At 43.7% G+C, this 144,179-nt stretch overlaps 3 protein-coding genes and 1 pseudogene across 10 annotated transcripts; 2 read left to right on the top strand and 2 right to left on the bottom strand.

Annotated features, from left to right (window-relative positions):
• Positions 1–28,438: 28,438 nt before the first annotated feature.
• Lig1 (DNA ligase 1) lies at positions 28,439–69,369 on the bottom strand. 7 transcript variants are annotated; one of them, XM_041653743.1, is made up of 29 exons: positions 68,718–68,920; positions 67,926–67,939; positions 67,473–67,546; positions 64,880–64,969; positions 62,244–62,379; positions 60,996–61,119; positions 58,538–58,633; positions 57,029–57,133; positions 55,877–56,002; positions 55,661–55,736; positions 54,291–54,371; positions 53,986–54,042; positions 50,861–51,033; positions 50,011–50,177; positions 49,556–49,632; positions 48,235–48,326; positions 47,927–48,026; positions 46,799–46,884; positions 45,232–45,347; positions 43,997–44,092; positions 42,222–42,332; positions 41,644–41,715; positions 39,334–39,478; positions 39,096–39,178; positions 31,890–32,042; positions 31,011–31,064; positions 30,229–30,372; positions 28,788–28,880; positions 28,439–28,694 (listed from the first exon to the last, which is right to left on the bottom strand). In XM_041653743.1, the coding sequence occupies exons 1-29, from the start codon at positions 68,740–68,742 to the stop codon at positions 28,611–28,613; spliced, it is 2,850 nt and encodes a 949-aa protein (XP_041509677.1). In that variant the 5' UTR covers positions 68,743–68,920; the 3' UTR covers positions 28,439–28,610. The 7 variants fall into 7 exon arrangements, with proteins under 7 accessions (XP_041509677.1, XP_041509676.1, XP_041509681.1 ...); XM_041653742.1 differs by having other exon boundaries at positions 28,440–28,694; positions 57,029–57,136; XM_041653747.1 differs by lacking the exons at positions 67,926–67,939; positions 68,718–68,920 and adding an exon at positions 69,285–69,369 and having other exon boundaries at positions 28,440–28,694; positions 57,029–57,136.
• Positions 69,370–69,373: 4 nt separating this feature from the next.
• Positions 69,374–88,777, top strand: Zswim9 (zinc finger SWIM-type containing 9). 2 transcript variants are annotated; one of them, XM_041653750.1, is made up of 4 exons: positions 69,374–69,553; positions 70,733–71,016; positions 78,093–78,405; positions 86,066–88,777. In XM_041653750.1, exons 1-4 carry the CDS (start codon positions 69,467–69,469, stop codon positions 88,040–88,042), a joined length of 2,661 nt encoding a protein of 886 aa, XP_041509684.1. In that variant the 5' UTR covers positions 69,374–69,466; the 3' UTR covers positions 88,043–88,777. The 2 variants fall into 2 exon arrangements, with proteins under 2 accessions (XP_041509684.1, XP_041509685.1); XM_041653751.1 differs by lacking the exon at positions 69,374–69,553 and adding an exon at positions 69,687–69,734.
• An 8,936-nt stretch (positions 88,778–97,713) lies between these two features.
• On the bottom strand, positions 97,714–98,590 carry LOC121449909 (annotated as a pseudogene).
• Positions 98,591–120,181: 21,591 nt separating this feature from the next.
• LOC121449098 (vomeronasal type-1 receptor 3-like) lies at positions 120,182–121,138 on the top strand. Its single transcript, XM_041653308.1, has one exon. The coding sequence runs from the start codon at positions 120,182–120,184 to the stop codon at positions 121,127–121,129; it is 948 nt and encodes a 315-aa protein (XP_041509242.1). The 3' UTR covers positions 121,130–121,138.
• The last annotated feature ends 23,041 nt before the right edge of the window (positions 121,139–144,179 follow it).

Below are 144,179 nucleotides of genomic sequence, written 5' to 3'. Positions count from 1 at the left end.
GAGATAATAAAAACAGATGTTAAGTGGAAATGTGGCGTTATCTGTGTTATAGTTTCCATCGTAACTGAGATTATACTTGCTATTAGTAAATTTTGTTCTTTTAGACATGACAAGGAAACTGCAACTCATGAAATCTTGACGGAATGGTTGTCCAAACAAGACCTGTAAAATGAAAGCTAGCTGACATGTAAACACGAGCGGGGAAAAATCTTACATGGCCCCACCCCTAAGTGAAGAACTACTGGCAATTAATGACTGCTGAGAGGGAAAGGCAGTCTTCTTCTCAAAGAACGTGCCAAATAGGTTATCAAATCCAAAGTGGTCCCCAGAAGCACATGTACATACAAGCAACATTAATAGACTCATTATGGCGTATGTGGTGCGGGTATGGGTGTGTGATTTATGTGAGCATTAAAATAGAGATCAAGTATTTGAGAGAGAGATGCAGCAGGAACTAGAGTGAGGAGATGGGAGATGTGGAAATGCTGTAAATACAGTTTTATATAAAATTCTCATAAATTTTTTTAAAGTCCCTAATAGGTTGACCATGTTCCAGTGGCAGGCCACAAATCCATGAACATATGAGCAACACAATGGGACTTGATGGGTGGGCAAATTAAGAAGGACACAAAGTTGGATGGATAGGGAAAAAAATGGATCTGGGAGGAATTGAAGAAGGGTGAATGTGGTCAAAACACACTGCATAAAATTCTCAAAGAATAAAAGTTTTAAAAACTAGGTTTTGCTCTTTGACAATTCCATACATGCATATAATGTGTTCTGGATCCACTTCCCCATCCTCTCTTCCTTCCCACCCATGCCATCTCCCTTTATTCCTTACAAATCTCCTTCCCATATTTACTAGCTTTTGTCTTTAGTGTCAGCTGTAGAGGGGGAAGTGGCTCACCAGACCCTACCACTTACTCTTCATCTATTGGCACTAATAGATTCTGGAAGAAAGGATGTCATGGTACCCATTGCATACACACTGGTGAGTACAGCAGGCTCTGACAGGTCCCACCTCAGGACCTGAGCTTACCCTTCTACCCTCTCCTCTCCTCCTCTCTGTTGACGCCGCCACCATCAAATATCTCTCAGATCATTTCATTCTCTTGTGCTCTCTCTCCCTCCCCTTTCTCTCTCCATCCTTTCCTTTTTGGTTTTCTTAATGCCTTGCTCCTCACAGCCATTTTCTTGGTAGCATTCTCAGCATCTACTCTGTTCCTCCTTTTTTACTTCTTTCTCCCATCTCTGTTCTGTACTCAACAGTACCCTAAGAAAAATACTGGCCTGAGACCAAGTGCTGGCTCCATTAAGCCAGAGATAAACCTCAAGTCTCTATCTCTTATGGTTTTCAGGCAAAATGTCACCACAGGCTCATATTTTTCAATACCTGGTCCCCAGTTGATGCCACTGTATTAAAAGCGTGTGGAACTTTTAGGACACAGACCTAGCTGGACGATGCAGGACCACTATGGTGGGCCTTCCACATTGGAGGGCAGCATCCAATGCTTCATGGAAAGATTAACTAGATTCTCAGTGAATCCCAGCCCCTATGACAGGGTCCCAGCACCATGCCTTCCCTATCATGGTGGGTACCTATCCTTAAATCAAGGGTCAAAGGAAATGCTCTCTTCCTTAAGTGGCTCCTTTCAGGTCTTCTGTCACAGGTATGAGAAATACAGTCTTTGAGTTCAGCTCCCCCATCTTGACAGTAGGCAAATGACTGTGATGCTCAAATGGCAAATGTGGAGGCTATCCCAGGACACAGCAGCACACTGAGATTGCCTCCCACCCCACTGCTCCAATCTCTCCTGTTCAACTTACCCCCCTCTTTTCTTTCTCTTCCTTTTTCCTCCTTATTCTTGGCCAAGCACAGCACTTAAATAGATGACTTGTAATATTCTGTGTTTGCAAAACAATGTTACTTCCCATTAATTTCTGCAGAAAATGGTTACTTAAATCCTGTGGGTTACAGGGCCATTGCCTATAGACAAGGACATTACCCCATTATTCTGAAGAAAATAGTTTCTTAACTTGCCAGAAAGATCATGGTCTTCAAAACGGGAACATTACTTCCTTTGATTTTCAAGAAAATACTTAACTAACCAAGGTCTTAAGGTTCTTATCTGCAAATTATAGACAACAGCATGTCTTGCAGGGTGTTTACATGAGACATGTGTATAATCACTTACAACCTACCTTGCACACAGTAAGCAACATCTATATGTAAATGATTAATCTTATCAGTTGTTACCAGGTGGTGATAAAAGCCAAACATGAAAAAGGAATGATGTGAAATTCCTTTCTACTCTTTGGTTTTTGGTTTGGTTTCGTTTTTCAAGGCAGGGTTTCTCTGTGTAGTCTTAGCTGTTCTGGAACTCCACTCTGTAGACCAGACCAAGCTGGCCTCAAACTGACAGATTTGCCTGCCACTCCCTCTGATGTGTTGGCATTAAAGGTATGTGCTACTACTACCCAGCCTCTCTATTATTCTTAAGAAACTACATTTTTCCCACTTCAGGAAACTTGTTACTGATTTTCTCATATCTTTCCAGAATTAACATAGGAATTAACAAATAACAAATGTATTGTAGTATAATATACAAAAATATATTATACATACACACTATACACATATGCACACTATATATACACACTATACATGTGTATATCTCATGTACATGTATTTGTTATATATACACTATACACATTCACCACACACTACATATAAATACTATATATACACACATGCATACTACTCATATGCACACACTATAACTATAAACTATACATATAATTTACATATATGCTGCATACATGCATATCATATATACATGTATGCACATACATAGACAATGGTATGTACATCCCTGCATACTTACATCTATATTATATGGATATATAACACATCTATACTACATACATATATATATGAATACATACATACATATACTACAAATTTACAGATTTATAACATCCATACACATCTTCATACAATATATATCACTACATATTTACAGATATACGTTATATCTGTATTTATAATGATAGATGCATATATGCAAACATAAACACAAAAGACATATACTGTGTATTCTCATATACACATATATATCACATATGTACGCATTGTGTGTCTGATGGTATGCTAGTACACTTTTAACAGCTGTCTTTCTGTAGCAGGAAGATGTTACCTAACTTGAGCTCCTGGGATAGACTATGACCCCCAGTTTGATAACAGGGACCCTGGCTTGCAGTACCTGGAAATTCTTGTGGTGGCAATAGTCTCATCACAGGTGATTTCAAGCTTCCATCATGAGGACTGTGGAATTGAGAAGAGGGGCCAGACAGAGAAGAGGATGGAGACCAGTAGGAGCAGGTAGGGGAATAGGAGAATGAAGGAGAGCAACAAAAATTTTGTAAAGAAATGCCACAATGAAACATGCTGCCTTGAATGCCAACTTTAAAAACTAATTTTTAAAAATATAAATAGTCACGAAGGGCCAGTGTGATCAGGCTTCAGTTCAGCACTTATGATAACAAGGAGAGAGAGGAGGGGTGGGCACAAAATCCATGAGGGGTTTAAAGCCCCTAAATCCTTAGGCAAGGGAAAGTACAGGGGCCTAGGTTAGGAAATATGGAGAACTGTAGAATTCTAGATGCTGTCCAGTGATCCAGAATAGAGTGAGGGAAAAACCTGGGTGTCTGGTCATCTGCTGATTTGGCACAGTCACAAAATCTAAATGGCCCTGACAGCTACCAGTTACTTTTATTTTGGCACCATTCACCATGAAAGGGAGGAAAGAGATCAAAGGTATCCCAGAAAAACCAGTCTGCATTGATGGTTTCAAGCAAGCATTCCTCAAATGATTAACAACTGCTGGCCAAGGGCAGGGTCAGGATTTCTTAGGCAAGGTGCTCAGGGGTGTTACCATGGCCAAGATCTGAGAGACAGAGAACAGCTCCACACAGATCTCCAAAACCAGTTTTTTATACAGTCCACTACATGCAAGTGACAACACAAGCGAAAACAGGGGGTTGATTTCAAGTCTCCCAGTCTCATCAGTACTGACACTGCTTTCTCCAGGTCAGCTCCAGACAGCAGCAACAATGCGATTCCCATCCTAGAACAATGATGGAATGGGGCTAATTCCTCCCTGAAGAAGAATGTTCCTACTTTTATATTAGTTTGCCACACCTTTCTGCTAAATCACTGGAAATATTTCTGTAGTTATGAAAATCTGGAATTTCCATTCAAAAGATTTATGGTGTGTTTCTCCTGCTATTTATATGAATTCTTTAAGCCAATTTCTTTTTGATGTTTTGTTCGTGGTGAGAATAGATATTTGACAAAATTTGCTAAGACCATTCACAAATGCTCTAAGTCCTGTTACAAATTCATTATTCAAGATAGAAAGCAGGATTCATTTCATAGGTTCTAACAGGGTCTAGGAGCCAGAAGCAGTAGTTCCTGTTTCCAGTCCCCTCTTTCCCATCATGCTCCACTCCTGCCAACAAATCCTATTCCAAGTAAGGAGCATAGCATAGCCTGCAAGTAGTGACTACACAGAGGGCCCTCCACCTCGCTTTGCAAAGAAATCCTCAAGGCTGCATGTCAGCATAAAAAAGTCTTTTTCCCCCAAAGGATTCTCAGCTTTTGATAATTTAAAGAAAATCCTGAACATGTATTCCCAGACACATTCATTTTCTGTCTGCTATCCCGCTTCAGTCTGGGCCACCATTGCTGTCACCCTGTCCATCTCCTCAGGAGATTTCCAATTCCAAAGCCAGTTTTGATTTCTAAGTGAGTCATGACTATTATTATAATTTATATTCAGAGATTGTTACACTCAGATGACCTGCTCTCATAAGTCATAATTCTTTTTGCTTGGTGATCCTATCTGAATAATTACCTTTTCCTCTTTAGACATCTAGATGTCCAGTGTAGGGATAAGTCCCTCCCCTTAGGGGGCGTGTTTGCCTCAGGCTAATGTTTACATATAAATCTGATGAGCAAACTCCCAGCACTTGCTTCTGCTTTCCTGGTCTCCGCAGGAACAGTGGTTCTGTAAGTCTATTTCTCCATTAAAGCTGTATATATTTTTACAATCTGTCTGCATTCGTTTACGCCATTACATTTTGGCGTCCAACGTCGGGCTATTTTGCCCCCGACTCAAGCGTGTAGCCCACTAGCTAACACAGCACGCTCCTGGGTGCCGTTTTTTAGTTCATGACTCGGGCCTCAGTGCCGAGTCCAAGATACACTTGGCCACACAGGCTCATTCTGCCCCGCCTACTCGCCGGAGCAATTAACCCCTCTCTGCCTGCCTTGGCTAAGTTTGCAGCTGAACCCCACTGCCTGAATTAGCGGAAGCTCAAGTACCTGTGGTTTTGCAAGAAAAGCCAGCACAGCAGCAGATTTGGTCTGATACAAAGTGACTTGGCCGGGCGGTGGTGGCGCACGCCTTTAATACCAGCACTCGGGAGGCAGAGACAGGTGGATCTCTGTGAGTTCAAGGCCAGCCTGGTCTACAAGAGCTAGTTCCAAGACAGGCTCCAAAATCACAGAGACCACCACTGGCAGGAACCGGTCATTGCAGGTAAAAAAAAAAATTCTTTTATAAATAAAATGTCTGAACATGTTACCATTCAAGAATTTAACAGTTTTTTTAATTGTACCATGTGGGAGATTTTACAAGAGGTGTCTATCACCCCACATCTATGGATCCTTCTGGGATTCGTAGTTTTCATTGGCACTAAATGGTTCGATAATAGAAATATGATAAAGTCTTTACGAGATGAATCCAGGATTCTTAAGGCAGAGATTGAATGCTTAAAAACAATTGAGAATGACAACAATCTTCTCAAGAATCAGTTTGAAGTTCTCCAGGAAGAGAACAGATTTTGTTTAACATGACTTGATCAACTGAGCAAAATTTAAAAAAGGTACAGGCTGATGTTAAGGAGAAATTCATTACTATGGAAGAGGGAACAGCTGATTTGGATCGTAAGCTTCAGTCCCTTTCTGTAGGAATTGAAACATTAGTGGCTGATATTAAGGAGAAATTCATTACTATGGAAGAGGGAACAGCTGATTTAGATTGTAAGCTTCAGTCCCTTTCTGTAGGAACTGAAACATTAACTGAAAGAATCAAAACTGCTGAATGTGACAATCGGATTTTGTCTAAAGCTTATGACAGATTGGCAGAAAGATTGTCAATAGAAGAAGGCATGGTTTATGCCATAAAAATTATGTCCAAAGATGAGATGTTATCTCTAATGGACAAACTTCATACTTTAGAATCCTCAATGAAGGCTTTGGACCATAATTCTGGACAGGAGATTCAGACATTGCATAAGGCAATGGTGAATAGAATTGAAAAGATTGAGGAATTTCTAAATTCAGATGAAGAAGAGCAAAGGGTAGAAAGGCAAATTTTAACTCCATCTGTGGGTAAATCTCTCTGGGACAATTCCCACAAAGCTCTACCTACAGTTCTACCTGCCTTTCCAGTAATAACAGCAGAGAAAGTGATTGGTTCCAGAAATCCTACGGTCATCAAGGAATATACATGGGAGCCTGTCCGTATGAATGATCTCAAAGAAATTAAACAGGCTGTGATGACTTTTGGGATGCACGCCTCCTTTGTTAAAGAGATGCTAAAATCTTGGGCCACAAAAAGAACAGGGCCACGCCCTTTGACTGGCTCCAATTGAGTTCTGCGGTACTTGAGAGTGGACCACAATTGAACTGGAAATGCTTATTCAGGCAAGAGGCTAGACTCTTAGAAAAGCAGGAAAGAGCGAAGGGAATTGAGATTTCCCTAAATAAAATTCTAGGTGAAGGACCCTTTTCCGACCCTCAGGAACAAGCTAATTTTGACGAAAACACACTCTCCATATGTACCACAGCAGCCTTAAGGGCTTGGGACAGGGTGCAAGACCCAGGACAGAGAATGGACTCATTTGTCAGAGTTAAACAGGGTCAGAGAGAACCCTTTAGTGACTTTTTACAAAGACTAACTAAGGCTGTACAAATAGGGATATCTGACCCAGAAGCAAGACATATAATGATTGAGTCTTTAGCTTATGAAAATGCAAATGTGGAATGCAAAAGGATTTGGGGGCCTTTAAAGCTCAGATCAGCGCCCTTGGAAGAATGGGTCTTGCATACACTGAATGTTGATACATTTGATTATGGCACTGAAGCATGGGTAGAAGAAGCAATTTCCAATGGTAAAAGGAGACACCAGAATACCTAATGTTTTAATTGTGGCAAAATGGGTCATATGAAAAGGAATTTTAGACAATGGATTTTCAGAAATAACAATAATGCATCTTCTAGAAATAACAGAAATAGAAGGACTCAGCCTTCAGATTTATGTAGAGGATGTGGAAAAGGCAGGCAATGGACGAATGAATGCAGGTCTACAAGAGATAGACAAGGCAACCTGATACAGACGGGAAACGTGAGAGGGGGGGCCTCACAGGTCCCCATGGCAAACATGGTTCAGTCATTTCCACTTTCTGCAGAGAACGTGCCTCGTCAGGACAATTAGGAAGCCCCATGCCTACTGTTACAAGCAATAATGATCAGAAAGATAAGTTACGTGTGTTTTGGCAAACTTCTATAAATGATCAAAGACCTAAACTGAGAGTGTGTGTAAATGGCATTTTTATTACTGGCCTGCTGGACACAGGTGCTGATGTAAGTATCATTACCCCAGAATCTTGGCATCCATATTGGCCTCTTCAGAATGTAAATGTTCAGCTCCTGGGAATTGGAACCCTATCTCGAGTAAGGCAGAGCACAAGATGGGTTGAATGTATAGGTCCAGAGGGACAAATAGGAAAATTAAGGCCATATGTAGCCAATATTGCAATGAATTAATGGGGTTGTGACCTATTACAACAATGTAATACCGAAATTAACATTCCTACTACTTCTAGAGCCTATATTTCTGAGAATAATATTAAAGATATTACAAACGGAGAAAACTGGCCATTCGGGCTGTACAAGAACAAGAAATTGATGTCCCTTCAGAGATACCAACAGCCTTGCCTCTAAAATGGTTGACTGAGAAACCAATATGGACAAATCAATGGCCTTTAGCTGAGGAAAAGTTACAGGCTTTAGAACAGCTGGTACAAGAACAATTAGATGCTGGACATATAGAAGAATCTACCAGCCCTTGGAATTCTCCTGTATTTGTGGTTAAGAAAAAATCAGGTAAATGGAGAATGGTGACAGATCTCAGGGCCATCAACAAGGTTATTCAACCTATGGGCCCTCTGCAATCTGGAATTCCTTTGCCCTCTTTATTACCAAAAGGATGGCCTCTCATAGTTATTGATTTAAAGATTGTTTTTTCACTATACCTTTACAAAAAGAAGATAGAGAAAAACTTGCCTTCACAATGCCTACTTATAACAATTCTCAACCGTCGAGGAGGTACCACTGGGCCGTCCTCCCCCAGGGTATGTTATCCCCGTGTGCCAATATTTTGTGAACCAACCATTGCAAATAATACGCAAGAAATTCCCCAAATCTATAGTATACCATTACATGGACGACATTTTGTTATCTGATTCAAACATGGATACCTTGAACAGACTGTTTGAAGAAATAAAGATACTTTTACCTAAATAGGGATTGCAAATTGCTCCTGAAAAGATTCAGAAGGGAGATTCTGTTAATTATTTAGGTTATAAAATAGGTTTGCAAAAAAATTAAGACATAAAAGGCACAAATTAGGAGAGATTGCCTACGTACTCTTAATGACTTTCAAAGACTGTTAGGAGACATTTCCAGTCTACGATCAGCTATTGGGATAACACCTGATCTAATAATTCATTTGAACAAAACCTTGGATGGTGATAAAGATTTAAACAGTCCCAGAGAATTAACAGCTGAAGCAGAAAAGGAACTGACAATGATTGAGGAAAAATTACAACAGGCACATATGGACAGGGTAAATCCAGAGCTCGATTGTATTCTCGTCATACTACCATCAAAAATTTCTCCTACAGGAATTTTAATGCAGAGAGATGATATTATCTTGGAATGGATCTTTTTACCACATAAACCAAGTAAGAAACTGAAAACTTATGTGGAAAAAGTCTCTGAGTTAATTATAAAAGGCAAGCTGAGACTTCGTCAACTAGCAGGCATAGACCCAGCAGAAATTATAGTGCCTTTCACTGCTGATGAACTAAAGAAATTATGGGAAGATAATGAACCATGGCAAAGAGCTTGTGCTAATTTTTTGGGAGACATTAATAACAACTATCCAAAAAGCAAGAAGCTTAACTTCATAAAGAGAACTTCTTGGATTCTTCCTCAAATCGTCCATGATGCTCCAATAACTGGAGCCCGTACATTCTATACTGATGCCAATAAATCAGAGAAGGCAGGTTACAAATCAGAAGACTTGGGTAAGGTGGAACAAAGTCCTTATGATTCTGTCCAGAAGGCGGAATTATATGCCATTCTTATGGTACTAAGGGATTTTAAAGAACCTATTAATACAGTTACTGATTCACAATAAGCAGAAAGAGTTATTTTACATATTGAAACTGCTGAATTTATACCTGATGATACAGAACTAACCTCATTGTTTCTCCAGGTTCAAGATTTGATCAGGAACAGGCTTTGCCCTATGTACATAACACACATCCGATCCCATACGGGTCTGCCAGGTCCTCTAACACAAGGTAATGCAGAAATTGATCAATTATTGATTGGTAGTGTGCTACAAGCCTCTGGATTTCATAAAAAACATCATGTCAATAGCAAAGTTTTGAAGAAAGAATTTTCTATTACATGGCTAAGGAGATTGTAAAGAAATGCCCTATTTGCTCTTTCTATAACCAAACGCCACTGCCTGCAGGGGCTAATCCAAAAGGCACCCAAAGGAATGAAATCTGGCAGATGGATGTGGTCTACTTTGCAGAATTTGGCAAATTAAAATATGTTCATCACACCATTGACACTTATTCAGGCTTTCAATGGGCAACTGCTTTAAATTCAGAAAAAGCTGATTCAGTAATCACTCATTTAATAGAAGTCATGGTTATCATGGGTATACCTACACAAATAAAGACGGATAATGGTCCTGCTTATGTCTCTAGGAAAATGAAACGGTTTTTTGATTATTACAATATCAAGCATGTTACAGGTATACCATACAATCCTACAGGTCAAGCAGTCATAGAAAGATCAAATCGAACTATAAAGGATATGTTGAACAAACAGAAAGGGGTGGGAAACACCCCCAGAAATAGGTTACATAATGCTTTGTTAACCTTGAATTTTCTCAATGCTACTGAGAAGGGAACAATGGCTGCAGAAAGACATTGGATAATGGAAAAGTCTACTGAACTAAATCAATCAGTTTATTTCAAGGATGTGCTGACCTCACAATGGAAGCCAGGAGATGTGCTGCGTTGGGGAAGGGGTTTTGCTCTTATCTCCACAGGTGAGGAAAAATTGTGGATACCGTCAAAATTAATAAAGGTTCAGTTTGAAGAACAATTCATTCACAAGGATGGCGAGCATACTGATGGTAAGAAATATAGATAGGTTGGGGACAGGGTTCTTTTCTCATCTCCACAGGAAAATACTCATCTTCAAAGAAATTAAGGGACCCTGAATATTTAATTACTGATGGATGGACACATTTTGTAAGTATTAATTTATATATATATATATATGTCTTATTAAACATTTCTTTATAAATATGTAGAGCTGGTTTTGAAGTTGGACTCTGGCTCAGTCCCTCTCCAATTCCAAGCCTGTTAGTAAGAGAAAAACCAAGAGTTTCTGGACTTTCTGTCTCATGTCAAGAGCCATGATATGGGACAGAAAGAAATATGAGTTTAGAAAACATCTTTGCTTTTCTTCATATCTATCATACTTTTCATTGAATATAGCTATCATGCCTTTCATTGAATATATATATGTCTATATGATTAATGTTTAAGTTTTTCACAATGAACAATGAGTTTTTCCTGAAGTGACATTTGAAGTTTCCAGGAAGAAGATGGGGCCCCACAACAACAACTCTACCTGGTTGATATGACGTCATGATACTGATAGCGCTACTACAAGACCTGTTTTGGGTACCAGCTGCACAAGACGATCCCAACTTGGTTAGCTGAAATGGTGCACATCTTGTACAACATTCGGCCAGACCTCCACAAAATACTCAGAGACTATTTGCAATTTTAAAAGACATTGATCTTGAAATTTAACCATCATTTTACTTTCACAGGATCCCCCAGAAAGAACGTCACCCCCATGACAGCTGGAAGTAATTCTAGAGGACAACGTCCCCTCTCCCAGTAAAGTTTGCCCTTGGGTTTAGGGACATCATTTAGGGGTTGGGAGGTTGGGAGAGGAATTTTATAAGCTCAGGGATCATTTTGAAAAAAAAAAAAAGAGGGAATGATGGGATAATAGATTTATAATTGTGAGTTACTGTTTTTAGACAAATATATTGGTATCGATTCTTGTATATTGATACAAAGTTAAATTATATTGACTATTGTATGTATGCATGTTTCTACCTCTGTTTAAAACATTTTTATGTATTGACATATATTGTATTGATATATATATTGTATATATTTACCATATTGGAGTGTACATTTCTACCTCTAATTAAGATACTTATATAATGTTTGTGTATTGATATATATTTACCATATTGCAATGTATATTTGTACAGTGTTTATATTTGCAGTTCATTATCCTCATTTGTTACACAGTTGTTTATTGTCTTAGTCTTCAAGTTAGATAGATATTGAGAATTATATAGACTAATAGTCATCTAAGTTTGTCATTTATAATTAATCAGGTTCTTTAGATATATAGAGATTATACTCAGTATAGATAGATAATCTTCATCCTCTTCAAAGAGCTGTAGAAAATGGCCTTTAATTTAACTCAGAGTTTCATGATAGTGAGACACAATTGCTCCTGGCAACACCACTCTATTCCCGAGAGAATGTTGAGCACCAAAGACACTCCACGTGGAGCCTTTCTTTTTGGCAGAACTGGCGTTTGGGCAAAGAAATGCCCATACCTCAACCACTGACAGAGATACAGAGCGTGCATCAATGGATAAAACAGGACTGTCATATCCTGCCAAGACAGGGTAAGATAGTTTTGAAAAGTTCCCTGCCTTTAATAATGGTATGTCAGTTATGTTAGTCCTTGGCCAAAGTTGGTTGACTCAACCTTGCAAACGATACTTTGGGTGATTGCCCAGGTAGTCAGTTGTCTCTGTCAATTGTTGCACATTTTGGATATATCTTGTTTGTTAAGTAATATTTATTCCCTTCTCAGATCTTTGACGGAGTTGAAGATTATATAATTGTAGTTACTCTCTACATTATTTAGACTCCTTGAGATAGAATGTTTAGCAAAACTTTTATTCTCAATATTGTTTGTTATATTTATTATTTGTTATTATCGTATATAGTTGTATTTGGTTTAGTTCTGTCTTATTTAGACAAAAGGGGGAGATGTAGGGATAAGTCCTGTCCCTTAGGGGGCGTGTTCGCCTCGGGCTAATGTTTACATATAAATCTGGTGAGCATACTCGCAGCACTTGCTTCTGCTTTCCTGGTCTCCGCGGGAACGGTGGTTCTGTAAGTCTATTTCTACATTAAAGCTGATATATTTTTACAGTCTGTCTGCATTCGTTTATGCTGTTACAGTCCAGGGTCTTTTGACTTTTTGAAGATGAGTATTTTCCTGCAAAGACAAGATCAAAACCCTGCCCCAACCCTTAAGAGGTTTCCTTACCTCCTGTGTTGTCACCTCTGTGGATGAGCCATCATTTCTCCTTCTCAACAGGTTTCTTTTTTTAAAGACAAATTTTTATTAATTTTGATGCTATCCATAGCTTTTCTTATCCTGTGGAAACAAGAGCAACACCCCTTCCCCAATGTAGCACATTTCCTGGTTTCCATTGTGAGGTCAACAAATCCTTGAAATACACAGGCTTATTTGATTCAGAAGACCTTTATATTATTCAATATCTCTTTGCTGCTCTTGTCCCTTTCTCATTAGCATTAAGAAAATTCAAGGTTAATAAAGCATTATATAATCTATTTCTAGGGGTATTTTCCATTCCTTTCTATTTGTTTAAAATATCCTTTATAGTTTGATCTTTCTATAACTGCCTGACCTGTAGGATTGTTAGGTATACCTGTATTATGCTTTATATTATAATAAGCAAAAAACTGTTTCATTTCCTTAGAGACGTATGCTGGACCTGATCTGTCTTTATTTGTGCAGGTATACCCATGACAGCCATAACTTCTAATAAATGTATGATTACTGACTCAGCTTTTCTGTGCTTAAAGCAGTTGCCCACTGAAAGCCTGAGTAAGTGTCAATGGTGTGATGTACATATTTTAATTTACCAAAATCTGCAAAGTAGTACACATCCATCTGCCAGATTTCATGCCTTTGAGTACCCGTTGGATTACTCCTTGCAGCCAGCAGTGTTTGGTTATAGGAAGGACATCTCTTTATAATCTCCTTAGCTTGTTGCCATGTAATAGAAAACTCTTTCTTTAAACCTTTGCTATTGACATGTTTCCTATGAAATTCTGAGGCCTTAAGCACACTTCCAATCAATAATCAATCAATTTCTGTATTATTTTGTGCTAGAGGACCTGGCAATGTATATGGGACAAAGTCTATTCCTGATTATATCTTGAACCTGTGTGGATAATGAAGTCAATTCTATATCATCAGGTATAAATTCAGCAGTTTCAAAATGCAGGACAACCCTTTCTGCATATTGTGAATCAGTAACTATATTGAGAGGTTCTTTAAAATGCCCTAGTACCATGAGAAAAGCATATAATCCTCACTTGTGGAGAGAATTATAAGAGCTTTATTCCATCTTATTTAAATCTTCTGATTTGTAACCTGCCTTTCCTGATTTATTTGCATCACTATAAAATGTACAGCCTCCAGTTATTGGTGTGTCCTGTACAGTGCATAAAAAGATCCAATTAGTTCTCTTTATAAAGTCAATTCTATCACTTTGGGGTTAATTGTTATTAATCTCTCCTAAAAAATTAGCACAAGCTCTTTGCCAAGGTTTACTGTTTTTCCATAATTTTTTAATTTTATCAGTAAAAGGCACTATTATCTCTGCTGGGTTATTCCTGCTAGTTGATAAAGTCTCAATTCTCCATTTATGATTAATTCAGATATGATTCAGTTTGAGGCTAAGGGTCAGCAAAAGTGTCCTCGCCAAGAATTTGATCTTGGGTAGTCTTAAGTCCTTTGCTTTTCCCTGTTGTTCTAAAATTTTTGCCTCTTCTCACAAATAACATTTCCACAGTAACTGTGGCCCATCACCCAGGACTGCTGATACAAACTGAAGCCAGTCATGTGGAGTGGCCTTATTGCTAGAAGCCTGTCTTTACCATCTCCCTAACACATGCTGAATGCAAGCCCTAAGATACTACTACTTGCTTAATTTCTTTTAGATTTTTCATTCTTATAGGTATCCATCTACCTTCTTTGGATCCTTTTGGGAATTTAGAACTTGATGCTTTGTCAGAGTAGATTACAGCGTAGGAAGCTAAAACCCTGGTGTACTGACACGTACTGGTGAAGTTAAATCCTGTCCTTGTAACTTCTTTCACTGCTCATCAGCTCCAATAATTTCCTCAATCACTTTAAATCTTTTCACTACTGTCTTTTGTAAAGTCTGAATCTCCTGGCCTATATATATTTCTAATGATTTCATTGAGTCACCTAGCCTTTGGTCTTCATTCTGCACATGTGATTCCAAGGTCTGAAGTTTTTCCTTTAAAGATAACACCTCGCCCTATCCTTCTTGAGCTCTCGGCAGGGCCCCCACTCCCTGCATACCTCCTCTTTCTTCCTAGCCCACCCAGCTTCCATCCAGAACCCTCCCCAATTTGCCCCACCGCCCTCTTTCTACACATAACATCACCCAGCCCAGCCAGTCTGGGCACTGGGTCCGAATCATCGGGGCACCCAAGCGGGCGGGAGTCTCTTTGTTTCTACGGCCTGCCTGCACCAAGCAGGGTAGGTGCTTTGTTTGCGACCTGCCCACCAGCACGGAGGCCTGATCTCTAGGCGCCAGGAGACCCAGCGTTGGGGCGCCAGGAGACCCAGCCTTGGAGAGACCAAGCATTGGGGAGAGACAACGTTGGGGATATCCAGCATTGGGTAGGCAAGGAGACCTGATCCGGTAAAGAAGATCCATAAGGGAGCATTTGGAAGAAGAGATGGGTAGACGCCAAGGCAAGAATTCGCCCAACAAGCTGAAAAGCAACATGAAGCCACCAGAAACCAGCGACCTCACAACGGGAGGACATGAACACCTTAATCAAGAAGAAGTAGAAAAGGTTGACTTCATGAAAGTGATTGACGCCCTTAAACAGCATGTAAAAAATGCCCTTATAGAAATGGATGAGAAATATAACAGAAAGTTTGAAGAACTGAATAAATCAGTGAATGATACCCTAGAAAACCAAGGAAAAACAATCAAACAGATAATGGAAACGGTGCAAGACGTGAAAACTGAAATGGAGGCAAAGAAGAAAACACAAACAGAGGGCCGGCTGGACATGGAAAATTTAAGTAAACAAACAGAGTCTACAGAAACAAACATAACCAACAGAATACAAGAGATAGAAGAAAGAATCTCAGATTCTGAAGTTACCATAGAGAAAATAAACACTCTTATCAAAGAAAACAGCAAGTCCAACAAACTCTCATCACAAAATATTCAGGAAATATGGGACACAATAAAAAGACCAAACCTAAGAATAATAGGAGTAGAAGAAGGAGAAGAAGTACAGCTCAATGGTCCAGAAAATATATTTAATAAAATTATAGAAGAAAACTTTCCCAACCTAAAGAAAGATATACCTATGAAGGTTCAAGAAGCATACAGAACACCGAATAGGCTGGATCAAAAAAGAACATCCCCTCGCCATATAATTATCAAAACACAAAGCATACAGAATAAGGAAAGAATATTAAGAGCTGCAAAGGAAAAAGGCCAAATTACTTATAAAGGTAAACCTATCAGACTTACACCTGACTTCTCCATGGAAACCATGAAAGCCAGAAGGTCCTGGATAGATGTACTGCAGAAACTAAGAGACCATGGATGCAAGCCCAGATTACTATACCCAGCCAAGCTTTCGTTCACTATAAATGGAGAAAATAAAATTTTCCAGGATAAAAACAAATTTAAACAATATGCAGCCACAAATCCAGCCTTACAGAAAGTAATAGAAGGAAAATCACTAACCAAGGAGTCCAACAATGACCACAATAACTCAGACATCTAGAGACCCTTCACCAACACAAATCAAAGAAGGGAAACACACAAACTCTACGACTAAAAAAATAACCGGAGTTAACATCCACTGGTCATTAATATCACTTAATGTCAATGGACTCAACTCACCTATTAAAAGGCACAGGCTAAGAGATTGGATACGAAAACAGGATCCAACATTCTGCTGTTTACAAGAAACACACCACAACCACAAAGACAGGCACCTACTCAGAGTAAAGGGCTGGGAAAAGGCTTATCAAGCAAATGGACCTAAGAAACAAGCAGGTGTGGCCATACTAATCTCTAACAAAGTTGACTTCAAACTTAAATCAATCAGAAGAGATGGAGAGGGGCATTTTATACTCATAACAGGAACAGTTCAGCAGGATGAAGTCTCAATTCTGAACATCTATGCCCCTAATTTAAAAGCACCCACGTACATAAAAGAAACATTGCTAAAACTCAAGGCAGCCATCAAACCGCACACACTAGTAGTAGGAGACTTCAACACTCCTCTCTCACCAATGGACAGGTCAAACAGACAGAAACCTAACAGAGAAATAAGAGAATTAATGGAGGTAATGAATCAAATGGACTTAACAGACATCTATAGAACATTCCACCCAAATAGGAAAGAATATACCTTCTTCTCTGCAGCTCATGGAACCTTCTCAAAAATCGACCACATAGTCGGTAACAAAGCAAACATCCACAGTTACAAAAAAAATATTAGTAACCACCTGTGTCTTATCAGATCACCATGGATTAAAGTTACAATTCAACAACAATGCTACCCCCAAAAAGCCTACAAACTCATGGAAACTGAACAGTCAACTACTGAACCATACCTGGATTAAGGAAGAAATTAAGAAAGAAATTAAAGTCTTCCTTGAATTCAATGAAAATAAAGAAACAACATACTTAAACTTATGGGACACTATGAAAGCAGTCCTAAGAGGAAAGTTCATAGCACTAAGTGCCCACTTAAAGAAAACAGAGAAAGCTCACATTGGAGACTTAACAGCCCAACTGAAAGCCCAAAAAAAAAAAAAAAAGAAGCAGACTCACCTAGGAGGAGTGGAAGACTGGAAATAATCAAACTGAGGGCTGAAATCAACAAAATAGAAACACAGAAAACAATCCAAAGAATCAATGAAACAAAAAGCTGGTTTCTGGAGAAAATCAACAAGATTGACAAACCCCTATCCAAACTAATCAAACGGCAGAGAAAGAATTTGCAAATTAATAAGATCAGAAATGAAAAGGGGGACATAACCACAGACACAGAGGAAATTCAGAGAATCATTAGATCTTACTACAAAAGCCTATATGCCACAAAACTGGAAAATGTAAAGGAAATGGACACTTTTTTAGATAAATACCATATACCAAAGTTAAACCAGGACCAGGTGAACAATCTAAATAGACCTGTGAGTCGCGAAGAATTAGAAGAGGTTATCAAAAACCTCCCTACCAAAAAAAGCCCAGGACCAGATGGTTTCAATGCGGAATTCTACCAGAACTTCCAAGAAGACCTAATACCTATACTCCTTAATGTATTTCACAATATAGAAACAGAAGAGTCATTGCCAAATTCCTTTTATGAAGCTACAGTTACTCTGATACCAAAACCGCACAAAGACTCAACCAAGAAAGAAAATTATAGACCAATCTCACTCATGAACATCGATGCAAATATCCTCAACAAAATACTGGCAAACCGAATCCAAAAACACATTAGGAAAATTATCCATTATGATCAAGTAGGCTTCATCCCAGGGATGCAGGGCTGGTTCAACATACGAAAATCTATCAATGTAATCCAGCATATAAATAAACTGAAAGAAAAAAACCATATGATCATTTCATTAGATGCTGAAAAAGCATTTGACAAAATTCAACACCCCTTTATGATAAAAGTATTGGAGAGATTAGGGATACAAGGGTCATACCTAAATATAATAAAAGCTATATACAGCAAGCCGACAGCTAACATCAAATTAAATGGAGAGAAACTTAAAGCCATCCCACTAAACTCAGGAACACGACAAGGCTGTCCACTCTCGCCATACCTCTTCAATATAGTACTTGAAGTTCTAGCAATAGCAATAAGACAACATAAGGGGATCAAAGGGATTCGAATTGGAAAGGAAGAAGTTAAACTTTCGTTATTTGCAGATGATATGATAGTGTACATAAGCGACCCCCAAAACTCCACCAAAGAACTTTTACAGCTGATAAACACCTTTAGTAATATGGCAGGATGTTGAAATACGGAGCGGCGGGCTGTGTCCTGCCACCCGGCTAGCTTTACCCGAAATAATTACACGGAAACTGTATTCTTTTAAACATTGCCTGACCCATTAGTTTCAGTTTCTTATTGGCTAGCTTTTACATATTGATCTAACCCATTTCTATTAATCTGTGTAGCCCAAGAGCTGGCTTACCAGGAATGATCTTAACCTGCGTCTGTCTGGAGTGGGAGAATCATGGCGACTCCCTGACTCAGCTTCTTTCTCCCAGCATTCCGTTCTGTTTACTCCGCCTACCTAAGGGTTGGCCTATCAAATGGGACTAGGCAGTTTCTTTATTAATAAGAAATTACTCCCACATCATTTCCCCTTTTTCTGTTTAAACAAAAAAGAAAGGCTTTAACTTTAACATAGTAAAATTACATATAGCAAAACAGTTATCAAGCAAGAATTACAGTTACAATATTTATATCTATTTTATCTTTTATCATAACTAAGGAAAACTATAACTATCTATTCATTTTTCAACTCCATCAATGACTCCAGAAGGATATAATACTACCTAAGTAAACAAGAAATAAGAAAACTCTAGAAATGACAGAGACATCTTGCTGCCTGGACAGTCATCCAAAGTTCTTTTGTATGGTTGGGGCATCCATCTTTAGCCTTCAGGCCCATAGTATCCAGCAGACATTTCCATGAAGCAGGAAATTTCAAAGACAGTTCAGTCACTATCTGCTGTGTCCTGTAGAATGTCTCGCAGACTCTTTCATGAGTCATGAACCCCGAAAGACCATCTCACCTTTAGGCAAGTTCAGCAGTCCTCTCTCTGCGGGTTCTCTGTGTCCATTTTATGCAACAGTCCAGGCAAGAGCAGTTTCTTGCCCAAATGGCTATCAAACTCCATAAGGATCCTCTTCGATGCTCATCTTTCTCTCGAAGTAGATTGGTGCCGCCAGAAGCAGATATGTCTCATTGTCATGAAAAGTCCTAAGTTATTAAAATATTTTAAATGCCATATTCTGTAGCCTTTGAGAGATATGAAGAATGCCTATCTGAAATATATCTCTATATATCTAGAAAATCTAAGTAACATGACTACAAACTTGACTATTATTTATGATTATCCATCAACAACCTATATTTCCTAATTATATATTACATTTTAAAAATGAACTACACAATCACACCTTATTCAAGATCAAAAATACATATACATATAACAAAATTGACCTTAAAATCCATACCAATGCAAATTATTCATACCTATATCATATCCCCCTTTAAATGTAAAAGAACATTTATAAACAATATTTTGGGAACATGGGCGCAGTTTTTCTCTCCAAACTGCTTTCTGCTGAATGGGGGCGTCGTTAATTAGGTCTTTCATGGTATAACCTGTGTGCTAGTTTCATCTCAGTTGGCAGTTGAGCGAAGCAATTTTCTGAAGATGTTCACAGCAACCTTTCAGGAGGGCGTGGTCTATCATACCAAATTGGGATAGAAGAAATCCATAGGGTCTGGTCCTCTGTGAAAACAAAAGAAGACCCTTTCCAAAGTATCATATCCTTAGACCCAAATTTTGAAATCGTAATACCTTTATATCCATTCTGGTTTAGTTTGGCAGCCCATGTAATGAAATGTCTGTCTGTACTTAGCTCCATCACAGTCAAAAATTTTAAAGAAAATATAATGTACATAATCCAGACTCTCCGTGAATTTTCCATTTTTACGTGGCTTATTTTTCTTTATTTCTTTTAATCTACAACTATCTGTACTCTGTCTCTTTAAAGACTTTACCTTTTTTTTAAAAAAAAACCATTAATATACAAGATAAACTCCAAAAAATCAGTCGCCCTCTTATACACAAAGAATATGGAAGCAGAGAGGGAAATCAGAGAAGCTTCACCTTTCACAATAGCCACAAACAGCATAAAATATCTTGGGGTAACTCTAACCAAGGAAGTGAAAGATCTATTTGACAAGAACTTTAAGGCATTGAAGAAAGAAATTGAGGAGTATACCAGAAAATGGAAGGACCTTCCTTGCTCTTCGATTGGGAGGATCAACATAGTAAAAATGGCAATTCTACCAAAGGCAATTTATAGATTCAATGCAATCCCCATCAGGGTCCCATCAAAATTCTTCACAGATCTTGAGAGGACAATAATCAACTTTATATGGAAAAACAAAAAACCCAGGATAGCCAAAACAATCCTATACAATAAAGGATTGTCTGGAGGCATTACCATCCCTGACTTCAAACTCTATTACAGAGCTACAGTGATGAAAACAGTGTGGTACTGGCATAAAAACAGAAGTTGACCAATGGAATCGTATAGAAGACCCGAATTTTAACCCACAAACCTATGAACACCTCATTTTTGATAAAGGAGCCAAAAGTATACAATGGAAGAAAGAAAGCATTTTTAACAAATGGTGCTGGCATAACTGGATGTCAACCTGTAGAAGAATGAAAATAGACCCATATCTATCACCATGCACAAAACTCAAGTCCAAATGGATTAAAGACCTCAATATCAGTCAGAACACAGTGAACCTGATAGAAGAGAAAGTGGGAAGTACCCTACAGGAGATGGGCATAGGAGATCGCTTCCTATGTGTAACCCCAACAGCACAGACTTTAAGGGCAACATTGAATAAATGGGACCTACTAAAACTGAGAAGCTTCTGTAAAGCAAAGGACACTGTCACCAAGACAAATAGGCAACCTACTGACTGGGAGAAGATCTTCACCAACCCTGCAACAGACAAAGGTCTGATCTCCAAAATATACAGAGAACTCAGGAAATTAGACTTTAAAATGCTAATTAACCCAATTAAAAAACGGGGCACTGAACTGAACAGAGAATTCTCAGCAGAGGAAGTTCAAATGGCCAAAAGACACTTAAGGTCATGCTCAACCTCCTTAGCAATCAGGGAAATGCAAATCAAAACAACTTTGAGATATCATCTTACACCTGTCAGAATGGCTAAAATAAAAAACTCCAATGATAGCCTTTGCTGGAGAGGCTGTGGAGGAAGGGGTACCCTCATCCATTGCTGGTGGGAATGCAATCTTGTGCAACCACTTTGGAAATCGGTGTTTCGGTTTCTCAGGAAATTCGGGATCAACTTACCCCTGGACCCAGCAATACCACTCCTGGGAATATACCCAAGAGATGCCCTATCACATGACAAGAGCATTTGTTCAACTATGTTCATAGCAGTATTATTTGTAATAGCCAGAACCTGGAAACAACCTAGATGCCCTTCAATGGAAGAATGGATGAAGAAAGTGTGCAATATCTACACATTAGAGTACTATGCTGCGGTAAAAAACAATGACTTCTCAAATTTTGCATGCAAATGGATGGAAATAGAAAACACTATCCTGAGTGAGGTATCCCAGAGCCAAAAAGATGAACATGGGATGTACTCACTCATAATTGGTTTCTAGCCATAAACAAGGGTCACGGAGTCTACACTTGGTGATCCCAAAGAAGCTAAGTAAGAAGGTGAACCAAAGGAAAAGCATATAGTTGTCCTCTTGGCTATGGGAAGTAGACAAAATTGCTGGGGAGAAAATTGAGATCTTGGGGGTGGGGTGGGATGGGGTTAAGGGGAGATGGGGAGAGAGGGGGTAGAGGGGGAGAATGGGGGGGAGCTTGGGAAAGGGGAAGGATTGGGATGAAGGAAGGTTGGATGGGGGAGCACGGAAGCACGGTTCTTAGTTAAGGGAGCCACCTTAGGGTTGGCAAGAGACTTGAACCTAGAGTGGCTCCCAGATACCCAAGTCGAGGTCCCCAGTTAGTTCCTTGGGCAGCTGAGGATGGGGAACCTGAAATGACCCTATCCTAGAGCAATACTGACGAATATCTTGCATATCATCATAGAACCTTCATCTGGTGATGGATGGAGACAGAGACAGAGACCCACACTGGAGCACTGGACTGAGCTCCCAAGGTCCCGATGAGGAGCAGAAGGAGGGAGAACATGAGCAAAGAAGTCGGGACCACGAGGGGAGCACCCACCCACTGAGACAGTGGAGCTGATCTATTGGGAGCTCACCATGGCCAGCTGGACTGTGACTGAAAAAGCATGGGATAAAACTGGACTCTCTGAGCATGGCGAACAATGAGGGCTGATGAGACGCCAAGGACAATGGCATGGGGTTTTGAACCTACGTAATGTGCTGGCTTTGTGGTAGCCTAGCCAGTTTGGATGTTCACCTTCCTAGAAATGCACGGAGGGGGGAGGACCTAGGACTTACCACAGGGCAGGGAAATCTGACTGCTCTTTGGGCTGGAGAGGGAGGGGGAGAGGAGTGGGGGGAGGGGGAGAAGGGTGGGAGGAGGGGGAGGGAAATGGGAGGCTGGGAGGAGGAGGAAATTTGTTTTTTTTTTTCTCTTTTCTCAATAAAAAAAAAGTTAAAATAAATAAAAAATAAAGATAACACCTCATCCTTGGACATTATTTGGATAGCATGCAGATTGCCTTCCTGGAGAGATACTCTATCTGCTAACCTATCATAAGTTTTTAACAGATTTTGACTGTCAAAATCAATAGTATGAATTCTTTCAGATAATTTTTCAGTACTCTTTAACATGAATTGAATTTTGCCTATCAAATTAACATTATCCTTTTCAATAGTATTATTTTTTCTAGGTTACTTTTGATTTTCAATGGTATTAATCCTGTCAGCTACCTTTTCATTATTAGTCTGTAAAGACTGTATCATTTCTAAAAATACCTCATTCTTGCCTTTGTTATCAAACCATTTTCTTAAGGACATAATATAAAGAAAAAACTGAGTCCTAATATCCAATAAATGGATGTATCACAATAACCATATGCGCCCTGCAAAATACACTCCATAGTATCAACAAAAAGGTTATTAGAATTTTGCATGGTAATTGTTGGCCATTACACAACTTTCAAGTTTACTGATTTATTTATTAATCAAATAGTTACCTTTGTTATTAGATTTAGTAAATTGTTGATGTAGGAGGTTCTTCTATTTCATTGGTTGAATAAAGAAACTGCCTTGGCCTTTTGATAGGGAAGACTTAGGTAGGCAGAGGAGACAGAACAGAATGCTGGGAAGAAGGGCAGAGTCAGAGATTGCCGCCATGGAGCCAGCTGCCAGGTCAGACATGCTGAATCTTTCCTGTTAAGCCACGGCTTTGTGGTAAAATACAGATTATTAGAAATGAGTTAAATCAAGATGTGAGAATTAGCCAATAAGAGGCTAGAACTAATGGGCCAGGCAGTGTTTAAATAAATAGTTTTCTGTGTGATTATTTCAGGTATAAACTAGCCGGGCGGCGGGACATGTCCCACCACTCCTCTTATTACAAATTGTTTTAGGTGTAATAATCTTTATTGTCCAGCAGGATTCACAGTTGCAGCTGCATGGCGAAGACTTGCAACTGATGGCAGTGCAACCGGTGGCGACAAGAACAGTCCTGTGCGGCTTTGGTTTTCAGCCTTGGTGCCTGACAAATATGCTTGGCTTGACAACTAAAAGTAATTAAATCAATTCCACACACAGAGCTAGGAGCCTAGAACTTATAAGCAGGGAGCACAAACCGTAAGCTGCGCAAGTTGCCATGCAGCAAGGAACGAGGTAGTGAGGGGTGGGGGGTGTGCGTGAGCCTGGAAAATTTCCAAGTCACCTCACTTAGCTCCTCTGTGGCGGGGTTTTACAAAAAGCCCACTTAGTAGGTGAAAGCAAGAGAGGTGAGTGGGAAGAGGGAAGGGAGACCTTCTGGGCTGTGGACCTTTGGACCTTTTAGACCAGTCCATCCAGTAGGTGTGAACTTGGCATCTACATGGGGCACCAGATGAAGACAGACACTAAAAAGAAATCCCACACTAGCTCAGAATTGAGTATAAGAGAGGGTTATTTATTTAGGGGTAGACTCACACATCACAGTCATCTGCTCAGGAACAGCAACCAAATCCAGCAGCCAGAAGAGAGAGGGAGCATGCACTTTACATCAGCATTTATATTAGAGGCCACTCCCAAATGAGCTGGTAACTTAGAGGCTACTGGCTGAAGGAGTTCCTACAGCACCCTGGTGTGGATAAGGTTCTCTTTTACCAAAAGACATAGAAAATAACTGTACCTATGAGGGGGAACTTTGAGTACGAGCCTCAGTACCCCTCAGGGCTCAGAATTGGATATCTATAGCAGGCGAGGAACTGAGGGTAAAAAATTAACTCAAGTATATTACCTCTGCATGTTCTCTATTTTTCATGTGAGGGGAGAAAGTGAAGAGGTGTGGAGTAGAATAAGGGGAAGAAAGGAAAGTAAGGGAGAAAAGTACAAAAGTAGTGAGGAGAAGAATAAAAAGTAAGGGCCGATCACGAGGTTGCTAGTTTTTAGACATAGTTGGGAAATTCCATAGGCAAGAACAATGATAATATGCATATCAAAATTACAAAGAGGTCAGGTAGAACCTGACAAAGCTGTACTCTGGAACAGGTGACCTGACCCAGGAAAGAGCCAGCATTCAAGGGAAAGTACCTGACATTCAAAACCAGTAGTTAAAGTTACTAGATGTCCCTGAACCAAACTCACCCATTCTCCTCATCGAATCTCTTTTGTGATAACCAGCTTTGGGGATGCCCAGATTTGTTGGTTAGCAAAGGTGGAGCATGCTGCCTTTCTCTCAGTCCTGTCTTCTATAGAAATTTCTATGTGGTCTGTTAGCAGGTAATTTTGTGGGACTGGTTCTATGTAAATTTGACTGTTAGAGCAAAGAGTGAATGCCATAGCTCCAAGGCCTCTTGGCATGGGGGAATACAGCAAGGTTGCTCCACTGGCTGTGTAGAAGACACACTGCTGAGGTGCTTTGGGAACAAACCCCATTTCAAAGGGAAGAATCATGGCTTCACAAGGTTTCCACAGATATGATAGTGACTTTTCCAAAAGACAAGTGTCCCCACAGCTCTGCAAAATGGGTTATTCTATGTGGACGTGTACATATACACTTCACGTGGATCTGCCTATTGGTCTGTCAGTTGTGCATTCACTGTAGAGTCTTGTGGGCTCCAACATAAACCAATAGAATAGCTTCATGGGAGGGGGTAGATGAAGTCATGCATGAGACATTTAAGACAAAGTCTGACTCATTTTGTGTCCATATGGAAAAATGTGAATTCCATTCACAATTGGGTGGTTTAAAAACTCCTTCCCAGCAACCTTTGTAGCAGATGTAATCACTTGACTGAGATCTGGTCATTCTGATTCACCTTGAATTGGGAGTGTCGCTTCCAGTTCTTCAACCCATGTTGCTCTCTGAAATATACTCAAACCCCTGTTCTATCATCTTTCCACCTAAACAGGCCTGTGACAACTTTTAAGATGAGCAGGATTTCACTCTCTGGGGAAAGATTATTGAGCCCATTGCTCATCTAACTCCAGGCTTGTTTCTTCAGTGTCTACATACTCTAGACATTGGCATGATTCCTTTCTAGCAGACTCAAACGTAATAGGTTCCATATTCTTATGGGTGTGCGTGAGGTCTACATGGCATACTTACTGTGAATATGAGGCCTGAAGCAGAGAGGTCAAGATAAATCCTGTCTCAGCCCTCCCCCATCACTCAGAATTTCCACCTGCTAAATGTAATATAAATGTATAAACTAGAAGGGCTCACTGGTGAGAATGAGAGGAAAATCAATGGCAAGGCAAGAAGGCAAAAAGCCACTTGGTTCAGGCTCAGGTTTAACACAACTAGAGCCCACAAGTACTGTGCTAGCCAGAGAACATTAACCCCTGTGCTTCAAGCTCCTTCTTGCCTCACCTTATTTAACTCTTTTAACAGCCCAGGCAGGATGCCAATTGTAGCCAACACAAGACCCCAAAGACAACTGTTTCTGTGTGTATATATACATGCTCCTATTGGTGTATTCATGTGAGTGTGCTTGTGTGCTTATGTATGCTCAAAGTTTGTGTCAGGTATCTTCCTCAGTCACACTCCACATTAGTTTTTGAGGTAGGTCTGGTCTTTCACTTAATTTAGTGCCTGGCAATTCAGTTCATGAGCCACAGGGATCCTGCTGTCACTATTGCTTCTATGCTGGCATTATAGGCACATACTACTATGCCTTACCTTTTTTTTAATTATGAGTTCTGGGGCAGACTGGACTTAGATCTTCATGCTTACACAGCAAGCACTTTACTAAGCCATCTCCCTGCCCAGGACAACTGCTTTTAAAGGGCTTTGTGAAGGCAGAGTTGTGTCAACTTGACACAAGGTAGGGAAGATGGAATCTTACAAAATGCTTCCATTAGGTTGCCTGTAAGCAAATCTGTAGGGCATTTTCTTGATTGACGATTGATGTGAGAAGACCTGCTCATTATGGGGAGTGCCACCCTTGGGCTGGTAGTTCTAGGTGCTATAAGAAAACAGGTCAAAGCTGGGCACTAGTGGCGCACGCCTTTAATCCCAGCACTAAGTCAGAGACAAGTGGATATATGTGAATTCGAAGCCAGCCTTGTTTACAGGACAACGAGGACTGTTACACAGAGAAACCTTGTCTCAAAACACAAAAAGGAAGGAAGAAAGGAGGAGGGAGGGAGGGAGGGAGGGAGGGAAGGAAGGAAGGAAGGAAGGAAGGAAGGAAGGAAAAGAAAAACAGGCCATGCAAGTCATGGGGAACAAGCCAGTAGGCAGCACTTCTCTGTGGCCTCTGCATCAGTTCCTGCCTCCAGGTTCCAACTGTGACTTCCCTCAGTGATAATGAAGTGAACCTATAAGCTAAAATAAACCCTTTCCCCCTGAAGTTGCTTTTGGTCATGGTGTTTTATCACAGCAATAGAAAACTCAACTACAGTAGGCTTTTCTGCGTCCCAAGAAAATGGCTCTCGCTGTGCAGACCTGGATATGTCTCCTCCAGTTGGTGGCCAGAGACTTGCTGCAGGTCCCTAGAAAGATGCCAGGGCCCAGTTCTTTCTGGAACCAACTCAGAAGAGCAGAGCTTTCTAGAAGATTCTCCCTCTCATCTTAGGGGCCTTTCTTTCACATCTACCTAAGTTCTATAACACGTCTCTGTCTTCTCCAGCCTCAGGTGACCTTCAAGGACAAGACAGGCTAGGGCTATCTATGCCTCTGTGAGGACCACAGTCCCTCCTGAACCACAAGAGAAAAGGAAAGGAACACTGCAGGATGACTAGCAGTGATGCCTAGTCTCTGGTCATGTGTCAAAGGAAGCTGGCACTCATCTAGTACTTCTGAGCACCTGTCATACACAAGACATTATGTTCAGGGCATAGCCATGAGCAAAGCAGTCAGTCACTTCCTGATCTTGTGGACTAAAGACAGAAATGCTCAATTGCGGATTCTAAGATGATGCCTGGTGGCAAGATGGTAGGTGACACACACTGGAACCACACACCTGGCACTGCAACCACTGTCTCCCAAGAGACAGTATTAGGAAGATATGGAACTGACTGCCAGCCAGGCCACTGGATTGAAGCCATGAGTGCTGGTGCTCTTGACCAGGGAGCTTGGTGGCCCCTAGCAGTATCAATGTCCTCATCTATATTTGCAGAGACAGCATGACCCTGTCAACCTGCCAGATACCGGGAGTTCAAAGAAGTTAAAACATGAAGGCTCTCAACTACTGCTATTAAATGATTAGTGCTAGTGACATGTGGCTATTTACAATACAATGAGCTCTTCTAGTCTTAGGTGGCAATGGCCATGTGTTGAGTAGCTGGAGGCTGCCAGACTGTAGGAAACTGGGAACCTGTGTAGCACCAGGCATGTCATATACTATACCCCATGTGAGCTCACAGAGTAATGCCACAGAGCTCAGTGTAGACCTCCTCACAGAGCAGGTATTTAATAGTCATTTATTTAAGAAAATGAAACTTCACAGTACCAGTATCCCACCCCTATTTCCCCCCACACACACACCAGTCAACACCACCAAGCAAATAGTACCCAGGTTCCCTCAATCTCCACTCCAGGCCCAGGAGGCCAGGGGGTTAATAGCAGTCCTCAAAGTCGGAGTCCGAGTCTGAGCTTTGCTGGTTCTGAATCTGACTCTGCTTCCGGTATAAACAGGCCACCTGAGGAAAGGGTAGAGGGTATCAGCAGCTCCTGCCAGCTACTCCTATCTCTATGGCTCCTGGCAAGAACCAACCGCCTTCCCAGGGCCTCACCTGGTCACTGGTAGTGGCTTGCTCTGGCTGCTTGTCTCCACGGACACGAATGAACCGAGGGAAACGAAGGGAGATACCTTTTTCTTTGTCCACCTGTGAGAGAGAACAGTCATGGAGGTGGGGGATGGCAGGTTCTGCAGGGCTCCAGTTGCAATAATCTAACAAGTGATTCCCTAGTCTCTTCCTCTTTCCTGACTTGGGCCTTAGATTATGGGACTGAGCAATGGGCTGTAAAGGTTAAAGAAGGTATCAGCATGTTTGAAATCTTGGTACCCAGTGTGCTGTAACACTCAGGAAATAGCAGCTGCTATTGTTATCTGTGCTGTTAGCATCCTGATGAGCACAAGTACTGAAAACCAGCTAGCAGCTCTCAACTGTCAAGCAGCTATGAGCCAGTTACCTCAGCTCTCTGTGATGCTCATTCTCACCTATGAACATAGGCACACAGATTGGCATTTCTATGAGGTTTTAATGGGCAATGTGCCAGTTACTAAGCTATGGCTGCATCACTGGAAGTGTATAGGACAAAGGTCAACTACTTGCACTTGGTATCAAGGGCCCTTGCTCTCTAGTATATAGTAAGTGTGATTTAAAGAGAGAGAGAAAGATAAACCAAGCCTGGAACAACTTGCTTGCAACCCCAGCTGCTCAGGAAGATGAGGCAGGAGAATTTCAAGTTCAAGGCCTGTGTGGGTTGATAAGAATTTGTCTCAAAATAAACAATATCAAAAGCACAAAAACAAAAACAGAAACACACAGTAAAAATAGAGGAAAGAAAGAAACGTATGATAGAGCATAACACCCCAGTGAGGGGCCAGGGATGGGGCTCAGAAGTAAAGCACCTGCTGAAAGTCCCCCAGTGAGGTTCTGATCAGCAGTAGAGAACTTGCCCAGCATGCACCAGGCTCTGACTTAAGTACCAAGTAACCCTAAAAAGCAAAAACCCAGGAGGTATACTTTTCAAACTACAGGTATGATTCTACTCAGAAAGTATATGCCAGTCATGCATACAGGAAGAACGGTCAAAGGAAAAGCCTTAAATTTGAGTGGTACTATCTCCTGTGTGCTGTCTACTGACTGCTATAGCCAATAAGGCTACATCACTGATCTGTTCTGACACTGGGACATTATCCACGGAACTGCAAAACTTGGTAGCATGACAGCTAATTCTGGGTGAAGTAGCAACTTCAGTCATAAAGGAAACATGGGGGGGAAGGGGAAGCTGAATTTTCACATAAGTCTAGGTTCTCAAGTTACTGCAGAGACGAAGGTCAGATGCTACCAAAGGGAACAATGTCACTGTCTTCTTACTACAGCTGAGAATCTGACACCCAAATATATTCACAGCTTTTAATCAACACACAGTAGGAGCATGACCCAGAGTGCTTCCCCATCAGTTCTGCCTTCCCTCCTGGAGTCTTTCCCAGACCCCAGCACTCACCAGGCCCCGTGCAGCAGGGTAGATGGGGGACAGGGAGAGATCTGCACACTTCACCTCCCACACGACACTGGGGTCCAGCCAGTGGTCTGGAGCCACTGCCCCATCAATTCTCACATAGGGGCGTGGGGTTGGCAATACCAGGGCCTGCAGTGAGCAGAAGGAAAGGAAATGAGGTTAAGCCTCAAAGCCAGGGCTTTGGGAGAGAGGGATTAGAAATGAGGGAAGAGAAGAAAGTAGAGATGTTTCTCTAAGCAGTCCTTAAGACCAAGAACTAGATATGGAGTATCCAAAGGAAATGGAAAAGGGAAAAATTAAGACACCATTGGGACTGAGAAGGAATGCTAAAGATACAGAGAGGCAGAAGCCCAGAGAGACATACACATACATACATACACACACACACACACACACACACACACACACACACACACGAAGGGAGAAGTTTGAGGAGGGAGGCACAAACCTAGGGAATAGCAGAGAGATATCCAAGAATGGGACAAAGATGGGGTCTGACCTGAAAATACCATTATACAGGACAGAGATTCAACACCTCAAAATGCCTGAGACCAGTAAGAAAGATAGTCCTTCTCTAGAGGCTCATAGCACTTCTAAGGGACAGCTCCCAGATGTATGCTGTGCTGCGACATGCAGTCCCTTGGCCAGCATCTCCAGAAAGTAGTTGGCAGATCTGGCACTTGAACCTAGATGTTCTCAGAATCCAAGCTGTCAGCACCTGGCACAGGTGAGTGTGATGAGAGGCACTGGGTAGTCACGGGGCCTACCTTCAGGCTCTGGTGATGCTCCTCCAGCTCTTCATCACTGAATCCAGTTCCCAACTGCAGGAGAATATGGCAAATTAGAAGCTCATCTGACCAGCTAGGGTGATGCTACTGAACATTGGGCCAAAACTCATAGGAAATAAATGAAAGGCTGTACATGTCATGTACTGCCATTTGTTTTCTAGAAAGATCCATCTCCTCTGCCGTGTCTCTCCAATGTCTAGGCAAGATCTCTACCACTGAGCCACAGCCCCAATCCCTCACTGGGGGATTCTAGGCAGGGGCTCTACCACTGAGCCACAAGCCAGCCCCTCACTGGGGGATTCTAGGCAGGGGCTCTACCACTGAGTCATGGCCTCAGCCCCTCACTGGAGGATTCTAGACAACATCTATATTGCTGAGCTACATGCACTGACCTTGTGACTCTCCTACCTCCCAAGAGCTAGGATTACAGGCTTGCACCACCACTCACCACTCCTACTCTTAACACTATCAGCAAACTTAAAACTATCATTTAGGAAATGCTAAAAAGGAAGTAGTCATAATCTATGCTGGCAGCTAGCATTAAACCGGTTATGTAAGTTCCTAGCTAGACAAGTCCTGTCTGTAGTGATAGCCGTATTATTGTTTGCCTTCTGTCCTAACAATAATGCTTTTAAAACCCCATTCTGGATTAACACTGTAAAAATGCAAAAATATTGCAAAATATATTTTTGGCCACAGACTAGTGCCCAAAATATGACAAATTACAAGCCACCTGATCACATGGGTAAATGTGAGATATGACTCATTTATTCAGAGACAGTGGAGCCTGCACATGCACATCTCAGAGTGTAACTGTATCCCTCCCCGTCATTTAACCAGCACCCAACTCCCCAGGACCTTGCATATGGCCTGCAGCTCTTCACTCTCTTCATCATAGGCAGCCAACAGGAAGCCCCCATACCGGCCAGCACGCTTCCCCCGACCCAGATAGGCACCAATCACCACAAGATCCAGAGTGTCACCCACACCGTCAAGGTAGTCCTTCTTCAGCTGGAGGAGAGAAGTGAGGGATGAGAGGGGAGAAGGGCAGATGGGCTTGTCCTTAAGTTCTTGAGAACTCCGAGGAAGAGGAGCAAAGCTCATGGGGAAGCTGCAGCTGAAAGGACTTTTCATCTTGAAACAAAGCAAATGGTTGGAAGTATGTGAGGGGAATCATCTTTTATCTTTCCAGGCTGAGCAGGAATCTGGATTCTCCTGCCTCAGTCTCCAGAGCGTTGGGGTTACACACCCAGCTCAGGGGTCTTCTTGTTTCCCTCTTTGCTTCAGTCCCCAAACAGTCAAGGTTAACTTACTCAATCCATTCCTTCACACTTACCCATACACTCCAGAAACACTTATGAAGCACCAGCTAAGTGCCAGACAGGCACGTAAGTAGGTACAAGAGTGAACTACTGCTAAGGCAGGGAAGGTTTACACACAATGAGTTGCTTCTAGACAGAAGAAACAGACCACAGCCAAGAGGAAATGCACAGCAGGCCTAGCTTGCCCAGTGATCCAAGTGCCTGCCATCTTGTGCAAGGAAACATTCCCCCACACCCTTCTCACTTCTGCCCAAACCTACATCACACTGGCTTATTCTCTATAAAGTAGGCCAGAGTACCTCTGCAAAGTGACAATAGGATCAGACTTTCTCTGAGACCCTGCTGACTTCCTGAAACCTTTAGAAAAGAACCCAGTTTCATCTCACAGGGCCCAGGCTACACAGTCTACAGCCTGCTCACCTGACCTCCCCTGCCCACCCTGAAGCCTCCTGGCCCTTGCACCTGTGGCTCTCCAGTCCAGCTGCTCTACCCTCATCTTCACACGGCCCACCCCTTCCTGCTGTCCAGAGCTGGACCCAGATTTCCAGCTGGATGGCTTTTCTGTACCCAAGCCCTCCCTAACCAGGGTGACTCTTTAGTCATGAGCTCACCAGAGACGGTTTACCTTGGAACAACCCTGAGGACTCTCCTTTGTGTACTTCATACAACAAAGACACAGCACAGGGAGCACAGAGACCTGGCTTGGCTTCCTCACCCTGATATAGTTCACAGGGGGTTGCAGGAAGAGCCATTAGCCACGCTTTGCTGAGGCAGGACATGTGACTGGGTTAGAATCATATAATGGGAGACGCACAGAGGCGGAGCACCGGCGCAGCCAGACGCACAGAGGCGGAGCGGCGGCGGCCAGACGCGGCGGAGCAACACCGCATACAGGAAGAGGCTTTCGGGGACCAGCGCAGCAGCAGACCCAAGCGGCAGGGACAGGCGTGCAATAAGGAGAGCAGATCGCCCTACTACAATTGAATCAAAGAGGGAAACCTGATCCGGTTTTTAAAGGACCCATTGGATAGGATCAATAGGAGGAGATGGGCAGCCGCCAAGGCAAGAATTCACCCAACAATCCAAAAAACAACATGAAAACATCAGAACCCAATGATCTTACAACAGAAGTATCTGAACAACCTAACACAGAAGAAGTGGAAAAAATCGGCTTTATGAAGATAATAGAGTCCCTTAAACAACATGTAAAAAATGTCCTTATAGAAATGGATGAGAAGTATAACAAAAAGTTTGAAGAAATGAGTAAATACGTACATGATACCCTGGGAAACCAAGAAAAAACAATCAAACAGGTAATGGTAACAGTTCAAGAATTGAAAACTGAAATGAAGGCAAAGAAGAAAATACAAACTGAGGACCAGCTGGATATGGAAAATCTAGGCCAACAAGCAGAGTCTACAGAAACAAGCATAATCAATAGAATACAAGAGCTAGAAGAAAGACTCTCAGATGCTGAGGACACCATAGAGAAAATAAACGAACAGATCAAAGAAAACAGCAAAGCCAACAAATTCTCAACACAAAACATTCAGGAACTATGGGACACAATAAAAAAACCAAACCTAAGAATAATAGGAATAGAAGAAGGAGAAGAGTCACAGCTCAAAGGCCCAGAAAATATTTTCAACAAAATTATGGAAGAAAACTTTCCCAACTTAAAGAAAGATATTCATTTAAATATTCAAGAAGCATACTAAACACCAAACAGACTGGATCAAAGAAAAACATCTCCTCGCCATATAATAATCAAAACACAAAATATACAGGTTAAAGAAAGAATATTAAGAGCGGCAAAAGAAAAAGGGCAAGTAACTTATAACGGTAAACCGATCAGACTTACACCTGCCTTCTCGATGGAAACTATGAAAGCCAGAAGGTCCTGGATAGAGGTTCTGCAGAAGCTAAGAGACCATGGATGCAAACCCAAACTACTATACCCAGCCAAGCTATCGTTCATTATCAATGGAAAAAACAAGACATTCCAGGATAAGAACAAATTTAAACAATACGTAGCCACAAATCCAGCCCTACAGAAAGTAATATAAGGAAAATCGCAACCCAAGGAATCCAACACTGCCAACACTGCCTACAATAACCCAGGCATCTAATGACCCTTCACGAGCACATCTCAAAGAAGGGAGACACACAATCTCTACTACCAAAAGCAATAAGAATAACCGGAGTAAACAACCACTGGTCATTAATATCACTTAATATTAATGGGCTCAATTCACCTATAAAAAGGCACAGGCTAAAAGATTGGATACGAAAACAGGATCCAACATTCTGCTGTTTGCAAGAAACACATCTCAACCACAAAGACAGGCACCTACTCAGAGTAAAGGGTTGGGAAAAGGTGTTTCAAGCAAATGGTCCTAAGAAAAAAGCAGGTGTGGCCATACTAATTTCTAACAAAACTGACTTCAAACTAAAATCAATCAGAAGAGACCGAGACGGTCACTTTATACTCATAACAGGAACAATTCATCAGGAGGACGTCTCAATACTGAATATATACGCCCCCAATATAAAAGCACCTACTTATGTAAAAGAAATATTACTAGAACTCAAGGCAGACATCAAACCACACACACTAGTAGTAGGAGACTTCAACACTCCTCTCTCTCCAAGGGACAGGTCAATCAGACAGAAACCTAATAGAGAATTAAGAGAATTATTGGAGGTAATGAAGCAAATGGACTTAACAGACATCTATAGAACATTCCACCTAAATAGGAAAGAATATACCTTCTTCTCTGCAGCTCATGGAACCTTCTCAAAAATTGACCACATACTCGGAAACAAAGGAAACCTCCACAGATACAAAAAAATATCAGTGTCCACCTGTGTCTTATCAGATCATCACGGATTAAAGTTAGAAGGCAACAACCACGCTGCCCCCAAAAAACCGACAAACTCATGGAAACTGAACAGTCAACTACTGAACCACACCTGGGTCAAGGAAGAAATCAAGAAAGAAATTAAAGTCTTCCTTGAATTTAATGAAAATAAAGGGACAACATACTCAAACCTATGGGACACAATGAAAGCAGTGCTAAGAGGAAAGTTCATAGCACTAAGTGCCCACTTAAAGAAAACGGAGAATGCATACATTGGGGACTAAACAACACACCTGAAAGCTCTAGAAAAAAAAGAAGCAGACGCGCCCAGGAGAAGTAGAAGAATGGAAATAATAAAACTGAGGGCTGAAATCAAGAAAATAGAAACACAGAAAACAGTCCAAAGAATCAATGAAACAAAAAGCTGGTTCTTGGAGAAAATCAACAAGATCGACAAACCACTATCCAAACTAATTAAACGACAGAGAGAGAACATGCAAATAAATAAGATCAGAAATGAAAAGGGGGACATAACCACAGACACAGAGGAAATTCAGAGAATCATTAGATCTTACTACAAAAGCCTGTATGCCACAAAACTGGAAAATACAAAAGAAATGGACATTTTTTTAAATAAGTACCATATACCAAAGCTAAACCAAGACTAGGTGAATGATCTAAATAGACCGGTTTCTCGCGAAGAAGTAGAAATGGTTATCAAAAATCTCCCTTCGAAAAAAAGCCCAGGACCAGATGGTTTCAATGCAGAATTCTACCAGAACTTCCAAGAAGAACTAATACCTATACTCCTTAATGTATCTCACAATATAGAATCAGAAGAGTCATTGCCAAATTCCTTTTATGAAGCTACAGTTACACTGACACCAAAACCACAAAAAGACCCAACCAAGAAAGAGAATTGCAGACCGATCTCACTCATGAACATCGACGCAAAAATTTTCAATAAAATACTGGCAAACCGAATCCAAGAACACATAAGAAAAATTATCCATTATGATCAAGTAGGCTTCATCCCAGAGATGCAGGGCTGGTTCAACATACGCAAATCTATCAATGTAATCCACCATATAAATAAACTGAAAGAAAAAAACCATATGATCATTTCACTAGATGCGGAAAAAGCATTCGACAAAATTCAACACCCTTTTATGATAAAGGTCTTGGAGAGAATAGGGATACAAGGGTCCTACCTAAATATAATAAAAGCTATTTACAGCAAGCCAACAGCTAACATTAAATTAAACGGAGAAAAACTCAAAGCCATCCCACTAAAATCAGGAACACGACAAGGATGTCCACTCTCTCCATACCTCTTCAATATAGTGCTTGAAATTCTAGCAATAGCAATAAGACAACATAAGGAGATCAAGGGGATTCGTATTGGAAAGGAAGAAGTTAAGCTTTCGTTATTTGCAGATGATATGATAGTGTACATAAGCCACCCCAAAAATTCTACCAAAGAACTCCTACACCTGATAAACAGCTTTAGTAATGTGGCAGGTTACAAGATCAACTCCAAAAAATCAGTTGCCTTCCTATACACTAAGGATAAGGAAGCAGAGAGGGAAATCAGAGAAGCATCACCTTTCACGATAGCCACAAATAGCATAAAATACCTTGGGGTAACCCTGACCAAGGAAGTGAAAGATCTACTTGACAAGAACTATAAGTCTTTGAAGAAAGAAATTGAAGAAGACACCAGAAAATGGAAAGACCTCCCTTGCTCTTGGATTGGGAGGATCAACATAGTGAAAATGGCAATTCTACCAAAAGCAATCTATAGATTCAATGCAATCCCCATCAAAATCCCATCAAAATTCTTCACAGATCTGGAGAAGACAATAATCAACTTTATATGGAAAAACAAAAAACCCAGGATAGCCAAAACAATCTTATACAATAAAGGATTGTCTGGAGGCATTACCATCCCTGACTTCAAACTCTATTACAGAGCTACAGTATTGAAAACAGCTTGGTATTGGCATAAAAACAGAGAAGTCGACCAATGGAATCGAATAGAAGACCCTGACATTAACCCACAAACCTATGAACACCTGATCTTCGATAAAGGAGCTAAAAGTATACAATGGAAAAAAGAGAGCATCTTCAACAAATGGTGCTGGCAAAACTGGATGTCAATCTGTAGAAGAATGAAAATAGATCCATATCTATCACCATGCACAAAACTCAAATTCAAATGGATTAAAGACCTCAATATCAGTCCGAACACACTGAACCTGATAGAAGAGAAAGTGGGAAGTACTCTACAGCACATGGGCACAGGAGACCACTTCCTATGTATAACCCCAGCAGCACAGACACTAAGGGCATCATTGAATAAATGGGACTTCCTGAGGCTGAGAAGCTTCTGTAAAGCAAAGGACATTGTCACTAAGACAAAAAGACAACCCACTGACTGGGAGAAGATCTTCACCAACCCTGCAACTGACAAAGGTTTGATCTCCAAAATATATAAAGAACTCAAGAAACTAGACCGTAAAAGGCTAATCAACCCAATTATAAAATGGGGCACTGATCTGAACAGAGAATTCTCAACAGAAGAACTTCAAATGGCCAAAAGACACTTAAGGTCATGCTCAACTTCCTTAGCGATCAGGGAAATGCAAATCAAGACAACTTTAAGATACCACCTTACACCTGTCAGAATGGCTAAAATAAAAAACACCAATGATAGCCTTTGCTGGAGAGGTTGTGGAGAAAGGGGTACACTCACCCATTGCTGGTGGGAATGCAAACTTGTGCAACCACTCTGGAAAGCAGTGTTTCGGTTTCTCAGGAAATTCGGGATCAACCTACCCCTGGATCCAGCAATATCACTCTTGGGAATATACCCAAGAGAGGCCTTATCATACAACAAAAGTATATGCTCAACTATGTTCATGGCAGCATTGTTTGTAATAGCCAGAACCTGGAAACAACCTAGATGCCCTTCAACGGAAGAATGGATGAAGAAAGTATGGAATATATACATATTAGAGTATTACTCAGCAGTAAAAAACAAGGACTTCTTGAATTTTGCATACAAATGGATGGAAATAGAAAACACTATCCTGAGTGAGGTAAGCCAGACCCAAAAAGAGGAACATGGGATGTACTCACTCATATTTGGTTTCTCGCCATAAATAAAGGACATTGAGCTTATAATTCATGTTCCTAGAGAAGCTAAATAAGAAGGTGAATCCAAAAACAAACACATAGGCATCCTCAGGAATATTAACCTTCATCAGGCGATGAAAGGAGACAGAGACAGAGACCCACACGGGAGCACCGGACAGAAATCTCAAGGTCCAAATCAGGAGCAGAAGGAGATGGAGCACGAGCAAGGAACTCAGGACCACGAGGGGTGCACCCACACACTAAGACAATGGGGATGTTTTATTGGGATCTCACCAAGGCCAGCTGGCCTAGGTCTGAAAAAGCATGGGATAAATCCGGACTAGCTGAACATAGCGGACAATGAGGAATACTGAGAATTCAAGAACAATTGCAGTGGGTTTTTGATCCTACTGCACGTACTGGCTTTGTGGGAGCCTAGGCAGTTTGAATGCTCACCTTATGAGACCTGGATAGAGGTGGGCAGTCCTTGGGCTTCCCACTGGTCAGGGAACCCTGATTACTCTTCGAGCAGATGAGGGAGGGGGACTTGATCAGGGGAGGGGGAGGGAAATGGGAAGCGGTTGTGGGGACGAGGCAGGAATCCTTAATAAATAAATAAATTTAAAAAAAAAAAAAGAATCATATAATGGGACCCATGCTCAAACAGGAAGTGTTTGGAGACTCCGTTGCATAAGTGGGGACAGACATCCATACTGGGGAAGCCAGGCAGAGGCCAGAATCACCTTGAGCCAGTTGTGTGACCTCTTGGCGATCTCATAGGTGGCATCAACATCCAGGGTCTTCACCATCAGTCCCTCACAGGAGTCTGTAGGAAACATGGAAGCCTGGTTGCGAACCAGTGGCTCACAAGGCCTGAGCAGGCAGGATTCCAGGCCAATCTCAGGGGTTGGGAAATGGAAACATGGCCAGCCCAGGCTACAGCAAGGTTTCAGACCCTGAGAGAGATCTGGTTACACTCACCCTTCACCGACTGCTCCAAGAACTCAGCGATCTGCTCGATATCTTTGGTGTCCAGGGAGGTGGCAAAGACAAATTCGCCCTCCGTCTCCACAAAGTTCTCCCGGAGCAGTTGCCGGCGTCGAGACAAGGGCTGGCGAGTCAGGGACTGAGGAGAGAAAGTGGACAACACTGAGGAAATAAAAACAAAAAAAGCCCAGACCTTGACAATGTACACAGGGGCCACACATAACACATGGTTACAGAAAGCTGAGGAAGAAGGAGCCAGCGGCCAGCAGGACTGCCAGAACTCTAACTGCAGGTGGAGGGATCAGAGAAAAGCAGAGCCCCCTAGTATGCTCAACTCAGGATTACCTAATGGGAAGCCATCATCCAGCCAGCCAGAATGAACACTTTGTGGAGTTATAATTTAGTGTTTATCTATTATTAATTTGTTTATCATAATATGAAGATATGGGTACCCATGGCATATGTGTGGAGGTCAGAGGATAATTCTGTGCAGTCAGTTCTCTCATCTTCACACAGGTTTCAGGGACTGAAGTCATGTTACAAAGCTTGCCAGACAATCACTTTAATATGCTAAATGCTATCTCGTAGGCCCCATTTCTTGTCATTTTAAATACTACCCAACAAAGGTTAGAGCCATGAGATTAATAACTAACGAAGGACTGAGAATCCCCTTCGAAATGAGAAAGTGATTATCAATGCAGTGGTCCCTCAATATCTAATAGATATGGGAATGAGTCTGGGAGCCCCCCCATCCCAGTTATCAAAATTCATACATGTTAAGGTCCTTTATAAGCAATGGTGAAATAAGTTAGGTAGGGGTTGATGCCTGCTTGCTAACTCAGGAGGATGAGGCAAGATCACAAACATACAAACTTTATAAACACAGACAAGACAGACAGAACCTGAATAAGATGTTATCTATCCATGGGAAAGCTAGCCTCTGCTAACCTTACTTCTTTATAACAGACTCATCTGTCTGGTCAAACAATCTGCACTCTGTGGCTCAATTAGCCAGAAATGTATAGACCATTATTTCTGCTCATAGCCCAGTGACAGATTCAGGTCTAGACCAGGTATAGAGATTTGACTGGAACTGCCCAGACAGAAGACATCAAGAGAGAAGCAGAAAGAGAAGTTAAGAAAAGAATGGGAGATCTTGTCATTCAGCCCAACCCCCTAGAGCATACAGGAGGAGTTCTCTTCAGGCTGGTTAAGAACGATTTCTGTGATAGGAATCATCAGCTTCTTAACTAGTACCCTAAGTGACCATTTTCAAGCTTTCATTCTTAAGACCCTTTATAGCCTTTTTTTTTTAATTTTTATGTTTTTAGCAGATACTAGAGATATAAGATGGTTTCATAAATAGTAGGCAGGTACTTTACTTCTGAGCTCCAGCCCCTCACTGGGGATTCTACGCAGGGGCCCTACCACTGAGACACACTCCCAGCCCCTCACTGGGAGATTCTAGGCAGGGGCTCTACCACTGAGCCATGCCCCAGCCCCTCACTGGGGGATTCTAGGTAGGGGCTCTACCACTGAGCCACACCCCCAGCCCCTCACTGGGGGATTCTAGACAGGGGCTCTACCACTGAGCCACACCCCAGCCCTCACTTGGGGATTCTAGGTAGGGGCTCTCCCACTGAGCCATGCCCCCAAACCCTCACTGAGAGAGTCTAGGTAAGGGATCTACCACTGAGCCACAACTTATTAAAAAGTACTTGAGGACTCTCTTCAAAGGGCTTCTATTTAGGGGTAGGGGAGAGGTGGTCATTACTTCTTGATATTAACGATATCAAGAAATTTAAAATATAGTTAATTCGTTAAAAAAACAGTGCATTCAATATGTCAAAATAGCACTTATTTTTTCCCCCTTTTTATGTTCTGCAAACAGAGCTTACGGCCTTGAGCGAGCCAGGCTGGTACCCTACCACTGTGCTACAGACAGTGGATATTATAAAACACACACCTACTTAAAAATAGTGAGAAGAGAGGCACTGGCTGATTAACAGTATGCAGACCCTTTTGCTCAACAGAACAGAGGCTGGTTTTTTCACTGCTTCTGAAATCACTGGGAGAAAACTCCATTTCTATCATAGAGATGTAAAACTGCATGAGGAGTCCTCAAAATCACTGCAAGAGGTCTGGGGGCCTCTGGCCTATTGAGCCCAGACTTAGAAAGCCACTGCCTGAGCAAGACACAGCAGCTCAGTGATGGAGCAGAATCAGAAATGGGAGCCAGAGACAGCTCCAAACTCACTCCAACCTGCCACTCTGTGTGGCCACCTGTCACAGAGCAGAACTCACCTCTCCGTTGAGGAAGATGAGATCAAAGGCATACAGACACACCTGCACCTGTATCTCTGATGCATCCACCTCCTAGTAACAAAATAAACAGGCATGAGGGAAGGGGAGGTGACCTTCTGTGCCCTATCCCATCATGCTCCTCTCCCCAGAAAAGGTCACACTGCCGAGGAGGCAGCAATGCTGGAGACACAAGTCCTGAGTGAGGATGGCTTCTGGGAAATCCTGACTTCATTCTCCTTCACTGCATGATTTGCTTTCCACCCTCCCCTGCTGCTAGCTAATGATGACAAAAATGCCACAATTCTAGCCAACTAGATATAAAAGAAAAGCCAGCTGAGGTAATGGATGTGTGACCTCCCCAATAGGCCTTTCATAGAGAATGAGATATAGGAAAAGGACCCTTCTATCTTTCCTAACTGGGATCCTGGGGTGAGACTGTGATGGCTGGAAAGATGGTAGTCACTACGCCAAGGCTAGGAGATCCACATCCAGATTCACTCTGACCCTTAGGGGGCCAGGACCGGGAGGAAAGAGACAGAGTGTGGCTATGCAACAGGGAGTTGATGGGCTGATGCTACCTTGCGCTTTCGAGTGGTGAGCACTTGGAATGGCTGGATCTGCTTCTTTTCCCGATCCCAGGCCACAGCCTCGGTGTCCAGGATGAAAGAAGTGACAGAGGGGAGTTTAATCTGCAAAGTGAGGATAGAGGTCAAAAGACAGATGCAGGCCATTGAATTCCTTTTCCCTCCATTGTTCTCATGAACCACAACTGACCTCAGCAAGACACAAAGACCTTCCTGAGTCCTCACTAAGGGGCACTAGCTTTCCTGGTGACTTGCCATTTGGCAGCAGCACCCACAGAGAAACTTCCTTCTTCCTCCAACCACATTCAACTTCCCCTGAACCCTTGAGGTTCCCCTCTGAGGTCTCTGAGCCTTCACCTCACCACACCCTGCCTCAGCCACCCAACTACTGGTCTCCAATCCTGCACTCTACAATAGCATCTCTGGCCAGCAGCCAAGGTGACTTTCACAAACCCTGATTATTACTGTTAGGCTTACTATTAAAAGTGGTGTCACTTCTTTGGGCTCTGGAGAACTCTTCATCAGCTCCAGTCCTCTCTTCACTTCAGCAAATCAGCTGGCCTGTGTCTCTGAGGGGCAGGTATCTCACAGCACTGGGCCTTTGCACACCCAGCTCCCTATGCAATGCCTGCCTTCCTCCCTACCCTCTTTCCTATGGTCTGCCTTCCCTGGGAAGCCTTCTTTTCCCTCACTAAAACACTGGTACAATGCCAGGGATTGCCTTTCATGTTACATCCCAGAGCTAGCTGTATGGTTTAAGACACTGCATGCCAACTCAAGAATGTCCAATTCAAATCTCCTTTTCCCTCAGTGAAACATGGGGCCTTCAGGACTACATGCCAAGAGTGGCATGCCTTCAGCCTTCATTGGTGGACTCAAGAAAAGTGCTCTACTGCTGAGTCACACCCCCAGTTTCTCATCGGTAGACTCTAGGCCATTGTTCGAACACTAAGCAATGTCACAGTCAGTTATGGTTCTTAGTCAGGGTCACAGATACTGAACCTTTTCTTCAGAGTCTATAGTGCGCCCCTCTACTGAAGGCAGCAAGCCCTGGCTGTGTTACCTACCACAGGCTGCAGCACACAGCAAATGCCTAATCAACATTTGTTGAGTGAATGGGCACAGAAAACATGCTCCATAAGGGTACTTCCGGGAAATAACAAAACCAAGATGTGCTCAGTGGTTAAGAGCACTTGATGTTCTTACAGAGGACTTGGGTTCAATTCCCAACATGGAGGAAGAACAGAGAAACTCCTGGCCCAAGGCCTAGCCCTGCTCTGCCTCTGAGCTACTTGTAAAGCCGCAGCTGCTCACAGGCCAGTGCCCTTTAGGTCCTCTCTTGGCCTCATTACTGGACAGGCTTCAGACTGATCCAGGATTCTACTAAGGATGTTAATCAGAACCTGTGCTAAACAGTGCCCACAAGTTGAAGCCAAGGGGGTCAGGGGTAGGGGTAGGGATCCAAGAAAGCATTAACTTCCCCAAGGGCTGGGTGAGACATAGCCTAGAACCTCCTTTTCCCTTTGTTTCTATCTGGAAGTGTAGCAGTTGCAGGGAGACAAGAATAGGATGCAAGCTAGACAACCAAGGACAGTGGAATCAGAACAGCCTTGAATCACCTGCCTCCAGACTGCTATTTTTGCAACATCTGCTCAGGCCATACTGAAGCAAGGCTGTTACACACAGCTACACATGTCAGTCTCCTAGTAAGCCCCAAGTAAGGTTGGTCCAGAGAGGTCTATACCACAGCTCAGCAGGCAGACACTCACCTTGGGGATGCGGCTGATGATGTCAGGGTACTTTCCTGTGTTGTCTTCCTGGTTCCTGCTGAAGATCTTCACCTCTCCACCTTCCAGAACATGAATCTACCATCACAGGGAAGGGAGAGAAAGTCAGGCAAGCCCTTCCTGTGTGGCACTGTCTTCAGACCCCACCTTCACTGGTAAGTTTGGGAAGCTCAGTGAGATACTACACAGATCTGAGCAAATCATCTTAAGTGTCCTGGTACTTGTAACCTGTGTATGGCATCTACCATCTTCTTCTTCTTCTTTTAACATTTATATAATGTGTGTATGCATATGCATGCTTGTGTGCATGCATGTGTGCACAAGATTTACCATACTGTTGAGTGTAGAGGTCAGAGAACAAGCAGAGGAAGTTAGTTCTCTCCCTGCACCATGTGGGTCCTAGGGATCGAATTCAGGTCATCAGGCTTGGGAAAGCATCTTGCCTACTGAGTCATTTCACCAGCCTGGTTGCCTGCCTTCATTGTTTCTGACTTCTCATTTCCCCACCTCCCTTTCTTTGAAAGCTCATCCACCTTGCTGAATGCAACCAAATCTGTTATGAGTTGTGCTACAATTAAACCATTCTGGATTCTACTGTTGGCTTAGTTGTTTGAATGCTGTCTGGTCACAAAATTTAAGCAGGGTTTTAAATATACATGCCATCTCACATGTATGGTATCTTTAACATATATATGCATATGTTTATAATCATGACCACTATTATAAACTATTTTCTGGTTGTCTTCTCAGTATTATTCTGAAGACTCACTGCTGAGGCTGCACATGTGGAATCCACTGCTGTGACTGCCTCAAAGCCTCAGGTACCACTCACCTCATGTGCTATCCCTTCCTCATGTGATAAACGCGAAACTAGTGCCAAATTCCACAGATACAGAAAAGCCACAGCACACTTCCTCAGCACCAACGCATTGGTCCCAGGAGGTACATGCCTGTCACTGCACTAAGATCACACAAGGACCTCCCAAAATGGCAACCATAAATCATATTGTATTCACCAAGTACCAGGGGAGTCAGCATCTCCTGATGACCCTTCTGTGGGTCAGAATTTCTAGCAACCCCATTTTGCCATAAGCTGGAGATGATAGGTACCGCACTCACTGAACAGACGGGAGATTAAAGCCAAAAAGAGGACTGTGCCATTCAGGACCTGTACTGAGTATCTTCCTCACACAGGAAGGGCTGTGCTTAACCCATACCTGTGCCCGCTGCCCATCGTATTTATACTCGCAGGTGAAGTCCACCTCCTCAAAGCGCTTCAGTACCTCGCTGACACCCCGAGTGGGATGGGCCAGCATTGGTTTAAGAGGGATCCCTGGGAGGAGAGGAAAGCAAATTAGGATGGCAGAGGGAAGGTGATCAATCAAGGAATTAGAGGGAGAGGCAAAGGCTACCAATGTGCCCAGGACCTACTACTCTCTTCTCCTGCCATCATGTCAAGGGGAGGAACACCCACATTTCAGAAGAGACACTTGGGTCCTCATACCAGCCTCCCTTATTATTCCTGTAATCAGGAATAATAAGAGCTTCTGCAGTCCACAGGAATCATGTAGTGAGATTTCAGTGGATAATGCAGAAGGCTGACCCAGCAGAACAAATGTATTCTTATGGAGGCAAAACCAGTTCACATGGTGCTGGGCCTACCACCTTTAGCATATCAACTGATTCTCACAGTGAATCTCTTGTGAAATCATAAGCACTCTCCCTTGGTGTAAGATTCAGCAAAGTATACACAAGTGAGCACGACTCTTTCCCACGTACTGGTATACTGAGTCATCCCCCCTACTCTGTGGGACCTCCAGTGGGAAATTTTGACTTGGTTCCATAGTCTAATCTCCACTTCACTCCCTGAGATACATCAGAAGCCACCTCCCTACAACTATCTCCCATTTGGCAGGACATGTAGTCAGGAAAGGAGTCTTTCATATAGATCACATTTGGGACTTTCAAAGATAAAGAGACATCCAAGCTCAGGGAATTGTCTTTGTTTTGTGTGATATAAAAACTGGAAACTTTAAGCCGGGCGGTGGTGGTGCACGGCTTTAATCCCAGCACTCGGGAGGCAGAGGCAGGCGGATCTCTGTGAGTTTGAGGCCAGCCTGGTCTACAAGAGCTAGTTCCAGGACAGGAACCAAAGCTACAGAGAAACCCTGTCTCGAAAATCCAAAAAAAATAAAAAAAATAAATAAAAAAATAAAAACTGGAAACTTTACAGAAGAACAGAAGGAAAAGAATAAAGAAACTGATGCAGAAAAATATGTAGTGGAGAGTTCATTTTCACCCTCAAATCAAAGTCCCGCGCCTGCTGTAAGTCTTCTTCTGAACCCCGAGGGGACACTGAGGCTGGCACTCAGAGGTCCCCAATAAAGAGCAGTATACGGTCACACCAGTTACATTCTTTATGAGCAACATGATTAGCTCCCCTCTTTCCCTGATCATATAGGCTTTAGAGCAACAGCTTCAAGATAGCAGAGGGACAAAAAAAAGGAACCCAGGTCCTTGAATGACTGACGCACAGACACATGCTGCCATGCCCACCTGCCAGGCTCTGAATATGTAGGCAAATTCTCCTTGGCCAAGCCACTGCCTTCTGGGGAACCTTTGTTGCTGCAGCCCATGTTCCACTAAGTTATAAGGGAGAGCTCAGAGAAAAGGGAAAGGGTCTCGGCAAAGAGAACAAGTACTCAGAAGCTATGTGGGTGCGGCTGCTCACACCAGCTCAATGCAGGATAGCAGTCCCAGCTTCAAGGGCTCATGGCATGGTACCTGGGCTCAGCCTGCAGTGCTCTGGGAGACGTTCCAGCCCATGTTCCAACAGCACAGGGATGATTCGATCCAGGTCAGGCACCTCACTAGGAAAGGATTAGAGAGAAGATAGCAGGATGACAAGGTCTTTTGTTTTCTTCCGTGGTGCTGGGTGAAGAGGTAGAACCCAAGGTCTTAAGCATGTGAAGGAAATGTTCTGTTGCTGGGTCACACCCCCAACCCAGATCAGGATGGATCTAAGCAGACATTAGGGGTTTCTAGGACGTGGATTCTAGGCAAGCACTGTATCACTAAAGCCATGCTCTTAGCCACTCACTGATGGATTCTAGGAAAGCACTCAACTGCTAAGACACATTCCCACTCTGATTTTATAAGACAGGATCTTGCTACATACCCCAAGCTGGCCTATAACTTGAGATTCCAAGTGCGTACTGAGATTTCAGGTGTATGACCACGTCCAGCCTATAGAGGTTCTTTCTAGAACTTGAAAACTGTCTTGTCTATATACAAGTCCAAGTACAGAGATACCAGACCTGGGCTCCTGGACACCTCTGCTTCACTGTGACCATGTCCCCATGTGTCCTACTCTCAGTCACCATACAACATGCTGACTGGCTCTCATGTCCTGAGAGCAGTACCTGTGTCCCACTCAAGGCTATTGCTGACTTATTCACAGACAGAGTCTGGCAGATCGTAGAGCCTCCAGAGGCTGAGCCACTGGGAGATCTGTAAGAAACTCATGACTGCTGTGCGCCCAGTACCCAGAGCAGTCGGGCCCAGGTCAGGTGCCTTGGGGATATTTATAGAACCACTCACTGCTCTCTTTCCTCTAGCATGGTCACCAAGTCAAAGGTGCTTGGTCAGCTGCTAACTAAAGTCCCTCCATGTGGCTCACTATAGGGCCCTAATCCTCTCTGTGCCTGTAACATCTATTATGAGTGGTCACCAGTCTCTTCTCTGGGTACCTTAGGGAGTCTTGTGCCCGCAGGCCCACATGCAGTCAGTGCCTGCCTCTCGCTGCTCACAACCCAGTGTCATCCCTGTCATGATCATGGGCCCTTGCTGTTGTTAGACCCATGTCAGTCACTCACGTGTTGGCCATCACACTGCCCCATCCCTGCATCTCACCAGAAGGTCTGCTTCAAGATCATGCCTTGTTCTTCCAACCACATCTTTCTGGCCTCTGCTGTCTTGCCCTTCCCAGCATCCACAACAGCAGGGGGAAATTCTATGAAAAGACCCACCAGCAGTTTAGTGATGAACATGACCCTCAGCTACTCCAGGGTCCATGGTCCCAGAGGGCAGTATGTGGTATGTGACATGGAAAGGAATGAGGTAAGCTGCCCAAGAGCATTCAGAGGAGAATCAGGCAACAGATGGAGAAGGGAAGCCCTGAATAAACAGTGATGGCATAAAAATGGGCCAGAACTACTCACCTTGGCCAGGGGGTGTGAGGCTCACAGCCTGGGCAAGCGCAGCCAAGACCGACTGCTCAGCCAGCCCAAGGCGCAGCCGTCCACTTAAGGACCTGAGGAAAAAGCATCAGGGGTGAGCAGGCTGGCTACTCTCTAGTTTTGCCCTCTACAGTTTGCCTGCTCCTGTCTACCCAATCTCCCCAATCTCCACCTTTTGTGGAACCTCTTCAATGTCCTATCTTCATAGCCTCAAAGGAACCCAAAATGAACACATAACCCTAAATGACAAGGAAACTAAAGCCAGTCAGGAATGGCCATGACCGCTATTTATCCCTGGGAGAAGGAAGCAGGAACCTCACAAGTGACAGGGTATGGGCTTGAGGAGGGAAAAGTCACAGTCAAGAACCTGACCCAGCCCAGGCTATGGTTTAAGCCAGTCACTACACAGGTAGCTAAACCGCCTGCACCTCCACCTCTATCAACTGCAGGCTCCACCTGACAGAGTGGCTGGGAGAACTGACGACATCAAACAGTAGGTACAGAGCAGAGCACCTAAGAAATTGTTTCAAGACACACTTCAAGAGAAGTCAGTGACTTTCCTTCTACTGTCATGATAGCTTTATGTTGAACTCAGGCCAAGGCAGACATAAGTAATCAATCACAGATTTACCCTTGAGCTCCAGGATCCTTCTCTAGGTAGGATCACCAGTGCAGGGGAGTTTACCCATGAAAGTAAATTATTATAGTTTAATAAGAAATATTCCCCACGAACAGGGGGAGGATAGAAGGGGAGAAGGGAAGAAGGAAGGGGAATGGGAAAAATGTATATAGTTCAATAAAAACAATTTAAAAAAAAACAAAAAATAAAAAGAAAGAAAGAAATGTTCCCCACAAGCTCACATTTTAATGCTTGTCTACAGCTGGTGGTACTATTTTGGGAGGCTGTGGGAACGTCAGGAAACAGGGCCTAGCTAATGGAAGCAGGCCACTAGGTCACTGTGCAGCAGATTATACATGCCTTGGTTCTAGTCTTACTGTTTCCTTGTCTGCTATAATATGAGGAGCCTCACACACACATACTCCTGTTGCCACACACCCTATCAAGCTTTCCCCACCATGATGAACCCAAACCTTCCAAATCATGAACCAAAATACTCCTTTCCTCCATCAGGCAGTTTGACCACAGTAATGCAAAAGTAACTACCAAGGATTCCTATGCAAAGTCAGAACTGTTGGTACTTTTCTCATCAGAAGGCAGTCAGGTTTTTAACAGCACCTGGAGCTGCCAGGTGCTCACCACTACGCCCATATGCCTCCCCACTCTCATGAGCCCCATGTTTACCTGGCAATGAATCGGGCTTCTGAGTGGCGGCAGGCGACAAAAAGGCCCTTGATGATGTCCACCTTCTTAGCCATGGACTGAAAAAGTGGAGAACAGGCACAGCACCATCAGAGGATGAACCAGACAACCTTCAGCTTTGGAAAAGCTGCCACCACCACCGCCGCCACCACTACCACCTGTGGTAGCCTCTTGCTCTGAGGGCAATGACAATGAACTAGCTCTCTGCCTCTCTCCCTTTATCCAACAAGCATTAACAAGAGTTCTGCCCTCCCCACCCAGGAGGCATGGCATTAGGTTCCAGGGTCTCCAGAGGAGAACAGGATGAGACACTGTGAACCACACAAGCAGAAAAGAACACTCAGCTCCCACAGTCAAAGCACACAGTCCCCTCCACATGCTTTGCTTTAGGTCCGAGGACATCTGGGTGTTGGGATGAGCCACTCCGCTCCACTTACAGCACTGCCAGTGAGCCGGGCAATGTCACAGAATTTGGTAAAGACCCCGGAGGTGGTGAGTGGAGGTGGGGGCAGCATGAGTCTCTGAGTGCTGCGGCTGTTTTCGGCCACCAGTCCCACATCACCCTTCTCAGCTACCTCAGCCCGGATGGACTCCAGCTGACGACCTTGATGGAGGAGACAGTAGGGAAGGAAAGGGGATGGAGACATTGTGGCTACCTGTCTCCCTTCAATGGCTGGATGCTTCTCCAGCTATCTGGGCTTGTGGCGTTTCCCCTTTTCTACAGATCACTTCCTTAGTACAGAAGAAGGCTAAGCGACAGCCATTCAGAGGAAGACAAGCAGCTGAGTGAACACACCCAGACTCAGGGACACGAGTGGACGGGACTAAAATCCATGGGATGGGACGAAGTCAATGAAGAGTGAAAAGGGCTTCCTGTTCAAATCTTAGTCTCTAACAGTCTCCAGCTTCCTGTTTATTTTGTTTCTGTTTCTGTTGTTCTACCTTTCAAAAATAGCAATAAAAATATGGGCTGTGTCTTAACCTTGTTTATGGTTAAATCAGAGTCACATTATGGTACGCTTGAGGTACGAACAGGAGGCTGGCAAGATGGACAGGCAGGCAGTCACGGCAATTCAACGGCTGAGTTTGTCCCATTGCCTGTCTTCACCCCTCCTTTCCATCCCATAGCTCTTGTCCCAAGAGGCTGGGCCTCCACACCCTGTACTACCCAGATCTTAAAAAGCTGGTCCTGTCAAGTACTCTTCCCCACTGGCCTCTTCCTCTATCCTGTCCCACCCCCAACCCCTTCACACCCTCCAAGTGTCACCTCCTGTTGGGGCTTCCTACCTGTGGCCTGGGCAACTGCCTTGAGGAGGACACCATCACCTACGCCCAGCTCTAGTCCCTGCTGAGGTGGCCCAAGGCGGCTGAGGCTGAGGTAAAGGACAGGGAGCAGGTCTGGGGGTGACAGGGCCACCACAGAGCGTAGCAGGTTGCTCAGTGTCTCCACCATCTTGAGGCTAGAGGAAAGAGTTGGAGTATGTCCATCTATTTCAAGGACAGTGGAGTGTGGGGTCCCAGGAAGTGAGGGGGTGGGCAAAAGCAACAAGAGAAAGGAGAGGGACGAAGAGCCAAGGAAATAGTGACAGCTTGCCTATGGAGGGTGACTGTGAAAAGGACAATGAAGATGGTAGTAATCACTAACGGAACAGCCGCCATGTACAGACACTTCCCCAAGAGGGTGCTGGTTTACCCTTTCCACCATTTGTCCCCTCTGAGATAGGTGGCATCATTATCCCCAGTTTACAAGTAAGAAACAGGCATGGAAAGAATGAGACTTGCCCAAGGTCATGAAGCATCAGGCTGAGGTTCAGGACGAGGCTGTCCACTCCAGGACACTCAGCCACTGAAAATGATGGCCAGGCTGCCTACGAAACGTTGGTTATGGTGACACAAACAGAAACTGTGGGCTTCCTATTTGCCTGGCTTACATGGCCTAACTGAAGAGGCCATGTAGGCTGGGGATGTAGTCCAGTTGGTACAGTGCTTGCACAGCATACACAAATGCCCACACAAACTGAGCACAGAGACACACCTCTAATCCTACTACTCAAGAGGTGGAGGCAGAAAGAGCAAATCAAGGGCAGTATGAGCTACATGAGACCTGTGACAAAAACAACAAATTTTAAAGAAAAGCTGTGTTTTCTTACAACAGATGTTGGAATGTGCAGACACCTTCCTTCCGAAACCCTTATCTACTCAGCTCCAGAATGGGACATATCTTGAAATAAGAACTCTGTAGGTAGGACTAAGGATAGAGAGGAAAGCATGCTGGATTAGAGTGAACCCTAAACCCAAGGTCTCTCAAAGAATAGGACAGAGAAAGAGAAGGTGGTAATAATACAAGCCTAGAAATGCTAAGGTTGGCTGGAGTCCCAGAAGCTGGGAGAAATTGTGCCAGGTTCTTTCCCCAAATCTGAAGAGGAGTCAACCTGCCAACCAACAACCAAATTGTTGCCACCACTTTAGGCTTCCTGAGTTGTGAGAAAATCATTTTCTATTGTTTTAATTCAACAAGTGGCAATCTGTTTCTGCCACCCTGAGACAGCAGCAGAGGTGAAACAGTGGGTGGATATATGAAAAGGAACAGGAAATTCCCAAAAGGTTGCTAAGAGGGAAGCTGCATAGTGGAAAAGCCAGGCATTCAGCTTTGAGACCAGCTGATAGGGGACTAGACCAATGACATTATATGTAGTGAGAAAGCATTGTCTGAAACTAGTTCTGAGGATACATGCTACAAATCCAAAGTGAGACCTTCATCCAAGTGGCCAAAACTTTCAGCAAGTATCAAGGTCACAAAGGACAGAGACAGATGGAGGGGATGCCTGCGGACAGGCCAGCTAAACACCACAGGCGGGAACCCCAGACAAGAAACCCGAACAGAAATGGGTATCACAATGCAAATGAAGGCAGGAATCTCTAACAGCCTTGTGTTGACATCTTGATTCTGACCATCTTGGTTCTGACCATGGTCCAAAGCCCAAAAAAGACATCAACACAAAGGAAGCCAGTAGTCCAGATATATGACGACATTCAATTACTTTTGAAGGTTTTCTAAAAAATCTTCTCAAAAACCTTTTAAAAAAGAAACAAACAAATCGGATAACCCTGTACCCCATGATTTTAGGCTATGGGTCAGGTCCTTCTAAGTAGATAATGTATGAGATTTTCCAAAAGCTAATGTCTCCCCTATGTCATGTTGATAAATTCAGTCTCCACAGAGGTATGTTCTCTCCTTTATTCATGGGGAAACTGAGTCTCAGAGAGGTAGACCAAGCCACCTGCCATAGGCACAAAGCCAGGAAGCAGAGCAATGTTAAGTGTCCCCTTGACCACCTCACCAGCTGCTGCTATAAACCACTTTCTGGTACTCAACGCCCTTCCCATGTCCTCCATCACCTCACTGTAGGGTTACACTCCATGGGAAGTTCTTAAACATTCCCAAGGAAACATTTCTAAGGACAAAGCATTGAGGGCAGCCTAAAGATGTGTAAAAATGAAGGAATGTTATAGGAAAATTTAAATATTCCAGAAAAGCTTAAGCCAACATGGAGAAGTAAAAATGAGATTGATCAAACAAGCACAGGCTGAATGAGTACACTCCATAACACTTAATACCACAGAAGAAAGCCCTAGGAGAAAGTCCAGAAAGGGACAGGACTGGGGAGAGAGGCGAAGGAGCCACCATGGACTACTGATGCTGATGTTGTGCATCACTGGGAGGGAAAGCTCTGCAGGGGAAGTGCGGCAAGCAAGGTCACCCTCGCTGTAACCAAGATTAGACTACACTCACTTGAGATGTGGAAGCAAGACTGAAGTCACTCGGTGTGAAACATTTCCTATAATTCCTAGAATCTGTTTCCTAACCCTGCAGTCTGGCTGAGCCTTGTTTCTCACACAGGCACATTCAATCTTTGACACTGCAAAGTCCACACTTGAGAACAGTGCAATTGATTTACAAGCAACAGGAGACAGTTCTCAAGATGCATTAAGTGTAAGATTTCTGTGTTGAGCTACAGTCATAGCTATCTTTGAGCACAGGTTGGACCTGGGCCCACTTAGCGCAAGAGAATATGACATTAGAAACGATGCTGTTGTGGCACATGTCTTTAATCCCAGCACTCAGAAGACAAAGGTAGGCAATCTCTGCGTTCAAGGTCAGCCTGGTCCACATAGTAACTTCAGGCCAGCCAGTGCTACATAGAGAGACCCTGTCTCAAAAAGAAAAAGAAATGATGCCGAGAGTCTTCTGAGCCTGGGCCTCAAAATGATGTGAGCCATTTTTGTGAATGGACAGTGACAATGATGGGGAGAAGAGATGAGGAAAGACCACAGGGAAGGAGGTAGCACACAATGCCATGCTCTGGACAGAGCCACAGAGCATCTGTCCCCAGACATGAGTAATTAATTACCGAGCAGAAACCTCCTCTATCTTCTCAAATGTCCGGGCCACAGCAAGAAAAGGAACCCTGGGAAAGAAAAGAGATGCAAGAACCATTTGAATAGGCCAACATATCCTGTATCCAACCTGCCTCTTCATACCCTCCTAGGGGATAGCCTTGAAAACACCAAAATGCAGAGGCAACTATCCACTATCCCTTCCCATGGTGCTGTGTCCCCAAAATAGAGATGGGAGAGATGTTACAGACCTTCTAAAGAGGTCAAAGTCACAGCCTCCCATAGTCACAGTACAGAAGTAAGACAGCTAACTCCTTACTTCTGGCCGTGTTTCCAGCAGGCATCTTCAATGGGATGGTAGTTACTCTTGGAAGGATTGTAGTTTGTTGGATCCAGGGTTCTATGAAGGCAAAGGAGAAATAAAATTGGGTAACTCTGAGGAATGTTTCTATTGTGATTTAGCTGACTCACAAGGCCAAAGGCCACCAATACCATCTCCTCACTGGTAGAAACTAGGCAGGAGCTCTACCACTGAGCCTCTACTGCCTTACTGATTGATTCTAGATAGGTGCTCTACTAATGAGCCACACTCCAAGCCCCTCACTGTAGGGGTGAGAGGGGGAATCCTATGCAGTGGTTCTACTAAGCTATATCCAGCTCCTTGCTGGTGGATTCTAGGCAGGTGCTCTACCACTGAGCCTTGCCACCAGGCCCTCACTGGGCAACAATTCTGAACAAATTCTCTACCATTGAGTTACAACTCCAGCCCACATGGTTTTGAGTAAAGCAAGAATGGGGTCTGATCCCATTACTTTGTAGGATGCTTATCCACCTATCCACCTGATTGTCCGTCCATTCAACAAATTTTCTTGTGTTCATAACCGGTGATATAAGAATGGCCTAATCATGATGGGTAGTAGTGGCGCACGCATTTAATCTGAGCACCCGAGAGGCAGAAACAGGCAAATCTCAGTGAGTTCGAGACCAGTCTGGTCTACAGAGCAAGTTACAGGACAGGCTCCAAAGCTACAGAGAAACTCTATCTCCAAAGAAAAAAAAAAAAAGAATGGTCCAATAACAATGAAACAATCACTTAGCAGCCGAGAACCACAACTCTAATTCACAGTAGTTATCAGAAAAGAGAAGCGGTTCTAGGTGGTCCATACCCATTAGCCACTCAGGGCTGGCAAAGAGGTCCTCAGGAGAGCCCAATGAAGATGCTTGTTGTTTCTGAAACATGTGCTCAACCTGGTAAGCAGGATGGTGGAATCAGAGTACTAAGAACCGAGGACAGAGTGCTGGGTGGGGACTAGTGGGCAAAGGGGCTTGAGATTTTGTTCTGGAGTTAGTGCATAACCACTCTGATGGGTGGATAGGTGAGAGAGGTAAGAAATCCCCATGATTACATTGCTGTGTCACATAGGTGCCCCCAGTCCTTTGACAGACAGACAATCCTTTGGAGGCTGGCTGGAGGTCAGGTAAGATGCCAAGCAATCAATGTATATGCAAACTCTGTCTCTGAGCAGTTCTTATTCTGCCTGCATCCTACGGCTTTGCAACAGGGGCCAAAGATGTCTAGAATACTGACCAATGCCCAAGCCCTCTGAGAGTAGGAAGCCCAAGCCGGGGCTGAGTCATGGGATGAAGACGGGAATGTCCTAGATGTTCTCATACCTGGGCACGACTTACCCCTTGGTCTCTTCCTTCCTTGGAGTACCTGACTTTTCTTGTTTCACTTCAGGTTTCACTGCTGGCTTCCGGGGAGCTGCAAGGGAAGACAGGGAGTAGAGGACCTGACTCCTGACAGTCCCACCTTCCAAGCTTTGTCCAGCCAGCACTGCCTGAGCAGAGTCTGCAATCTGCTGGCTGCACAGCCCAGAGGAACAAGGGGAGAGAGGTGCTCACCAAAGAAGCTGCTGAGTGTCTTGGCACTTCTGGCAGGAGGTTTGCTCTGCTCCTCTTCCTGAGGATCCTGTTTGACGCCAGCCTTACACACTGGAATGTTCTCTGTCTTTGGCAGGGTTACTGACTCTGAAGTAAGAAAGGTGATACAAACTGTTTCTACCTATAGACTTTAAGAAACCAACTTCCCTGTATCCTAGAAGTGGAAAATCGAACAATTCCGACCTTTCTCCATCCGTTATGTAAATTCAGGGCCTCTCTGGCCTGATGTTCACTCCGCAGTGCTAATCAAAGCACAGCTAGACTGGAAACGGAAGACTTAGGAATGGCAGTGAAAAGAAACCTCAACACCCAGCATCTGCCTGAAATCCCAGCCATTTGGGATACCGAGGCAGGAGGATATAGGAAGATCCTGTCTCAGACAAACAGAAACATAGAGCTGGGGGTGTGACTCAGTGGTAGAGGACTTGTTTAGAATCCCCCAGTGGGGAGGCTAGGGGATGGTTCAATGGTAGAGCTCCTCCTGCCTAAAATCCCCAGAGTGGGGCTAGGGGTGTGGCTCAGCAGCAGAGCACTTGCCAAGTACCCACTAGTTAGAGGGCTGAGGTGTGGCTCAGTGTGTTAACAGAGGACTGAGATGTGTTGAACACTTGCCTAGCATGTGCCAGGCTCTGCGCTCCACCACCAGGACCACAAAAAAAATAACTAAAACCTTAGTGTGATTTCAACAGTCTCACTTTTCTTGCACTTGTAGGAAACCAGATCCAAGTATGTCTTAAAACTGTCCTTGTAAACGTCACCTATGACACAAGGATCTCAAGGACACCAGGGTACTGAAGCTGCACCATGGCCTCCAAGGCCCTTCTGCTTCTGAATCTTATAACTAAGTTTAGATGTCACTCTTAATAAATACCTACTCAGTTCACTGTATTTGACTGGCACTTCTGATGTCTAAAAGCACAATTATTTGAGGGCTCTTTCCTCTTTTCCCTCATACAAACAATAAACCCAACAGTAAAAACAAAATCTATGATAACCTTGGGAGTTCCCACTGAACCCAAGATGGAGAGTTGTGCCTTGTTTTAAATGGCCCACCCTACAAAGACAAGTACCACCCCAATCAGGATCATGAAGCTGGGGGAATAAGCAACTCACCAGGGGACTTTGCAGGCTCAGGGGGCACTATGGACTGGCTCCCCTCCTTTTCTTCCTTCTGTTTTATATCTTCAGCCTCTGTGAGACTTTCTGTTGGGGTCAGTGCTTCTGGGGATACACAAAAAAGTTAAATGGCAGTAAGGCTTAGAGGCACTCCCACCCAAGAGATAGTCCAGGACAGGAAGGTCACAAGTTCAAAGCCTGCCTAAATTACAGAGTAAATTCAATTTTTTGTCTGGGCAACTTTGTAAGACCCTGTTTCAAAAACAAAACGATGACATGTAACTCAGCAATCCAGCACTTGCCTAGCCTGTACATTTTTATTTATAAATGTAATGAAAAGTTATGCCCTGGTAATGATAACACCAAAGACTAACTTGAGGGGAATTTGCCTTAGGACAAAGATAACTCCTTTTACTTTGAGATACTCAGAATGGCTAAAATCTCCAACTTACAGTGAAATTTTTTACAGACTACAGATTGCCAATAGGAAATCAAGTCTCCACCAAATTAATCAAACCTGCCACGGGAAACTAAGTCTTTTTTTTTTTTCTTAGCACATAAATAAGAACCTGACTGTGTCAGAGACTGCAACTGATGGAATCACAGTCAGCCCCCATGATCACTGGATCTATCCCCACGGCTGTTTCCCTGCACTGCACCAAGACAAAGGGAACCGTCTCAACAGGCTGACAGTCTAGAGTCTCCAAAGGAACACAGAGACACCTGCTGGACACTAAATGAAAAACTAGAAGAGGGAATTTTGAGTTTTCAGTTGTCTCAAAGTAGAAAGTTTATCTCAACGTACATCCTTGGATAAACTCACCACCAATGAAAAATAATTCCCCTGAAAATGGGATGTGTTGTATGAGAGAAGAATATATTAAAAGAAAAGAAAAATAAACAAAAAAAACTTCAGCAAAGCAATGGTAGTAAAAAAATTATTATTATTATTATTATTATTATTTCCATTAAATAAAAACAAAATTAGTTATATACAATACTGAATTAAGCCGGGCAGTGGTGGCGCACGTCTTTAATCCCAGCACTCAGAAGGCAGAGGCAGGCGGATCTCTGTGAGTTTGAGGCCAGGCTGGTCTACAAGAGTTAGTTCCAGGACAGGCTCCAAAGCTACAGAGAAGCACTGCCTCGAAAAACCAAAATAAAAAAAAAAAATAGTTTCAAACAGTTTTCAGGATGAGCGTCTAAGTACTGGAATATGGAATGTTTATTTATTGAAACAGGGTCTTGCTATGTGGACCAGAAGGACCTCTAACAGGCAGTGATCCTCCTGCCTCAGCATCCTGAGTACTATGATTACACCATGTCTGGCCCCAAGTGCAAAATGTTGACTTAAAGGTTTAAATAACAGATCTGGAAATCCAAACTTCCTGTACTGCACACACCTCTCCTACCCTTGAAGGTCCCCATTCCATATCATGGGTAGGTGCACACACACACACACACACACACACACACACACACACTCCTCTCATCCTGGTCCCTCACCTTCTTCCTTCTTCCTTTTCTTGGCTGCTCTGTCTTTGTCCTCATTCTGCTCCTCCACAGAGTCCTGAATTGTCCGTTTCGGGAGCTGCTTCCGAGCTGGAAAAGCAAAGGGAGCACTGTGGTTGGCAACTGGTTTATCTGCGCTTGCCCTAGTGAGATCAGACACTGCCTGGTTGATGGGGCAACTTAGAAGGTTCTGGATCTTTCACACCTGCCACAGTTACTTCCCCAATAAACATCTCATCCTTCAAGCTCTGAATCTGTGACCTTGAAAGTTATTTAACCTCTGTCCTGCCCCTTCTTACATTTTAAGATAAAAAAGTTCAAGTAAATAACAACCTGGTGTCTGACAGCCTGTGGATTCAGCCACTACCCTAGCTCATGTCTCACCACACGCTAGCCTCAAGCTGCCGCTCTTCTCTTCAAGCCATACTGTGTTCGCTAGAAAAACCAGAGACAGAATTCCCATGTTTCCTACCTCAGGGCCTTTGTACATGTGGCTCCTATCTGGGATAGAACCTTGGACCTAGGCACCATGGACAACGGGCTTCTGAGCTCCCAGATCACCCCTGTGAGCTCTACCCATAGAAGCATTCAGGGAACTGAATATGTGATATTAAACTTTAGCACTTAAGGTGGGGAGGGGGGATGCAAACTGGAGAACCTAGTTTTAACCATACATTATTCTGAACACAATTTCAATTCTAAATTATTAGCAGGTTTTTTTTTTTTAATGCTAAGGATGTAGGTTCCTATTTGAAGGGACTCTAGCCAACACCAGCTTGGCAAACATGGCTCTGGCTGCCTTGCCCTTCTCTCCCATTCCCTCTGCCTTACTTAAAACCATTAGATTGCATTCCGAAAGCTAGCCACCAAGGTCTATTCCCTTATTTGGCTACTTCTTCCTCCTGAGGATGACTATCAATCCAGCAATCAAAGTACTGAAGTCTAGCAATCAAAAGCCTTTGGCTCACCTAATTAACATGCCTAATTAAAATTAAACTCCTCTTTTTAAAGGAGTTTATAAACGGAGTTTCCTCCTTTAACTTTATAAACTGCCATCTTTGTACGTGCCACCTCTGCCTCCTTCTATCCAAAGATAGTCCTTTGTTCCCCTCCCGGACAAATGGGCAAATATCACTTCCTCCTCTCTCCCTTGTTCCCTTCCCCTTCTCCCTCATCCTCTTATCTATTTCCTGCCCTTTGTCTCTCTGAGGCAAATAAATCTCCTTTGTGCTGAGAAGTTGGTCTTGGAGTGTCCTGAACCAATACTGATTGGCTATTCATTATAACTTGACCAAGTCTGGAATTCCTAGGAGACATACCTCTGTGCCTACGAGGGCATTCCTGGTGGTTTTTAACTGTGAGAGACTCACCCTGAATTTGAGTGGCACTATGCTATGGGCTGCAATGTGACCAATTGTCATGCCTTCCCAATCATTATGGACAGCACGCTCAAAGTGTGAACCAACATAAACTCGATCTTTAAGATGCTTTTGGCAGGGATTTTGTCACGGTAATGAGAAAAGAAAAAAGAATACACTAAGTCTTTAAAATCTGACATGCTATATGTACACATCAATTCACACATCAGGTTTCTGTCATGAATATTTAATCTGTGTTTGGGTTTTTAAAAATTGACAGCATTCCATATCAAAAGCAGATTCCCACACCCAAGTTTCTCATGGGATACTAGAAAGTCTTCCCTTTTTGAATTCAGCTGTGGTAGACCACCCTGTATGAAATGCTTGGGTCCAAAAGTATTGCAAAATTTGAGGTTTTCAAATTTAAGTCTACACACTGTACTGGCTGAACTGGCGAGCATCTCAGATGCGATGGATCAGGCATGCTCATTCACCCTGGCTTCACAATATCCATTAATGAAAACACCACAACTTTAGAAGTACCCATCTCAAGTCACCACATTACAAGTCATCAGAGCAGGCTCACAGCCCCCAGGTCACGTGTGGCCTCTCACCTGGCCCTTCCCCATACCAAGTCTTCTCCCAGGCTCATTCTCTAGGATGTTCTCCAGTCTCCTCACTCAGTGTCCCCAACTCTGTTCCCTGTGCCAGAACTCTAGACCTAAGTGACTAAGATGCTCCTGTTTTACTCACACTATCTGGAATTCTCTTTCTTTTTCCTATCCTGCCTAGCTCTCTTTGCCTTTCAGGGATCAGCTTAGACTCTCTTCCAGAAGTCTCCATACCTGCACATGACAATCACAATCTCCTACATGTACTGAGTGCTGACTGTAGGCCGAATCAGCCTTGAATCCTGGCTTTTCTGGGCTGTTGGCACTGTACTTCAGATCACACATACCTCTGCAAAGGTGAAGTTGCTTGCCTCAGGTCACACAGCTGAGGGACAGTTAACCGTGCTCACCACCAGGAGTACTATCATCATGACCACAAGAAAAATGACCACCATGGAAAGGAAGGAGTTAGCCTGTCCTTACCAGTGCGACGCTTCGGGAATCCTGATGGGGAGATATCCATGGAGGGGCTGTTGAAGAAAGGACTATTCTCAGGACATGTGTCAGGGCTGGAAGGAGAGTTCTGTTTGGAGTCTGACACAGACTTCTGGAAGGAGACAAAAAGAAAAGTTCTAGAATAAAGAGAACATATGCATTACCTGGCAGTTGTAGCTACCACACTTGAGAGCAGAATGGATTCGTCTCTCGTGTCCGCCATATTTCTGGTTCCTCAGTCTCATCCCTACTCAGGCTACCTTCTCTCACCAAAACACTTTTTCACTCCATTATGAACCCCATATTAATTCTGCCTCTTAGAAGTAACAGAATCTTCCTTTTCTAGCTGTACATCTGGTGGCCTAACTAAAAACTGATTGTACTGACCTCCCTTGGAATTAGTAGAATCCTAGGCCTGAGCACTACATTTCTCTGCCTCCTCTGCAGCTAGTGTGCTTATGAGACTAAGGACTGTTTTCTCAGTCTTCCTTGTATCTTCCACAAGGTGCAAGGAGCAGACTAATTCTTGCATGTTATTATGTGACACCATACACCATGGTATGCACACGCATTACCACACATTAATAAAAAAATTTTCTTTTACATAGAAGAAGTCACAAAGAAATGTGACCACAGAAAGCACAGACAAAGACCATAGGCTGGCTCAGAAGATGAAGAACAGGCTTCTAGAAGCATGAAGTGGTCTTCCCTACAGGCTCAAAAAAAAAAAAAAAATGGCACTACCAATACCCTAAGATAACCCACTCAGGTACCTGACCTACAGAATTATGGGACAATTGTAACATAGGAAGCACTATATGCTCTCCATGGTGAACCTGAGGCATGACACTGTCAAGGTCCCGAATGAGCCCCACACATCCCAGAGAAGAGGTAGACTGGGACCCTGTACCCCAAACCTCCTGCTTGAAGTCACAATAGAGGAGATTACTTGTCTCCTGGACCATGTCCCCAGAGTCTTCCTGTATAGCTACTGCACTCAGCTGTGTAAGTGAGCAGGAAACTGGCAGGCTAAAGGTCAGCAAGATGGCTTGGTGGGTAATGGTGTTTGCTGCACAAGCATAGAGGCCTGAGTTCAATTCCTAAAACTCATGAGAAAGTGGAAGAAGAAAATGCCACAAGGCTGTCCTCTGACCTCCACTCACACAGCAAGGATATATACACAAACACACAAAAATTAAATTTAGAAAAGAAACCCAGCAGGCTGTTGGAACCTACCTGAACTTTGGGGGTGCCAGGAGCTTCATCTTCCTCCTCCCCTTCACTGCTCAGGTCCTGGGCTCCCTTCCTTCCTGGCCTCTTCACTGGAGAATCACTCTCAGACACCAGTCGATTCCTCTCTTTCAATGCTACCCTAGAAAATGGGAGGGAGATGGGGGCCAAATGGCAGGCAGAATGGGGACACTGCCCAAAAAAATGCATCCCCTTCTCTTCCATTTCAGTGAGCATCTTCCAGGTACCCCCATGGCATTCACTCTTTTTTCTTTTGAGATGGTCTCATGTAGCCAAGGATGGCCTCAAACTCAGTATTGTATCAGCTGCTGACTTTGAACTCCTGATTCTCTTGCCTGTACCTCATCAACACTGGAATTATGGTGTGGGCCACCATATTTAACTTTGCTATATGCACTGAAGTATTCTTCCCTCAGTCCCTCTCTCCATCCTGAGGCATCCTGCATGTCCATGTGGTGGTAACGTCATGAAAAGCAGATGAATTTCTTGGCAGGGACCAGGCACCAATTTAACCATATGGAGACCTTCTACCTTAGTCACAGGAGTCTCAGCATGGTACACACCCAGGCAACAGCGTAACGGCCTACAGTCTTACATAAAGAAAGGGAGACTACTATGCTAAGTCACTGTCCCCTTGATGCTAGCTCTGAGCTCCCAGCTCATGGAGGCATAGGCATGATGGCATGAGTGCTGGTAGCAGTCACTCAAGTGCTTAGTGTCCTCAGAAAGCTCAGTCACAACAGACGCCACCATGAGAACCAGCTACTCCACACTTCCTGATGATAGGCACTAATTCTACAGAACCCTTTACAAAGAGGGAAGCAGGTTCATGCTCAGCACCACAGAAAGAGTTCTAAAGACTTTGTAGAATAGAGGAATGACCATCTACTTGGTTTGCCTCAAAACCCAGAGTGTCTAGAGCTATATCAGGCACATAGAAAATATTTGAAAGCTGTTTTATGAGTAAACGTATACGTACAATCTCAAGAACATAATATAGAAGCAATATATAAAAGACTCGTTTTTGTTATTTAAAAAGTAAAGGTGCTTGTTAATGTGTATGGATTACATGTGAGGCATTGTGCCAGCCACTTGAGCTCCTACAGTGGCAAACATGTAGACCCCAGGATCTAGCATGAGAGATACGTATCAGATATTCATCAGATATATTAAGCATCTACTCTGCCAATAACCATGTTTGCTGCAGCACTGCCAACTGGTCACAGTGCCTTCCTCTAAAGGAAAGAGGTCAAAAGCTTTACATAGATTTTTTTTTAAAAAAATTACTCACTTATTTTTATATGCATGAGTGCTTTGCTTACATGTAAATCTATGTAACACTGAATGCCTAGTGCCTGCAGAAGCCAGAAGGTGGCACCGTATCCCTGGAACTGAGTTACAGCTGGGTGGGAGCCACCACCTGAGTGCTTGAGAACTGAACCCGGGTCCTCTGGAAAAGTAGCAAGTGCTCTTAACTGCTGAGCCATCTCTGCAGCCCCTAGATCTATCATCATCATCATGTGTCTAATATGTGTGGACAGATGCAAATGAGCACAGGTGTTTCAATGCCAGAGGCACTCGATTCTCCCAGAGCTGGAGTTACAGATAATTTTTGAACCACCTGACATGACATGAGTGCTGGGAAGCAAATTGTGGTCCTCTACAAGAGCAGTTTGTGCTCTTAACTGTGGTATCATCTCTCCAGGTCCAAGGTCAAATTTCTACCATAGTTTTGAGTTAATATTTTTACAATTACCATGTACAATTCCTATGTTAGACAAACAAAAATACCTGTATACATAATTAAGAATAAAAAGCAAATCTAAAATATATAGCATAGAACTGTTATATCCACAAAGAAGAAACCTAAATATTCACAAAAAATTAAATGCCCAATAATTTCTATAGTATACCCATAGAAAGGAATACAAAACAGAAAAAGGACTGCGCCCATGTTCCTGAATGAAAGTCCTCTAAGCCATAATGTTAACAGAAGCAAGCTGATGAATAGTAATACATTATATACATAGCATGACCTAAGTAAATCACAGAAAACAAACTATCATTTGCACAGAGCAATGCATATGTCACAGTGACCAACCTCAACATCATAGCTTGACTCCACGTGCAGAATACCTCTTCTGCAGTATGCAGTGTGTTACAAATGGTACATGGGTTTACTCACTGACCCCATGAAGAAAGCATGTTGGATACTAGGCACCTTTTTACTCATGAGGAAAATAGAAGTGAGGTCTCCTGCTCAACATCTCAATTTGGGGATTATGAACTAAATGTATTCATATCCATGCTCTGGCCCAAAGGTTACCTAAGCAAGGCCATACACTATCTTTCCTGAGACTGTATGAATCGAAATGTGGCCAGCATCTCTACCCCATGGATAGGGTGTGGTCTAAAAAAATGCAAAGCATACGGGAGCAGAGCCCCGACAAGAACTCTGAAGTATTAGATTCAGCTGTGCCTGAAGTTGGACCTGCCTTTTGGCTGTCAGATATCTAAATTAAAAATATCGTTTTAAGGACTGACACCTCTGCAGTAGGTTTTAACACACAAAAGAATCTTGACTGCTAAAGGCACATGCTCCGCTCCAGCCCCTTACATACTTTGGAGGGGACTCCTTCTCTCCGATGCTGTTGGCTGTCTCCTTTTCAGGCTTCTTTGCTTTACCCTCTTTGGTGGGTTGGAAAAATGACCTGTAGGAGCACAAGGGGGTGAGAGACATTAATAGCACCAATGCTTCACCTACCTGGGAAACACCTGTAGCTCCAGACATCCAACCCCAGCCAGGCAGGGCCACACACCAGGGATGTAGTTTAGTGGTAAAGGGCTTCCCTAGAATGGGCAAAGACCTTAGGATTTATTCGATTCTGAACAGTAAAAACAAAAAAAAGGAGGAGGGGGAGAAGCAGCAGCAGCAGCAGAAGAAGAAGTAGTAGTAATAGTAGTAGTAGTAGTGGTAGTAAAGGGAAGAAGAAGTAGTAGTAGTAGCGGTAGTAAAGGGAAGAAGAAGTAGTAGTAGTAGCGGTAGTAAAGGGAAGAAGGAGAAGGAGGAGGAGGAGGAGGAGGAGGAGGAGGAGGAAGAGAAGGAGGAGGAGGAGGAGGAGGAAGAGAAGGAGAAGGAGAAGGAGAAGGAGAAGGAGAAGAAGAAGAAGAAGAAGAAGAAGAAGAAGAAGAAGCAGCGGCAGCAGCGGCAGCGGCGGCAGCGGCGGCAGCAGCAGCAGTGGCAGCAGCGGCAGTAGCGGCAGTAGTAGTAGTAGTAAAGGGCAAGAAAACAAGAGAACAGAAAGCATCTGAATAAAGAGCTGTCATCCCAGGACAGACCATATCCAGCTTTCCCATCCCAAGAGTGAGTGGGGATTTGTGTCTCCCGGGTTTCCACAGTGGAAGTCCAGGACTGAGTCGGCTAGTATCCTTCCCTCCTTTTCTCTAATGCACCCCTCTCTCTGGTCTTCCCTTAGTACAGCTATGAGTGGCCTACACTCCACCTATGACACATGGACACATGACTCAGGCCTCACCAATTAGTGCAGTGCACTGCACACCTATAGCCCACCAGGATTTTTCCAAGCCAAAATTTGACTGTGATATTGCTGGGTCAGAAAGGAGGTACTCTCATACCTGAGTGGTGTGGAACAATTCTGTATCTGTCAATGTTTTAAATAAACGTTGATTGGCCAGTAGCAAGGCAGGAAGTATAGGCAGGACAACCAGACAGGAAATAGAGGCGGGGCAAGGAGAACAAGAGTATTCTGGGGGGGACTAAAGAGATGGCTCAGCTGTTAAGAGCACTGCCTGCTCTTCCAAAAGTCCTGAGTTCAATTCCCAGCAACCACATGGTGGCTCACAACCATCTATCTGTAATGAGATCTGGTGCCCTCTTCTGGACTGCAGATATACATGCAGACAGAATACTGAGAATACTGTATACATAATAAATAATTTTTTTTAAAAAAAAAGAGAGTATTCTGGGAAGAAGGAAGTTCTTTCCCTCAGTCCTGTGCAGACACCAAAGAAGCAGGATGTGACCTGCCCCGAAAAAGGTACCGAGCCACGTGGCTAACACAGATAAGAATAATGGGTTAATATAAGTTATAAGAGTTGATAAGAAGCCAGAGTTAATGGGCCAATCGGTTTATCATTAATATAGTCCTCTGTGTGATTTCTTTGGGGTTTACCAGCTGTGGGAACTGGGCAGGACAGAAACCCCAACAAGCAAGCCCTCATGTTACACCTGAGATTGCTAATCTCGGGAGAATCAGCCTGAGGATGACAACATCAATTAGGTAACAGAGCTGACCACAGAGACAGACCATGACAACATTTTACTTGTTGGATCTATCTAGCCAAGCCTGGAGTTGCACACTGCAACTATGGAAACCAAGTACCTTCCTCTCTCATGTTCCTAAAGCCACCTTGCCTTAGTACAGGATTTCTGAACTGGCACTGAGGCTGTCCTGTGCACTGAGGGAGGTTTAGTGCATGCCTAAGTTTTGTCCACTAGATATCAAAAGCAAATCCCAGACCCCTAAAATGCCTGAACCAAAAATGTCTTCAGACATTGCCACATGTTCCCAGGGAGCATAACTGCTGAAAACCAACACATTAAGGACCCATACCCTGCAAATAAAATTAATTAACGAGCTAATTGATTCATTACTTTCTCCCATGTCCTACGTCTCATTTTCCAAACTACTCAACACTAGGAAATTTCGACTTGAAGGCTCACTCAAGGTCTTCTCAAAAAATGCAAATTTGACACAGAAAGCCCAGAGTTTGGACAGTGCATTATATAGACACTATCTCTTGCAGTGGGGAGGAAGCTCAAGAATCAGGACGCTCAAGACACTGAGGAGGCTCAGACAGTTACAAGACTCACATGCCCCTTCCCAAGCTTTATATAAACAGCCAACAATTACTGGGGGTTGAGAGGGATTCTTCAGTGGAGCAGCCTGCAAACTGAGCAGAGAGCTCCAGCGATGCAGTTTTCCATGCTGGGGTGGGCTTTGGAGTGAGCGGCTGCCTTTATGTCACCAACTTTCCTATAAGTGACACCAATAAACTTAGTGGTTCATTAAGCTAAACTTGGGTGGTATCATTTCTTTGGCTTGTCATTGGTCTGGAGTGAATGAATATCAGTTCTCATTTTCCCAGGAAAAGTCACAACACAAAGTGTCTGGAGCACGGCTGGGGCCTTACATAATACTTCTCTGCATGGTGGCAGTGGAGTTCTCCCCTTTCCTCTCTTGTTGTTTCTTTCTCATTAGTTGTACCTGAAAAACAAATCCAAAGACCTGCTAAGGATGTTGGCTGTGCAGAAACTAAGCGGGGAGGGGGACTGGCACAACTACCTTCCTTAAGGAAATAAAGAAGAGTTGAGTATGAAGGCACATGCCTTTAGTCCCAGCATTCAGGAGGAAGAAGCAGATAAATCTCTTGAGTTCGAGGACAGCCTGGTCTACAAAGTTAGTTCTAGAAAAGCCATGGTTATTACATAGAAAAACTCTGTTTTGAAAAAAAAAAAACAAACCTACAATCAGAGATGCAGAGATAGCTCAGGGTAAGAGTGCTTGCTGGCAAAGTAAGAGGACATGAGCTTGAATCCCCAGCACCCACGTTTAAAAAGAAAAAGCTAGGCACGGCTGTACACACCTGTAAACCCAGTACTGTGGGGTGGAGACAAGTGGAGAAAGGCAGATCCAGTCAGCCAGACTAGCCAGAACAGAGCAGTGACCTTCAGGGTCAGTGAGACCCTGTCTGCAGACAGTAAGGCGTGGAGTAATATCGCACACATGGGCCTGGATTCCCTCCCACAGTCGTGAATTACCAAGCACATTACATACATAATCCCTGGTGTGTGTGTATACACACACACACACACCAGAAATAGCTATACAATCAAAAATATGCATTTCCTCCTCAGGAAAAACACCCAATTTTATAAACCAATATGAAACTTTAATTTAAATTTATTATTAAGGGATAAAATTTCCAAATCCGAAAAGGGACGTCTTCTTTTCCATATGGTGCCTGCTTTCCATCTAACAACAACAAAAAAAATTCACTGAGAGTATGCAGACGTTTTCTCAAGTTTTTATTCTTTGAGAGTTAAGTTTCTTTATTCTTTCTCCTCCGCCTGTCCCCGCTCCCGTTATGGTCCTGAGGATAGATGCAGGCAGGGTCTGGAGCTGCTAGAAAGCACCCTCACTAATCTACATTACCAGCCCTCTTTGACTGCCTGCCAGCTTCCCTTTCCAAACGTCCCTCCTCACCCTGACAACTTCCTTCTATTCTTGCTAGCCAAGTTTTTCTCCCTCCCCAACTCCACACACAGTAAGCAACAAGCCCTGACCCAGCCCTAAGTGTGTCCAGGCCTCACCTCCAGACCTCCAGTCTTGCCCCACCCAGGCCCAGGCCTGTGTCCCTCTCTGGCAGCCACCTCACCTTTTACCTGGCTCTTGACACTCATCACACCAAGCTTCTCTCGTCTTCACATAGGAGCGCTATCTAACCAGTAACGTCACCTTGCTCTCACTACAAGACTCTGTGCGGCCCCATTCCGTCTAGCATCTTACAGTGATTGACAGCTGGCGTCCACGGTTAACACAGCAACACTGAAACCTTCCCTGCAGCCCCAGGCCGCCCCACCTCACCCGTCGCTTTCAACGCCCGTGGCCACGCCCACCACCGGCCTTTCTCCCCGCCCCTCCGCCGCGGGTCCCGCCCCTTTCAAGGCCTCCAGTCCTCAGCAGACGCGACACTTCCAACCTGCTGCGGGCCCTGTCCGCGAGCCAGCCGGCAGCTCTCCCTCCACACCGGCTCCTTGGTGCTCTCTCCCCGCGCCCTCGGCCGCCGCGACGCCCCCACGCTCGTTCCGCTCCCCGCCCCAGAGCCGGCGAAGTTCACCGGCGACGAGCGCTCGGGACGCTCGCCTCTCCCCCGCCCCAGCCCCAGCCACGCTCCCACGACCCCACTTGCCTCTCGAGTCACTTCACCAGACGCCGGACTTACTTGCTCGGCGACGCGAACCGGAAAGCCCGAAATTCGCGCCACACGGATTTCGCGCGCAGACTCTGGCGGGCGGGGTTGAGGGTGGAGACAGCCGAGGGCGGGTCCCGGGCGCCTCACGCGGCGCCATTATCGCCGGAAGACTGCTGGGAGTTGTAGTCTCCGGAGCATGAGACAGCCTAGAAATGGGACGGAGTGGGGAGGGGAGGGGCGCTGTCCCGCACAGCATGCCGGGAAGCGGCCCGGAGCCTGTCCTCCCCATGGACGAGCCGGTGAGGCTGCGAGGTCGTAAGGGTGACGGGCGGGGATAGGAAAAGGGTTGGTGAAAAGCTTCCTTGCCAGACACTGCGGGAAGAAAGGCGGGAGACCGCGCGGGGCATCCCGGGAGCAAGGGCCGGGCCGGGCTTGGGCGCGGGGCATTGTGGGAGGTGGACGCTGCTCCGGGTTGGGTAGGTGAGTTGAGGGGGAGGGGGCGGGAAGGGTGCATAGCTTGGGGAGTGGAGAAGCACCGCTGTGTAGGATGGTCAGGCCGGGAGGGGCGGTGGTGAGACGGGCTGGGAGGATCTGGGGAGCTGAGAATCAACAAGAAGGGGCTGCGTGAGGGAGGGAAGGCTCAGCTGGACGTGGGGGGAGCATCAGGGGTGAAGAAGCCCCTCTGAGGACAAGGGGCCAAATCCAGAACAAAGACATTGAGAATAGTAGTTATTGCTGGGAAGAGGGGGCTGCAACTTAACCCAGGAGGAGAGTAAGTCTTAGGAGGAGTATGAACCACAGATGACTGTTGGTGACACTTCTGAGTTCAATTGGCCACAAGTGGGCCACACCCCTGTAGGCCCATGACAGGACTTGGGAAGGGCATCTGAAAATAAGAGCATCCCTGGGAAGCAGAAGCCACAGATCAATGTAGCAATTTAAGGCGGTCATATCTTAGGGGCAACGGCTTCATATCTGATAAATCTAGGGGAAGAGGAAGCCAGAGTTTATAAAGAATATAGCTGGAGTTTGAAATCTATGCCTAGCTATGAAGGTAGATATGAGATACAGTCAAATGTAGACTCGTGGGAAAAAGAAGTTCCAGATGAAAGTTATCACCAGGGGCAGGAGACACATCTGGGAGAAGGAGAAATCTTAGCCAGAGACTAAGATACATCTGCAAAGATGTCCACGGCTGAGCTGCGAGCACATATTTAGAACTGATTCCCTTGTACCTAGAGGTCACATTTAAGGCAACTGGGACTAGAATGGAAATTAAGTGCCAGCTGGACCAAGGGAAGGTAGATCACAAAAATGGGATGGAGATTCCTTTCTGGAAACCAAACAGTAAAACCACTTTGATCGGCCCAGAGATATATACGAGGCATCAGCAGCTGGTTAGACAGTCTGAATAGGGGAAAATGGGGTAACCCAGGTGGGGATGGGTCTGATGTCCAGTTCTTCCCACTTCCACTCAGGGCCCCAGGATGGAGCTGACAGAACCCCCACCAGGCACAGCAGTGCAGAAGGAGGAACAGGAATTGTTGGATCGAACCTTCTTCTCATGGGCTGAATTCAGCCGCTTCTTCGACAAGTGGTGCCAGCAACGGCTGGTGGTCTTCTCGGTGAAGAGCTCCACACACGTGGCACGCAGCCCCTGGGCCAGCGCGCCCCCTCTCTACAGGCTCATCCACGTGCTCAAGTACAGCTATGTGCTGCTGGTGTGCAAGGATGTGCGCATGCCCAACCAGTCCACAGCGTGGTGCGTGATCCTGAGCTGTGACCCTGCAGGGGGAGGGGAGCCAGGGGGGAGCCAGACAGCTTCCTACCCACAGATTCAGTATCAGGGAAAGAAGCCACTGGCTCTGCCAAGTACAGAGAGGCCAAGCAGAACAGATCAAGGAAGGACACTTTCTGAGACAAGGAGAGAAACTGAGCCAGGGGACAAACATACTCACTGCAAAATAACCCATGCTTTCTGTACAGGGTTTAGTAGAGGCCATGAAAGAGAGTGAAAACACAATGAAACAAGCTAAAATGAAATGGGAGAATTGCTTCCCCAAATACCAGAACCAGCCAGAGAAGTAAGAGGGCCAGGGTTTGCACTAACCAGGTTTTGCACGCCTATGAAGAGCAACCTGGGAGTCTGAACTGCAAGAAAAGCCACAAGACAGGCAGATATCTGTATTCAATGTAGAGCCAGATCCTGTGCTGGGAGCTGGGGTCATTTCAGACTAAAATCTGCCCATCTGTAACTTTTTTACTGACCAGGAGGATTGATGTTAGCAGAATAAGCATGCAGGTAGGTCCTGGCAAATGTGTGGTGCTACCAGATGATTGGTTGACAGTCCAAGAAGGCCTCTCAGGGCTGGGGATGTTCTCATTGGTATGTCTCCAGTCTTCATCAAGTGTAGGACAAGAGAAAACCATGCTTCTGGATAGCAAATGGTCAGCTGCTGAGATAGGCCTTGAGAGTTCCTTTTTGTTCCTGTTCTCTTTACTGCCTCATTCTCAGAGCTGCCTCTGCTTTATCCTGCCTGTCTTGGGTATATGAGTGGGGGAGGAGAGATAGAGAGAAAGATTGAGACTGATAGTTTGAGGCCATGGATAATAGCAGAGTGCTTAAGAACATAGGCAGTTCCTTTGGGCTGGCTGCCAGATGCCAGCTCTAGTGTGTGTGTGTGTAAGACCTTAAGAATACAGACTATGCCTTTGGACATAGACTCTTAACTGTACTGCTTATTAAAGTGAGGTACCATTAAGTGATAGATTTCACATCTCCAAACCTCAGTTTTCACATCCCTGGAATGGGGCTGTCACATGTATACCTGCTTCCCAGGACCATTGTGAGGATATATGAGTATGAATAAGAAGGTGTTTGCCCCATGCTTGGCACCCAGGGCAGCCAGTTAAGTGACAGTTGTTACCAAAGTAGGGGCATAAACGCGGGACTGGTGTCTACCTATGACTATAGTCATGGAGGAAATAACTCCACCCTCCTGGGCCTCTGCTTGCTTGTTTAGAAAATAAGGAACACAGAAGTATCTGTGACATAGGTTTCGAATAAATGAATTAATATCTGTTAATTGTTTGGGTGGACATCCCACACAGGGTAACACTCCACAGCTGTTCTTACCCAAGGTATTTCAACATTTGTTGTGGAGGTATGCTCTAGCTTGTTCCTTATTCTAGAAGCCGAGATTCAAAGGTCATGTCCAGAGCAGCATCAAGCTCATGTCCTCACACAACTGTGTCATAAAGGACAGGGCTAACCCAGTCTCTGCCTTTGCTAGCAGGACCAAATTCAGCATTTAGCAGCCATTTACTAAGGTCTTCTTGTGTGTCTGTGTTCTTTACTGGGTGTTTTCAGACCAGAGTTGACTATCTGACCTCTTGAACTACTCAGAACCTAATGAAGGAGACAAAGATAAAGGGAATGAAAGGGAGGAAAGAAAAAACACAACACAGAAAGGAAGAGAGAAATTTCAAATAGCCATATAGAGTAGCGAGCATCAAATTGAGGATGGAAATGAGAGATGGATAAAAGGAAACAAAAAGTGGTCCGCTCTACTTAAAATCTTTTTTTTTTTACATGTATTTATTTTGTGGAAAAGGGAGGAAGCATGCCACAGTCTAGGTGCAGAAGTCATAGAACAACTTGAGGGAGTCAGTTCTCTCCTAACTCCATGTGGGTACCAAGGAACCCTTCGGCTTGGCTTGACAGCCAGCACCCTTACCCACTGAGCCATCTTGTATTTGGAATATTAGGAGAGGTTCTAAAAGGGTTTCTAGAAGAGATGCCCAGTAAAAGGTCCTTGGAAAGTTTATTTATACACTTGGGCAAGTATAGTTTTTTAACATATGGTGTTTACTATCTGTAGTTACTGTGCCAGGCATTCTACAAATACCAGGAAGAGCCATTGGGCAGGGGTTGCATGGCTGTGGAGACAGACTATTGCCTTGATTTGAGCCTGATGACCTAGTGGACAGAAAGATTTGTTCCTGGGTAGAGCTCTGTAATGCAGGGGTCATTGGCCAGTTTGGGGACACTGATTTGAACTCATCATTTCTGAGCTCATGAACCTGCCCAGTTGCTCAGAGCAGGCCCTCTTGAGTACCACAATCCAGGGACAGGCCATTGCTTTAAGTCTCTAACACGGATGGTGTCAAAATCAGGACTTGGCAGGGCTGAGTCCAGGGACTGAATCTTCATTCCTGTGATACTGAGAAGTTCCGAAAGGCTATGAACAGAGTCAGTACTAATTTAGAAAAGTCTCGTTCATGTGTGTAGACAAAGGCTGCTCAAACCCAAAATAATACTAATTGCAATACTGTTTGGCCAATAGCTTAAGCATATTTCTAGCTAGCTCTTACATCTTAAATTAACCCATTCCTATTATTCCTGCGGACATTTTTCTCCTTGGGCAGCTACATGGCATCTCTCTGACTCTGCCTTCTTTCTCCCAGCATTCAGTTTAGTTTTCCCCGCCAAGCTCTATTCTACCCTGTCACAGGCCCAAAGCACCTTCTTTATTAACCAATGGTAATAAAAGGTATTTACAGCATACAGAGGGGAATCACACTTCACATATGGGCCGTGGTCTGGAGGACAGGGTTGAGAGTCAAAGGAGGAAGCTGAGTATCTGGGGAGTATTTGAGAATCACACTTTCCATAGATCCAGAGGCCTTAAGTTGCCCTCCAAATACCTCCTGCTCTCCAGCACCAATGTCATTTCCCCTAACACTTTTCCTGTAGGACTGTATTCCTTAACCCTTCCCAACATATCCCAGCCTTTAAAAACACAAAGTCTTTAAAATCTACAAGATGAAGAATGATTATGTTGGGCCAGTGAGATGGCTCAGTGAGTAAAGGTGCTTGCTTCCAAATCTGACCACCTAAGTTTGATCCCAGGGATCTAGATAGTAGAATGAAAAAAAATGACTCCCACAAGTTATCCTGAGCTGCACATCTGCCCTGACACAATTTTCTTTTATTTAAAAATGAACAAGAAGGGAACACTATTTACTTTTGGATGAGAAAAAATGTTTTTATGAAGGAGGAAAGAATATTAGGTTGGTGGCTATAGAGATGGGAAAAACAAAAAACAAAACCATGATGGTCCAGAGATGTTTTGAAAACATAACAAGCAGGGTATAGTGATGAGTGGTTTTGATGAGATAAGAAGGATGGCTGAATGTGTTGCCAGGTGTTTAGGTGGAGTTCAATGATTCATTCAGTGTACAGTTGTCTTTGATATCTGCAAATTGATCCCCAAACAGCAGAGTCCACAGGTGCTCAAATTATATAGCGTTTTTATATAAACCATGCCTATCTTCCTGTGAAATTTAAATACCTATACATGACTGCAATGCCTACTGCATGCATGTGTTTAATTGTGCTGTGCTGCTGGGGGAATATAACAAGGAAAGTATGTATATATGCATGCAGTACAGATGGTTTGCGGTTTTTCTTTTTCCAACCAACTTTGATCTAAAATTGGGAGATCTGCAGGTAGAACCAGAAGCACTATGGTTGAACCACTATGTATATTTGCTGAGCTTCTTTGGGGGCCAGATGATATTCTAGTAATGGATAAAATGGGTAATTTTTATCCAAATTTGCATTTAGAGGTGCTGGCATTATATGCCATCACTATATGCCCAGGAAAATGGCACATTTAGGCATCCATACTTTGTTATGTGAGATGCCAGGACCCCACAGAAGACATGTGTTCTCTGTCAATATGAATGCCTTTACAGAGGAAGTGGCATCCTCTGAATGGAGACCTGATCGAGGAGCAGAAACCACCCAGGATCAAAGGATCAGGCCAGATTCCAACAAATGCCAGTGACCTCGCCTTAGAAAATAAACGGGTAGATCTCGGGAATGTACCATTTTTGGTAGATCAAATGTGGCTGCGTGTTGCTTCCACCTGGTACCACTGTGGGGCCTATAGGTTTGTTTTATTTATTTATTATAATATATTTACTTAAGAATTTTCTGGTTCCAGCACTGAAGCGGGGAGAATTCAAGGCCAGCATAGGTTGCACAGCATGACTGTGTCTCAAACACCAAAATAGATTACTTTTCTAACTTTAGATTTTATTATTTTAAAAAGGGGGAAAGTCTCAAGTTATTTAGATTTTTTTTCTTTTTGATCTGCTGGCTTCTTCAGTGTGCATATAGAGAAAAGAAGTGTCTCAAAGGAACTTTTCATTATGCTGTTGATCCTGAGGCCAAACACCTGTCTCATGAGAGATTGGACACAACGGAAGACCATACTGGGGGATCTGCTACTGGCATTTACTAGATGACTAAGGAACTGTGACTTCCCTACTATATAGCAGGCTGTGTATGTTACAGGGATCATAAAACTAAGAAACTTTGGGAGCTTCTTTCAGCCCGAAACTCATGAAGTTTTATTGAAACACAACCATTCTGTTGATTTGTATATGTATTTGTGTGTGTGTGTGTGTGTGTGTATATATATATATATATATATATATATAGTATCTTTTGAAATATATCTACTATCTGACTCTTGGCAGAAAATGTTTGCCAACCACTATTCTATAGGTAAAACCCTGTCAGGGGAAAAGCACTACTCCATAGAGAAATACTGCAGAACCCTCTTTCAGGAAGATGTCAATTTACATACTATTATTATGAACATACTGATTTTTTTAAGATCCTGGGATCAAACCCAAATACTGATTTGTAATTCCTATTCTCATTCATTCTTTACAATACTAATTATAACTCCCAAAATTGATTCCATGCAAAGGGATTTGCTCCACAGTTCGAGAAACACTCATACAAAGAGGTATCTAAAAGCGTATCTATGACTGTAAAGCGTATCTATTGAATGACTGTAAAGTCTTTTAATAGTTGTCAGGGTCATGAAATGGAGCATGAGTCAGCATGTGGAAAGCCTGGGAAGATCTATAATAGTCTTCAAAGGAAGCACAGAAGATGCCCATTGTCTTTGTCTCCTGTTTTGTAACCAATTACCATAAATACAGTGGCTTAAACTTTTTTTTTTTTTGAGACAGGGTCTCATGTAGACCAGGCTACCTTTGAGCTTGCTATACAACTGAGGATGACCTTGAATTCCTGATCCTCCTGGGCTATGCTCCTGGAGGTATGGGGACAAGAATCCTCTACCCTTCCAGCTTTTGGAACCCACACAAGTGCTCTGATCCTTTCTCTGAACCTTTTACTTTCTTCTCTCCCTCATAAAGATCCTGATGATGATATCAGTCTCCTCACCACTACTACAATCTAGAATTGTCCCATTTCAAGATACTTAATCACATCTGAAAGTCCCTTGAATGTTAGGTGACATATATAGTTCTGATAACTAGGATGTGGACACTTGTGATGGGGTACCAGTTTTCTCACAAAACAAAGGGTTTCTTTCCAAATTGCAACACACATATAGGAAAACATATACACTATGCATGTTCAACATGATGACTTTGCCAAAATAAAATGCATGCATAAAAATTCTAGAACTAGACCAGGTGTCTAAAAAGGCCACTACTTTCAAGCCTAGCAGTAGTGGTGAACTTAGTCTGCGTTTATATTTAACACAGATGGGAATCCCACAATGGGCTGCTCTTCTGTTCCTGACTTTGTTGAGGTACATCCACATTGGAAATGGTAATGGTTAGTTGGTTCTTCGTGTTGTTTGGTGTCACATTTTTAAGTGTATATCAAAGCCCGTTTTCTTGACACATTGCTGTTGATCTGGGTTTCAGGTTCTGGCTGGTATACATAGTCCTGTTTACATGCCAATCATTGTCTTTTGTTGCCTAGATGCAGGCAGACATGTTGATTGGGATCTTAAGATATAGGATTCCATAGGTAGGTACTGCCCGGGTTCTTCAAAGTGTCCTTGACACATCTATGGCATGATGGGAACTGTTGTCAGTCTCAATTCTTGAAGTTTCCTGTTTTTCATTTGTTGGTTTATTTAAGAAGAGTTCTGGCTGCACTGCCCAGTCTAGTCTGGAATTCCTGGACTCAGGTGACGTTCCTACCTCTAGAAAGAGTAAAGTAGCTGGATATACAAGGTTTGAAAGCAGAACTATACAACTCATTGCTTGTGGTTTTGAAAACATGGCAAGGCAAAAGACATAATTGCAGGTAGTGATTGCCTCTGAGTACAGAGGAAAGGGAGAATTCATTAAGGCCTCATCTGGAGATGGTATTGTGAAACCAGAAGCAGATACAAGACAATCTGAAGTGTTTTTCTATGATACTATATTTCTTTACTTATTGCACGTGTGCCTGTGCATACATGTGTGTGCATAGCAGTTAGAGAAGAGTTTGCAGGAGTCTGTTCTCTCCTTCCACCATGTGGGTTCTGAGAATCCAACTCAGGTCATCAGGCCTGGTGGCAAGTGTCCTTACCCACTGAGTCATCTCTTACCAGCCCCTAAGTATTTTATTGCTAAGATTTTCTAGTGGTCATATAATAAGGTATATGGTCAGTCACTGGGCAGAGCTGGGTGTGGAGGTGTAAAACTCTTTACCAATGTGTAGTGCTTACTGTGTTGTATATGCTAGTTCAGTCTTTTTTTTGGGGGGGGGGGGGGTCTTAAGCTTGTCAATTCTTTTTCAGCCACACAAGGATCCTATTGCCAGATAGAGAAAATGAAACACAGAGACTTACACAAATTCACCCAGCTGATGTATTCTTAAGGCTCTCCACTCTTCTCTGTCCTTGAAACTTAATGAGAGGAGGAGAGGGGTGGGAGGGAGGGGGAGAAAAATAAACAGAACTGAGAATGCACAGAGGGTTGTGACAGAGGCGCTGGTGGTTCCCTCTGCAGGCCTCCCCAGCCCAGCTGCCCAGCCTTCATCACTGTCAAGCTGAGCCCTTTGCGGGATCGACTCGTGGTGTCTGAGTGCCAGCTGACCCACTCGCACCCCGCCTGCCCTCGTGAGTTCGCCTACCACTTCCGCCCGGGCCACTTGCTGGCCAATGCCTGCCTGCCTGTCCGCATCACCAACCAGATCTCCAAGCAGTTTGTGGCCCCTGCTGATGTGCGCCGCCTGCTGTCCCACTGCAAGGGCCCAGACCACGGGGTCCTGGATGCCCTCCAAGTGCTTGAGGGGCTCTTCCGCACAGATCCGGAGGCCAAGGTAGGGTCGCACAGGAGGCAGCATTGGGAGGGGAAAACCACACTGACAGATTTCATGGTTGTTCATCCATCCTCTTGCCACACATCATTCCTTCATCCGTTTATTCAGTAAGCACCTGGTAGAGTGCTTAAGGTGCAGCCACAGAACACCCGTTAGTGCAAGCTGCCCAACAACTTTCTACCCAGTGCAGACTCTCTGATTCTCTGTTACATTATATGGTAGCCCTAGACGTGCATAGCCAATGAGCACTTGAAATGCAACCAGTACCATAAGAGTCTGAGTTCATTTTAGTTGATTGAAACAGCATGTATGGCTGTTGGCTGCCTTATAGAAGTTCTAGCGACAAAAACAAAAACACCCAGATAGGATGTCAGTTGCATACTAGGAAAAAGAGAATACAGGTGAGGGAAGGGCAATCTAAATTTTTTTCAACATGGACTATGCAAACAGAAAGTACATAAATAAGTCCACTGTTTAATGAATGTTCCCAAGGATTATGCCCCTGAATTGGCCACCCAGGAAGCTGTGATATATAATGCAGTAGAGTGAAAAGTATTGTAAAACAAGCTGGGGGTGTGCAGAAAAATGGTAAGATACTGTTGACTCTCTGTTTCTTTTTGTGCTCCTGGGGATAGAACTTAAGGCCTATTACATGTCAGACAAGTTCTCTACTACTGAACAATACCCCTGCCCCTCACTGGGGAATTCTAGTCAAGTGCTCTACCATTGAGTCATGCCCCAAACCCTCACTGGGGGATTCAGGACAAGCACTCTACCTCTGGACTGCATCTCCAGCCCCAACTTTCTATACTGATAGTAATTTTATTTCTGTTATTCAGCATAGTAGCCATTGCCCTCATATGCTCTTGATCATTTAAAACTACTAACATGAAGGAGGAGCTGAGATTTTGGTTTGTTGGTTGATTGGTTTCTGTTTGTTTCATTTTTTTATTGTTGGTTGTGGGGGATACACACATGTGTCTGAGGTTAACTTTGGTTACTTTCCAACATTTTAAAAATGTATTATATTTATTTTTGTGGGGGTGGATATACAGGTGTACCCATACCACAGCTTGCATGAAGAGAGAGGTCAAAGGACAATTTGCCAGAATCAGTTTTTCCTTCTACCATTTAGGTCCTGGGGATCAAACTCTGGTGCTCAGGCTTGGTTGTGAGCACTTTGACCTGCTGAGCCACCTCCCTGGTGCCTCCACCTCTGTTTTTTGAAGCAGAGACTCTCACTGAACCTGAAGCTCATTTGACTAGGCTGGCTATCTGGCCAATAAGCTTGTCTCTGCTTTCCCTAAGCCCCCCCCCACCACGTGCTGATTTTTTTAATGTGTGTTCTAGGCATCTGAACTTGGGATCCTGTACTTAGTGGCAGGCACTTTACCAACTCCTCCATTTCCCCAGCGCAGAACTGGAGTTTTTAAGTAATTGAACTTAAATAGACATCATCACTAGTATGGCTTTTGCATCAGGTAGTGTAGAGCTGTACATGCACAGGTAAGTTTGCATATATATATATATATATATATATATATATATATATATATATATACACATATCCAGTAACAAAGCTATGAGTTCATGAGATATCAGTTGAAGTGTTTTATGTACTTGGACCTTAGTCACCAACCCCACATCTGTCTCTCCCCATCCTGTTATACTCATTCTCTTTCCTAATAACCCTCCTTGATTTTCATTATGTATATTTTCTGATTGTACATCTGAGAGAAAACACAATATTGTTCTGTTTCAGTCTGACTTACTTAATATGATCTCCAGGCCCATCTGGGTCCCTGTAATTGACATATGAGCTAATATTGTTCTTCTTTATGGCTGATTAAAACTCCATTAACGTTAGTCCCCACCCTCCCTGCATATGTGTGCATCTGCGTGCAGGAGCATGCACATGCATGTGTATACACACACCACTCAATAATGCTGTCTATTCTACACATCATTTGCATTCTTTTTTCTGGTTGTTTCTTTGTTTGAGGCAAGGGCTTATGGTAGCCCTGGCTGGCCCAGAACTGGCTGTGTATCTAAGGATGACCTTGAACTCCTGCTGGGAATGCAGTAGTATGCTATCATCCTAGCACACAAATGGTTTGTCTTGCCTTGCATGCTAAAGAATACCAAATGCCAACATCTTCCCTTCTTTCTCTGGGGCTTGGTCAGGTCCCCTGAGAAAAGTCTTCCCACCTTCTGATTGGTGGTGAAGGCCAGGCTGCCAGAATCTAGCAACCATGTGGGGAAGAGACTGGAGCTGGCAGTCAGCATGATGCATGCCAACCCTCATGGAGCTTGGAATCTCCCTCCTTCATTCTCAGGTGGGCCTGCTGTCCCCAGGGCCAGCAACCTTTTCCATTTACCATACTTACAGAATAAACCTCCAGTCACTTGGGAGAGTGACAGCCTAGAGGGAGAGAAGAAACCCAGGGTTTCCAGCAGCCTCACCTGGTCTTATGGGAATGTCCTGTGTTGCCTTGTCCTGATGGGGGATTCCACTACTGGTTTCTAGTACTTCCCACCTGCTCACTTAGGGTTCATAGTTCTTGTGGGTGGAATGACAACCCATTTTCTCACCTGATTTCCAGTTTCTAAGGTAAGTTTTGCACGTGGCATCTTTTCACTTGAGAGGTTGAGGAGAGAGTGGGGTACTCAGTCCATCCCCTTGCATAGTTTCCCTCAATTTCTTTCATTTATAAGTTCTTTTAAAAGAGTTCTATATTATAAAGTACACCAGTATTCTGAGTTCTTTATTGTCATCCCAAGACTAGATAACAGTTTTCCTTTCACTTTGCAGCAGTTTTCTAAGTAAAGGTACATTGGCTTTACATCACTATACTCAAATGTCCAAGGCCATGAACAAAGTAAAGAGATTCATTTAGTTCATAGTTCTAGAGGTTCAGGTCGAGAATCAGCAGCCATATTGCTTTGGGTCCCTGGCATGATGGTACATCATGTGGGGAGCATGTGGAAGAGCAAGCTTCTCAAGATCCTGGCAAGACAGGAAACGGAGAAGCTGCAAGGCCAGATGGGGTCACAGTCTTTCAGATACATACCCTAATGAACTAAAGACCTCTCAGAAGGCTCCAAGGAGCACAAGCCTTGTAACACATACACCATTGTGGGACACTGCTAGTACTGAATGGCATAAGCTCAGCTCCTGGCCTTTTTCTTTGTATTTCATTGACCATAGCAAGGCATGATGCTGCTTGCAAAGCACATAAAGTACAAATGCTAAGTGCCCAGGATAGAGAAAACTGCAGTCACTTGTCATGGTTTGAATGTGAAATGCCCCCTATAGGCTCATGTGCTTGAGCACATGGTCTCGGGTATGGGACACAGTTTGGGGATGTTGTAGAGCCTTAAAGAGATGGAGCATGGCTGAAGGAAGTGGGACACTGAGGGAGTATCTTCAGTCTTTATAGCTTGGTCCAACTTCCTGTTGGAGCTCTGCTTCCTAGCTGCAGTCATAGGTGACCAGCCGCTTCACACTCCTCCACACCCCAACTCCTGCCATGAAGGACTATAGCCCCTCAAACTGTAAGCCAAAATAAAATCTTCCTCACCTCAGTTGTTTCTTAGCTGGTATTTGGTCACAGTGATGAGAAAAATAACCAGTACAGTATGCAAAGGACAAAGACAACCTCCCCAAGTTTTGACAATATTTATATCCCATCAGCCATTTTGAGGGAATATAGTCAAAGCTGGCAATGTGATTTATTGCTATTGATATGTTTTGAAAGCTTCCCATACATTATGGCTGTGTTGTTTACAAGCTGTGGGAGAGTGAATGCATTATGAACAGGTAATTTAGGTTCTTGGAGCCCCAGTTTGTTCATCTGTAAATGTAGATTGATGATGATGGATATTGACGATGATGATGATGAAAACGAGATGACGACAATGATGATAGACACTATTTTATATGGTTGTCAGGTGAGGGTTAAGTGTGTGTGTCAGAGAATGAGTGAACTTTGCTTTATAGGAGATGAACAAATGTCTGTATTCACCCCCGATAGGGCATCAACAATATACCCAAGAAGCAGTTCCACCTAAGACTAGCTTCGAAAACTGGTGAGTTTATTTAGGAACATGGCAAGTTTACAAGGAGCTACACGACTGGGCGGGGGGGGGGGGGGGTCCTGTTTCCAGCAACTAGTAACAGCCTATACATCTCTGGGGAGGGACTGGTTTTCTTGAGTCATTCCCCACCATCATACTGGAGCTTTGTTGGACCCAGTCCTGTGCAGGTCTTAGATAAAGGAGTGTGTGTGTGTGTGTGTGTGTGTGTGTGTGTGTAGCTGCTAAAATCTGAAAAGAGCAATGTCATGTATTGTCTAGATGATGTAGATGACTCTCTTCCACAGCAATGAAATGGGTACAGAGAAAGAGAGAATCTGGAAAGTAAGAGGTCTTTTATACCTTAACTATTAGCTACTATCATCACACCCTCATTTTCCTCCATTCAGCACAAAGTAGAGACTGATACCACTCTGATCATATGAATGGGAAAGGTGGACTTGCATATAGGGAGGCATGAGTGGGAGTGATAAGTGCTGTGGTCTCTCTATTAGCATTTCTAGCCTCTCTCTACCCACTATCTGCACACACCTGAAATAGTGCTCCTTAAGCTTTTCCATCTCTGGAGACACACCAGTGTGCACAAAGCCAGATCCTATGAGTTTGGCCTTCTGCCCAAGCCATGTGGACTCAAATCTCTGACAGTTACTCTCTTGATGACCCAGACAAACAACTGGCCTCTCTGTGTCTCAATTTCCTCTCTGAAAGAGGGAGTGGATAATTACAGGGCATGTTTTGTGGGGTTATCAAATGGTTTGGAGGGATGTCTACTAGAGAAGCCGCTTCATGTATGACTAATGTTCCTAAACACTTCATTCACCCAGAATCATCAACTTAAGATGTATGTATCTTTGGTTTGCTGCCTGTCCCACACTCGGTATTGCACCTTATTTACACCCTTCCATGCCTAGAGCAGTACTCTGCATATTATGTTTGCTCTCTAAGTGTTTGGAAGAAAGCTAAACTTGTTTACAATATTGAGCACCACCTTTATCAAATGTCAGCACATTTGGCTCTCCCATACACGCATACACGCTGCCACTCCTAAACACCTGAACCTATCTCCTAGACACACCACTTGCTAGTGCCAAGACTTGGGCAAATCACTCCTCTGGTGCTGTTGGAGACCTTTTGGTGACTGTGAGTGTTAGTGATTCACTAGACACAGAACAAAACACAGAAAGCATCTTATACTCACAGCTAATGGTTTATTACAATGAAATGACACAGCTTAAATTGAATTGTAAACAACTCCATATGTCTGCCCTACTGAATAAAATATGTGAGTTAAACATATTTTAAGCAAATTAAAACGACACTAAAATGCTAGAGGCTGGAAGGATGGGTCAGTGGTTAAGAGCCCTGCCTGCTCTTCCAGAAGACCCAGTTTAATTTTCAGCACCCACCTGGAGACTTAAAACTGTAACTAATTCCCAGGCATCCAACACCTCTTCTGGGCTCCAAGGGTACCAGACACACACTTGCTTCACAGTCATACATGCAGAAAAACAACACACAAAATAATTTTTAAAATTAAGCAACGATGTGTGAAAATATTGTAGTAGAATTATAACTGAGTCATTAATAAACTTACTGTATTTTTTTCTTAAAATATATTGAATCTCACCAGGCATGGTGGTGCATACCTTTAATCCCAGCACACAGAAGATAGAGGGAGGAGGATCTGTGAGTTCGAGGCCAGCCTGGTTTACAGAGCAAGTTCCAGGACAGCCAGGACTGTTACACAGAGATATCTCAAAAAACTATATATATAAAATCTCATCCTTTGGGGTACTAAATGTGTGATTTTAGAATTAGGAAAGCAATGTCTTTCTTCTCTTTGAATTCTGCCAAACCTGTTATTTAGCAGATATCTGTCTTTGTGTGTGTGCATGTGTGGCTATGCATATGTGTGGAAGCATGTTGCATGTGCCTGAGCATAAGAGTGCACGTGTCCATGCAGAAGCTAGATCAGAGCATCATGTCTTCCTCTATCTCTGTCTCATTGCCTTGAGACAGGATTTCATGCTGAAGTGAAAAGTACTATTTTCAGCTAGACTGGCAGTCTCCAAGCTCTCAGTATCTGTCTTTGCTTCCCAGTGCTGGGGTTACACTTACAGCTGTGTCCAGTTTTCTATATGGGTGCTGTGGATTTGAATCAGGTCCTCATGCTCATTCTGCCCATTGAGCCATCTACTCAACCTGTCCCCAAGTTTTTAGTATATTTTATGAAGGCTGAACATGATTCAGTGTTTTTTAAATAGTCTTGCAGGATGAGGTGGGATTATAGCAGAGTGGCTGTGGAATGATCTCTGATTAAATTGGATTCAAATTCTGTTTCCACTGCTGTGTGTTATTTCTTACAGAAGCTAGCTGAAGGAGTCCAGGACTGGCCCAATAACTAAAGAAATATAGCTCAATTGGTACAGTTCCCTGGATTCCACCCCCAGCACCTAATATAAAACAAGTGTAGTGGCACATGCCTGTAATCCCACATTTTTGAAGGTAGGCAGAAAAATCCGGAGTTCAAGGTCATCCTGAACTACATAGTTTGAGACCAACCTAGGCTACATGAAACCCTATCTTGGAGTTGGGGGAGTCTGTAAACAGATACTCAGTGTGGTCATTATGAACTTGGACTCTTAGAAAGTGCATACTCCTTCTTAGTAATGATGCTGCTTGCACCAGGCAGTATACAAGACACATTGATGCAGTTCATTCCTCTAGTCACAGGACTTGCTGTTGCCATTTTAGAGATGAGATGGAGGTGACTCAGGCTGCCAGAAGCCACTCCGCCAGAAGGCAGGGGGTGTAGGACCTGGGGTGGAGCAGTCTGGTCTAGAAAGCTTTGTTTTTAACTGCTGCTCCCTCACTAGGAGGAATAAACAGTTCCTACAAGAGGAAACCAGCAGAAACAGAGGTTAAAGAGGAAACTGAGGCAGGGAGGTAAAATCAAGCCATGAGGTAGACAAGAGAACCTCAAATCACCACCATTTGATCTACCTCCATTATCTGCTACTTACCAGTGACCCTCAAATTAAAGCCATGGGGACTCCCAGGGAGACTTGTCTAAGCAAGTTCAAAGTCTCAGCTCCAGCAGATGCAGAGTGGGTCCAGGCAGTTGCTTGTCTCTTGAAGCTCCTGTTGCTGGTAGTGGTCTTAAGGCCCTTGCATAGACTGCTCTTGGGTGCAGGAAGGAATAACACTCGGCTTCCAGGAATAGCAACTAGAGCTGAAGAGTATAAAGGGTATAACAGTATCACAGATATCCTAATATTATCAGATCAGATCGGGGTGTCCTGGTCGCAAACTCAGGAGAGCTACTAGTTTACAAAAGCACTTGATTTTGATTTTATTACACTGTCACTCGCCAATCAAAAGATTCTATGCAAATGCATGAACGAATGGATTAGCATTTCTACAGAGGAAGTATGTGCCCTGGGAACTGGGCAGGACGCGCATGAGTGGACATGGACACACACACACACACACACACACACACACACACACACACACACACACTGTGCCCTGACCTCTTTCCTTGCCTCCCTACCCTTGCCCGCAGGTGAAACTGGTGTTTGTAGAGGACCAAGCAATGGTGGAAACGGTGTTCCTCCTGACATCACGCACCAGGGCACTGCTGCGGCGCTTCCCGCGCATCTTGCTGGTTGACCGGCTGCCTGGGCTGCAGGGCGCGCTGGACTTGATGGCAGTGCTGTGCGTGGACAGCGCAGGACGTGCGCGCCAGACCGCCTGTTGCGTGGCGCGCCCCGGCACGCCTAGCCTGCTGAGGTTCATGCTGGTCTCCCTGCTGCAAAGCGCTCCGGATGTCAAAGGCCGCGTGCGCTGCCTCACAGCTGGACCTGAGGTGGCTGGGCAGCTGCGTGCAGTTCGCCAGCTGTTGCCGTGTGCGCGCGTGCAGATCTGTCGAGCTCAGGGTCTGGAGACTCTCTTCAGTAAGGCACAGGAGTTAGGCGGTGCCAGCCAGGAGGATCCAGACCTATGGCCACTCCTCTGCCGCCTAGCAGATTCAAAATCCTATACAGCTTACAGTGAGGCGCTGGCTGAGCTACGTTCCCAGGCTCCAACTGCCTTCATCAGATACTTTGAGCATAACTGGGCACCCCGCCACGACATGTGGGTACGTTTTCGTGCCTACGAAGCAACCCGTGACCTGGATGCCTGTGCTTTAGTGCGTGGCCATCGAAGGCGACTTCTTCGCCGCCTCAGTCCTTCACACAGTGTGGCTCAGTGCCTTCGCGACCTAGTGGCCATGCAGTGGGCTGATGCGACTGGAGAGGCAGCCTCCGAGGGTGCTCATGGTGACAGAGTGTTGCTGGAGAGTGAGTCTAGGAATAGGGCACAGATGGAGAAAGAGAAGGTGAGGGGTACAGAGGCCAGCAACTGGAGAGGGTCTGAGCGAGAAAGTGAGAAAGGAAAGGGATTACAGTTGAGAGATGGTCAAGGAGTCTGGTTGGAGAATCAGAAGGTGAAGGGCCCTGAAGGGACAGGAGCCCAGCTGGAAAAAGAGCACTTGAGAGGGCCAGAGGTCAGAGACTGGAGGGGAACCCAGGTGGAGGATGGAAGGGTTAGGGTGCTGGGGTCCACAGACCAGAGAGGCACCCAGGCTGAGTCTGAGAAGACCAAAAGTCTTGAAGGAATTCCCTGGAGGGACATCAAATTGCAAGAGGAGACGGCACATCCAACAAAACCTCGAGATTGGAAAGGGCCTCAGTTTGACATGGAGAAGGGGCTAGACATTAGGAAGTGGGGGGATGGCCATGTGGAGAAGCTCTTAGAGTGGGTCCCTGAGAATGGGGATCAGAGGGGACCCCAGTGGGGCGGTGAGGGGCAGAAAGGATCAGAGATTGCAGAGGACAGAGGTGGGAGGTTTCGAGTCAAAAGAAGACGGGGCCTGGAGGACATCGTTGTTGTTCATCTGGAGGATGCAAGAGCTACAGACATAGCAAATGGAGAGAAAGGGGGCCCCCGAACTGTGGGTTCCAAGAATGAAGGACAGCAGATGGAATTTGGGGACTTAGGAGGGAGGCTTCCAGGGCTGGGGAATGGTGTACCATGCACCACTCCTATGCGGACTGTGTTGGAGGGTCATCCAGAATGGTCAATGACAAGGGTCGAGTCTCTGGCTGCAGGGGAGATAGTACAAGACAGAGCTGAAGAAGGCCCAGGGGAGTCAAAGAGGCTTTGCCGCCCCTGCAGAGATGAGGGGGTGGACTGTGAGCCACTAGCCAAGTTCCGAGCTGCCTGCGGACCAGAGCTGACAGACCTAGTAGCCGAGGAGCTGGCCTTCGCCAGACAGCACGGAACCCAAGGTTTTCACTGGACCGGAACTGGCTTTGCCCTTAAGGATGGCACTTCAGACTTCTTCCTGGATGGGGCCCTGACACACTGCAGCTGCTCTATCCATGCTGCCAGACGCCTGCCCTGCAGACACCTTTTTGCTGCTCGTCTCCTCACAGGGGCAGCCTTGTTTCACATGGATTTGCTCAGAGATTGCTGGGGGAGATCCCAGGAACCCTGACCCTGTGTACCCCTGCCTGCTACCCTCCACATGGAGGGCAGGAACATATTCTTTGATCCCAAAGATAACAGGGCTCATGCCCAATGGGCCATCCCAGCCCTTCTAATCACTTGAGTCATCTAAGGACCTCCTCTTGGCCCTCTTCTACATCCTATGGGATGCTGACTATGGTCTCTGAGATCCTGGAGCCACACCTGTGGAAAGTGCTAATGGCCCAGGCACATTAAAAGGACATTACTCTGGAGAAGAATGCATGAGGAGAGGTGTAGACAGGATCAGCCAAGACAGAAAACAAGAAAAGGACAGAGCTGGGACAGGGAAGGCTCAGTGGAGGTCACATAAAGAAGCCAAGGTATGGGGACACAGACAAGTAAACTGAGAGCCCTGGGGACTACAAGATTCAAACCGGAGAGGCCAGGGAGAATGAACAAGACTGAAGGAGAAGAGAAAAGATAGAAAGGGGGAGACGTCTGAGGGAAAAGGGGAAAAGAGATAGGAGGGAGGGTAAGAGATAGGACTGGGGAAGTGAGGCACTGAAGAGAGGGTGGAGGGGGAGGAGACAATTTTAAGGGAATATGACAAAGCATAGGAAGAGAAAAGATGGTAGTATGACCTGGGGACTTGGCCATTTCTCGGGGTGGGGCAGAGGAGATGGCTCTGAAGATCTAGTGGGACAAGCTAAAGACTGCCTCGGAGGGAAGGGAACTAACTGAATGGCTGTGCTTTGACATGGAATAAACAGCATTATTTTGGTCTCCAGGCTGAGTTCATGGCTTCTGGGGGGAGGGAGGGACACAGATCCAGAGGAAAAAAATGAAACGGCCCAGAGCATCCCATTGTTCTTTCTGTCAGTGAACTTCTTCTGGGATGAATGGAGGGCTCACAATTAATCCATTGCTAGGACAGCTGATGTCCCATCCCTCATCCTTCCTCTTCTAAACCACTTCACGACCATAGCAATTTCCAGACATTTGGCCATGCCCAAGTCCTCTGAGTAATTAGTTTGGGAACGGGATTTTGGCCCATTGAGTCTTCTCAAGCAGAGGCAGGACTTCTAGGAAAGATTGTCTTACTCTTTTGGTTTGGTTTTTTGTTTGTTTGTTTGTTTGTTTTGTTTTGTTTAGAAAGGTTTCTTGTCTGTGTAACAATCCTAGCTGTCCTGAGACTCCCTCTGTAGACCAGGCTGGCCTTGAACTCCCAGAAATCCACCTGCCTCTGGCTCCCAAGTGCTGGGATGAAAGGTGTGCACCACCACCACCCAGCTGTCTTACTCTTAAAATGTTCCAAGATGAGATGTGTGGTGATTCTAGGCCTACTCACCACCAATCACCTTAGGCCGGTGTGGAGATGAAGCCCATACTGAGAAGGAGCAGAGAACTGGGAGATGAAGAACATCTAATGTCAAAGAGATGGCTCATCGGGTTAAAATTTTTAAAAAAATAAAATTTAAAAAAGGTTGCTTTGCCAGGTGGTGATGGCACCTGGGAAGCAGAGGCAGGCAGATCCCTATGAGTTTGAGGTCTAGTCTACAAAGCAAGTTCTGGAACAGCCAGGACCATTACACAGAGAAATCCTGTCTCAACAAAACAAAATGAAACAAACAACAACAACAACAACAAAAAAGGTTGCCTTGCAAACCTGATAAAATGAATTTAACCTCCAGAACCCACATTGGAAGGAAAGAACTGGCTCCCAAAAGTTGTTCTCTCACCTCCACATGCATGCATTCACACACACACACACACACACACACACACAGAGAGAGAGAGAGAGAGAGAGAGAGAGAGAGAGAGAGAGAGAGAGAGAGAGAATAATCTAGAAATCTCGATTCCTGCTGGACTCTGGATCCAGGTCATAGGCTTTGTTCTGGTGTAGTGCTTCTGAAGTGAAGGGTGTTAATGATGAAGAGTAGCTTGACGCTGGGGTTCTGTGTGCACAACTAAATGGGACCTACATCAAGAGTAGGCTGCAAAACCCAGCTTGAGGTAGATTTTGCTTGGGCTTCCATGTAGACATGAAAAGTAAAACTTGTTGAGGCACAGAGTTGGATTTGGCAGGTCAGGGAGGAGCAATAATTTCAAGAAAGATGATGGTTCTGTTACTGATGCATCACAAGACAGACTTAGAATAGCAAAAAAAAAAAAAAAATTAAGGTTTAAGACCACTCTGGTTCAGACAAGGTGTCAAAGACTAACTACACCTGAATGTGGGGTGTCCAATGACAGGTTTCTTCTCTTTTGTTCTGCCCTTTGTGTGTTGGAACACACACACACACACACACACACACACACACACACACACTGCCCCTCCTGGACAAAGAAGATACCTGTTTGAAGTCCTAGTATTAAATGCTCAAATTTAGATCTTATGTGATCCATAAGTCACAATGTTGACTGGACTTGCTGTCAGTTGTCTATGGCTAAACCGATGCTGTGCTAACATCTTAGATATATAATAATATATATTATATTAGAGAATCCAAGAGGATTCTCTACACCCTTGTTCCCCACAGTCCACAGAACAGCATTGATATGGGAGAACATTAGAAATAGGAGTGGGAGTGGCTTGGTGGTTAGGAGCACTCTCCGCCCTTGCAGAGAACCTAAGTACAGTCAGTCCCTATTGTGACAGGGGGTGGCTCACAACCATCTATAACTCTAGGAGATCTGATGCCCTCTTCTGGCCTTCATGGACGCACAGAAACACACACACAGCAGAGAGAAATTAATTTTTTAATAAATCTTTTTTTTAAATTTATTTTATTATTATTATTATTTTATGTTCATTGGTGTGAGGGTCAGATGCCCTGGAACTGGAGCTACAGACAGTTGTAAGCTGCCATGTGGGTGCTGGGAATTGAACTCAGGACCTCTGGAAGAGCAGCCAACACTCTTAACCACTGAGCCATCTCTCCAGCCCAAGAGAAATTAAATTTTAAAAACAGAAATAGAGCATAGAAAGAGATTTAGGTAAAGGAGTATGGCTCTCATAAGGAACTTCACCTTGAAAAAAATGTTTGCCAAAAACAAAAAACAGAATGAAGCTTATTTTTGGCCCATGGACAGTATCTATTTTTTTAAAAATGCCCTTATAGGGAAGGCAAAAAGAAAAGTCAAGGTTAGTGACCCTCATAGTTTTTGTCAACTTGAAAAGCCTAACTAACTGAAAAGGAGGAATCTCAGCTAAGAAGCTGCCTGTGTCCTGGTTAGGTTTGGTTTTGTCAGCTTGACACGAGGTAGAGTCAAATGAGAAGAGGATCCTCAGCTGAGAATGTGCTTCTATCAGATTGTGTGTGGGCAAGTCTGTGGGGCATTTTCTTAGTTGCTAATCGATAGGGGAAGGCTCGGTCCTCTGTGGGTGGTGCCACCCCTTGGTAGATGGTCCTGTGTAGTATAAGAAAACAAGCTGAGCAAGCCATAGTGAGCAAGCCAGTAAGCAGCGTTCCTCCATGGCTTCTGCTTCAGGTTCTGCCTCCAGGTTCCTGGTTTGAGTTCCTGTCTTGGTTTCTCTCCATGGACTGTAATCTGGGATATGCAAGCTAAATAAAACTTTTCCTTCCCAAGTTGCTTTTTGTCATGGCATTTTGTTTCAGCAACAGAAAGCAAACTAAGATAACCTCCATCAGGTTGCCTGTGGACATATCTGTGAATCATTTTTCTTAGTTATTAATTAATGCAGAAGGGCCCAGCCCACTGTGGTACCATCTTTAGGCAAGTGGACCTAAGCTGTTTAAGAAAGATAACTAAGCCAGGCATGGTGGTGCACACCTTTAATTCCAATACTAGGGAGGCAGAGACAGGTGAATCTCTGTGAGTTGGAGGCCAGACTGGTCTACATATTGAGTTCTAGGACAGCAGAGCTACATAGAGAAACCTTATCTCAGAAAAGAAAAACAAAGAAAAGAAAAGTAACTAAGCAAGCCAGTAAGCAGAGCTCCTGCACTGGCTTCCCTTGATGAAGAACCAGTTTCCAGTAAGTCAAATAAACCTTCCTTCCCTGAGCTGCTTCTGGTCATGGTGTTTATCACAACAGCACAAAGCGAACTGGGACAGCGCCTCCTGGGCTGTGCTCCAGGCGCCCAGCTGGTGAGTAAAGTCAGTCCCTTTGGGCCAGTGCAAGACTCATCTACTGAAGACCACCCCTGAGTAGTATCCCTAAATCACCTCACCCCATGCTTGGGCTTTCTCTGCCTCATCCTCTTAGACACATGCTATCTTCTGGAAGTTTATCATGTATTGACCAGTATGAAAACATATTGCCTGGACTTGCATCCTTTTCTCCATGCACGTAGTTTTCAGTTAGTTAACCTCTTTATGTTTTAATTAATGTGTTTACTAATTAACTTTGTATATATGTGTGTGAGAGTGCCTATGCCACAGCATATATGTGGAAGACAGAGGATGACTTGCTAGAAACTAGGTTCTTGTTTCGATGGGTTTCAACCCTGGTGGTCGGGGTGAATGCAAATGCTCTCACCTGCTGAGCCTTTTCCTGGCTCCTTTAGGTTACAGTTTGGGGATAATAATAGTACTTACTTCACAGGGTTCTGTGGGGTAAATGAATGTATATACAAAGATTCTAACATTACCTGCATTTCTTCTTAAAGAGTCCTGTCACTATTAGCTACTGTTTTTGATCAGTGACCTATGAAATTATTATCAGTCAATAACCAATACTCCACCCTCCCAGTAAGGAAAAAAAAATCTTGTTAGTTCTCCATTGTATCCAGGATTTCCGGTGCAGAGTAAGCTGTGAGGTAGAAAGATGAAAAGAAAATGGCCGATCAGCTGGGAGGGCTGCCGCTGTATCGTTCCTGTGGCGACAATACCTGCTTACCCTTTAGATCCCAGCTTCAGAAACCTTGTCCCACATCCATTGGTCATCTCATCTGCTGTAGTGCTGTAGAACGTAGGAAACTACAACTTCCATCAGGCTGGGCGTCGCTCCGCCTTGTGTGTGTGTGTGTGTGTGTGTGTGTGTGTGTGTGTGTGTGTGTATGCCCTTCGTGCTTAGCTAGAGCGCATGCCGCAGTGTCCAAGCCTTGTTACTAAACCAGAGTCTCTGGCACCAGCGTCTGCCCTTAACTAGCTTGATTGAGGGGTTGTGGGCTCTTAGTCCAAGAAAGGGAGAGTACGAGAACGGGGAAAGTGTTTACTAGGGGAACAATAGCACTGCTCTCAAGTTCAGACAGTTACTGGGCCCAGGTCCTGGTCGCCTGCACTTGTGTGTGGTTTCCATGGCAACAGGCGCATCTCATTATAATGGAGAAATACAAAGGTTGCTGTTGCCATAGTGATTCTCGTGCAGAAAGAGATGAAGGGACGAGAGATGGGGGGAAGAGGGGCTGTTAGGATTGTCAGTCAAGGAATTCAATGACCAAAGCGAGCTGATAGGGGGATTGGCTTGAAACAAGAGGAATTTGACTAATATTAGGGAAGTTGGAATGTTTCGAAGGAGAGAGAATGTTGTGAATATGTCTGTAAGGAGACATGAATGTCTGGAGAGGACCTGAAGATATGGCTTAGTGGTTAAGAGCACTGGCTGCTCTTGCAGAGGACCAGGGTTCGGTTCCCAGCATATACATGATGGTCCACAAACATTTATAACTCCAGTCCCAGGAGTCCTCTGGCCTCTGCACGCACCAAGCATGTACATGGTGCACAAACATACACACAGGCAATACATCTATACACATGAAATACAAAAATAATAGAATTTTAATAAAGTGATGTGGGGAGGTCACTGGGAAACCAGTATGTGAGAAGATGGGGGATTCTTTGGGGAAATTGGGAGTACCCTAGGGGAAATTTCCAGCCATATCAATGTGATCTATAGGGTTCCTTGTAGGTCAGGCAACGACAGCCATGGAGAATGCCACAGCTAGCAGGGCAGAACATAACTAGAGGCAGAATTTCAAGTCTCTGAGTGATACAGAAACAGAGCATTCTAGTCCCTGTGGGAATGGCAGGGCCAACCTGACTGAATGAATGAGGCACTTTCAGAAACAGGCACCCAATGCAGGAAGATAGGCATGAATATTAGTGGGGAAACTGGGGTTCCTTTTGGGGGTTCTTGGCATCATTAATAAAAGCATTTGAAAATGACCATTTTACTAGTTTTTGAGGGCATAAAAACAACAACAGAACAGGACAGTCAACCTATAACCTTTGGCTATTGCTGGGACAAGGAGTTTGGATAAAAGAGAAACCATGCCTTTGAGGTTAGGTTCAAGAAAGTCATGTTCAGCAACAGAAGTCCGCAAGCATCTGAATGGCAGATGGGGGGGGTCTTCAGGAAAATACTGAAGATGTCCATACTATCATAGAAAGAGGAAATCTATTACAGGGGAAAGCAAAGTGGTGCATACCCTTAATACCAGTACTCAGGAGACAGGGTCACTGTGAATTCAAGGCCAGCCTGGTACACATCTTGAGTTCCACGCTAGTCAGAGCTACATGGTGAGTCCCTGTCTCAAAAGAAAGAAAAACACATAAAATGGAGAACACTCTCAAGAATGGGACTGGGCTAGTGAGCTGAAAGACAACAAACTCCAAGTAGCCAGGTCCCTGGCAGATGACCCTTTATATGATATTTATTACACTTGCATCGAGCCCCCCCACACCATTTGTATACCCAGAATTCTTCCAGTACTCTTGTTTGTTTGTTTGTTTGTTTGTTTATTTTATTTTTTATTTATTTTTATGTTTTTGGTTTTTTCGAGGCAGGGTTTCTCTGTAGCTTTGTTTCCTGTCCTGGAACTAGCTCTTGTAGACCAGGCTGACCTCGAACTCACAGAGACCCGAATGCTGGCATTAAAGGCGTGCACCACCACGCTTTCCAGGACTCTTGTACAAACCAGTCTGCACATACTCTCTTCAATGATGATGCCCATGTTGGAAAGGGCTTCCAGTCTTCCTCTACATGTCTGCGCATGTTCTTCTCATTGTATGAAGTCTAGGCTGGGTGAGCTTTCAGCCTCTGTGGCAACTGGCTGCTTATGTTAATTTTGATGTGACAACCCCAGATACCTGCATATTAACTAAATGACCAAGTAAGAAAGACGAAAACCCACAATCAGACACGGGAAAGTGAGAGAGATCTTGCAACACTCAGCCCCAAAGAGGGTGTCTGTCGAAATTTAAAATAATGTCTCCATCAAATCCCTCCACTCAGGGGTCAGGGAACCTTGTAAAAAAAAAAAAAGAGACAGAAAAAAAAGTATATAAGCGCCAGAGGGGATGGAGGACACCAAGAAAACAAGACCTTCTATTCAGCTCTGCGCGGAAAGGCAGTATTGCAGTTCTGAAAGGGAGAGTTTCACCAAGTACTACAAGTGTGAAGGGAAAGGTATCCTGGCAGTCGGAACCCAAGGAAGACCACAAAGTAACACCACAGAACAAACCTCTCACCAGAGATGTACTAGGAGAGACACAAGAGGGTGTGCTCAGGAGAGAAGCAGCGGGGAACTGAGCAGGAGACAGGCTTATAAGGTTTCTTGGGGGAGGAGTTTTCCAGGATGGGAACTGATGGGATTTGAAGCCAAGCCCAGGTATTGGTGGGACTTCAAATTGATGGGTTTCGATAGGTTTTTAAACCTGGAGGTGGGCTCTAAGTCAGCGTGATCAAGGCTCATATGAACTCATACAGATTGATGCAGCATGCATGGGGCCTGCTTGGTTCTGCCCCAGTCCTCCACATACATGTTACAGCTTCCAGGTTAGTGCTTTTATGGGATTCCTGGGTGTGGACAAGTGGGTTTCTGTTTCGTGTGCCTTCTCTTGGATTCTTTTCTTTCTGTTTGTTTGTCCAATTCTAATGTGTTCATTTTGTTTTAACTCATTTTATTTTATTATTATTAGATGAAAACAGCACAGTGAAGTAGTTAAATGCACACAAACCAGATCCCAGTTCCAAATGTTATTTACCCTGTGACCTTGGGCAATTAACTCACTCTTCCTGCCTATAATTCGTTTTAATTTACAACATGACAATCTAGAGTCTTAGCAGTTGTCTAGATCAGGATGGACTGTAGGCATATTTATGGAGTAGTTTCTTTATTGTTAACTGGTGTGAGAAAGCATGGCCCCACAATGGGCGACACCATTCCCTAGGAAGGGTATCTGGACTATCTAAGTATAGTGAGAGTGATAAACCAGGAGTCAGCGTGTGTGCATTCATTTCTCTCTGCTCTCCACTGTGGAGGTGATGTGACTAACTGGTTCAATAGTATTTTGCTTACAATTTTATTGCTGTGGTAAGACAGTGTGACCAACTTTTAGTTCATGTTTATTTGGCGTTTATTACTCCAAAGGGTTTGAGACCATGGCCATCATGATAGAGAACATGGCAGCAGATAGGCAGGTATGGCACTGGATTTGTGCCTGAGATCTTGATCAACAACCATGACACAGAAGGAGACTCCTAACTTGGAATGGTGTGGACTTTTGAAACCTAAAAGCACATGCATGTAGAGGCCCATTGTTGATGTCAGGAATCATCTTTCATGACTCTTCTACCTTATCCATTGAGAAAAGGTCTTACTTACAGTCAGGCCCAGAACTCACTGATATGGCTAGCCTCACTAGTTAGATTCCTCTGGGGATCTTCTGTCTCTACTTTCTGAGTCTCAAATAATAGCTTGGCTGCTATGCCCACTCAGCATGTATGTGGGCTCTAGGGATCTGAACATGGGGCCTCATAATAGCATGGCAAATGCTTTACCCACAGAATTATCTCCTCAACCAAGATGCTCACAAATATGGCATTCAATCATCTTGTTCTCATTTTTGCCATTTTGTTCAATTTTTTGCTTGCTGCCATTAAGATAGTGCCAGAACATTTCCAGCATGTTTAACAAGGTGATAAGTAAAAATTGCTCAGGGAAGAATAACTTCACAGAAGATCATCCATACATGAAATGGTCAACTTTCTACTCGCTGTATTTTTCTTAGGATGAAAGTCAGCTTTATTTCACATCACAATAGGATAGAGAACTTCAAATGTAAGGTGATGGGGAGGACTGAGATGCCACCCTGCACCAAACTGGTGTCACTGGGCATTCAAGGTGCTTGAAAGTTAGAGCCCATAATCCTTGGCAAACCTCATGAAAACAAAGAGAAAAATCAAAACAATAGCACCATGCAGGGTGAGCCAAAGCAGGCTGGCAGGTCACTTAGAATAAGCAATGTGATTTCCAGCCATAAAATGACCCCAGGTTTCATTGCCCTTAAAATTTAGGACCATTATCTAATCGACACTCTGTAATTTAAGAGTTCACATGTGCATATGAAGTTAACTACAATACTATTACATATCAAATTAGTTCATTATAAAAGCAAACACAAGGTCATATGAAAAGTGTTTATTAATGTATATTTGTTCCTATGAAGTCTTCAAAGTCTCATATTAAAAACATATCAACTAAAAAAAAAGTAAGGCGGCTACATGCCTATAATCCTAGTACTTAGGAGGTGGAAGCAGGAGGAGGAGCAGGATTCCAAGATCATCTCCAGTGCTTAACAAGTTTGAGGCCAGTGTGGCCTATATAAGGCCCTAACTTTAAATGCAGGATCTGTTTGTTGCTACCATTTGAATATTAAGAACACCATGGTTATTTTGCTCAGATGTGGTAAAGAATCCTCTAAGGTAGAAGGGAGTTTGGGGGTGTCAGATTAGCCATGGGATCCTCTTGTAAAAAAGGAACATTCCAAGTTTGAAAAGGAAGAAATGAATTTGGAAATAATTTTCCTATTGTTCATCAAAACATAAGAGCAGACGATTGGGTAGCCTGAAAATAAAGCTCCACTAATCAGATCCAATACTGGGCTGTTCTTAGGTCTGTGAAGTGAATAGAAGGTAACAAAGGTGTTTGAGAAATAGAAAAACACAAAGAAGCCCACAAGCAGAAGGATGCTCTGTGTGGCTTTCTTTTCAGAAGAGGCCTGGGAAGAGTCACTGGAACTGTGGACATGCCGTGTTCTCCTATTGTGTCTGAACAGGAGGGTCACCATGTAGAGGCTGGTCCACATCATGAGAAATACAAACAGGATGTCTCTAATCATTAATGCAGTTACAAGTGACATGGTGGTGTGGTGGCGAACCTGGTTACTTCGGCAATATGTCTGGGGATATCTGGAACCCACAACAGTGACGTTGATTTGGCCATTTACGTTTTCAACCATTGGAATATAGAGACACGTATTGATGATCCAGATGAAGAGGAGTGATGGCAAAATGCAGGACTCAAGCTTGGATTTAAGCCATACCCACTTGGAATGAGTAGGACTGACCGTGATGGCTTGAAATGCGCTCAGTACAGATAGAGAGGCGCCTGGTAACACTGTATGCATACAGAACTGCCTTACATCCCACATCATGGAAAAGGAGCTTGACTGCAAAGGATGCCATGACATCTGGTATCAGCCTGAACACAATGCTCAAAACGTTGACAAGTGTCAGATGTGTGAAGATCATATCTAGGGGCTTCTTCAGATGGGACTGAATTAAGAAGGCGTACATGTATAGTATGAAGAGCAGCGAGTTTCCCATGAACCCAATGAAAACTTCTGACAGGAGAAAGAATCCAGAAATTAGGTCTCTTGGAAACATTATCTTGAGGAGGTCTCTGATGCTCTGATTGGATAAGACAGGCCAACCAAATGTAGATGCATGATGTTGTGAGATTAAAATTAATGGACTAGGTGGATGACAACAGTGATTGACAGATGAGCCCAAGGAGAAGGTAGTGAGATGCACACTCTGCAGCCAGGATCAGAGGTGAGCCTTCCAGGAACTGGATTCCATGATTTCTGCCTGAGAGTAGAAAAGTCGGGGTTGAAGAGCTCATATGGAAACGTATTCATATTAGTATAGGAACCTGGACATATCTGACTCAGATGAAAGACATATTTATATTGTACAGAAATAAATCTGAACATCAAGAAAACAAACTTTTTTTAAAGGATATAATTAAATGGAGAGGCCTCAAAAGATGAAAGGCAAATGGCTGAGAAACACTTTTATAAAATGTCCAGAATCGTTAGTCATCAGGGAAATGAAAATTAAAATGTAGATTTCAACTTATCCCAGTTAGAGTGACCAAGATGAATAAAACAAATGACAGCACATGCTGGGGAGAATGCAGAAAGAGGGGAAAATTTCTCCAGAGTGCTAACTGCTACAGGCACTATGGAAATCAGTGGGCAGTTCTCAAACAGCTGAAAGTTGATCTACCACAAGATTCAGCTATGCCACCCTTGAGCATATGACCAAAGGACTCTATATATTATGACGGAGATGTAGTACATTGCTCATCTGTGTTTATTACTGCTATGTTTGAAATAGCCAGAAATTAGAAACAGCCTACAGTTCTATCAACGATAAATGGATAATGAGAATGTGATAGCTCTCTCTCTCTCTCTCTCTCTCTCTCTCTCTCTCTTTCTCTCTCTCTCTCTCTCTCTCTCTCTCTCTCTGTGTGTGTGTGTGTGTGTGTAACGTTCAGCTTTTCAGAGAAAAATGGAATTATGAAATTTGCAGGAGAATGGATTGAGGTAGAAACAATCATCCTGAGTGAAGTAACCCTGTCCCAGAAAGATAAAGGCTGCAGTTTCTCTCCCGGTATATTCTTGCTTTGTACTGTCTCTTTAAACCAATGCATTCTTAATTATTTGACATTTCCATAGAACATTATAGCTCAGGATAAGAGTGCAGGTATTAGTTGTTCTAACCTTGGCTTAGACTCTATCAAGACAACGATCATTTCAACAACTACCTATCAGAGCTATCCAGGAACAGACATTTAGCCTTGTTACCTCCAACTTTACTCTCAGAGACAAACATCAAAGATTGGGACAAATGTGGTTCACACAACTTGTAAAGGCTCCTGACATAGAGTGGGAAGAGCTAAAACTATACCTGAGTATTTAACTGTACAAAACACAAATCTTACCCAAGAATGTTCTGCCCCAACCCAGTGTTCATGCCGTGATAGAGACACCTAATCTGACCAAGAACTGTAGTGTCTTGCCAAGTGGTTTGTGTGAATATTTTGTATGCCTCTATTGAAAGATAATTTTTGCATTCTCATGCATCGTTACAATGATACTGATACGAGTTGGGGAGCCATAAACATGAAAACTTCAATCAATGCCAGGCAGTGGTGGTTTATGCTGCCTTTAATCCCAGCCCTCATGAGGCAGAGGCAGGTGGACCTCTGTGACTTCAAGGCCAGCCTGGTCTACAGAGCAGCCTGGTCTACAAGTTCCAGGACAGGCTCCAAAGCTACAGAGAAACCCTGTATTGAAAAAAAAAACAAACCAAATAAAAGGGAAGAGGGGAGAAAACTTCAACCAAACTATAGATCCTGAAGTGTCCGGAGATGTGAAAACAATGACATATGGTCACTGAGTGACCGAGCATCAAACACACCTCTTTTTCTCTAATTCTTCTTTTATTATTCTTCTCTTATATTTTACATCCTGATCATAGGTTTTCCTTCCTCTTCTCCCAATCCCTCCTACCTCTCTTCAAGATCCATTCCTCCTCCATTTCCCTTCAGAAAAAGATAGGCCTCCCAGGGATATCAACCAAACATGGCATATCAAGTTAAAATAAGACTATGCACCTAGCCTCATTTTAAGGCTGAAGGAGGCAACCCAGTAGGAGGAAAAGGATCCAAAAAGCAGGCAAAGAGTCAGAGACAGTTGCCACTGCCACTGGTAAATGTCCCACAAGAAGGCCAAGCTACACAACCTTATACATATGTGTAGAGAGCCTGGGTCAGACCCCTACAACTCCCTGGCCATTGGTAGTCTCTGTGGGCCCCTATGAGCCCAAGTTTGTTGATTCTGTGAATTTTCTTGTGGTGTCCTTGACCCCTCTGGCTTCTGCAATCCTTCCCCTCTTCCATAGGATCCCCCAAGCTCTGTCTAATGACTGTCTGTGGGTGTCTGCATCTGTTCCCATCAGTTGCTGGATGAAGCCTCTCTGATGATTATGCTAGGCTCTGGTCTACTAATACAGCAGAGTATCGTTTCACTGACTTTTTTTCCTGGCCTCTGGTTGCTGGCCCTCCAGGCAGTGTCAGGTGTTGGCTCCCTCTTGTGACATGGGTCTCAAGCTGGACCAGTCATCAGTTGTCAACTTGCTCAAGTTCTGCGCCAGCTTTACCTCAGCACATCTTGCAGGCAGGGAAAAGTGTAGGTCAAAGGTTTTGTGGGTAGGTACCCCAATCCCTCCATTGAACCTTGCCCTCTTACAGAGATGGCTGGCTCAGGCTCTATATATCCCAATACTAGGAGTCTTTGCTAGAGTCACCCTAGTAGATCCTGGGAGTTTCCATTGCAATAGACTTGTACCTTGCTGGCGAAATGCACCCCGCCCCTCTGCAATGCCAGTTGTCTGTCTCAAAATTTTCTCCCTCCAGTCCCCACCTGTTCCTATCCCCACATACTCTGATTTTCTTCCAATCTTATAGATCTTTTTTTTTTTTTTTTTTTTTTTTTTTAGTTTTTTCGAGACAGGGTTTCTCTGTAGCTTTGGAGCCTGTCCTGGAACTAACTCTTGTAGACCAGACTGGGCTCAAACTCACAGAGATCCGCCTGCCTCTGCCTCACTAGTGCTGGAATTAAAGGCGTGCACCACCACCACCCGGCTCTTTCTCTTATCTTCTACTAACACACCACTTTGCACACAGGAAGCAGTGCTGCAGAACTAGGTTCTGGTTGTGGGCCAAAGAGCAGCCCAGTGACTCAGCTCCAGTCCAGTTGAACTGTGTGCTGGAGCTAGTCGGGGCCAGTCAGCTTTCCAATGGAATCTGAATCACCCAGGCTCAGTTACATGCTCATCGATGCAGAGAGAAATCTATACCCTCAAGGGGATCCTTATTCCATGGCTGGCTTTTCAGATCAAGATCCTAGATAGAGGCCATGTGATGTACGCAGGGACCAGGATGGACACAGATACATTTAAGCCCCTGTTCACAAGACAGACAATGAAAATTCCTTGTACAGACTCTATAGCATCTGTGAGATGCAGGCTAATGGTCATGATTTGGAGAAAACTAATCCACCCACATTACTTTCTTTAAAATATCTTAGAAAGGTGGAGATGGCCTTGGTCTCTCCTATGCACAGAACTGAAATACATAATTAATATTCAGATAAAAAGGCGGGAGACTGGACAAGCTGCAGGGATGTGTCTAGAGGCTGAGTACATCATGGATGGAAGTGCCAAACCAGCACAGACCATGGAGACAAAGCAGAAATGAAATCTGAGGGCCTGAGGCTGAGTCTCTGGAAATCCCAAGCAGACAGACTGAGAAGGACCCTTCCCTACCAACTCACTGCCTTGGGAGGCAGACTCAAAGGGACATGAGACCTTCACTCTCAAAGTGGGTGTGGTCCTGCTTAAAGGCCTTCAAGGCTTGTCTAGAAAGAGACCACCTGGAGACCAGCCCCTTTCCTGCCACTCTCACTGGACCTTACTGGGGCCACAGGTGAAGAAGAAAGATACCACCTGGAGACCAGCCCCTCTCCTGCCACTGTCTCTGAAGCACAACTGCTCCACTGCAGGTTAAGCTGGGCTGGGAATCACTGTATCTGCTGCTGTTACTCTCCCTCCCCACCCCACACGCTATAGGGGGAAACGTAAATTCAGCGTGGACTAACTCACGCAAAATTAAAGAAGCAAAAGAAGTGGGAATAAAAGAGAAATAAAACCTGAAAGAGAAAAACATCCACCCTAACAATGTACAAAACTGAACACACACGAAGGCATCTACCATCATCACGCCTTCAAATAGAGGAGCTCACCACCAGAATCAAGGGGAAAAAAATGTCTGAATTCCATCCCAGGTCCTACTTTACAGAAGATCCATGATTGCATGTAGGACTCAAACTCATGGTTTAAGCATGAAGTAAACAGATCAACTCAGGGCCCAGATAAGACAATTAGCAAAGTGAATGAAAAAGGCCAGCAACTGGAAAGGGTAATTAAAGACTCAAAGGAAAAAACAGCAAAGTAGCTAAGACTCTGAGAGGAAACAGAAATGCTGCCAATCAATCAACCAGAAGCATAGCTGAAAGCTCCAGCAGCAGAGGAAGACTAACAAAAAAAGGAATTTCCAGACTGGAGGACGACATCAAGGACTATACCAACCACAGTTCCCCATGTGGCTGGCATGTAAAATAAATTTAAAAATTTGAAATTAAAAAAAAAGAATGCAATACATTGAGGTGTCTGTAAAGAAAGGAATGAGTAGGGCTGGAGAGATGGCATGGATCACTCTGAGAAGGGGAAATAGATGAGATCTGCTGGACAAACTGGGGGTGGGAAGGAGGATGGGGGAGGAAATAGGGGATGGAAAGGAACATCAGGGATCAGGGATGGTCAAGTTGAGAGAGGGGCCATTATGATGTTAGAGAGAAACCTGGTGCCAAGAAAACTCCCATGAATCCACAAGGACGACCCCAGCAAAGACTCCTTGCAACAGTGGAGAGGGTGCCTAACTGGTATTCCCTTGTAATTAGATTGGTGACTACCCAAACTGTCATCACAGAACCTCCATCCAGTAACTGATGCAGATCCAGAAGCAGATGCAGAGATCGACAGCCAAGCACTGGGCTGAGGACCAGGAGTTCTGTCAAAGCGAGGGAGAAGGGATTATATGGGGGGGGGGTCGAGATCATGAGGGAAAACCCACAGAGATAGCTAACCTGAGCTTGTGGGGGCTCGTGGACTCTAGACCAACAGCTAGGGAGCTTGCATGAACCTACCTAGGCCCTCTGCATGTGGGTGACAATTGTGTAGCTTGGTGTGTTTGTGGGGACCCTAGCAGTGGGACCAGGATCTGTCCCGAGCACATGAGCTGACTTTTTGGAACCGATTCCATATGGTGGGATGCCTTGCTCAGGCTTGATGCAGGGGAAGGAGCTTGGTCCTGCCTCAGTTTGATGTGCCACGTTTTGTTGATTCCCATGGGAGGCCTTACCCTTTCTGAGGAGTGGATTGGAGGGGTGGGGTAGGAAAGAATGTGGGAGGAGGGTAGGAAAACTGTGGCTTGTATGTAAAATAAATTTTTAAAAATTTAATTTAAAAAAAGAACACTGGCTGCTCTTCCAGGGAACCTAGATTCAACTCCCAAGACCCACATGGCAGCTCACAGCTGTCTGGGGCTCTAGTTCCAGGGGATCTGACACCCTCATATACACATGCATGCAGACAAAACACCAATGCACATAAAATTAAATTATTTTTTTTAAAAGGAATGAATGTGTCCAGCAAAATCTGTGGCATACACTCAACCAACCCACAGTGGGGTAGAGCATGGTGAGATAGTCTACAGGCACTGACGAATTAAACAACAAAACTAGAGCCGGTGTTTCCCAAACTTATAAAGAAATAATCATCCACACACACACGTCAAATAAATACACCAGAGAGGAGCCAAACAAAGACATATCATAGGCAAGATATTAAAACTGTGAACCCCAGAACCTGTCTTAGATGTAATAAGGGGAGATTGTCAACCCATCTACCAAGGCTCTCAAATCAGCAACCCCAATAGCCACGAAAGCTTGAAATGATAGATTCCCAGCCCTGAAAGTCACTGGCTTTTCAAACACAGTTGCTGTGCCCAGCAGAGTTCTCTTCCATTTGCTGGAGGGGTAAGTGCATGTCAAGACAAGCACAGACCAAGGCAGTCCTCAAAGCTAAGCTGGCAGTGCAGAACTTACTTGTAACATTCCTGACAGCAGTGGGAAGAGGGGCAACTGGAGAAAGGAGAGCTTGAAAGTAGTCAGTACCTTGTAAAGAATATGCCCCTCTGAGACTTCACACTGCCCAGATGAAGGAAACAGCATCAGGATTAGATGAAGATGGCAGCTGGGAAATGCAAATACTTGCTAAAAGATGAGATCCTAGGGCAGGAAAGATGGCTCAGCACTTAAGAGCACTTGCTGCTCATCCAGAGGACCCAAGTTTGATTCCCAGTGCCCACATGGGAGCTCACCCCTGTCTGTAACTCCCCATCCAGAATTGACACCCCCACACAAACATACATGCAGGCAAACACCAATGTACATAAAATAAATTATATATAAATTATTTTATTTATGTATAAATACATTTATAAAAACAAATTTATATTATATATGAATTTATATATATAATACATATATGATGAATAGCCAGGTGGTGGTAGTGGCACCTGCCTTTAATACCAGTACTGGAGAGGCAGAGGCAGAAGGATCTCTGTGAGTTCAAGACCGGCCTGACCTACAAAGCAAGTTCCAGGAGAGCCAGAGCTGTTACACAGACAAACCCTGCCTCAAAATAAACAAACAAATAGATAGACAAATAAATAAATAAAAGATGAGATTGTGGGATCTTATGCCAGTACATACAGCTGGGAGTTTTAGGAACATGGAAAAGGTCTGGGGTGTAACTTCCCATAAAGGACACCAGAATTGTAAGGAATCCTTACTGAATCCTTGGCTGGAACACATGCTAAGATGGAGAAAGGAAAGAAGATGGTAAAAGTGTATATGAGGATAAAGAGATGGAGCTAAAATAAGAATGAGGAAACATTACAGTTGACAGGAACCATGAGACAAAATACCTGATAAGATCCCAAGCTGGGAAAGGGACATACCTCCCTCTCATTCCAGGCCCCAGTATCTGGGACTCCTCACTGCAGGCGACTGCAGCCCAGGCAGGTGTGTTAAGAAGGCTTCCTTAGCACACTCACAATTAAATTGCACACAGAATGGCAGCATGTTTCCTCCCCGTGGGCATGGACCCCATGGTACCTGACGCATCGATGGCCTTGATTTAGCGCATCACTTTGGGGCACCCCGAGGAACGCTGTGACAGTTCCCACCTCTGCAGTGAGTCTCCTGGTGATGGGGCACCCAGAGGAATGCTGTGACAGGTCCCACCTCTACAATGAGTTTCCTGGTGAACTTGTTAAGCTAACTTGGCCAGCTGTCTTGGAGGACACACATTTTCCCAAGTTGAGCTACACCAGAGAGTCAACTTTGGGATCTGAAAAGTCATTAAAAGTTAGTTATCCTAAATCCGGACTAGCTGAACATAGCGGACAATGAGAAATACTGAGAATTCAGGAACAATTGCAGTGGGTTTTTGATCCTACTGCACGTACTGGTTTTGTGGGAGCCTAGGCAGTTTGGATGCTCACCTTACGAGACCTGGATAGAGGTGGGCAGTCCTTGGGCTTCACACAGGTCAGGGAACCCTGATTGCTCTTTGAGCAGATGAGGGAGGGGGACTTGATCGGGGGAGGGGGAGGGAAATGGGAAGCGGTTGCGGGGACGAGGCAGAAATCCTTAATAAATAAATAAATTTAAATAAAAAAAAAGTTAGTTATCCTGCAGTGGCAGGATCACCATAGCCACTCAAACAGGCTGCGCACTGAGCAGGACCCCAGAGAACGTGATCCCTGTTCCACAGGAGGCCACTGTGCCTCCTGCTCCCACAGTGTGCTTTGAACTTCTTCATGCTCTACAGAGGGCATGATGCCAGACTGTGAAGTTTAGTTTTGCCCCTTGTACAGGGACCAGTCATGGCTGTAACACACTTCTTTTTCCCAAAGGCTCCTTATTTTGAAATTCCTTACTATGATAATAAATAAAGATTTCTTTACTTACTGTGTTAAATATTCCTGATCAACTCATGCTGTAAATCTCAAAAGAGCATCAAATTATGCATAACCCACATGGCAAATAACCTGGATTCCTCAAATGTGTACTTATAAAGTCAGTGTAGCCCTTCCTTATTTCCTGGGACAACTATTGAGAACATTTCATATAGCCTTGACTTTTAGGTTTTAATGCCTATAAAGCAAAATTAAAATCAAAAATCAACCATGCATGGTGGCACACTAGGGAGGCAGAGACAGCTTGCTCTTCATGAGTTCTAGGCCAACCTGGATACCCCAGTGAGTTTCAGGACAACCAGGGCAAAATAGAGAGACCTTGTCATAAACCAACCAACAACCAAAGAATATAACTGAGAATTTAGGGACTTTATTTTAAGTGAATATAATCTAAGTCCTGTCTTCAAAATGTATTTTTGTAATTGTATGTACATACATTATTTGTAGATAATTCATTTCCCCCTACTGTTTTGTGTTTCATTTCATGAATGTACCACAATTTTCCTTCTATTTTTCAGTTAAAAGATGAGATCATGGGATCTTAAGCCAGTAAACCTGAGGAATTCAGTTGATTTAAGATCCTACAGCTTAGCAACCAGATAAATCCAAATGAATCAATAACTCTAATGATTCTTTGAGAAGTTTCCTGCGGCATGGTTTGATAATATTCACCCTCCCCAGCACCTCCAGTTCCACCCCTGCCTCACTATCTCACCCACTGTCATGTTTCTCTTTGCTTCTCTCTCAACCACTGAGTCCAAAAGTCCTTGTGTGTGGTTCTTATCCCGTAGTGTGGTTGTTGTGCAGAAGCCACACATCAGTGAGAACTGATCTAGTCTTCCTAGGCAGTCATCAAATGTCTATGTGCGTACTCTCTGCTTCCATGCTGGGATTTTTGTCTGGTTTGAGCTTGGCCTATTCTTGTAATGCTGCGAATTCATGTGTGCCTGAGCTCTGTTGTGTCCAAAGACCAGTTTCCTTGAGATCACCCATCATCTCTGGTTCCTACAGTCCTGTTCCCACTTCTGCAAAGATCCTTGAGACTTGAAGGGAGGGGTGCGATGTATACTTTCCATTTAGGGATGAGCTCTCTGAAGTCTCTTATCCTCTACATGTTGATTATTTGTGGGTTTCCGTGTTCATTGCCATCTACTAAAAAAGCTTCCTTGGTGAGGACAGAGGTACACTAATTTATAGGTAAAACAGTAAGTCATTGGAAGTCATCCAATTCTTTGCCCATTTAATAGAATAATAGTAATAGGTTTTCCTTAGAGCTTATATACTATCTAGCCACAGGTTCTCAGTCTGGTTAATAGTGCCAGGTATGGGTTCCATCTCTGAACTGGGCCTGAAATTTAGTCAGGAAATGGTTACTTACCCTGTAATAATCATACCACTGTTGTGCCAGTGAGCATCTCTTTGTCAAGCAGAATATTACGGTTTTTCACTGGTTTCCCATCTGGGTGAGACTGATAATTACTTTTCACCACTAGTAGCATGCACAGCACCATCTAGCACTATGAAGGCTAGTAAATAGGAATGAAGCTTTCAGGTCAGTACTCACTTGATTTATTTATGTTTTGTGACTAAAGTACGTGTTGTTATCTTGGCTACTTTCCCATTGCTGTGATAAGATACCATGACCCAGGGAATTTGTAAGAAATTTGGAACTTACAGATTCAAAGTGTTAGAATCCATGACTATCATCACCATGGTCGTCTCACACTACTTTGCATTGTGGGATCTCTGTCCTTTCTGGCAACAGGACATGATGATAAAACTATGCCTAATTACTTATTGCTACACCCATAGGTCAGTCTTCACTCAGCCCTAGCCGGAGAAGGTTCTCCTTGGTGTAGATGACAATTGACACAGAGACCCACAATTGGTCAATGAGCAGAGACTAAAAGACTTTGAGGTGCTTGATTTTGTGGGCTATCCACCAGAGACTACTCAGACACAGGTTTAAGCCAATAGAATGTCTTTATTAGCTGGCTGGTGACTATACTGTTGGTTTGGCATCTTAGCTAGTCACAAGACTTTCTCAGGCTGAGCATTTAAGCACAAAAAAAGCATACCCAGGGTTGACATATTTCATTTAACAAGAACAGTTAGCCAGAAAGAGGAACTACAGAAGTCAAAAAGCAAGGTTAGTACATTTAGAGACTTCTTCGGAACTATGGACTTGTATGCATTAGGTCTTAGTTTTCATTTTGACTGATGGTGCTGTCTATGTGCTGAATTTTACAGCCAGAAGGGTACTCCTATCATGGAGTCAGTTGTGCTAAGGTCTGTTTAACAGTGGACCTGTTAAACTCAGCCCTAAATGAGATGTCTTTATCACATCCTTCCCCGAAGGGATATATGAGGAAAAGGAGTTGGAAAGACGTAGGAGTCAAAGGTGGTAAATGCCTTCAAGGAGACAGTGTTTTCCAGTCACATCAGAGCAGATGCACATATGAACTCACCGCGATTATGACAGTACCCACAAGACCCACATGCGCTTAAGCCAGAGAAAATCTCAGCATAAAGTAGGGGAAGTAGGCAGGAAGTTCCATTCCTAGCTGAGGAGCTGCTGGCATTTGATTTGCTGCTGGGAGAGGAAAAATCAGTTTTCTTTGATGGAATAACATCTGGCATATCCACTACAAGGCCAACAGAAACTCCACTTGATCAACTTTTTTTTTTTTTTTTTTTTTTTTTTTTTTTTTTTTTTTGAGTAAGGGTTTCTCTGTGTAACTCTGACTATCCCAGAACTACTTGCTATTTAGATGAGGCTGGCCTCAAATTCAGAGATACATCAGCCTCTAGCTCCTGAGTGCAGGGATTAAAGGTGTAAAATACCACAGTTGGTTTTGAATCAGCTTTGTAATGAGGTGAAGAGAAAGAGAAGAGGGGGAGAGTTCACTATGTTGTGTTGCTGGGGACGTGGAGAGGATCTGGGAGGAAGTAGAGAAGGGGGATGAATACGATCAAAGCAAACTGTATGAAATTCTCAAAGAAAAAAATAAAACATTATTTTTTTTTGTCAGAAGCATGTATCACGAGCTATTGCAGGCTTACCCTGAATTACAGCTGACTCTGAAAGCTGTTGCTGTCTTCTGTAATTTCACTCGTGCAATAACAGCGATGAATCTCCCTATGCCCATGCATTCTCATACAATGTATACATGTAGTCTTCTGATTGCATCTCAATCTAATTGGCACACATATCCATGAATGGTCAAATAGATGACTGTTCACTTGGCTATATAGTTTTGACATATAGAATATATACTAGGACATGCTTCATAACTAGATCTATCATCCCATGAGGACTACAGACACCTAAAGTCGGTCTTGCCAGCTACACACTATTAGTTCATATTCACCACAGAACAAGTTCAACTAGACTAAAGGCTTTTTGTAAAAAAGAAATATTATCACTTATACAAGGCCAGAGTCACAGATGTCCAACCAAGGTTACTCAGAAAAAGCATGCCAATACTTCACTTGCCAGTCTACTGACAATGGATCTGTGTCTCAAACTCATCACTGAGCACTACGCACCCCCACCCACCCCCAAGTCTGGTCAAGGATTTGCTCCTATGGTTTGGACCTTTGTGTTGCCATGGTGAGTGGCTCAGCTCCTTATGGCTTCAATGTTCCTGTAGGAGAAGTTTTTAGAATAGAAGAAGCTAGAAGAAGCACGGAGGAGTTAGAGGTAGGACGGGATTATTAGAGTAGAAACAGCAAAAGAGAGCTTGAAATGAAGAGCATGAGCCTGTCTGTGTGAAGTTACTATAGAAATCCTCTCCACCCTTTTATTCCTGAGAAGCACTTCACCTTAGGAACCCTGGGTAGGGGCTGGAGCCGGTCTCACAGCCCCCACAATTTTTAAATATTATCCCCAAATTGCAAAATCATGTTTTTCAAGGTGTATCGTACATTCCTTAAGATTTGTAAAATACTGACCTGGAGAGATGGCTCAGTGATTACAAGCAGGAGGGTCTTTGAGGGGGTTGGATTCCCAGCATGCATGGGGCAGCTCACAGTCATCTGTAACTCTAGTCAGGGGGTCTGATGCCCTCTCCTGCTTGCTGTGGGAATTGCATGCACATGTTGCACAGACATACATGTAGGAAAAACACCCATAGACATAAAATAAAAATGATGGGAAAATTTGAAAGAAATTGTAATATGATTCTTTCAACTTAGAATAAAAATTGCTAAATTCTGAATTGTGTGCTCCAAAGCCATTAAACCTGAAAGTCAAGGCTATATGAAATGTTCTCAATAGTTGTCCCAGGAAATAAGGAAGGGCTACAATGAGGGTGCACATTTGAGGAATCCAGAGTTATTTGCCATGTGAGATATGCATAATTTCATGTTCTTTTGAGATTTACAGCATGAGTTGATCAGGAATATTTAACACAATAAGTAAAGAAATCTTATTTATTACCATAGCAAAGAATTTCAAAATAAGAGCCTATGGGAAAAAGAAGTGTGTTACAGCCATGACTGGTCCCTGTACAAGGGGCAAAACTAAACTTCACAGTCTGGCATCATGCCCTCTGTAGAGCATGAAGAAGTTCAAAGCACACTGTGGGAGCAGGAGGCACAGTGGCCTCCTGTGGAACAGGGAGCGCGTTCTCTGGGGTCCTGCTCAGTGCAAAGCCTGTTTGAGTGGCTATGGTGATCTCTGCCACTGCAGGATAACTAACTTTTAATGACTTTTCAGATCCCAAAGTTCACTCTCTGGTGTAGCTCAACTTGGGAAAATGTGTGTCCTCCAAGACAGCTGGCCAAGTTAGCTTAACAAGTTCACCAGGAGACTCACTGTAGAGGTGGGACCTGTCACAGCATTCCTCTGGGTGCCCCATCACCAGGAGACTCACTGTAGAGGTGGGATTGTCATAGCGTTCCTCTGGGTGCCCCATCACTGGAGACTCACTGCAGAGGTGGGAACTGTCACAGCGTTCCTCGGGGTGCCCCAAAGTGATGCGCTAAATCAAGGCCATCGATGCGTCAGGTACCATGGGGTCCATGCCCACGGGGAGGAAACATGCTGCCATTCTGTGTGCAATTTAATTGTGAGTGTGCTAAGGAAGCCTTCTTAACACACCTGCCTGGGCTGCAGTCGCCTGCAGTGAGGAGTCCCAGATACTGGGGCCTGGAATGAGAGGGAGGTATGTCCCTTTCCCAGCTTGGGATCTTATCAGGTATTTTGTCTCATGGTTCCTGTCAACTGTAATGTTTCCTCATTCTTATTTTAGCTCCATCTCTTTATCCTCATATACACTTTTACCATCTTCTTTCCTTTCTCTATCTTAGCATGTGTTCCAGCCAAGGATTCAGTAAGGATTCCTTACAATTCTGGTGTCCTTTATGGGAAGTTACACCCCAGACCTTTTCCATGTTCCTAAAACTCCCAGCTGTATGTACTGGCATAAGATCCCACAATCTCATCTTTTATTTATTTATTTGTCTATCTATTTGTTTGTTTATTTTGAGGCAGGGTTTGTCTGTGTAACAGCTCTGGCTCTCCTGGAACTTGCTTTGTAGGTCAGGCCGGTCTTGAACTCACAGAGATCCTTCTGCCTCTGCCTCTCCAGTACTGGTATTAAAGGCAGGTGCCACTACCACCACCTGGCTATTCATCATATATGTATTATATATATAAATTCATATATAATATAAATTTGTTTTTATAAATGTATTTATACATAAATAAAATAATTTATATATAATTTATTTTATGTACATTGGTGTTTGCCTGCATGTATGTTTGTGTGGGGGTGTCAATTCTGGATGGGGAGTTACAGACAGGGGTGAGCTCCCATGTGGGCACTGGGAATCAAACTTGGGTCCTCTGGATGAGCAGCAAGTGCTCTTAAGTGCTGAGCCATCTTTCCTGCCCTAGGATCTCATCTTTTAGCAAGTATTTGCATTTCCCAGCTGCCATCTTCATCTAATCCTGATGCTGTTTCCTTCATCTGGGCAGTGTGAAGTCTCAGAGGGGCATATTCTTTACAAGGTACTGACTACTTTCAAGCTCTCCTTTCTCCAGTTGCCCCTCTTCCCACTGCTGTCAGGAATGTTACAAGTAAGTTCTGCACTGCCAGCTTAGCTTTGAGGACTGCCTTGGTCTGTGCTTGTCTTGACATGCACTTACCCCTCCAGCAAATGGAAGAGAACTCTGCTGGGCACAGCAACTGTGTTTGAAAAGCCAGTGACTTTCAGGGCTGGGAATCTATCATTTCAAGCTTTCGTGGCTATTGGGGTTGCTGATTTGAGAGCCTTGGTAGATGGGTTGACAATCTCCCCTTATTACATCTAAGACAGGTTCTGGGGTTCACATTTTTGATACCTTGGCTATGATGTGTCAGTGTAGTTCCTCTATGGTGTGTCTATTTCGGGTGTGTTTGGATGCTCATTTCTTCTATAAGTTCGGAAACCACCAGCTCTAGCTTTGTTGGTTAACTCCTCAGTGCCTGTAGATTTTACCTTGCCATGCTCTACCTCACCTTGGGTTGGTTGAGCACATTCCACAGATCTGGACATGCTCAATCCTTTCTTTGCACACACACACACACACACACACACACACACACACACACACACACTGTATTATATCCTTGAAGTCATCCTCCAGCCTGGAAATTCCTCTTTTGTTAATCTCCTCTGCTGCTGAAGCTTTCAGCTGTGCCTCTGATTGATTGATTGGCAGCATTTCTGTTTGCTCTCAGAGTCTTAGCTACTTTGTTATTTTTTTTCCTTTTAGAAAGGAAAAGTTCCTAGACCTTTCATTCACTTTACTAATTTCTTATCTGGGCCCTGAATTGATCTGCTTACTTCATTCATGAGTTTGGGTCCTGCATGTGGTGATGGATTCTCTGTAAAGGAACCTGGAATGGTGTTCAGAAATTTCAGCCCTCCTTTTCCTTGAATCTGTTGGTGTGTTCTTCTGTTTTAAGGTGTGATGATGGTTGATGTTTTCTCGTGTGTGTGTGTGTGTGTGTGCGTGCGTGTGTGTGTGTGTGTGTGTGTATTGAGTTTTGCACATTGTTAGGGTGGATGTTTTTCTCCTCTATGTTTAATTCTCATCTGCTCACAACCATCTGCTTCTTTTATTTATGTATGTCCACTGTTTGTGTTCAGCTAAATTTATGTTTCCCCCCTACAGTGTGTGGGGTGGGGAAGGATGGTAAAACAGCAGCAGATACAATGATTCCCAGCCCAGCTTAACCTGCAGTGGAGCAGTTGTGCTTTAGAGACAGTGGCAGGAGAGGGGCTGGTCTCCAGGTGGTATCTTTCTTCTTCACCTGTGGCCCCAGTAAGGTCCAGTGACAGTGGCAGGAAAGGGGCTGATCTCCAGGTAGTCTCTTTCTAGACAAGGCTTGAAGGCCTTTAAGCAGGACCACACCCACTTTGAGAGCAAAGGTCTCATGTCCCTTTGAGTCTGCCTCCCAAGGCAGTGAGTTGGTAGGGAAGGGTCCTTCTCAGTCTGCCTGCTTGGGATTTCCAGAGACTCAGCCTCAGGCCCTCAGATTTCATTTCTGCTTTGTCTCCATGGTCTGTGCTGGTTTGGCACTTCCATCCATGATGTACTCAGCCTCTAGGCACATCCCTGCAGCTTGTCCAGTCTCCCGCCTTTTTATCTGAATATTAATTATGTATTTCAGTTCTGTGCATAGGAGAGACCAAGGCCATCTCCACCTTTCTAAGATATTTTAATGAAAGTAATGTGGGTGGATTAGTTTTCTCCAAATCATGACCATTAGCCTGCATCTCACAGATGCTATAGAGTCTGTACAAGAAATTTTCATTGTCTGTCTTGTGAACAGGGGCTTAAATGTATCTGTGTCCATCCTGGTCCCTGCGTACATCACATGGCCTCTATCTAGGATCTTGATCTGAAAAGCCAGCCATGGAATAAGGATCCCCTTGAGGGTATAGATTTCTCTCTGCATCGATGAGCATGTAACTGAGCCTGGGTGATTCAGATTCCATTGGAAAGCTGACTGGCCCTGACTAGCTCCAGCACACAGTTCAACTGGACTGGAGCTGAGTCACTGGGCTGCTCTTTGGCCCACAACCAGAACCTAGTTCTGCAGCACTGCTTCCTGTGTGCAAAGAGGTGTGTTTGATGTTCAGTCACTCAGTGCCCTCATCTCATTACTTTCGCCTCTCAGGATACTTCAGGATCTATAGTTTGATCGAAGTTTACATGTTTATATCTCCCCAACCTGTATCAGGACCATTGTAACCATGCCTGAGAATGCAAAAATTATCTTTCCATAAAGGCACACAAAATACTCATACTAACATGTGGATTTCTCATGATCTTCAAGACATTTCAACTCTTGGTCATGTTAAGTCTCTCCATGGCATGAATGCTGGTTTGTGCCAGAGAAAAATCTTAGGTTAAGATTTGTGTTTTGGGCCTTGTAGTGGTGGCACACACCTTTAATCCCAGCACTTGGGAGCAGAGGCAGGTGGATATCCATGAGTTCAAGGTCAGCCTAGTCTACCAAGTGAGTTCCTGGACAGCAGGGCTACAGAGAAACAAACAAGCAAGAAAAAAAAACTTGAAAAACCAAAATATTTGTCTTAAGAGATAATTAACACTTTTAGCTATCAGGGAAATGTAAATCAAAACTACATTGAGATTCCATCTTCCACCCATCAGAATGGCTAAGACTGAAAATGCAAGTGACAGCTCATGCTCATTAGAATGTGGAACAAGGGGAACACTCCTCCATCACTGGTGGGAGTGCCAACTTGTACAGCCACTATGGAATCAAGAAGATGGTTTCTCAGAAAATTGGGAATGAATTTACCTCAAGACTAAGCTATACCACTCTTGGGCTATACCCAAAGAATGTTCCATCCTACCATAAGGACACTTGCTCAACTATCATCATTGCTGCTATATTCATAATATCCAGAACCTGGAAACAACCAAAATGTTCTTCAGCAAAAGAGTGGATAAAGAAAATGTGGTAATATTACACAATGGATTATATTTCAGTGGCTAAAAAAAATGACATCATGAAATTTTCAGGTAAATGGATGAAACTAGAAAAAAAATAATCCTGAGTAAGGTAACCCAGACAGAAAAAAAGCATGCTATATACTCACTTATAAGTAGATATTAGCTATTAAGTAAAGGATAATCATGCTACAATCCACAGACCCTTAAAGACTGGGTAACAAGAAAGGCTTTCCTAGGAAGAGGAAAAAGAATTTTTGTGGTTGGACTGGGTACAGGAGGAGATGGGAATAGGAGGAAATAGGTAGAGCAGAGGGATGGAGGGAGAGACTACTGGAATTGGAGGGCATGGGAGGGGGGTAATGTGGAAACCTAGTACATTGGATTCCCTGGGATCTATGAGGGTTGATGTAGGTGGGCCTTCTGTCTATGTGTTATTTTCATTCGACAAAGCCTATTCCTGATTATGTCTTGTACCTGGATAAACAATGAAGTCAACTCTGTGTCATCTGGTATAAATTCAGCGGTTTCGATATGCAAGATAACTCTTTCTGCATATTGTGAATCTGTAACTTAAAGGCGTAAGTCACAAACAATGCCACACCAATTTGGGGTTATGATTATTAGGGTGGTATTTATTTAAGGGGGAAAAACTTACAGATCACTGTCCCAGGCAACAGCCCTCTACACAACCAGGAAAGGAGTCTAGTCACCGGCAGAGCAGGAAGTGAAGAGAGAGAGGAGAGGGAAGTGGCCGCTTTTTTAAAGGGAGAGAGACCACGCCCCACTGGGCTGGTATCTCAGCGGTGATAGGCTGGAGGAGTGGGAGGACCTCCTGCAACAGTAACTATATTAAGAGGTTCTTTAAAATCCCTTAGCACCATAAGAACAGCATGTAATTCTGCCTTCTGGACAGAATTATAAGGGCTTTGTTCCACCTTATTCAATTCTTCCTATTTATAACCTGCTTTCCCTGATTTATTTGCATCAATATAAAATGTATGGGCTCCAGTTATTGGAGCATCACGTACAATTCTAGGAAGAATCCAAGAAGTTCTCTTTATGAGGTTAAGTCTATCACTTTGGGGATAGTTGCTATTAATTAGCACAAGCTCTTTGCCATGGTTCATTGTCTTCCCATAACTTTTTTATTTCCTTAGTAGTAAAAGCCACTATAATTTCTGCTGGGTCTATACCTGCTAGTTGACGAAGTCTCAGTTTACCTTTTATAATTAATTCGGAGACTTTTTCCACATAAGTTTTTAATTTTTTACTTGGTTTATGAGGTATAAATATCCACTCGAAAATAATATCTTCCCTCTGCATTAAAATGAAAGCCTTCTTTTTTGTTTAAACAGAAAAAGGGAAAATGATGGAGGAGGGTCATCTGTCTATCTGTTGCTTTCATTGGTTAAGTAATAAAGAAACTGCTTGGCCTGATAGGTCAGAACATAGGTGGGTGAAGTAGACAGAACAGAATGCTGGAAAGAAGGGAAGTGAGGCAGTTGCCATGCTTCTCCGACCCGAGACATAGGCTAGAATCTTTCCCGGTGAGCCACCACCTCGTGGTGCTATACACATTAATAGAAATGAGTTAATCAAGATCTGAGAGTTAGCCAAGAAGAGACTAGAGCTAATGGGCCAGGCAGTGTTTAAAAGAATACAATTTGTGTGTTGTTATTTCGGATGTAAAGCTAGCCGTGCAGGACCCGGACGGGATGAAAAGCAGGCCTGCCCGCAGGTCCTCACTACAGAGGGTGATCCTAGCAAGGACTCTTAGTACTGGAGGATATTAAGCCATTTTCTTAACCAAGCAAGGCTTACAGTGATGGAACTGGGACACCAACCCAGCCATAAAATCTTTGACCTATAGTCTGTCCTGCCTAAAGATGTGCTGAGGCAATGATAGCACAGAACTTGTGGGAGTGGCCAACCAATGGCTGGTCTAATTTGAGACCCATACCCATGCCACAAAGCCCCATGCCTGACACTCCAAGAATTGGATGCTGGGTAACCCAAAGACTTAGGATACAACCAAACATGACTAGCCCAAACAAAAAACAAACTAATAAACAACAACAATAAAAAGAAATTACTCCAAATGATGTTTTGCTATACTCATAGATTGGTACCTACTCCAGTCGTCATCAGAAAGGCTTCCTCCAGCAGCTGAGATGCAGAGACCCACAGGCAAACATTAGGCAGAGAGTGATCCCAGGTTGGATGTCTCCATTGGGTTCCTCCTCATGGAGCTTGGGGAACCCTAAGGAATGGGGGAGGAGGAATTGTGAAAGCCAGAGGAACCAGGAAAGCCTGGCCAGCAATACCAAACGGCTCATAGGGACTCATGGAGACTGAGGCAACAATCAGGAAGCCTGCATGGGTCTGCTCTAGGTCCTATGCATATATGTTATAGTTGTTGGCTTGGTGTTTTGGGGGGACCCCTGACAGTGGGAGTGTATCTCTGACTCTTTTGCCTGCTTTTGGGACCCTTTTCCTCCTACTGGGTTGCCCTGCCCAACCTTGATATAAGGGCTTGCTTGTTCCTGCTCTTATTGTATCTTGTTCTGCTGAGTTTGATAGATGCCCATGGGAGGCCTACTCTTCTCTAGGGAGGTAACAGTATGGGGGGCAGGGGGACTGGATTTGGAGGAGAGGGGAGGTGGAGGGAGAAGTAGGAGGACTGGAGGAAGGGGACATTTCAGTCAGAATGTATTGTATGAGAGGAGAATAAAAAAAATTTTAAATTCATGTTTTGTATAGTTGAATACTCAGGTATAGTTTTAGCTCTCTCCACTTTATTTCAGGAGCCTTTAAAAGTTGTGTGAACAACCTTTGTCCCAATCACTGACGTTTGTCTCAGAAAGTAAAGTCGGGGGTAATGAGCTAAATGTCTGTACCTGAATAACTCTGATAGATAATTGTTGAAATGATCCTTGTCTTGATAGAGTTGGGTAATAGAGTCTAAACCAAGGTTAGAACAACTAATACCTGTACTCTTGTTCTGAGTTATAATGTTCTATAGAAATGTCAAATAATTAAGAATATATTGGTTTAGAGAGAAGGTACAAGGTAATCACAAAGCTAGAATGCACGGGGAGACAACGTTCAGTGTTTATCTTTCTTTTTGTTGTTGTTGTTGTTGTTTTGTTATTTGAAACAAGGTTTCTCCATGTAACGCTAGTGGTCCTGGAACTTGCTCTGTAGACCAGGCAGGCCTCGAACTCAGAGGTCCACCTGCCTTTCCCTTCTGAGTTCTGGGATTAAAGGCATGCGCCACCACTGCCAGGCCAGCATTTATCTTTCTGGAACAGGGTTTCTTCACTCAGCATGATTGTTTCTATCTCAATTCATTCACCCGCCAATGCCATGATTTCACTCTTCCAAACAGCTGAGTGATATTCATACAGATATCACATTCTCCTTACCCACTCACCAGTTGATAGACATCTACGTTGTTTCCAATTTCTGGCTGTTACAAATAGAGCAGCAGTGAACACGCATGTCTCTGTGGTAGGAATTAGGAGTCCTAGATTTTGTGGTACCTCAATTCCCGGTCCCGCAGGAACTGCCATACTGATTTCAATAGCAGCTCTGTCATTTCCCACGTCCACCCTCTCCCTGCATCCCTCACATGTGCTGTCATTGTTTTATTCATCTTGGTCATTCTGGCTGGGTTAAGCTGAAATCTCATAATAATCTTAACTGGCATTTCCCTGATGACTAATGATGTTAGACCTTTTTAAAAAGTGTTTCTCAACAATTTGTCTTTCATCTTTTTGAGATCTCTCCATTTTCCAGGCAGTGGTGATGTGTGCCTTTAATCCCAGCACTCAGAAGGCAGAGGCAGGGGAATCTCTGTGAGTTTGAGGCCAGCCTGGTCTACAGAGTGAGTTCCAGGATAGGCATCAAAAGCTATACAGAGAAACCCTATCTCAAAACCACCCCACACAAAAAAGAAAGGAAGGAAGGGAGAGAGGGAGGGAGGGAGGGAGGGAGGGAGGGAGGAAGGGAGGGAGGAGAAGGGAGGGGAAGGGAAGGGAGAGGAGAGGAGAGGAGAGGAGAGGAGAGGAGAGGAGAGGAGAGGAGAGGAGAGGAGAGGAGAGGAAAGGAGAGAACTCTCCATTTAACATTTTATTTTATACCTTTTTAAAAATTTGGGTTGTTTCTTTGATGTTGAGCTTTTTATTTTTATACAATGTCTATCTGTCTTTCATCTGAGTCATATATGTCCCAGTTACTATGCTAATATGCTATGTGTTTCCATATGAGCTCTTTAAACCTGACTTCTCTACTTTCAGGCAGAAATCATGGGATCCAGTTCTGATCCTGGCTGCAGAGTGTGTATCTCACTACCTTCTCCTTGGGCTCATCTGTCAATCACTGTTGTCATCCACCTAGTCCATTAATTTTAATCTCACAACATCATGCATCTACATTTGGTTGGCCTGGCTTATCCAATCAGAGCATCAGAGACCTCCTCAAGATAATGTTTCCAAGAGACCTAATTTCTGGATTCTTTCTCCTGTCAGAAGTTTTCATGGGATTCATGGGAAACTTGCTGCTCTTCATACTATACATGTACGCTTTCTTAATTCAGTCCCATCTGAAGAAGCCCATAGATATGATTTTCACACATCTGACACTTGTCAATGTTTTGAGCATTGTGTTCAGGCTGATACCAGATGTCATGGCATCCTTTGCAGTCAAGCTCCTTTTCCGTGATGTGGGATGTAAGGCAGTTCTGTATGCATACAGTGTTACCAGGGGCCTCTCTATCTGTACTATCTTGCTACTGAGCGCATTTCAAGCCATCACGGTCAGTCCTACTCATTCCAAGTGGGTACGGCTTAAATCCAAGCTTGAGTCCTGCATTTTGCCATCACTCCTCTTCATCTGGATCATCAATACGTGTCTCTATATTCCAATGGTTGAAAACGTAAACGGCCAAATCAACTTCACTGCTGTGGGTTCCGGATATCCCCAGACATATTGCCGAAGTGACCAGGTTCGCCACCATACCACCATGTCACTTGTAACTGCATTAACGATTAGAGACATCCTGTTTGTATTTCTCATGATATGGACCAGCCTCTACATGGTGACCATCCTGTTCAGACACAATAGGAGAACACGGCATGTCCACAGTTCCAGTGACTCTTCCCAGGCCTCTTCTGAAAAGAAAGCCACACAGAGCATCCTTCTGCTTGTGGGCTTCTTTGTGTTTTTCTATTTCTCAAACACCTTTGTTACCTTCTATTCACTTCACAGACCTAAGAACAGCCCAGTATTGGATCTGATTAGTGGAGCTTTATCTTCAGGCTATCCAATCATCTGTCCTTATGTTCTGATGAACAATAGGAAAATTATTTACAAATTAATTTCTTCTTTTTCAAACTTTGAATGCTCCTTTTCTACGAGAGGCTGTCATGGCTAATTTGACATCCCAAACCTCCATCTATCTTCCTTAGAGAATTCTTGACCACATCTGAGCAAAATAACCATGGTGTTCCTGGGTACCTAATATTCAGATGGTAGGAAATGACAGATACTGATTTTTTTTATCAGTGAAGAGATTTACTTTTTGACATGATAATCTGTTAATAATGAAAGCTTTCTTTTCTGTCTTTGGAATGTTGATCTTATACTAAAATTTTCTAAGATAGGAATTCAGAAAGACATTGTTGAACCATAGTACAAAGTAAAACAAGAAGGAATTATAAAACTCTTAAATTTTGAACTCCTATTACCGGCAGATGGAGATTAGAAAAATATATAAATTATGACTAGGACAAACATTCAAAAATTTAAAAATTATTCAGAGTTGCTTTCATTTTAAATAAGAAAATTAATGAAATAGATTTAATAAAGCATGCTGGAGAGATGGCTTAGAGATTAAGAACACTGTCTGTTCTTCCATAGGTCCTGAGTTTAATCCCCAGCAACTACATGGTGGCTCACAATTATCTATAATGAGATCTTGTGCCCTTTTATGGAATGTAGGCACATGTGCACGTGGAATATTGTATACATAATAAATAAATAATAAATAAATCTTTTAAAAATATTTAATAAAGTATGTCATATTAAATAATTTTCATTGTAGAATAAAATAATAACAGACTTTTTGTTTTTCATGTGCTGTTGTCTCATTTTGGTTTAGTATTTTTTGTCTTGCTGGGTTTTTGTTTTTGATTTTTGTTTTGGGGCCTTTGTTTTAGAGATTTTGAGAGTAAGAAGGAACATTAAGTTGCATGAGTAGGGAAGTAGGGAGGATCTGAGAGTAGTTATGGACGGGGAAAGAATATGACCAAAGTACATTGTATGGTTAAAAAACTTTACATAAAAAGTGCATGTTGTTCAAATTCTGTATATGTGTACATTATCTATAGTAACTCATCTATTTTCCAGATTTAGCCTATTTTTGACATTACAAGAACTAATTTCATTTATTTTGTAGTGGAGACTAAAAATAATACAAAACTCAATAAAACAAAGAGTTGGTTCATTGAAAAATAATATCTACAAGCTCTTAGTCAACCTAACCAAGAGAAAGAAAGAGAAAAGACAACTTGATATAATATAGTTCTCAACCTATAGGTCAGACCTGCATATTGGATATTTACATTATGATTCATAACAGTAGCAAAACTGTGGTTATGAGATAGCAGTGAAATAATTTTATGCTTGGGGTCACCACAACATGAGAAACTGTATTAAAGGGTCACAACATTTGGAAGGTTGAGAACCACTGATATAAATGGAGATGGAAAGGGGTACATTAAAATCAACAATAACAAAATACAGTGTATCATTAAGGAATACTTTGAAAACCTTCATTCTAAATGCCGGGAAATCTAGAAGAGATAGATAAATTTCTAAACATGTGATGTGGGATTCCCCTCTGTATGCTGTGAACACCATTGTTTAACAAAGAAACTGCTTTGGGCCTATAGCAGAGCAGGGCAGAACAGAGATAGGCAGGGAAAATCAAACTGAAAGCTGGGAAAAAGAAGGCAGAATCAGGGAGAAACCATGGAGCCACTGCCAGAGACAGGCACGCTGAAACTTTGCCGGTAAGCCATTGCCACATGGTGATACACAGATTAACAGTGATGGGTTAGTTTAGGATATAAGAGTTAGCCAGAAATATGCTTAAACTATTGGCCAAACAGTATTGCAAATAATACAGTTTCTGTGTGGTTATTTCAGGAGTCTGGGCAGCCAGGAATACACAGGCGGACTCCTAGGACATGTATGATCTACCAAAATCAAACATATTTTTAAAGCACAATGAAATTGAAGCAATACTAAACGGTCTCCCAAAAAGAAAAAAAAAAACCATGTTGAGCCTTCATCTGAGATCTTCAACATCAAATTGGGACTACTGAGGCACTCAGACTACTGTACTGAGCAGTTACCAGGTTCTTAACTTCTCTGGTCTGATGTAAGACAGCCATTATTGGACTAGCCCCACCAGGCAGTATAAACCAATTTAATAAATCTCCTTCTAATATGCATTAATTCTGTTTGTTCTGTTCCTCTAATCATGTTCAGATTCAGACATTTAAAGATGAACTGACAGCAATAGTCTTCAAACTATTTCATAACATTAAGAAGGAAAGGAGCATTGCCAGTCTGTTTCTGGTGTACCACTATTACCTTAACACCAAAATCAAATGGAAATTTGGCAAAAGCCACATAGACCACCTCCTCTGATGAAAAAGTCTCTTATTGAAATATGAACAAGTAGGGTGGTGGCAGCACATGCCTTTAATCCCAGAACTTGGGAGGCAGAAGCAGGCAGATCTGAGTTGTAGGCCAGCCTAGTCTACAGAGAGAGTTCCAGGACAGTCAGGGCTTCACAGAGAAACCTTGTTTTTGAAAGAAAGTAGAAAGAAAGAAAGAAAGAAAGAAAGAAACCCATAATAATAAGATGATGATGATAACAGTAATAATAATAATAATATCAGGAATGAGCCAAGGATGACCACTCAGCTCTTAGTGGATGTAGTACTTGAAGTCTTAGCCAGAGGAATAAGGCATAAGGAAGAAATAAAAAATAGATACAAGTAGAAAAGAAGGCAAATTATCCCTATTTACAGATGACATAAATCTTTAACTAAAATGTCTTAATAATGTTACCAGAAAACTCTTAGTTTCTGACAACTTTCATCAAAGTAATAAGATACAATATCAAGAAACTAAAGTTAGTAAATTTTATATGGAGAAATAATGAACATGTTGAAAAACCAAGAAAAATCTCCCAATGATGGTAACCTAAAACTAGACTACCTGGCAGACACAGCGTAGCTCCTTCCCTGATAGCCCATCTGCATTTGTATCAGCCACTGATCTGCAGAAACAAGGAAGCCCGGTGGCCACACTGGACTGGGACTCAGGTAGGAAATTCTCACTATCCTTCCATTCTCCATTCACTCTCTCCTGGCTTCCTATCAATCCTGTAGCAGATTGCTTGCAGGAGCCCCTCTTCCCACTATACCCCCATTCCCTGAGGACTCTACCTTTTAGTGCAGACCTGACACCCCTACTTCTTTTCTGCAGCCCCTCTTAACCTTTCCTTCTAACCCATCTCCATTCCTCTCTGCCACCCACTGAGCTGCATAACTCAGTGCACAAAAACACAAACAAGAATAACCAAGACAGTACACCACCATAACCCACTATCCCTATTATAGTAAGCCCTAAGTTTTGCAATACAGTGAAAGAACAAGACAAGGACTTCAAAATACCTATTATGACTGCATGTTCAAGGAACTAAAAAGGGAATATGAATAAATCCCTTAATGAAGTCTGAGGAAATACAAAGAGTTGAATAAAATAATGAAAGCAACTAGAGATATGAAAGCAGAAGCAGAATCACTAAAGAAAATCCAAACTGAAATCAAACTGGAAATGAAAAATTCAGGAATTCAAGCAAAAACCTCAAAGGTAGGGCTCACCAACAGAGAACAAGATAGGAAAGATAAAATCTTGGATGTTAAAGACAAGATAGAAGAAATGAATAGTTCAGACAAAGAAAATGATAAATCTTTTAAAATATAGGCATAAAACAGCCAAGAAATCCAAGACACTATGAAAAGACCAAATCTATGAATAATAGGGACAGAGGAGGGAGGAGAAACTCAAGTCGAAGGTACAGAAAATATTTTTATCAAAATCACAGAAGAAAATTTCTCCAGTCTAAAGAAAGAAGTGTCTATTATAGAAAAGGAAGCACAAAATACCAAATGTACTGGACCAAGAAGATATTCACCACAGCACATAGTCAAAACACTAAACATACAGAATGAATAGAGTATTAAAAGACCGAGTAACATATAAAGACAACTTATTAGAATTACACCCGATTTCTCAATGGAGTTTCTAAAAACAAGAAGGGCTTGGATGGATGTTCTACAAACACTAAGAGACTACAGATGTCAGCCCAGACTACTATACCCAACAAAGCTATCAATCACAATAGACAAAGAAAAACATTCCACAATAAAACCAAATTCAAACAATTTCTACCTACAAACTAAGTTACAGAGAAAGCAGTAGAAAGATAACTTCAACCTGAAGAGGTTAGTCACATCCAAGAAGACACAGGAATAAATAATCCCTGTTCAGTCAATCAAAACTTGAAGGGGGGTACTGAAGCATTAATCGAACTAATCTTTATCAATAAAAAATTGGGAGTCAAATATTGGGATAAGACCCTGGAAGATAAGAGAACAGGAAGAAACTGCCAGTTGTCTCCTAACTCTTTTGTTTCTCTGTCCGAAATGACCAAGGCCCTCTCTGCCCTGCCTTACTACTTCCGGTCTCCTCTCCCTACAGTGCTCCAAACCACTATGGTTAATTTTGGTCAGCTAGTGGCTGGCCCCGTCCCCTGACTCTAAGCAAACTTTGTCAGAACACAATCAAAATATCACACCTTTCCCCCTTTCTGTCTAAATAAAAAGCGGCAATTTTATTTAGACACATAACAGGTAAACAAGAATCAGTGAACACTGCTCGTTGGTAACTGTCAACATTAATGGTCTCAATTCCCCAGTATAAAGACACAGACTAAAAAACTGGATTAGAAGACCTAATCCACCTTTCTACTTCTTTCAAAAAATAAACCACAAACCTCACCATCAAAGATAGACATCACCTCAAGGTGAAAAGATGGAAAAGGACCAGGCAGTGTTGGCGCATGCCTTTAATCCCAGCACTCGGAAGGCAGAGGCAGGCGGATCTCTGTGAGTTCGAGGCCAGCCTGGTGTACAGAGCGATTTCCAGGACAGGCTACAAAGCTACAAAGGAACCCTGTCTTGGGGGGGGGGCACAAGGAATTTTGCTTAGGTGGGTGCTAGCCACCCACAGGCCAGCGAGGGCTCTCAAGGCCAAGGATGGTGGGAAGATATCCACATGCCCCATGATGAGCAAATATACGATTGGAGAAATGGGAGAGAAAGAGAAGTGGAAAGATTCATGTGCTGTGGAAAGAGGCAGAACGGAAGGAACAAAGGCAGTGAGTAGTAGGCTGATGCAAGAGGACTGTTTGCCACCTGGGGCCATGGTGACATGGTACCCTGAACAAGGGACCCGCAAAGAAGAAAAGTCAGGTGAGTGGATCTCAGTAGCCAATATGGGCAGTACTCCCTCTCATAATAAAGGAACACAACTGAACATACTGAAACATTCTAGAGAGTGGGCAGCTTTCTTTCTCCAACGTTTAATAAGTTCTAGGAGAAGGTGCTAGACCTTTTTCCCTGGATACTCACTGGACACGTATGGCGCAAGAGTACTTAGAAATAGGTAGTACTGCTCGCCCAGCAACACGAGGGAGAAGCCCTTCCTCCTTATTTCTTCCTCCTCGTCGCAACCATCATAAATTGCCTTAAAGGAACTGGTTTGGGAGGTTTTGTTTGGTTTGACTTTTTTGTTCTTTCCGTCCTTACCTTTGGTGGTTGGAGGCGGAGAACCGTGGATATCAGGTGGCACCGCCCAATTCTTTGTCCACTTCTTTGCTGTACTCTGAAAGAACACACACACACAAAAAGCTGCCGGCAAACTGAAATCACTGCCCACTTCTTTGCCCGACTCTGTAAGCAAAAAATGCAGGTGAACTGAAACCACAACCCACCCCCTTGCCCAACACTAGAAACAAAAACGTGGGCAAACCAAGAGTATCTTCTATCCACCCTGCCCTAGAACAGCTGTCTAACTGAAGAGGACGGCCGCCCTCCATATCCCATTCAAAGTGCTAAAAATCAGCTTGTATCCATGCCCAACCAAAAAACAAAAGACCAGATTGGTCGCTGTTTTCATTACCCCCAACAGCGACACCTAATCCTTGGACAAAGAACCCTCTGAATTCTTGGCATCTCCTGCTTCTGCCCCTTCTGCCCCATGCTTCCTCTTTATGAAGCTATGATAAACCCTCCTTCAGAGTTTTCACAATTATTTCCAGCGATTCTCCCCCAGCAGCAAGGGGGACAACAAAGATGGAAACGACATAAAATGGGGACCTTACAGAGGATCCACAAGGCAGTCATGCAGAATGGGCTGTACTCTCCTTTTGTTACTCAGATGTTCAAATCCATGGCCACTACATTAAACACTCCTCAGGATTGAAAAATTATAAAGAAAACTGTCCTCTCCAGAGGGAAATTCCCCCAATGGAAGCCACATTTTACGATGAAGAAGAAATTCTCTGGACAGGGAAATGTTGCTAGAAATGTTTCAGTACCCCTCCTCCCCGCATGCTTTACAAGGTGTGGAAGTATATTCTTCGTCCGCTGCACAAATGCAGGGACTGCCTAACTACTTTGACCAAGTGCGGCTTTGCGCCACAAACGCAATTAGCCACACCGCTGAAGAGGCTATTGTTCTGCTTTGGGGACTAAAACAAAAACCCAGGGAGTATTTTGCAGACTGTCTACCGGGTGCAAGAGGCAGTAAATCGCCACTTGGGGTAGTATGAAACTCTAGCAAAGGAACTAATTTGGGATAGAGCCACCACTGAGGCAAGAAAAGTTCTTGCTGTGTTCTAAATGGGGAGCTGGAGGACTCCAGATACTGCTGCTAACCAAGTAGAGGCCCTCGCAGCTGCTTTAGCCACACACCTTGAGACAAATGAGGCTTTGAGACCAAAAAATAGCGACTGGATATGTGGATGTCGGGGACATGTTGCAAAGCAATGTCCAAGCAAAACTCAGAATCCTGGGGGGAGAGGGGGAAGGCCTCCATCTGTTTGCTCTAAATGTAAAAACAGGATTCCATTGGGCTAGAGATTGTAGATCTAAAACCACTAAAGATGGACAGCCTTTAAACTTCTCATGGCGTAGCCCCAAGACCAGGAAATAAGGGGGACCCCTTAAATACTTTAAATATCTATAGGGACTCACTGAGCAAGAATGAGACTTGGAATAAGGGGTGCCATATTTGGAGGCATTATTGACATAGGTGTGGAAAGAACATGTTTGAAGAAGAAGGAAATATCTGCTTTCTGCAAACTCTGCCCTGGCCCTATGGCCAAGGGTGTTGGAGGGACAGTCACCATCCTAGCAGGTCTCTCGACCATTCTGGGAAGATAATGAGGGCAATTACCTCCCCCTTAATTTTGCTGGACCTCCCCAATGACCTATGAGGAACAGATCTTTTGGAAGATATGGACGTGGTAGTCGCCACTGACATTAAAGCCTTTTATGCTGATTGCAGAGTTCATGATAAGCTTAGAATGGAATGCTACCCCCCCCCCCCAATTCTAATGGGCACTGATACTAAGGAGCTCCTTTTCCCCCTAAAACTTTCCTGGAACTCCGACACCCCAATGTAGGTAGATTAGTGAACAATGATGGTGATAAATTACCAAGCATTAAAAAATCTAGTTAGGGAACAATTAGAGATGGGACTCATCAAACCACCTGTTAGCCCCTGGAACTCTCCAGTTTTTGTTATAAAGAAAAAATCAGGCTAATTAGATTTCTCCCTGATTTAAGGGCAATTAATGCATCTATGCAGGCCATGGGGGCTACTCAGCCTAGCCTCCCTGCTCTCTCAGCCATTCCCAATAACTAAATGTGGTCACTATTGACATAGAGGACTGTTTTTTCCCATCCCTCTGCATCCTGATGACAAGCAGAGATTCATTTCCTCAGTCCCAACCGAGAATAAAAGATACCATTGGAGGATGTCCCCACAGAGCATGAAAAATAGTTCAACAATTTATCGTTTATGTATGGGAGACTTTAAAACCAGTGGCTAAAGATTGTTACATTGTCCATTATATGGATGGCATTTAATTCAACATCCTAATGCAGACCATTAAAAAAAACTTACTGGCAAAGATTACAAAGGTCCTACTTTAAAAAGAACTACAGGTGACTGCTGAAAGAATGCAATATCAGAAGCCATAAGGCTTCTGGGGAACACTATAAATAGTAATGTAATAAAGCCATAAAAGTTACAATTCAGATTCCCAACTCCCCCAGCTTTATCATCCATGCAGACTTCTTTTGGAAACCTTGCCTGTGTATGGCCTTGCTTTCCTGTTACAACTGGCCCATTGACCCCCTTCTCTTTGCCCTTTTGCGAGCTGCAAAGAGACCTGAGGAATTCCTGATTATCACAGAGTAGGCTCCAAAAAAGAGAAAGAAAAAAGCCTAGGAATTGTTAATACAGGCTTCAACCTGACTATGCTACATAGATACAATTCAAATAAAGAACTCTGGGGATTGGCCATGCCAACACCTGGATTACTTATCAGGGCTACAATAAATTAACCCCTGATCAGATAGTTTACTGGGTACATTTAGCTTACTTCTCTGCCCCTATAACTGACCCATTTAAAGATGGTATTTTTACACTGACTCTCAAAATTCTTAAGACTGCGCAGTTAATATTAGGAAAAGACCCAGATCAAATTGTGCTTCCCATATCCCAGAATCTATTAACTTAGAATTTGTCCTCTAATCCCAAAACACAAACTTTTCTATTCATGTTCCATGGTTAGATTGATAATCATTACCCAAAAAAACAAGGTTTTTGTCTATTTTGCCATAAATGTCAAACCTACATATTAGGTTTCTCAGTTCTACCTCCATCCCAGCTGCAGCTTGGGGGTTCATGGATGCAACCAAGACAAAACTCGGCTATATTTTACATTTAATAGGAAACAAACCTCAGGTATACACTCATTCTTTTAAAGGATCAGTTCTGCTCATTGAACTTTGCATGTTTTGACTATCAGGACCCTCTCAATATTCTTAGTGAAAGTCAGTATGCCACTAATGTGGTAAAATCCTTGCCCCATGCTACAGTAAAACCAACAGGGGGCCCACTTTTTATGGCTGTGACTCAGCTCCAGATGTTAACTGAACAAAGATCTTCCCCTTCCTGTATACAACATGCCCACTCTCATCAGAACCTTCCCGGAATAATTTCAGAGGGAAAGGCATTAGTGGATCAAGCTGTGTCTGCCCTCATGCTCTCCCCACCAGCCCAAGCTAGAGAGCTACATGCTTGCTTTTTTAACTCTGCAGCCTCCCTCCACAAATTAAACTCCCTTGCAAGCATCTAGTTCACAGCTAGGCCTCCTGAGGACCACTCCTCCCACAAGGCTCATTGCAGCCCCCAGTGAAAGTCCTTGAGAATTGCACCTTAACTCTCTTTGGCAGATAGATGGATGTTGCTCATGTTCTGTCTTCTGGACACCAAAATTATGCCCATGGGATTATTGATATTCACTCCTCCTTCATTTTTGCATTAACAGTGTCAAAAGAAAATTCAAAAATGGCCATCTTTGCTATGGAAACCACCATGTTAGCCATGAGGGTTCCGTATTCTATCAAAATAGATAATGGCTCCACCTATCCACCCACTCAATTTAAAGTCTTCTGTGCTGACTGGAACATTGCTTGCAAAGCAGGCATTCCCAAGGACAAACCATTGTCAAACATGCAAACACTTCATTTATAAAACAATTACAAAATGGGGAAATGGGATTCATATAATCCCACAAGAAAAATTAATATCAGTCTTATTTATGTTAAAATTTTAAATTTTGATAAATCTGGATTAACTCCCACTTATAAGCACTGGGGAGCCATGCTCCCTTGAGCTACACCATTGCCACTAGTCCTCTATCTAGCGAGACCCCACAATCAATGGAGGGAGTCCTGCCCCCTGCTAACCATAGGGTGAGATTTTGCTTGTATTTATCCAGGAGAAGAAAAACCTAATTGCCTCAATAGGCAAACTATCAAGTCATTTACAAAGAGTAGAGAGACTGTTGTCCACGAAGGACAGCCTGTTGCTGGACAAGGAGGACGAGGATCCAGTCCAGAGAGAGAATACTCGGGGACACAAGATGTGAGGAGCCAGAAGGATCCCAGAGGCAGTCATCAACAGAGAGACCTATGCTGGCTCCCACCATAACTTGGGGAACCCTTAAAGTCTTACTAACTCAGACTGAAATGTGTCCCTGGAGGGGCCAGAGACAGGACCTTATACCCTATTCCTGTCTGTGTGTCCCATTATTGCCAATCATTTTCAAGCCTAGACTCAGTCTTCGCTGTGGGCCCTGGTTAGGGACCCTCCATTTCTAATACCAGTCTCCTGGGACTCTATTTGCTGATCATATACAGTGACAACCCTAAAATAGATGACCCTCACACCACCACCCCCAGAAAATTCATCTATTCTTTCTCCCATTAACAGCTCTATTTATCTGGAGCCTGCCTTCCCCATATGGCTGGGTTTTGCCTCCATGGGGATACCTGCCCCCAACCCCAATTTTGTGCTCTTTGGCAAAGATGGCCACATGAGATTTTGCAGTTTGGATAAATAGTCAACCCCAGGGAGAAGAGTACTTCGCATTACCATACACCTCCCCACAGATCGACAGTACCAAGGAATCTCATTCAGGAATGGACCCAGGGCCAGGATCAAGGCCACTTTCCAATACAACACCTAAATGCTCCATTGATGCCCTGTACAACTTCTCACCCAAACATCCGCTATTTATGTGCTGTTACAATCTTCGTGGAGGTTGGGATGTCTGCCCTGAATGGATCCTACAATTTCTCTTTTCTTTCTTTCTTTCTTTCTTTCTTTCTTTCTTTCTTTTTTTTTTTTTCTCTGTAGCTTTGGATCCTGTCCTGGAACTAGCTCTTGTAGACCAGACTGGTCTCGAACTCACAGAGATCTGTCTGCCTCTGCCTCCCTAGTGCTGGGATCAGTGGCATGTGCCTCCACCAACCTGCTCGGCTCCTACAATTTCAAGGATGTTTGTCCACCCACTGCCCTCGACAATTATCTTCCCTGAAAACTTTCTGGGGCTCAATCCTTCTGAAACACATCCACAGGAGAACACCCCTCATATCTGTGGGATTTGATACCTGATAATGGCTGGCCACCCCAATAAGTTTGGGGCTTTCCATAATTTTGTGGCCTATGACCCTGCTTAGATTTCAGACCTTTTGTGGAGATGCAGGGAGTTTATTTATTTATTTATTTATTCATTTATTTTCTTCACTCATAAAGGAAATAACTCACAGCCTTTTAAGAAAAGCTTCCATTCTGTCAATAGAAGCCTTTGGGGACCTGCTATTAACCTCCCCCACACAGGACACGCCTGGGTCTGGCCACCTTCCTTCTTTTCTTGATTTTCATACACTGGATCTACTCTTAACTATTCTAAGATGAATTGTACCCTAGCCCTGCTGGGACCCTGATTATGGCAACACCTCCTTATCTCTATGTCACCCTCCATTTGCATGGTTTCCAGTTAATGCAACAGAGAGATGGCAAGGGGATATGATTTTAATAACAACCTCCCACTGTATTGCCAAGATGTAGAGGGATATTTGTATTTCAGCCATAGTAGTAGCAATAGCCCTGGGTTTGTCTGTTTCAGTAGCAACAGCCACTGCAGTAATTTCCTTGCAAAATTCTGTAAAGACAGCAGCAGCCTTAAACAATATGTCAAGGTTAACAACAAAGCACTTGATACCCATCTCCAAGTTAATCAGGTCCTCCTAGTAGGCCTACTTAACCTCCATCACCAAGTAGGTATTATACAGGATGAGACAAATGGCCTCCGGGATTTAGCTCAGGTAACCTGTGACCCCCCGATATACCGTGTTGTCATTGGACACCAATACAGTCCCAGGTGAGAGCCCTGGGAATCAGCATAACTCTCTATGGCAACAGGAGCCATGGATATCAACACAAACCCTGGCCACAGTAGGGCCATGGACCCAGACATGACATCCAGCTGCAGCTCTGGCCTGGATGCCTCCATGGCACCAGGTAGTAGCATGTGGCACTCACATCTGTATGATCCTGACTGCAGCATGTCCCCTGGGCACCAACATGGTCCCGGGTGGCTGATCGGATGACAGGCCACAGCATGGCCTTTGCTTGCAACAGTAGCCACAGATGTTTCTCAGCCCTGGCTGCTATAGGAACACAGAGCCAGACTTGACTCTTGGCAGCAGCCAAGGCCTGGATGTCACTGTGGGGACTTTTGCTTTGGGGGCTGGGGTGATGAGGGCAGGGGAGTCAGGAATGAGTTACCCAGGAAGCAGACTCCAGAGACCAGTGTCAGGGTGCATCTAGTTTACTGTGGATGCTCTGGATTTCCAGACGACAGACTTAAGAGAACTTGCTGAGTGACCATGTTTTGTGATCTCATGGATGGCATATATTTACACAGAATCCAGAGACAAATGCTCATGGCCATGAAACTCAGAATAGCCAGCCAGAGAGTCCCCGAACACCACTGGATCCAGCCTCCCAACTGGGCCATAGCATTCTACCATCCCTTGGCTGTAACAGGGGGCACCCGAGTATTATTTAAAATTAAGGGAAGTAGAATTTTACAATTTCAGAAGCATTGGTCACAATAAAGGGTGTAACACAAGCCGTATGATAAAAATACAAGCAAGACATTTGTTGAATTATCCATAATGAGTCTACCTGCTCTTGCAATAAGGCAGTTTGCTGATTTAAATTTAAAAGTCCAAATTTTTTGTGAGAATTCAAGGCATTTTGCATTTGAAGGACCTCGCTAACTTGTCCTGCCAATCTGTCCACAGTGTCCACCACAAGAGACATTTGGGCTATTGTCAGCCCAGCAACTGTCGCAGCGGCAGCAGAGACCGTGATGACCGCAACCACAGCAGCTATTACTCCGATATCACATTTTTCTCAATACAGGGTCACTTCTGCTCGAACGGCCTTCTCTCAGACCAGCAAAGGAATGATCACTGGTACACGAACAGGGCAGCCGAGGAGCTTCCGTCCCAGCAACTGCTCAGGCTGCAGTCTCTGGATAAACAATCAAGAACAACATCTCCCTCCCCAAAAGTACTGTTCCGAAATCAGCAGGCCCATGGCCATACCACCACATGTTAATACCACCTCTTAACAAATCTGGACTTTGGCTGATCCACTCTCCCCAAAGCAAAGCTCCTTGCAGATCAAAGCCGGCTACTGCAGGCCAGCAACGGGGAGCTGGGGTAGGACATGATTATGTGTCACAGTACTTTTTAAATCCTCCTTATTCATGGAATGCCAAATATTTCTTAGTCCCATAACCTTGCTAGATGTAGCATTTGAAGTAAAATCTGCTATGGAAGCATTACTGAGTATTACACAGTGATGTAAAAATGAAGAATTTTCATTTATATAAGAGTGATTCTGTGCCTTCCAACAATTGGTGGAATAAAAAGATGGATATAAAGAACTAGTCCAGCTCGCTGGCATTAATATTGGGGGGTTCCTTACCAGACTCCATACAGTCTGCTACACTTGAGTGAGACTCACCAGGATGCTGACTGTCATCATTCCCATCCATAGCTTCATTATGGCTTCCTTTGACAGTACTGTCCATCAGTCGAATGTTATCGTTCCGGGATCCAAATAAGTTTGTTCTCACCTGGGGGAAAAACACATACAGCCCCCCCTCACCCTAGCTAACAGGGGTGTGGGATCCTTCCACTGCCCTGTAATAAGGTCTTTCCATCGTACCCATCCCAAGGACGGAGAACTTTTATTCCAGTGTCTTTCCATGGCCGAGTGGCCCTCACGGTCCACAGTTTAAAAAATTAAAACAAATAAAATAGAAGCCAATTGTGTACTGGGAGAGGGAATATACTCTCTCCTATTTATTTTTGTGAAATACTGTTTTAGAACCATATGCATTCTTTCTACTGTAGCTTGTCCAGTGGGGTTGTATAGAATACCTGTAATATGTTTAATATTATTATCTACACGAAAGATTCGAAATTTTCCACTAGTATATGCAGGTCCATTATCTGTTTTAATAACATTAGGTAAGCCCATATAAGCAAAAGCCAGCAGGCAATGAGCTATCACATCCTTAATTTTCTCCCCACTATGCAATGAAGCAAAAACTACTTTGGAGCAAATATCTACCAAAATATGCATGTATTTCAGTTTTCCAGCTGAAGTAGGTGGGTTACATCCATCTGCCAAATGTCATTTGGCTTAAGTCCACGGGGGTTAACTCCTGCAATAGGTGCATTATGAAAAGGGGCACAAATGGAACATTGGGTGGTAATTTGTAAGGCAGTAGCTCTAGAGCAACCAGTATGGTGCTACAGGGATGGAGCATTAAAGTGATACTTCTTATGGAGTTTAGAAGCCTTTTCTTTGGGACTGGCAAGTAATATTCAGTTATGTGCATTTGCGAGCTGATCACCCTCAGCCTGGGGTCCAGGTAATTGAGTATGAACTCTAATATGACTCACAAAAGAGGATCCTGTCTGGACCAAAATAAATGTTGCAAACAGCATAATTGTTGTTATATAAGAGACACAGGGGAAATATAAGGAGCGGTCTCTAAGGGAGCAATAATTTGAGACAAGTAAATACTATCAGTATATAAATTAATTGGCTCATCAGAAAACATTTGCAATGCTAGAATACAGGCTGTTATTTCAGTTGCCTGAGCAGAGACATCGCCAACAAGTGTTTGAGATATCAGATCTTGAGAAATGACCACAACATTTCCTTTTGGGGAACTGTCCATAAAAATTGTTCAAGGTCCCACCAGGGGACTATGTTTTACTATCTGTGGAAAAATAACAGGATGATTCTTGAAGAAATTTAACAATGAATGTTAGGGATAATGATTATCAATCATTGCATCAGTGTTAACAAATATAAAGTCCAATCATCATCATGTTGCTGTAAGTGCAACAATTGATATTTATCATAAGGGAGTACAATTTTGTCTGGAAATTTGCCAAAGGTTTGTATACTCACCCTCCTAGCTTTCCAGGGCAACTGCAGAACTAAATCATAATATGGAGTAATAACACAGGAAGGAGAAGCAGGTATATGTACTCACATAATAAGTTCAGTTTGCCAAAAAACACCGGTTGGTGCAAAATGAGAGGTTAACACTAATAATTGTATGGGCATATCATAATCTACCCTTTGTAAATGTACCTGTTCTATACTTCGCATGAGCAATTTTAGAGTTTCTGTGGCTTCAGGAGTAAGCATTCAAGGGGATGAGGGGTCAGTATCCCTGGATAAAATATCATATAATGGTTTAAGATCTCCAGACTTAATAGAGAGTGAAGTGCATATCCATTGCACGTCACCCAAAAAACATTCCCAATCATGTAAGGTCTTAAGATGAGCACAATCAAACTCCAACTTCTGTGGTTTAATTCCTCCTTTTTGCGAAATGTGTCCAAGATAAGAATATGGGGGCATGGCTTGAACCTTTTCTGGTGTGATAATCAATCCAGCAGCTGCTAGGGCTTGTTGCATATCAGTGAATGCATCATGTACCTTTTCTAAATGTTTAGTGGCCAATAAAATATCATCCATATAATGAATCATATAAAGATTGGAAGATTTCTGCCTAATGGGATGTAGTGCTGCTGCCACATAAAACTGGCATACAGTGTGGCTATTTGGCATGCCCTGGGGTAATACGACCCAATGGAAGCGTAATACATGTTCTTTAAAAGTAGTAGAGGGTAGGCTAAAAGCAAATCAAAAGCAATCATCAGGATGCAAAGGAATAATAAAGAAGCAATCCTTTAGATCAGCTACAATAAGATGCCAATCTTTGGGGATAGCTATGGGAGAGGAGAGCCTTTGCTACAGCGGCCCCATAATTTGTATGGTTCTATTTATTGCATGAAGGTCCTGAAGCAACCTCCATTTACCATATTTTTTCTTTATTATAAAAATAGGGGTATTCCAGGGGGATGTGGATGGCACTATATGCCCAGCAAGTAATTGTTCTGGTACTAGAGAATGGGTCTCCTGCAATTTTTCTTCAGTTAGGGGACACTATTCCACCCATACAGGGTCCTCTGACAACCATGTGATAGGTATGGGTGCCAGCAGTAGGACAGTGACTCACACTAAAAATGTCCCAGCCTAATATGGTCCCCTGGAAGGTGAGTAACCTGGACATCAGCCATTAAAGGTGATGTCTGGCCCTGATGCAAAGCACCTAGGCCCTGGCCAGGTTGCCATCCCATAGCTTTCATCAGAGAGGTGGCTTTTCCTGAGGACACCTTTATAGGTTGTGTTATTAAGACAGCCCCCATCTCTGCTAAGAGATCGTGCCCTCATAGATTGACAGGAGTCTGGGAAGAACATATGGCTGGAAAAAACCCTCATGTCCTTCTCTATCATGCCATCTCAATATTTTTGAACTTTTTTGATGAGTTGCTTGGCCTATTTCTTGTAATCGTGCAGCACTGTCAACCAGGGGCCAAGCCTTAGGCCAAAATTGCATAGATAGCACTGATACATCCACTCCAGAATCCAAAATACCCTCAAAAGTTTTTCCTTCTATATTTATTTTGAGCTGGGGTCACTCATTCAATTGAGCAATCTGAAAGGCAGCTGGCCCTGAGGATCCAAATCCCAGGTTGCCGCGACTCTGTCTGCTAATTGCATTCTTGGAATTCAGATAAGGAATTAGTACTAATTGAGCTATACACACTGCTCCTTCCCAGAATCAGTCCCATAGACCCTGATGGTAAAGGACCACATACATTCAAAGGAAGAGCCTGCATCCTGCTTGGGCAGAGGTGCAGAGGTCCAATCCTGCACTCCCTGGGGTGGTTCTGATGAGGTCTACAATGCAAAAGGATTGCCTTGTGGAAGGAATTGGATATGGCCACTCCCGGGTTACTGCCTCTGTGGTCCCACGGTCATTTCTCCATGCACTGGGGTTCTGGGGCCCTGGAGCAGGGCCCTCCACCAGTTTCCCTGCTATTGATTAATGGGAGGTGGCAGGGGTTTCCCTTCTATGTCTGTCTTGGAGAGACAATCATCAGCCCAATGTGCTCCCTTCTGCATCTACCGCACATGCCAGATTTCTTCCCTCCTCCCATCATTAGCTGTGGGCATTCCTTCCAGAAACGGCCAGGAGCTCTGAAGTTAAAACAATTATGGCCTCTGGCCCCCAGTCCCTGTCCTCACATGTTTCCCTGAGGCTGAATAGCTGCTGCCATAACCTAGCCTTGAATGAAATTCCCATCTATATCTCTGCATATTTTGTTATATTCATTTAAACTCTTTGCTTTGTGAGGGAGTAAATGCTCAATATTTGTTAGTATTTTCAAATGCAAGTTGTTTTACAATGGGCATGGCTGCCATGGTGTCAGCAAACAATTTCCCTGCTAACTGCAATAGCCATTCCACATAGTCCTGAAATGGTTCAGAAGGCCCTTGTAAAACTTTAGACAGCTGATCTCCCACCACCTTGTTGTGTAGAACCTTCCAAGCTTTATCAGTGGTGGCCACTATTTGTGCAAATACCACCAGATCATACGAAACTTGTTGCTGCAAATTGGCATAAGCCCCTGCCCCAGTCAACATATCTAGATTACATTGAGTTTTTCTGGCTTGAGCATTTAATCGCGCTATCTACAAACAGTTTTCCTTGTATTCTCCCCATCATAGAAGATAGTCTCCCCCAGATAAAACAACGTGGAATAATTGCTGCCAATCACTTGGTGTTAAATTCAGAGTGGAGAAAGACTCCACCATGGCCAATGTGCAGGGTGCTTGGGCCCCATAAGCAGCAACAGCCTCCTTTAATTGCTTTAGCTCCTTAAACTGTAATGGAAAATGTTGGCGCATCACCTGCCCTGGATGATTAGGGTCCAGTACTTCCATTACAGGTGCCACCCTGTGTGCAGAATGGAAACATACCCTTCTATTTTCATCCTTGTTTGAATGAGACCACCAGCCTTCATCATTATAAGCTGGTGGGGCCGAAGGAGTTGGGGGTGAATCTTCTTCTTCTGCTTTACATTTTCTCAGCGTTCTAGGAAGATCTCTTATCTCCCTATGTATTATTTCCTCCTCATCTTCCAATGATTTCTCACTATGCTCTAAAAGCTTGGAATCATCAGACTCCTGCCTAGCGATTGACTGTTTTCTGAGCCGGACAGAGCAGATTTTCTCTAATGATCTTCTCCCAACATTTTTCCCATTCCCACTGCCACATGTCCCCCTTTCTCCTTCCTGATCCTCCATAGAACACAGAGAGTCATAGAACACAGAGACACAGGTCTCTTTTTCCTGCATTTCTTGTAAAACTTCCTTAGCTGCTTCTACCTCCTGTTTAACTTTCACCCTGTGCTGTTAACAGAGCATCTTTAACTAACCACCACAATGAAAAAGTTGCCAGGGAAAAGCTGTTAGGGTCGACTCGTTGTAGTTTCTTTTGTAGGTCTCTGCGCACCTCTTCCCAATCTGGAACATTCAGACCTCCTCCCATAATAAACCAGGGACTGGCCCGCTCTATGGCTTTAATAAAGGCTTCTATGGTTCTTTCTTTTACTGCTGTTCCTTGTTGCTCTAACAATCCTTGTACCTGAAATTGCAATTCTCTTTTGCTGCTAGCAGTTCCCATCTTGATTCCCCAATACTACCCTGCCAGCCCTGGACACTGTCCACTTACCCCTCTTTCTCAGACCTTGGTAGAACCTCCACTTGCCATGCCAGCGCAGCTGGAGCCAAGTCCCAGGGAAGGAGGTCAGGATTAATGGAACACGCACTCTGGATGTTGCAGAATCAGAAGCCTTCATTGTACCTCACCAAGCGGGTTTTATACTTAACCCACACGGGTGAGTCAACAGGATGGAGACCCCATCATGGGATCCTCGGGTTAGAGCCAAGGCAATGTGTACTCAGGAAGCAGGGGTGGTAAACAACTGAGATCACAGAACTGGCAAGTTTCTCAGAAACCCAGAACAACAAGGGCAAGGAAGGTCACCAACAGGGGAGGTGAGTAGAAGGCCAAGACTCCATTAGGTCCTAACAAGAAGAAGGGTGGAAAGACCCAGGCATGTCCTGTGTAAGTGAGGCTAATAGCAGGTCCCCAAAAGCTTCTATTGACAGAGAGAAGGGTTTTCTTGAAAGGTTGTGAGTTATCTTCATAAGTGGAGGCAAAAAAATTAACTCCCTGCATCATCACAAAATATCTGATATCTAAGCAGACCACAGTTACAAATATAAGGAAAACCCCAATTGACTGGAGTGGCCAGTCACTATCAGGCATTGATCCTGCAGATAATATAGGAGGGGTATTGTCCTGTGGATGTATTTCAGAAGGATTGACCCCCAGAAAGTTGTCAAGGGCAGTGGGCAGACAAACATCCTTGAAACTGTAGGATCCATTGGGGCAGACATCCAAACCTCCACGAAGATTGTAACCTCACATAAATAGTAGATGTTTGGGTGAGAAGTTGTACAGGGCATCAATGGAGCATTTAGGCATTGTATTGGAAAAGTGCCCTTGATCCTGGCCATGGGTCCATTCCTGAATGAGAGTTCCTTGGTACCATCAGCCTGGGGGGAGGTGTAAGGTAACACAATGTACTCTTCTCCCTGGGGTTGACTATTTACGCAAATTTCAAAGTCTCCTGTGGCTATCTTTGCCAAGAGGACAAAATCAGGGGTGGAGGCAGGTATCCCCATGGAGGCAAAACCCAAACATATGGGGAAGGCAGGCTCCAGACAAAAAGAGCTGTTAATGGGAGAAAGCATAGATGAATTTTCTGGGGGGGGGGTGAGGGTCATCCATTTTAGGGTTGTCACACTATATGATCAGCAAATAGAGTCCCAGGAGACTGGTATTAGAAATGGAGGGGGCTTTAACCATGACCCACAGCAAAGACTGAGCCTAGACCTAAAAAGTATTGGCAATAATGGGACACATAGACAGGAATAGGGTATAAGGTCCTGTCTCTGGCCCCTCCAGGGGCACATTTCAGTCTGTGTTAATAAGACTTTAAGGGCTCCCCAGGTTGTGGGGGGAGCTGGTACAGGTCATCCACTCTGTTGATGACTCTGCCTCTGGGGTTCTCCTCCTGGTTCTGCACATTTTGTCTTCCTGAGCAAGTATTAGCTCCATGAACCAGATCCTCTTCTCCCTTATCCAACAACAGGCTGTTCATTGTGGACATCAGTCACTCTATTCTTCATAAATGACTTGACGGCTCGCCCAGGTACTCAAATGGGGTTTTCTTCTTATTCTGGGAAAATACAAGCAAAATCTTGACCTGTTGTTAGTAGTGGGGCAGAACCCCCACTTATTATCTATGGGGTCACACCAGAGGATTGGTGGCAATGGTGTAGTTCAAGGAAGCATGGCTCCCCAGTGCATTTAAATTTTTTTATTCATTTTACATAGCAACCACTGTTTTCCCTACCTCCCCCAGCCCTACTACCCCATCTACTCCACAGAGAGGGTAAAGCCTCCCATAGGGAATCAACAAAGCCTGGCACATCAAGTTGAGGCAGGACCAAGCCCCTCCTTCCTGCAGTGATGCTGAGCAAGGTGTCCCACCATAGAGAACGAACTCAAAAAAACCTGTTTATGCACCAGGGATAGATCTTGGTCCCACTGCCAGGGGCCCCACAAAAAAACCAAGCCACCCAGCTGTTACCCCCATGCAGAGGGCCTAGTTTGATCCCACGCAGGCTCCCCAACTGTCAGTCCAGAGTCTGTGAACTCCCAATAGCAAGAGTCAGCCGTCTCTGTGGGTTTCCTGTCATGATCTGGATCCCTCACCTTCCCTAATATAATCCCTCTTCTCTCTCTTCGACTAGACTCCCAGAGGTTGGCTGTGAGTCTCTACATCTGCTTCAATCAGTTACTGGGTGGAGGTTCTATGATGACAATTAGGGTAGTCACCAATCTGATTGTAGGGAAAGGCCAGTTCAGGTACCCTTTCCTCTATTGCTTAGGGTCTTAGCTGCGGTCATCCTTGTGCATTCCTGTGGGTCATCCCTAGCATAGTAGGTGACTGCTTGTTCCTTTCCTGGCTGCCAAGACTCCTGAAATAACCACACAGAAACTGTATTAATTATATTACTGCTTGGCCCATTAACTCTAGCTTCTTATTGGCTAACTCTTACATCTTAATTTAACCTATTTCTATTCATCTGTGTATTTCCATGTGGCTGTGGCTTACTGGCAAGTTTCGGCATCTGTCTCCATGGGGGCAACACGGCTTCTCTTGACTCTGCATTCTTTCTCCCAGCATTCAGTTTAGTTTTTCCCTCTTACTTCTATTCTGCCCTGCGCAGGCCCAGGACAGTTTCTTTATTAACCAAAGGTATTCACAGCATACAGAGGGGAACCCCCTATCCCCTCTCATTTTCTGTTTAATCAAAAGGGAAGGTTTTAACTTTAAAATAGTAAAATTACATATAACAAAACAGGTATCAAGTAAGAATTACAGTTACAACATTTATATCTACTTTATCTTTTATCATAACTAAGAAAATCTATAATTATAGCATCTGTTTTTCAATTCCATCAAATTGGCACCCAATGTGGGGACACCCTAGTTTGTCCTCCATTTTTAAAGAATGTGTAGCTCTTCAATAATGCTTTCTATGCTAAGAAGTTCCACATCTACAAGTAGAAGTTATGTAACAGCCTGTGTGGGGCACAATGACTGTTTTGTCAGATGGAGCTGAGAGGGAAATGATTTGGGGACACTGCAGGGTATTAAACACCAGATTTCACTAGTGTATATGGAATACTAGAAAAAGAAAGTCATTAGAAATGTAGTGGTTCTCAACCTTCCTAATGCTGAGACCTTTAATACAGTTCCTCATGTTGTGGTCATCCCTAACCATGAAGCTACTTTTGTTGCTACTTCATAACCATAATTTTGCTACTGTTATGAATCTTAATGTAAATATTTGATATGCAGGATATCTGATAAACAACCCCTGTGGAAGGGTCATTTGACTCTCAAAGGGGTTGTGACCCACAGTTTGAGAACCACTGATTTAGAGGTAGGAGTGTGTCATCATTTGAGTGTTTTCACTTAAAAAAAGGATCACATGGGCTGGTGGGATGGTTCCGTAGGGTAAAGGTCTTGCTGCCAAGTCAAGTGATCTGAATTCTATCCATGAGACCCACATGGTACAAATAAAAAGTGAATTCAGGAAGTTTTATCTGACTTCCACACCACGGCATGAATGCAAAGACACACACACACACGTACACACACACACGTACACACACACACAAACACACACATGCACACCACACAAGACACACACACTGATGCAGACACACACAGACACACTACACTCTCACACACACATGCACACACAAAAATGAATAAATGCAATTAAAATAAAACAACATGGTCGTCCTGTGATGTCCTGTGTTGGGGCTCATGATCTGACCCAGTGGCTCCAGAGCACAGGAAGCATTAGAGAGGTTTGAAATAGTTGAGGCTGGGCTCAAAATGCACATGAGTGGTAAATTAAACAGGCTGTTTTGAATCATTCAAAGGTGGAATGTTATAGATGGTGCAATCATCTCCATTGGTATGTTCTTTTGCAATAATTTTTATGTTTTATTTGTTTGAGACAGTGTCTCTTGTATCTCAGACTAGCTTTGAACTTGCTATGCAGCTATGTAGCTGAGGAGGGACTTGAACTTTTGCTTACACTTTATCTCAGGTAGGGTTTCTATTGCTGTGAAGGGACACCATGACCATAGCAGTTCTTTTGTTTTAAATTATTTATTCATTTGTTTAAAAAGGAAATTTTTTTTTCCATTTTACATTCCAATTCCAGTTCCCCCTCGCTGCCTTCCCCATGTACATAGCCCACCTCACTCCCATCCGCTCGTAGAGAGGGTAAGGTACATTGCTTTGGGGAAGGTCCAAGACCCTTCCTACTATATCTAGGCTGAGCAAGGTATCCATCCAAAGAGAATGGGTTTCCAAAAAGCCAGTACATGCAGTAGGGATAAATCCTGGTGCCACTACCAGTGGTCCAGTAGTCTGCCCCAGCCATGCAACATTCAGCGGAACTAGCTTGGATCTATGCTATTTCCTTCCCATTCCAGCTGGAGTTGGTGAGTTCCCATTAGCTGAGGTAAACTGTTTCAGTGAGTGAACCCATCATGGTCTTGACCTCTTTGCTCATATTATCACTCCTCC

The sequence above is a fragment of the Microtus oregoni genome, unplaced genomic scaffold (genome assembly GCF_018167655.1).
Source record: "Microtus oregoni isolate MIOR12 unplaced genomic scaffold, Mior012 000006F_ref0000085, whole genome shotgun sequence".
Lineage (NCBI taxonomy): Eukaryota > Metazoa > Chordata > Mammalia > Rodentia > Cricetidae > Microtus > Microtus oregoni.
This window is presented reverse-complemented; position numbering and strand designations above follow the sequence as displayed.

Bases quoted from the DNA above. Each gene is read 5' to 3' on its own strand.
- Lig1 (XM_041653742.1), bottom strand. From the start codon at position 68,742: ATGAGTGTCAAGAGCCAGGTAAAAG. The intron at 54,043-54,290 runs GTAAGGAGTTAG...TTTCTTTCCCAG, and splicing joins TGCTGGAAACACGGCCAGAA to GGTTCCTTTTCTTGCTGTGG. The intron at 32,043-39,095 runs GTGATTCTGGCC...TCTCTCCTCCAG, and splicing joins GGTCACACAACTGGCTCAAG to CTGAAGAAGGACTACCTTGA.
- Zswim9 (XM_041653750.1), top strand. From the start codon at position 69,467: ATGGGACGGAGTGGGGAGGGGAGGGGCGCTGTCCCGCACAGCATGCCG. The intron at 69,554-70,732 runs GTGAGGCTGCGA...ACTTCCACTCAG, and splicing joins TCCTCCCCATGGACGAGCCG to GGCCCCAGGATGGAGCTGAC. The intron at 78,406-86,065 runs GTAGGGTCGCAC...CCTTGCCCGCAG, and splicing joins GCACAGATCCGGAGGCCAAG to GTGAAACTGGTGTTTGTAGA.
- LOC121449098 (XM_041653308.1), top strand. From the start codon at position 120,182: ATGTTTCCAAGAGACCTAATTTCTGGATTCTTTCTCCTGTCAGAAGTT.